At 38.2% G+C, this 114072-nt stretch overlaps 6 protein-coding genes across 6 annotated transcripts; 5 read left to right on the top strand and 1 right to left on the bottom strand.

The window, feature by feature from the left end:
- Positions 1-14173: 14173 nt before the first annotated feature.
- On the top strand, positions 14174-30275 carry drd2l (dopamine receptor D2 like; the record flags this gene model as incomplete). Its single annotated transcript, XM_079240123.1, has 7 exons — positions 14174-14542; positions 16576-16685; positions 21835-21971; positions 25836-26050; positions 27131-27214; positions 27462-27816; positions 30079-30275. The coding sequence occupies 7 exons, from the start codon at positions 14174-14176 to the stop codon at positions 30273-30275; spliced, it is 1467 nt and encodes a 488-aa protein (XP_079096249.1).
- A 15320-nt stretch (positions 30276-45595) lies between these two features.
- Positions 45596-49875, top strand: LOC306755608 (persulfide dioxygenase ETHE1, mitochondrial-like). The gene is made up of 7 exons (XM_079240050.1): positions 45596-46096; positions 46752-46896; positions 47472-47620; positions 47836-47965; positions 48235-48324; positions 48596-48712; positions 48874-49875. Exons 1-7 carry the CDS (start codon positions 45887-45889, stop codon positions 48918-48920), a joined length of 888 nt encoding a protein of 295 aa, XP_079096176.1. The 5' UTR covers positions 45596-45886; the 3' UTR covers positions 48921-49875.
- A 2408-nt stretch (positions 49876-52283) lies between these two features.
- Positions 52284-55434, top strand: ethe1 (ETHE1 persulfide dioxygenase). The gene is made up of 7 exons (XM_079240269.1): positions 52284-52420; positions 53159-53303; positions 53813-53961; positions 54178-54307; positions 54587-54676; positions 54966-55082; positions 55242-55434. Exons 1-7 carry the CDS (start codon positions 52388-52390, stop codon positions 55286-55288), a joined length of 711 nt encoding a protein of 236 aa, XP_079096395.1. The 5' UTR covers positions 52284-52387; the 3' UTR covers positions 55289-55434.
- Positions 55435-60085: 4651 nt separating this feature from the next.
- Positions 60086-89056, top strand: phldb3 (pleckstrin homology-like domain, family B, member 3). Its single transcript, XM_079240812.1, has 15 exons — positions 60086-60338; positions 69745-69900; positions 70083-70193; positions 70572-70709; positions 71712-71840; positions 75912-76085; positions 79024-79134; positions 82617-82718; positions 83308-83395; positions 83937-84102; positions 84975-85056; positions 85343-85516; positions 86117-86327; positions 86627-86712; positions 88345-89056. The coding sequence occupies exons 2-15, from the start codon at positions 69754-69756 to the stop codon at positions 88477-88479; spliced, it is 1854 nt and encodes a 617-aa protein (XP_079096938.1). The 5' UTR covers positions 60086-60338; positions 69745-69753; the 3' UTR covers positions 88480-89056.
- Positions 89057-92374: 3318 nt separating this feature from the next.
- Positions 92375-97920, top strand: LOC306756291 (B-cell receptor CD22-like; the record flags this gene model as incomplete). The annotated part of the gene is made up of 10 exons (XM_079241017.1): positions 92375-92420; positions 92650-93018; positions 93093-93389; positions 93834-94091; positions 94171-94431; positions 95206-95472; positions 95570-95866; positions 95959-96010; positions 97260-97329; positions 97729-97920. The coding sequence occupies 10 exons, from the start codon at positions 92375-92377 to the stop codon at positions 97918-97920; spliced, it is 2109 nt and encodes a 702-aa protein (XP_079097143.1).
- Positions 97921-107156: 9236 nt separating this feature from the next.
- irgq2 (immunity-related GTPase family, q2) lies at positions 107157-108296 on the bottom strand (the record flags this gene model as incomplete). The annotated part of the gene is made up of 1 exon (XM_079240234.1): positions 107157-108296. The coding sequence occupies one exon, from the start codon at positions 108294-108296 to the stop codon at positions 107157-107159; it is 1140 nt and encodes a 379-aa protein (XP_079096360.1).
- Positions 108297-114072: the final 5776 nt, after the last annotated feature.

Here is a 114072-nt window from a genome sequence, read left to right as displayed (position 1 = left end):
ATGTCGGAGCCACTTCAGGGTCGAACCCATTTAAGTCTTGGAAGTAGGACAATTTATTGCAGGGAACGGCATCAACCGCTCTGATGTCATATTTCACTTCAATGCACAACAGCCACGGTGACGGCAGGGAGTGTGCGCTGCTTTCAAATTGTCACATTTGACATGTTGCCTATGTTCAAGCAGCAGTTCCCACCAGATTCTTGTCACCTACATCTCCTCTCAGGAGATTTATTCTTTTCTTGTAGCATTTTTACGTCCTCAGTGAATCTAGGCGATGATTCTTGACGAAAGCCTTGGTGCTCAGAGAGCAACAAATAGTTTGACGGTCGTCTTCAGAACTTTTATCATTGCTTTACAGAATTATTTCCTTGAGCAGACATTTTTATCTACCACTCCCCCCCTCCCCTTTGTTTTTTTCTACAAAGTTGGGAAACTGTCTAAAATGCAGCAAAAGGTTAAATTTGTTAAGACTCTTCAGCTTAACTTGTGGTATTTGAAAACATTCATGTAAGATCAAGAAAATTAAGGCTAAGGCCTTTTTGCTTAATTTTATCAGGAAATCTCAACATATTTCTTGCACGTGGGCTTGGAAAACCATCCAAACCAACCTTAGTACTGCTCCTCCACCACATTAAAGATGTGGCTTACGGTATGAACAAAGCAAGCAGGAAGGATGAGCAAGTTTCACCTTTTTAGGTTAAAGGTTGCTTGAAAACCAACTTCTTATCCTGTTGCAAGTGTGCAGATGATACTGTGTCTAAGTAGTGTTAGAGGAAAAGCACTGTGCTTCTTATTTTACCAACAAAAGCTTCCAAAATACATAATATTTTCTCTGTAATTGCCAAACTTTAGATTTTGTCAGTTAAATGAAATAAAGGTGATCAGAGTCCATGTTCCTGAAGGGTCCAGAGTTCATATATAAACAGTAATGTGTCATATTCCAGAGTATGGAGTCTAAAATAAGCGTGTAAAGAACAGAAAATGTTGCATGCAGAGAAACTATGCAAAGTTTTCGACACAAACGCCATTCACTTCAGGTTCTGAACTCTTTGAAGAGTGAATTTTATGTATCTTTGCACTTCAATTTATATTTGATCAAAACTAAATCAAATAAGTTTTTTTTTCTTGTTTGTTTTTATTATCAGTCCGTTAGCGTTCAGATTCTGTCTGCTGTAAGGAGTTTTCACCGTAGTACCTTATTGACAGCTTGATTATATGAAAACTATCCATATTTACAAGTTTGGACGATCTTTCCTTCTCTTGGAAACTTTTCAGTTTTTTTGTGCTGCAAAGTTCAAATGCTTCTGCGAATTAAAGCAATAGAGTCCTGCTCCATTTCACACAGTAATGTTTGTGATGTGGCGACTGGAGAATGGCGTGATTTTTATGATGGGCTGTTGAAAAAAGGGTACGATAATGTATCTATAGATAGAATATTCTTATTTTGTTGTCAGGCTGTTTTTTTCCTCTCTTTTTAAATTGTTTCTCAGTCACCCAGATGACATTTGCAGGCGATGGATGAATGGATTCTTGGCTCACCTGCTAAGATTTGACATAGAATAAACTATTTAAATGCATCAAGTACAAAAATACAAGACAATATGATTTAAGTTGAAATCAAGAAATCATTTAATTGAATGCAAAATTAGGACACCCCCTCATGCAGCATAAGTTATAAGCATTTTTCTTGGCTTTCAGACAGAACAGGATGCATGATTTACTGATGTTTTGATAAATAAATTCATTGATAAGCACTCCTGCATGCTCCCTGTTTGTTTTCAGCCATGCATTTTCAGACAGCTGCTCTTCTTTCACTGAAAATCATTTATAATTCAGTCAGACTCTTTTCTTTTCCATTCAGGTTTTCTCTTTCTCCCAGCTCTGTTATAAGCTATTCCCATAACTGTAGCATTACCACACTATAAAAATGCATTGAGACGTGAAAAAGAGCTGGACTCAAACTTTAAATAGTTATTTTCATGCAAGCATCTTTCTATTCTATTTAATTTAACCAATGAAGGCCAGACATTGCTTTTCAACCATGCTTCAATAGAATTTTTAAAAATAAACTCATGAAACAGGCCGAGACTTTTAACTGCAAACGCAGTTTAATGCTAATGCAGACTTTTAACTGCTAATTGCAAATACATGAAACTATCCAGTACTTCCTGTTTACTCTTTATGTCCAAATCGACAATGTCAATTGTTGACATTGTCTTGAAGCTACATGATGATGATGATGGACTACATGTTGATGCTGTCACAGCAGACATAATGAAAATGTGGGAATGTTCAACTCATCACATCAGGTAAATGTCCATGCAGGAATAGGTTAATCACTGGAAGTCCCTGTCCATGAACATAATATGTATTCTATCATGTGATCAGATTGAGAAAGAACTGCTACATGGCGTTTGGTAAAATTAGTGCACATTTCATCCTAGACTGCATACAATAGAAATGTTCTAAATCATTTTTAGATTTATTTATACAGATTTTGAATTCCAAAGTTATGTTTCCAAATTAACGAAATATTCCATTTTTAATTATTACAACTTTGCTTGCACTTACCAGTTTAAATGAGGAAAAGGTTTCAACCAATCACCAACCAATCAAGAGCATGTCTATTTTTTTTTTTTTTATTTTTTTTTTATTTAATGATTTTACCAGTGGTACTTAAACATTTGCATTTATTTATTGTCCCAGTCAGTTGCTTTGCTGTAGCAGTCAAACAAAGGCAGCACTGCCAATAAAGAATATGCCTGGGACACAGCTAGACAACACACAACAACAGTGTGATAATTGTGTTTTTATTGCTGCACCTGCCTGCAACAACTTTTTCCAACCATGAAACCATTGCCGCCATGCCAGTGACTAATTTCACTCTGCAGACTGGAAGGATTCAAAGTCCAAAAAAGTTTGCAATTCAGACAATAGTTCAGCTTACATTGTTTGTTTCTTTTTTCTCTTTTTGTTTCGGAGTCTGTGGCCATTTTATGGAAACTATTTAATGATTGAATCGGGACATTAAAGTTAATTTAGCTCATTTTTAATCTTTGTTTCCATGGAAATGCTCTTTTAGTATTCTTGAAAGTTTATTTTTGAGCTCCAATGTGAAAAGGTGAATAACTGAGTTGATATTAAGTCACTAAATGCACTGAAATTAAATAAGACATGGCTCTCCAACATTATCTAATAACATAACTAGATGAGCACTGTTAACTTCAGGTGAATGTTAATGTTGCTGATGGCCTTACATAACATTAGTAGTTCATTAAACCTGGAAATAAAATCCTCAAAAAATTAAACCATGAACCTGAGAATCTGCATCAATCACCACACAGAAGGATCAGGATCATTTATACCTCCATACCAGGCATGCATGGCAGTGAAATTTCTCCCCAGAAGAAATAATGTGTCATGGAAATGGAGGAGTTAAGCAAAGGTCACATGACGTATCATTCAGGTTAAGAGAACTGTGGGACAAAGTTGCATATTTGGATTCAGCCTTCGTATTAAATCATAATTTTCTTTATGCATGGTCTCTCAGAAAGATATTTTTGCAAAGGTGTTTCTAGTATGTGCAGTTTAATAATCCACTCATTTAACCAAACAGCAAACATGATTTCACAAAATGTGAAACCTCTAAAAACAAATAAATAAAAAAGAAAAGAAATGTGTCTAACTCCGCCTCTCCTTCTCTCCTAATCCAACTGTTTGTCTGCAGCGACGAGCATCTTGTTTATTATACTGTACAAACATCAACAGCCGAAACTCCGAGCATCTTCCTCCTCTTCCTTCTCCTCCTTCTCCGTCTCTCCGCCAAGTGTTCCCATCTGTCACACTCTCCCCACCCCACTCCACCCCTCCCACGATGACCCACCAGCAACACTGCCGAGGCTGAGGAGGAGAAAGCATTTTTCATTAAGAGGCGCGCGCGCGACCACAGTTTTTCCTGACCGACGGGGGTCACGGTCTGGAGGTGAACCGCGGATGGGATGCAGCATCCCGGCTGCCACTTTACCGGAGCTCGGTGTTCCTGAGAGGACCAGGACCAGGATCCGGACCCGGACCCGGACCGCAGCTGCAAGTGGCGGTAAGTTGGAGGTTTGGTCTCATATCAGACTTTAATCGTCCATTTCTATTCTTTTTCTTGGTTATATTGTGAAGGAAACATATTGTGCATCCAGTTCTCTGTTTAAGGGAATAAAAGTTTTATTCTCTGACTTGTATTTCTAGACTGAGTTAATTATATGGATTAAAATGAGAATTTAAGTGTTGAGTTCCAGTTCAAGATGTTTTGATGAACAGCATCACTAAATAACATAAAACAAACATTAGATGTAAACACACAAAACACATACAGGAGAAATAATACGAGATACTTTTAACTAATGATTACCTGTCATTTTAATAAATAATGCTAATTACATAACATACTAAGCATTAAGTGTGTTTTTGAAAATGTTAAGGTTATGTAGTTTATGATCATCTGTGTTACATGAGGACTGATTTTGGACATATATCAGTTGTGCTAATCTGTTGTTCTTATAATTAAATGACTTTTAGGCTCAGTACATGGACAGTGTAATATGTCTCTCATATGTATTCTGATGACTGGTCCAGATGTAAACTTAGGAATGTGTTCTGCAGAAGGGCGCTGACATGGATGGTCAGTGGGATTTCCACAGTTAGCAGTCATCACAGATTCCGCAGATCTAGTTTAGATTTTAGTCATAAACCTTTTTATTATTTATCAAGCTGGAGTCTCTTTTTACCCCCAAACCATCTTGCTATTGTTTGCTGTGGTATCCACAGAAGATGCATAAAAACCCTTGAACTCATCATGATGTTGATTTTCAAGTTGTTTAATTTGACATAACTCCCAAAAGGTTCTTAAACTGTTAAATTTACACACTTGGTTTGATTTTGTAGGCAAAAATATTAGGCAAAAATATAAATTCCACATTTCTGTTATGTCATAGTATTTTGTTTTTGCACCATGAAAATAAATTCCTTGCATTTATCATTTCTTTGTGCAGTAATGATAAGAATCTTTCACCATGCCACACTGTAACATTAACTTTAAAAACAACAAACAGCTGACCAAAGGGCTGTACAATGAGCATCTTTTATAGTAACAATAGTGAAATGGTAAAAGCATGCAGTGCTTGGATAATGAATACTTCTGGTATTTCATTCCAAACCAAGTGGAAGAAATGACCCAGACAGGTTTACAAACATATATATTTAGTAAAATAAATTACAGTCACAAGAAAATTTGCTCTATAAAGTGATAGAGCACCCTGCTAAAGGATTAATATTTATACTTTGACAGTGCATACACACAGTGGTCAAGTCAGACCTGGAGGGAATGGTGCCTTAATGAAATGTACTTATTATCATTTTCTCCCTTTATTTGGGAATTTAAATTCACGACGTTCTCATTTAGGAAACCCTCTGGTGGCCTAACTTGCTGCAAAAGGCTGTTTTATTCAGTCTGGTGGTTTTCTTAATAATTAGGTTCAGCTAAAGGACACTGTTTGAATAAAAGTGCAATTCCCTGAGTTAAAATGACAGGTAGGATGCAGGAGGATGGGTATATGGAGACATATGGTTAGGTGTGTAATTGCCAGCTGAGACCGACTGAAATGAAACCCCAAATGTTTATACCATCTGTACCATGTGGCAATGTTTGACTTTTTTTCTCCTAATGGAAATCTCAGGGAGATTTAGTGTTTTCAGAGTTTTATCACACCTGACGCTTAAGCCCTTTTTACCTGCGAGACCCAACTATAAATGTGTGTCCGGTCCACTTTTAAATCTGGGCGCATCAGGCACGCATCACTTGGAAGTGACTTCCAAAAGCTGCAGTGTCTCGTTTTAAATAAAAGATAGAGATGATGCCAAATTGCTTCTTGAATAATACATGTTTAGTGGGGAGCATAGCCTCAGGGTTGCGATCTACTGGTGTGACTTGGTGTTGGAGTGATTCTCTCCTGCTTATTGATCAGCTGAATGGTATTTCTCATCTCAAGTGAGACCGCAGTGATTTCTTCAAACTACAAGAGAAAGCATTTATTACCAGCTGCATTTGCTGATGTCTTCAAGTGGATGATTATAAATATTTGCCAAAGAAATGAGCCCATCGGTTCTTCCTCTCATATGACTGAGTTCTCCAGCCTGTGGTTTCATTTGCTTCCCAAGTGAAGCCAAAGGGGTTCATGTGGCGTCCGAGGTGTGGTTGACAGTCGGAGTAGGATTGGAACATTAAATATTTTCAGCCCTGATCTCAGCGCAGAGCTGATTATACCGCGGCTGTACATCCACATCATTCCCACAGGCTCAGAATCGTTCCTTTGTCTGAGTGAAAGAAATGAAAGATTCATCGCAGGCCAACTCGTTTCTTTAGCTGAGAGAGAGGGGAATATAAAAAATAATCGAGGGCAGTTCTTTAAACTTTTCCCTCGTTTATCTGTTGTTCTTGCTTTTTTGTTTTTCTTGTAGCGCTGAGGACGGACAAGGTTGAAAGTGTAATAGACCTGTCAAGTGTGTCCAGAGAGGAGCAGAGCAACAGAGGGAGAGAAACAGGGATTTCACAGGAGGATAGGGTGATAAGAGAAAAGGCTGGAGGGTGATGCTGAAGGGAGAGATGAGTTGAAAAGGGCAGCAGACAGTGTGGTGACGAAGGAGCAAAGAGTCCATTCATAAAAAAAAAAAAAAGTAATTACTTTGCCCATCAAGAAGATGAACACTTGACTTTTGCGGGTGGAATTAGGTATCATTATTTTATAATATAAAAAAGCATAAAATATGGCAAAAGGATGAAACTCAGTGCTAAGTTTCTGAAGTGAACTAAGGTCTAAACAGCATTTTTAATTTACCGGTTGGTGTATTTCGCCTCAAAGATCATCTTCTGATTAGCAGAGCAACTTCCAGTAACCAGTTTTCCCACAAGCAATATTTTTGTGTAATGAGTGAGAACCTTTACCAATGTTCTTTATCTTAATGAGAGAGTTAAAGCTAGAGTTTGTCAGAGATAACCCTAAGTAAAGTACATATAACACTTCTAAAAATCCAGCATGGTCTCCTCTATTGTCACTGATAAAAGAAGCATGGATGTCTACTCAAAGCAGAAGGCTATAAGAAGGGAAAGTGTTTTCAGATCCATCTCAAAACTGAGTTACTTTTCATATAAGGCTAATAAAAAGATAAAGATTATTGTTTAAAGGAGTTGCTATAGATGTCATTCATTTCTGAAACTTGCATTAGGAAACATGTTTCATTCAGGTTTCATTCCAATTATTATTCAGCTGACAAGAAAATTTTCACAAACCAGAACTTGTTTGATTATTTTAAATGCAAGCAGGACACATTTGACAAGAGAATTATTATAAAAGTATGAAAAAAAAACCTGGTGCATTGCCTTGTTGTCCAGCAATGTCTGCAACAGTCATGCATCAATGTAAGAGATGAAGAAAATTGTGGAGTTACTTCACTGGGAAACTTTTATTTTAGGTATTTGGAAATAAAAGTTTGCAGAATAATTTCCTGGAATTTATATGAACACATTACAGAAGATTTTTTCTTTTGTTCTATTATATGAAATGCATGAAAAGATGAAAGTCAGCAGTATTTTTTATGCCAAAGTTGACGCTGAAATGAGAAATTTTGTGGAGTGAAACTGCTCCCTCAGCTTTCAGTGAAGCACATGAAATGTGATGTTGGAAAATGACATCTCAGAAAAATCAAATGACATTCGTTGCCATGACCTGAGGGAATCCAGCTGCGTTGCTTGTCTGCGGATGTTTAAAGATGTGATGTCACTTTGCACTCCTTTCTGAAAGGAAACCAATAAGTGATGTCGATGTTCGCCTTTCATTTACAATAAAAAAGGCATTAAAGCTATGTCACGGGGCATAAAGAAAGTACTATGAGCCAAACACTATTACAAATTCATAATCCAAACCTCCTCACTGTCTGTTCTGCCTGTGCTTTGCTCTCATTAGCAGTTAGCTGCTCAAATGTGTAGAAATGTAAGCATTTTTTAAGCTCGCCTTTGCTGCCTCTGTTTAAAGGATCCCAACCATCTGAGGGTAAAAACTGGGTTGACCTGCTGGTATTATCAAAGATAGCTCTAAATAATTTAATGAAATATAAATCTAATTCATCTGGTAAGTAGCAAGAGAACTATTTATGCTCAGATCTTTATAAATCTGCTCCATTTAGGAGCGATGCTGTAAAATGTATGAGCATGTCCTCATGCTTCAATGTAAAAATGGATCATTTTAAGTGTTTCTAAAACACTCTGTGTACATTAAGTGGATATAAAGCCCCCCCTTTTACTCACACAGGCTTAATTTTTCATTTATTTGTTTTTTTAAATGGTGTTTATCCTACTCTGTGGTCAGAAAATGAATAAATTAGTAAAAATCAAGGTCTCATAACTGTTCCAAAAGGCCAAAAAAATAATAAACAGTCAAATATCCTCTAAATCTTAATTGTAATCCTTGTGAGTAATGATACAGGAGTCTGCGAAGGATGAAAATTAATCTGATAATGCTTTTTTTTATGCATGTTTGGATTCCCATCTGGGTCATCTCTAAGCAACTCGATGAAGCCCCCTTAAAAACTAGACCAAAGTCCAAATGAATGAATCTGTGTGGACACACACACAAGGCTGAACTGTGCATACTATTTTTGAAAGATTTTTCATTATTTATATGTATGGATTTCTTATATAAATCCCAGGAAACAGTGAGAAAATCTGCACTCATTTTTAACCATGTATGAATCTCATTGCCCTCAGCTGTAACTTTCATTCTTTGCACCACAACTCAGAGTAAAAAAAAAAAAATCCCACCCAAGGAGAAGTATAATTTTTCCAACTGTAAAATTAGAAAGAAATAAGAAAATCTGTTTTTATTTGCTGATTTTAATTCTGGTATCATGAACTAAAACTGCTGACTATAGAGAAAAGCAGCGAAAGAGGGCAACTCTGAGATTAACGGAGCCTGCTGGGATGAAAAAATGTTGGGGTTGAAAGACAGAAACTTTGCATCAGATCACACAAAGGCAGCACAACAGCTAGAGGTGGCTGCTTTTATCTCCAACTGGTGAATGAATAAACTGGGAGATACAGTCTGTAGGAGAGACACGGGACAATGGATCAGGGTATGTTGGCATTTTTCTCAAACAACCCTTAAAGGCTAATCACTTTTAAAGATATAAACCACGCTTGTGACCGAAATACAAAATAATCTCAAAGCACTTGTTCATTTTTTAAAGCGCCGTAAACAAAGTCCTCCTCAGATATTAGTCAACAACCATGTTGTGGATCTGCAGTTATTTGTAACTCTGCGACAAACATAGTGTATATGTTACCTCCTATTTTCCTTACCTCATCTTTTTTTTTTTTTTTTTGGTTGATTTGGTCAGAAAACATGTGCATGTGGTCTGAAAAATGCATAAGGTGTCTCACTTTACATTTATTCTTTCATAAATACCAGTCTGTTTGTGGCAACTTTTCTTTGTGTGTGTGTGTGTGTGTGTGTATGTCTGTGTATGTCTGTGTGTGTATACATCATTTATGTGTCAGGCTCTAGCTTTATATTTTGGAACAAAAGCTGAGCTGCTTGTGAAATCACAAGCATTGTTTTGATCCAGCAGCCATGTTACGGCTCGAATGCAAAGCAGCCGTGTCTGATAAGGTTAGCAAAAGAGGACATTTTTCCTTTTTCCTTCCTCTGTGTTGTTATGTTGTGAACAAAAGTGTAGATATATTCCAACAAAACACCTAGAAGCCACCTTGTATCTTTGTTTTCTGAAGACAGACCCACACAAGACCAGGATTTGGCAACCAGACCTCTCGTTAGCGCGTTTAGGTGGACACGGCTGTACTGCTGTTCAATCATTTACTTTCAAGACTTTTGGTTTGGAATTGTAATTGAAGGTTGATTAAATTTCTTCAGAAAGCTCCTGAAATAATTATATGAAGCAGTGTTCTTTTACAGAAAATCCATTCTTAGACTTTTGATCTTGATCTCTAAAGCCACACATGGACTCATTCATGATTCCACAAAGTGAAGATCAAACATCCAAGTGAATCAAAATTTAACGCAGAACTAAATGCCAAAGTCATGGAAATATCAGACTAATGATTAAAACAGGCTTAAATGATAGAAGAGGAGAAGATGGAGACTGAATGTGTGATCACTTATGGTTGTTTTTTATGGGGTCAGTTTTTGGCAGCGACACGGTCCCGTTTTCCACAGCAATGCAGCTTTTTTACCTTTGATCTTAGTTTTCTGCTGTTATTCTTCGCTGCCGTCCCAATGTGCCACTTCTGATGGTGAAAAACGAAGCTAAACACAGCTGGTGGTCCAGCACTGTTCTACTTCTATGCTCTTTGAACTTCCATGCAACTGTCTTGTGTCTAGTTCCACTTGTAAGCCAAAAAAAAGTACAGCTCTGTTAGTAAACCCAAGATCCGCTGAGAAGTTTAATTTTTTATATTCTGGTTTAGCAAATATGTTTCTGTTGTGATCACATGAGCAGTGGATCGAATATTAGCTCCACATGTGATGTTTCATAGTATTTTAGAAATGAAAATAAACATCCGAGTTTCTAACTGAGCTGCTCTTGGCAACGGAGGAGCCGGTACTGTTTGAAGGCTTCATCTTCTCTGCTTATTACAGACTGCGGCTCTACTGATGCACAGCACTGCAGTCCGGAACCTGCTAATAGCTTCTTTCCTGGTCTGCTAGACTGTCTTCGGGGCATCTCGCTCTTTGATGTCTTTGGATTCATTTATGAAGGAAACTGGAGTGAGATTTGCTGGGTTTAGTTCAAGTCCACAAACCCGTCCGGAGGAAAGATCTGCGAAACAAAGCTTCTATTATGCTACTTTCAATTTTCAGTTATATTTGACATATTTGCTGTTCATCACATTTGTTCAGCAGTAAGTTAGGTTTGACCTAGTTGCAGCTAATTCTTGCATCAGTTAGCATTTAATTCAGCGACTGAAGAACTCTTTAATGGCTTGTTTTCCCAGACCAACAATGCAAAATCCATCTGTGGTCATTATGCATCACCATAGCCTCCCCTTCTTAATCCCCTCACACTCCCCTCCCAATCTTAATCAGGCTGACCTCTAGTGCAGTATTGGAAATGCCTGTACACTGCTCCCACTAGCTCCCCGTCTGAGTCAAGTCACTATCTTACCAGGTGAAATCAATACCTGGTTATAAATTAGAACATCCTCTTCAGGTCCAGTAGCTTCTCGTGCAAGGTCAACAGGAGAAAGAGTTTATTGATTGGTTAAGCTCATATCTTATTGGAGTGTGTTGATTGTTATTGCAGACCTCAGGTCAGTGTCACAGACAGACAGGAAGGGTAAGCTATAGCTATGTGAGCTACCTGACTGTCAGGAACTGAATTTATTAATGACCTTTCGACCAATGGCAGGTTCCATACAGAGATGCTGTAGGTCAGTAGGTTCAGCGAATTCCTGCTGGGGATAAATATTTCATGCTGCTGTTTACAAGGCATCATTACCCTTCTGTGTTTCAGATGAAAAGTTGAGGAATATTTTAAAGTATATTTGCTGCTTTTTTCCTGTTCTCCAATGATCCCAACCTGCGTCAGTGTTGCTGAGATTTAAATTGTACAAACCTGAGCCTATCCTCCATGTTTTCTGTCCTTCCACGGAGACTATTTCTGATGAGGTGAACAGCAGATGGATGCACTGGATGCACAGATGCATCTCTCAGGTCTATTCTCAGATGAAGTGGCTGTAGCTCAGGAGATGAAGTGGCTTTTCCCCATTTGGGTGGTTGCTCAATCTCCAACTTAATCGCCTAATCTCCACAGAAAGTGTTGATGTTATGCAACTGTTTGGATGCCTTATTGCTTTTGCACTTGCTCTCTTTTTTGTGCATGCAAAACCTGCATTTGAACTATACTTTACAAACCCTACACTAAAATTGCTGGATCCACCTCTATAATAAAGTCTGATCCATAGAAGTAAGTTTAAACCATCCCATGTTTAAAGTCCTAATTTAACACGCTAACATATATTTACTATGAATATTACAACTCATAAAATCCCCTTCTGATGACTCCATACAATTAACACACTGCTAAATGTATTCAGAGGTTTTCTAATTAGTTTATTAAATTTTCTATAAAATCGGTAACATATTTTGTAGCTTTTCAATACAAAACCAATTTGTTAACTGGAATATCATTCATTAATTTGTGCAGTTTGATTAGGCCTAGAAAGGTTAATCTCTTTCCTTTCTCCATCTCTTTTCCTCTCCACAGAATGTGACATTTTGTAGACCAAGAAAACAAAAGCTAACCATGCATCTAAGGTTGTAAATAAGGGTCATGGGAGGTCATGCTTTACAAGCTCCAACACTTCAGTGTTCAATGTGTTGAACCTTGAGAGCGGTACCGATCTGCATGTTCTAAATTTCTTTTTCATTTTTTAGTTTTGGACAAAACCGTTTCTGCTAAATGAGTGTGATGTCCTTGCTGGGTTACTTTACAAGAACTAATTTCAGACATGTTCGGCTGCAGCTGCAAGGCTGTATGAGCAGTATCAGACCATCCATCAGGACTTTAGACACCAGTTTGCTCTTTCATTCAGAAGAGAAGTCGTTGCCATCTTCAGTTTGACTGAATTAAATCCTGGAGGAAAGAAAAACTTCTTGTCCAGCATTGTCCAAATTTCCAAGCCTTTTCAGAGTCTGTTTTTCTCCTTGGATGGGGATAATCCACTTCTCAGTTCTCATCCAGGATCCTGTCAAGCCCAAATGCAGGTGTGAGGAACAGTTTGCACACTGGAGCTTATCTGCCTTCTGATTTTCCGTTTGTCAGAAAAACCGTTGTCCTAAGCTCACGTCACAAAGAGGTTCAAATAAACCGTTTGCCAGCAGTGGCCATGGAGCAGCAGATTAAAGTACAGCTGAGTGTTAATCTCTTCGAGGGACAGTTACAGGCTCGCTTACAGACAGCTGTCCATGAATAAAACATCTCTCTCACCCCCAGAAAAATTAGGACGTTGCGCAACATGTAAATAAAACCAGACTATATGTCTGCAGATCATGTGGATTAAATGATTAATACCCTGTTAAGTGTGTCAGATGTTGAATTTTACATTGTAGCTTTATGGTTTGGGGCAGCAGAAACAAAGTCGCATGAAGAAATAACTTTCTAGTTGAGTCTGTCAGACAGTGAGACATAAACACAACACATCATATTATTGAAGCAGAACATGTGCTACCCTTCACCACCCCCCAGCATTTTGGCATCCTTGGGTAAAGTGCAGTGTGAAAGCAAATAAATCCAAAGAAAGGTGTGAAACTCGTTGGAATTCTTTGCCTAAGTGAACAAAGTCCGTCAGACTATGCTGGTGCGAATTCACCCTTTGAGTCTTAGAGATTTAAGTATAAAGCGCTCTTTAAATGTTGTTCATTTGCAGTGATTGTTGCACAGATGAGGTCAGATATTACACAAGACTGAGAAAGCATTTCACTTTCAAAACTACTGCAACTGTTTTCTCAGTCTCCAAAAACAAATTGTTCCCTAAAGAAGAGGTGATGAACAAACTGGTAAATTAATTTCGTAACATTTTACAGTGAAACTGACAGAACTGACTTTTTATTGGCAGCACCAAGGCACAATCCCCAGAGAAGCTGAAATAAACAGGGAAGACACTAATGCGTGTGCAGTTTAAATTATGAAATGTGAGAGCTTTTTTATGAGGACACATAATCATAAATTCTATATTACGTACTCCACTTGTTCCTTTTGTGCATCAGCGGCTGGAATGAACCCGCAGAGATCAATGAAATGTGTTATTCCAGCTCAGGTCTGTTCAGACTAAATGAGTTCATCTTTCCTGATCTGTGTGTGTAAAAGCAGGATGCTGTGGCTTTTATAACCATGTCTAGAGATGGCTTCATGTCAAGTTGCTCTCCAAGACCAGACCACAGAAACTTCTAACTCTGGTGTAACAGCAACCTTTCCTTTTACTGCCACTCTTTATTGGATCTATTGAAAAAGCTGGCTCAAGTGCACTGGGTCAGGAAGACTTTCATGGTAATTAATTTTCTCTTCTCTTTGTGTCGTCCATTTCCAGCCCGACCATGATCACCGGAGTGTGATCATGGCTTTATTGAACGAGTCAGACGAGACCCCGTCTCCCTCCCTCCCTCTCTTCTCCCTTGAGAACAATTTCTCTGCCTTTGTCAGCCATGACCCCTCATATTCCCCAGTATCCTTCCCCACCTCCTCCTCCTTGTTGACTTCCTCCAACTGCACCATCTCTCCGTCAGCCTCCTCTCCTCCGTACAACTTCTACGCAGTGCTGTTAGTCCTCTTGATCTTCTGCGTGGTGTTCGGCAACGTGTTGGTGTGCGTGGCGGTGTCTCGAGAGCGAGCTTTGCAGACTACCACCAACTACCTCATCGTCTCTCTGGCTGTGTCTGATCTGCTGTTGGCAACGCTGGTCATGCCTTGGGGCGTCTACCTGGAGGTGTGCGCGCACACTTTTATCTGTATTTGCATTATTATTCTGTTTTGAAGCAGAAAAGGAAGAAAACACACCCTCAGATGCAAAAGGGAACTAAAAGTGGATGTGTTTGCATAAATGTATGCTAATGATGCATTGCAGAGGCAAAAGAAATGCAAGAACTTTAAAGTAAACTGCAACAACAAAGATTTCCTGGCAATTGAGAGCGTTGAACTCTGAAAACTAAAAAAATAAATAAAAATTAATTTATTTTCTAATGAATTTAAATACTACAGTGTATACCAATTAACAATCAAAAATGCTGTGAATAAACCAGATTTAGCTAAATGATCATTTCCATCCATAACTATCTAGTTAAGTCATTTACATTGGAAAAAAATAAACTACCCTCAAACTCCTCCCTTCAGAAAACAAGTTGAAGACAGTTTACCTGACAGTTATCAGCCAGTGAGAGTTATGTTGTTTGAAAAGTACAAAAAGATATTCACTTTCATTTAAAGCTGGAGAAAGCATCAACTTTCCACTGTGGGAAGGATGGGATAAATGATTTAGCATTAGTTGCTATATTGATTGTTTCTGTGAATAATCCCTTATCCTCATAAAACTTGAGGCTTTTAAGAACAGATTGTGCCAAACATGCCATTTTAGATCCCTTGCCTCGGCTGTCAGGACTAAAATCTCTACTTTTGTTGTACTTCGCAAACAGAATGTTCAGATTTTCTCTTTTTCTCTCCTCTTTAGAAAAGCCAGAAACATTTTTATTCATATTGTGTGCCATCTTCCTTTTTACTTTAGCTGGTAAACATGCTGATATTTGCACAGCTTAAATAAATCTCACAGCTGTTCCCTGTACTTTTATATCAGAATTATTCACCTTGTTTCTGCAGAGATATGCTCAGTTTACTATGGGTACGCATTTTTTTTTTTAGCAGAGGTTTGAAAGGGTAAAGCAAAATCCAAAAGACTTTATGTCTTGTTGAATCATTAGTCCACCTAAAATTGTTCAAATCATATTTTATTTTTAAAGCGCCTTTAAAGCACAGTTAAATGATAAATTTTCAATTTGAACATGTTAAGAATGAAATCCAAAATGTCTTCACACAAGAGCACATGGAACCACACGCCTCATTTTTTTCTGTTTCATGCGCAATCCCACACAAACATGTACACTCCCCTTGCCCACCTCTAACCCATTCTGCACAAACATGGACTCCCCTGGCTTCATGGGGATCCATTCACAGCAGAAGCTATCCACCCATGCCACAGAGGCCGCCACCATCGGAACCATCCAGATCAAGGCAGGAAAGGGTCCACATTACAGCCGCAGGACTGCAGCGCAGTAGCCTCCACAGTTACACAGACAAGGGCAGTCACTGCTGCAATAACCCTGCAGGCAAAGCAGGCAAAGCTTTACTGTAAGAAATAAAGTTAAAAAGTAAAAATGAGATCAGATAAACTTAAAAAAAAAGGACAGATGACAAGAATAAAAATACAGATAAAAGAGTTCATGATAAAATAAAATAAAATCATATAAAAGAGTAAAAACAGTGTACTTGAGCAAAACACAACAGTAATAACAGAAAGCCTCATAAAGAGATGGTATTTAAGATAAACAGAGGAGTATATAATTAAGTAAAAATAAAAAAAAAATCTATAAAACTGATGAGAACATAAATAAGATTTAAACAAAATCAAATAAGAATTATAATGAGCTGACTTTTTTTTTTTTAACTCATGTTAAACAAAAAATATATTCAACATTCACTGGCTGTTATGCACTTTTCTAAGATCTTTTTGGGAAAATTTCAGTTTATTTAAATCAATGTATACATGCTGAACATAGAAAAAACTAATATATTAAAAAAAACAAAAAACCGTGATGGCTCATATTTAACACTGACTAAAGATTATCCTGTGAAGCAGTCTTGTTAATGTTGATGCATCTATACAAGAATTAGGTCACATTATTGGTCAAACTGTACAAAAAAATGTAAGTGTGTGGTCCATTTCTTCAGTTTGTGTCTGTTTCGTTAAAGGTTGTAGGGGAATGGCGCTTCAGTCTGATCCACTGTGACATCCTGCTCACCCTGGACGTAATGATGTGCACCGCCAGCATCCTCAACCTGTGCGCCATCAGCATCGACAGGTGGATTGACTCTGTCCCCTTTTTGTTGTGACTTTTGCAGCTTTATCTCTTTTCTTGGTGTGTCTCTTGTTATTATTTGAACTTGAGCCTCGACCTCTAAGTCTTGTTATTCCTACTCTTGCAGTTTATATGTTTTTGCCCAGAATCAGCTTTCAGTGAAGATTTTTCATAACAACTCTTTGTTCACTGCTTTTAAAGACCAGATAACCAGGATGACACTAAATCAATATGTGACTCTTCTCTCCACCTAGGCTTTGATTGTGATTGGTGTAAGCTGGGCTAGACCAGTGTTTTTCAGTGTGGGAGGTGGGTTTTGCTAAGCAGGGTCCGAATATTTTCCCAAGAGAAGCAATGGAATTTTAGTTGTAACATTAATTCACTCAGAAAGCTGATGAGTTGATGTTTATAAAAGCTTTAATAAAGAATATTGTTGAATTTAAGCAACTAGGCTCCTTTCTCGTTGCTCTTTTTGCATAAATGTTTTACTACAGGTGGATTTCGGGGTGATGAAGAGGCTCAAAAACAAAGCAAGCAGTGTGTGTGTTTCAGGGCAGCAGCAACAGTTGCAGAAAGCATGAGTTACAGAGCAAGACAGGAAACGTGCGTCTTAAATAGACCACCTAGATTGGATGGGACTGTTTGATATGTGACATGTAACGTGTGAGGCGGATCACATGGGAAGCAGCAGAGCAGCTTGAGTTGTCTGCCAGTACGTCGCCTCATTTATCAAAAGCAGATTTTGTAGAATAGCTTACATGTGTGCTATTTTGGCAAGAGATACACAAGATGTTTTTTTATTCTTCTTTTGTTTGAGCCAGCAAGCAAATAACCCGCTGTGTCGCAGTGTAGGTCTGTCGTTCTCATTATAGCTCATGTTTTTTACCACAGAGGTCAACTAAATGTAAAACAATAATACAATAATATTGTAAAACAGACTGAGTACCAGAGTGGTACTGTTTTTCCACTTTCTATTCTATTTCTGTATATTTATTTATTTGGTTTCACAATCAGTGAGCTACAAACCAACCAAAGCACAATTCAACCAAAAAAGGAATAGCCTGTTGCTATTAGTTTATAACACCCATTCTTACCGATGTGCAAATTTGCAGTAACTTTAATTGTAAACTACATTATAGGACATAAACAAGAGTCCTGGTCGCCTACGCTGCAGGGCAGCAGGTGCCCTCAGTGTTCTCTGAGGACCGGTTCCAAGCCCAGATAAATGCAGACGGTTATGTCAAGAATGGCATCTGGCATAAAACATGTGCCAAACTACAGCCGTGCATGTAGGGCTTCTTAGGTTTGGTAATTGAAAGCCTGTGACTCTCTGTGGGAACCCCTTCAGTGGGAAAAGCCAAAAGGAAAACAACAAACAACAACATGCTTTAATCATGTGGATTCTGACAAGCTTTTCCAAAGAAACAAGTGCTTTACAATTTCAACTCAAATTCCAAATTTTTAAATGAGCCCCATTTGTACAAAGTGTCCAATATGTAATGTTACATATTGTTTCATGTTACATTCAACTTTTTTTCACGTTATATGAACAATCTTGGTTTTTAAACATAACTTATGAATAATCATAGGCACAATAGGTGCCAGTGTAGGTGTAGTGTTTTGCAGGATGCATAAATGCATCCTTATAAATATATGTAAGAAATTATGGTCTCTTTTGTCTCTTATCTTCTATTACCGTCCCTGACAGCTCATATAGTCTCATCTCTCTTTCTTTTACTCATCCTTTTATCAACACCCCAAAAACAGAATGTTAAGAAGTACTTCTTCCATCAATTCTTACAATTAACAATATTATTTCTAAGTGTTGGTTAGTTTAGTGAAATCTTTGTGGAATGCACTGCTTTGGATGTGAATTAGCTTTTCTAAGCTCAGGTTTCCGTTTCTATGTTCAGACATTGTTCCTTGTTTTGCTGAAATCAGCAGTGCTCCATCACAAAGCTTATCTGAGCTATTTTACTGGTGTTTAATTCAATCTGGTGATGACAGATGATGCTCAGCTCATCAAGATAGCTAAAATTTCACTTTACTGTCTGTGAAAAGTGACAGCCAATGTGTCGACACACCGGCCTGTTGTATGGACACAGATGTTGTCTGCCAACTCTGTAGCAAGTGTCCATGTGGCACAATTTAAGTAGAACACACACAGCAGCTTAGACCTCCCTCTAGTTTGCATTTTGATGGAAACTGTATTGATCTTGTGGGTTATTAAAGAAATAACTTATTTAAAGTTCTGTGTGACACCTACAGGTAGATATGATGATCAGTTTGGAGCATATGTGTCAGTAAAAAGGGTCTGATGACACCCATCGCTCAGTTTCAGAGGGTGTGATGCCTAAACTGATGAGTCATTTACATATTGATGCAGAACTTGACAAATAGCTGTCAGGAAGACCAGTTCAGTCTGAAACAGGTATGTTGCAGCAAGGGAACTGGACTGAAGTGGTTTCTGGTATCACATCATGATCATGATCCCTGAGGCATTTTAAAATGCAGCAAATTAATTAAGTAATCAAGTAATATAATTGCAAATCATAACTCCTTTTCTCCAAATCTACTGGGCTCCAAATATGAGAATTAATTTAAAAAAAAAGAGCAAAGAGTTTCCATCATCCAGTTGTAGAACAGGGGCCTCGTAAGCCTTGGTAATTAGTTTTATCCCGCAGGGAAGACAGGGTCGTTATGCCCTTGATGTCTGTTGCAGTCATTAGTGTTCATTTCATCATGTTGGGAACAAGGAGACCATGTTTGATCATTTTTGTCTCCACCTTGATGACCTCATCATGGGTCCAGAGGGGGGTGACCAGACACCCAGCGGGCAGGTCGTGTGCAGCTGTGTCCTAAATCCTCTCACAAAGTGACACATTGAGGCTATTCTCATTTAGACTTATTTTATTTTGTGCAGGAACTAAGGCGAGAGCATTACTGATTTGCGGAGGTCATAGATCCAGTCACATTATGAGGGATACAAATCACAGGGGAAGGCAGCGTAAAAAGAAAAACGGCCTGGAAGTTTACAGAGGACAACGTTGCCAGATGATTTTAGGGTTCTTTCAGCTTGTTACTCCCTCGAAGTTTAATCAAGCTCGAAATCGTTCTTGGATTTTCACAGACATTTATTGATGGACAGTGTCTTCAGCTTGCCTTGAAAGATCCTTAATTGTCCCAAATATGCCATCAGAACTAAGAAAAGAAATACCAAACTCAGATGAACTTAAAGCAAAACAGAGGAGTTACATCAATAAAATAGGAATTCACGAGACATAGCAAAAGGTAAACTTTTCAGAAATACATCAAATTAAAAGCTTGATTGGCATTACAGTTAGACTAAATTTACATAATAACCCAATTAACAATAAAAACAAGTAGAAATTGTACCTCATTGGCCGCATCAACTCCAAGGGAATAAAAACATCCACGGCTTCCCATAAGAGCAAAGAACTCTCCATTCTCTTGGCACATACATACAACCTGTCTCTTGCACACACCGCATGCACAGCGCCTCATGTGGCTCCCTGAGTGCATCAATCAACTACATCCCGGAGCAACAATGTGGGCCAGCGGAACAAAAAGAAAATGGTCCCCCTTTTTTCCATACACTTCCATCTAAATAAACAACATGGTTTTACATTAACTTACTGAATGAAAAAATAAATAAATAATTATTGAACATTTTATTAACTACTACTTGGATGTGAATATATATCGAATGTGAAAACTAAATTATGACAGGTGCTTCTGACAGCAGCTACACAGCTATAAAGAAGAATTTTTTAACAACATCCAACCGAGTGAAGGATGGGAAAACAGCTAGTTAATGTCCAAATTTACCAGAAGATTTCACAAGGGTTCATTAAAAGGTGCAAAACCACCTAAAAGCCTCAAGAAAAGAAAGGCCATGCAGGTCAGACAAAAAGTTTTTAAAATGTCTTGAAAACACTGATGATCCAAACCATACAGCTGTAATTTACAGCGGTTTCATTTCTATTCTTAGTTAAACTCTTGCTTTATGTTGTAGAGCCTATAATCTTATGTATTTAGTATATTTTGCACCCCTGTAACACCTGATTTCTGTTGCCTTATTACCACTTGCTCCTCATATGTAATTAACTCCATCGCTTTAAATACTCCTCAGTTCCTTTGGTCCATTTTCAGACTCCCACTTCTCATGTCTCAGCTGTCCCTGTGTGGTTTTTACTGTTTCATTGTTAGTTATTTTATAGTTATACTGAGATTTTAAGGTTTAGTTCTGGTTCTTACTTGACCTGCCTGTTTATCATTCTTACTTTCATCAAATCTTCCTATATCTACTTCATCATGACAGACGTGATGAAAGACTGAATGCTAAATGAATTCTGTCTCCTCAGATTAAGCTGAAGTGACAGCAGCTCCCAGAGTAAAGATGGACGATGACCTCAAATAACCAATGTGTTTAATGAGTGAATGACTCTATCTTATCTTTATCCTACTAATTAGCAAGTGAAAGAATGTAAATATTCTCCAAATGAGTTTAATGGATCTCAAATATGTTCAAAAAGAAAACTGTAAAGCAAAACAAAGTTCTATGTTCATCATCATGCACAGTTCCTGCTTTGGACTCGTTCACAGCTGACCTGCATGGATACTGACATGCTTTAGGCTTAGCGTCCCTTTTATTGTATACTGCATGTTTTGACAACTGTAACAATAAAGATGTCGCGGTTGAATCTATTGAAGGCTGACTCTCTCTCTGCTACTCCTGGGTATTTTTGTCCAGGAGTCTCTGCCTTCTGTCAGGATGTCAGCAGCTCACAGGAGGCTGCTCACACCTGTACAGCAGGCAACTCCAACTGATTTTGACAGTTGTGTGTTTTGTGTCCTTGTGGCTATAACACAACAGCTGACAGCTTTTGTCTGTTTGACGGGGAAATTGGGGGGGGGGGGGGGGGGGGGGGGGGGTGTTTCCAGTTTGCATCAGAATATGTGAGAACTAACTGGAATGAATAACTCTTAAAAAAAAAAAAAAAAAAAAAACAGCACACATTTAAATGTATTTACTCTGTTTTCGTATATGTTCAAATATGTGTCCAAAAAGTAAGAGACATGCTGTTGGGACATCTGTGTTTTATATATCTGTGTACATATATCCTTGCAGATACACAGCAGTAGCCATGCCTTTGCTCTACAACACCAGATACAGCTCCAGGAGGAGGGTGGCGGTGATGATCGCTGTGGTGTGGTTCCTTTCTTTTGCCATCTCCTGCCCTCTGTTGTTTGGACTCAACAATACTGGTAAATAGGATGTTTGATACTTTCTCTTATCATACAGCACACGTGTTGACCAGATATGCAGTAACACACTGACATTTAGTCAGGCATTTGTAGCAAAAGAGTGAAGCTCAAAATTAGAAAGTTGTGATCGATGTTTGAGGGTTGAGCAACATCTGCTTACAAAGCAAAAACACCGCTGTTTTTTTCAAGGGAATGTACTGTATTTGTGTCATGCTCTAATGAGGTATGACCGACTGCAAAGCTTTGTTCAGTTGACCAACCTGCAAAAGAATATGATAAAAATACACCATCAAAATTTAGTGCTCTCAAGACAGACAGTTTATCATAGTTATTTTGTTTCTAAACTGCATCAGCTGCCATTGCAAGCTTTTCAGATGAGTCCATCCATTTTCTTTACCACTTGGTCCAACTATGGTTCACAGGAAGCTGGAGTTTGTACCAGCAATCATTGGGTAAGAGGCAGGGTGCACCATGGACAGGTTGCCAGTCTATCACTGGCAACCTGTCAAATCTCTTTTGAAAACTCATCTCAGAGCTCAACTCAGAGCAGGACAACTAGGTCTTTTCTGTCTTATTTTGTCTTTTTAACTATTATGTTGTCTTTATTTTAGTGCTTTTAATGTTTACTTATTTTATTTTACCTGTACAGCACTTTGGTTAGTTTGAGTTATGTGAAAGTGCTCTACAAATAAAGTTTGATTGATTGATTGATTGATTGATTGATTGATTGATTGATTGATTGATTGATCACATCTGCACATGAGTCCATGTCCCTAAATTATAAAGAAACAATCAAGTGCATGTTTTGCAATAATCATTGCAAAATTCATGGAAATGCACAACTGAGATTGGTGCTTTTTAACTGCCTTAGCATAATTTCCAGCAAAAACACACTCAATAATAATTATAAGCAGTTTTGCTGCCACATGACAGTGAATATGTAGACATCATGTCTAACAAAATCATTTTGCAATTGACAAAAGATGTGACATCAAGCTCCAAAAAATAAGATTTCAAGAAGGAAAAAAAACTTTCAATAGCTTTGAATATTATTGTCATGCATACTGGAAAGCTGAATTTATGCGTTATATGTCTAAAACTGGTTTAGTTAGAAATAGAAGTGTACTGAGAAATTATTCATAAAACCATAGGAGAGAAATATATCTACAAAGCTTGTTTGTGTCATTTATCAAGCTGCAGCAGCAAAACAGATTCTTCAGAGGAGCGCCAGTAGAAATAGTTTACTACTCGTTCTTCCGCCAAGGGCATTCTGCTCTGCTCAAGGCTTCAGCCCACACTCCTCGCATGGACAGTGCATGAATGAAAACAGTTAGAAATACTCTTAACTAAACTCTCCCCTCAGCTGCAGCTAGAGTAAGACTTTTGCCTAAACAAACCTTTACCTGGACTAACGCTGGGTTCTGCAGAGTCCTCATAGAAACACTTTGTATGCACAAGATGACAAATGTATAGAAAAATAATGATCAAAATGTAAATTTACTAAACGGAATTACCTTTCACACTGGGAAATATATTCGTTAGATGGTTGCACTTCTAAGTGACAGTTGATTTTGTGTTCATTTAGCTGCACTTGTATTGAAAACACAAGTCCATTATAACCATGACAGCTGCAGACAACACTGAACAGTACCATTTAGTTAGACCATAATAAAATAAACGTACATCTACTTCTGTCCATTCTAAGCATTTCACTGTCAAATTCATATCCTCAGCCTATAATCCCCATTGTAATCATAATTTATACCCAATTACCCACTAGCTTTGTTTCACCTTCATTAGAGGCTGCAGAACAACAACTACTACAGAAGTTACCATGAGAAAAAGCATCTTAGCTACAACAGGAACAGATTGATCATACATGGAATACACACTCCAAAACATACTGTGGGTTTCTGTTCAGATTGAAAATGAAAGATTAAGACCCTTGAGTTTGTTAAAATTTCAGCTTTATAACCGTTTTTCTAGGAGAGCAGTCGCTCAGCTCCCCTCCCTCTGGAATGCCCTCCCACCAGACATCTCCAACACTGACTGCTCACATCTGTTCAAATCCATCCTAAAAACACACCTGTTCAAGAAAGCATACTCCCTGTAATCACCCTGTCTCACAGTTCTGTCTTGTTTTTATTGTTTCTTATTGTTCTAATGCTGATTTTTATTCTACAATGTCCTTGAGTGACTTGAAAGGTGCTTTCAAATAAAATGCATTATATAAAATATAATAATAATAATAATAATAATAATAATAATAATAATATAAAATATTATTATTATTATTTCTTTTCTTTATTTTTTTAAGTCTAACTTTGAAAATGAAAGATACCTCCCAAAGGTAGAACCTAATACAAACATTCTTATGCACTTTCTTCAGCTCCTTCATGAAACTCATTCAGCTAATTAAAACGACTTCATACTTTAGTATCTATTTTGAAAAACAAAAACATAATTTTATTGGTTTGAAGGAGTAACAGATGATGCACCGTGGAGCAGATTGGACACACTTAATCCTTGATTAGGTTGTTGCCTCACAGAGCAGCTCACCTCGGCTGGAAAGAAGGCAGCTTCGGGGATAGACTTAAGCTCTGAGAGTGCTCATGCTAAACTCAAATAAAACAGCTTGAGAGCAAATGGGAAACAGACAGTAAAGTGTCAACTTGCATCAGGCAGTTGTATGTGTGATGCCAAACACAGCAGGAAACTGAATGATGCAAGTCAGACTGAAAATGATCTCCCCCTCCTCAGTTATTCCCAAACATTATAGCACACACTTCTGAAAGCTTTTGTTTTGTTCTTGCTGCAGTATTTGTGCTCAGATGGCACGTTGCATTGCAGCTGCATTACATTTACTTGTATGTAATGAAGGTCACACAGAAAAATGTTAATCAACTTCAACACAAGGTTAAAGCTGCTTTTTTCTAAATCAAGAATCAATGAATAAATAATGAGAATGAAGGTAACAAAGAATCAAATGCATACTAAGCAAGAATTTCAGTCACTTAAACTTGGTCTGTTTTTGCTGACTCAAGTAATGAAGTGGAACAGGTTGCCATTAGCAGAAAGCACAAGAAAGATGGGAAATGGTCTAAAAACAGTTGTTTTTATAGTCTTCGTATCCATGTGTTCTGTCTTTACCTGATGCCTATGGGGCCTCTGCATGAAAGCTGAGATCCTCAGAGTTCTTTTTTCAGTAGAAATACACCAAAACCTTCTTTTAATGGTGGAATAACAAGTTCTAGGTAGAACTGCATTGTATTATTTTCCACATTCAATTCAATTCAGTCACATTCAGTCAATTTCAAGCTTTATTAACTGAAGTCTGGAAATGCTGCTATTATTATGTATAATGTGTTTTCCATCTGCTTCATAGCCGTATATAATACTTTTATTGTGTGCAGAGTTTTATATCGGTTGACTGCAGTCAGCTGCCTTGTTGGCAGTTTCCTTCAACAAAAGTGTCAGTAGTCAGAAAAGGACTTCCTGGTTAAGTTAAAGTTAAATGAATAAATAAAACAAGGTAAAGAGTGGCTTTTTAAACCTAAGTATTTTATAGTGAGTTTATTCTCTGACAATGAATTAAAAGAAAAATCTGTGTTTTGAGGAGCAAAGATATAATGTAGATGTTATATATGATATAGTTCATAATAATGCTGAATAAAGTCATTATCGCCAATTTCTGACTTTAGAGACAAAAGTCTTCTTTACTCATGCCAGAAGTCAGAATTTATTAGATTAGTCCTTCACTTGTTAAAGTCTGTCTTTAGCATATAAACTGTCTCTTTACAATGCTAATTCTTACAAATGCAAAAATAATTTTTTGTATAATCCTTCTGTTATTCTTTGCATCAGCTAGCCGTGAAGGAACCACCTGCAGCTTCGCAGACCCGGCCTTCGTCGTGTACTCGTCTGTGGCCTCCTTTTACGTTCCATTCATCGTTACGTTGCTGGTGTACGCCCAGATCTGCGTGGTTCTGCGAAAGCGTGGCAGACGAACCGCCCCACCTCGTAAACATGGTTTGTTCACACAAAATGGGACTGAAGCAGGAGAAGGTCGACACCGAAAGGTAAAGTTCTCAGCATGATGAGGCCATTTTCTTATAATAATAATGTGTGAAAGCCATTAAGTTTTTTCAATCTTGCAGCTTTTTTAAAGTTGCATTTAATCTCTTAAAGCATCTCTCTTTGCTTAGTATTTACTGGACTGGGCAGAAATATGTGCTTAATGTGCAAATGTAAAAATAAGAAAAAAAATTTTACAGTTGTGACAAATTATTTTTAAAAAGTGCCAATATTTTGGTCACTGGTTCGAGCCTCGGTTGGGGGGAGATTCGAACGGTGGCCTTTCTGTGTGGAGTTTGCATGTTCTCCCATGTATGCATGGATTCTTTCTGGACACTCCAGCTTCCTCCCACCGTCCAAATACATGCAGATTAGTTTAATTGGCTACTCTAAATTCTCCCTAGAAGTGAGTGTGAGCATGTATAGTTGTTCATCATTCTGTGTTGGCCCTGCGATGGGATGCCAAGGGTGTGCAGTGTGGGAGAGGCTCCAGCTTCCCCATTATTCGTAATTGAACTAAACGGTTAAGAAAATGAACGTAAAGAAAAAATAGAGATATATTCCTGGACCATGTTATTTTTTTAGAATAAAAGTTATTTGAATTACTGTTAATCAGCTTTAAAATGTCTGCTCAAAAATTATGTTTTGGATTTAAAGAAATATTCAACTTCCGTCCTAAAAACTCAATGCAGAAAAAACAGGCAGTTGATTAGTCAAGGTGAAAAAATATTTCTGGTGGTGAATTTCCCAACAAAGAAATATCTTTCTTAGTAGAAATAAAGGCTATTATAAGTATTACTTGCCTTGTGATTATTTTATATTGACAAGGCAAGTATATAATGAAAAGGTTTTTTTTTTTATTAAATAATAATATATATTATATATTATTATATAATAAAAAGAAATTGCAAGTCCACATGGTTAAATTATTAAAATTACAGTTGCTTTCATTAAAAAGTTTCAGTTAATGTGTTCTGACATTTTCACATCAGAAGTTTCATCCCACGGGGGATCATCTGTGTGTTTGACTGTGTCCAAAGGATCCACAGGTCCTTTTCATTGTGAGCTGCTTCCTTCCCTTTCAGAACAAATGCACGCAACCAGAAGATGTAAAGCTGTGCACCCTGATCCTGAGACCTGCCACCGCAGGTCCTCAACGCAAAAAAGTGGTGAGCTGCATGACTGACGAGAGTGTGCATTTTGAATAACCTTCTTCTTCACTGTCACTTCTATTTCTCACCCAGTCTATTGGCTCTGCTGTTTTTCTCTGTTTGCATCTTCTTACCCTCCTTCCCAAATTCATAAACACCCCGCTGCTCCTCTTTCATCTTCGTGTCTTCTCAGCATCCAAACATCACTTCATCCCCCAAAACTTGCCTCTCTCACCATCCTCCTTCCTCCCTTTCTGTGTGTCAGACCCTGGTGAAGGAAGCTGTGGTTCACCCCCTTGAAGTGGAGCCAGGTCAGTTCCTGCCACAGACCGAACAGAGCCTTGCCCCTCCCCCTGCTCCCCAGACCTCGTCCCACTCAGGACGGGCCCGAATCTCCCTGTCCATCTCAGTCAGTCCTGCTCCTGTTCTTCCCTCAACCGTGACGCGATCAGCTCTGACACCCCGTCCTCCCACACTGGAGGATGGCATGAGGGGTCGTGAGGGATGGCGGGAGCGCAGCGGAGGAAGAGAGAAATGGGGCACCACCAAGGAGCGAGTGAGAGGGCGGCTGTCGCAGCAGAAGGAGCGGAAAGCAACGCAGATGCTTGCCATTGTGCTCGGTGAGAGAGAGAGAGAGAGGAAGTGCAGACTAATTGATGAGGTGTTCACATTTGGGCCATGTACACATACACAGCACGCAGGCCGTCTCATTGTTTGTAGGCGTGTGCACAAAACTGCATCTTTGCATGGTACAAATAAGCCAGAATACACAAATACTTCTGCATATTAAAGTAACATCGAAGCAACAGTTGCAACTGGAAGAGATGATTGCCACTGTCATCCTGACTTTGCAACCGATGCAAAGCTCGAGCCACGACATGATTAGCTTAGCAGAGTGTAGAAACCGAGGAAGACTCTCAGCCTGGTTCAACACTACTGAATTATGTAAGAGAAGAGTTCGAAGATTCATGTTCATTTTCTCATCTAAAGTTTCAGTATAAAAGTGCATAAAGATATATGATGTGTATAAGCTGCAAAGTGTCCATATTTATCTAGCTTACGAGAAAAGTCCAATTCTGAAACAGATTGTAGATAAAATAATTTTACTGCTTAAGATTTGGTCCGAAGCGAAGCATCAGTTTGACTTAATAAAAGTAAAAATCTGGGTAAGAATAGGTTTTACATTCTTATCCGTTGTCTGCTTTCAGCTTTAAGGCTTAATCAGGATTCTGAATGCCTGTTTTGTTGCTGCACATTGAACTTATACCATTAAGAGACAGGTTGTTGAATCCTGAAATTAATTTTTGGAGATGTTATGGCCTCCATCATGTTTGATGCCTAACTTGATTGCATTTTGGCTTTCACCAGCCCCAACCTTTTTCTTTCTTTTTTTTTTCTTGTAATTTATGCGACAACTGCATCTCAGAGGGATGAAGTTCTGTCTGATGCTTCAGCAGTTTCATGATGGTGTGCAAATTACAAATGCATAGCTGGCAAGAATATTCATTACTTACATCTTTGCAAGACTTGTAACAAATACACACACACACACACGCACACAAATAAACTCACAGACCAGTTGCATCCTCTTAATAAAGCGCTGAAACCTCCCTTCACATCTTGAGGAAATAAATTTAACAAGGTGTTTGGAACATTCCTCAGATACTGAACACGATACCGTCTCACACACTCACTGCAGATTTAGGAGCATAACTACCATGTGCTGTCACAGTCTGCCAAGGGTACATTATTCATTGAGTCCTGGTTGCTGTGGAGGTTGTGTAAATGCTGTAAACTTACTCCTATCTTACAGAAGCCAGAGTCCATTTAATGTGCTGAAAGTATTTTTTGATGAATAGATAAGCTAATATATCACCAGCATCACTTAGGTTTGCTATGATGTTTTCTCTACATATGTTTGTCATTGCAAACTTTTAAGGACTGAGATCCTCATCAGACAGTTGCTCTCCCAAAAATAAGCTGCTTCTGAACTGCCAGACAGCCACCGAAGGAAGCACTGTAGACAGAAAGCAACAAAAGTTGCAGCAGCAGTGTAAATTCTAAAAGTGCACAAAATCCAGAACTTTTTCATGGGAAGAAATAGCAAGGCTGTGTTAGACTTCGCAGTCAGCATCTCCCTGCATGTGTCATCATCCAAGTCAAAAATACTTTTTTTGTTGTTGTTGTTGCAGCCGATCTGCTCATGCATGTTTGTGCATGAGAGTCCTGCCTTTCAGTTCAGAACAGGAGCACTTCAAGATTTTTCCTCCAGTGAAACCACTAAGCTAAAAAGCTTTCCACAATACAAAGTATAAAACCAGACAACTTTGCTGAAATAGTTGCAAGAAGGGCTCCATGTAGACCCATTCAAGTACATCCCTCAAATGCAATTCTAATTTTGTAATCAAGCACAATATTTTATTTAAATGGATGAGTGCCTCAAAGTGTGCGAAGAAAATGCTCTCCATTTCTTTTACACCTGCAATCACTGAATTTTGGGTACATGACAGAATTTTTAACAATTTCTCACCCATCTGCAAAATGCAGTAAAAGCCTGAACATCAGAGCAGAGAATGTTTATTTCCCACCTGTTCTGCATTGTTGACGCTATGCTAGCAGTCGCCTTACTAATCTTTAGCTTACAGTGGCTGCTTATGGTGCTCTTCAGCCGCTTTCCCTCTTCAAAGCTCCACACGTTCTGCATTCAAAGATAATCTGCTGTGTACCCTCCTCTTGTGAAGTCATTATTCTGGTCGCTGTTAACTTGTTGTTCAAACCAATCTGGTTCACCTCTGAACTCCGTCATCATGAAGACTTTTTCACTCAAAGAACAGCCGCTCACTGGATGTGTGTGTGTGTTTTTTTTCTCTCTTGTTCCAAAGGTGTGTTCATTATCTGTTGGCTACCTTTCTTCCTGACCCATGTGCTGAAGGCGCACTGCAGGAGCTGTTGCATCTCTCCCACCCTCTACAGCGCCGTCACCTGGCTGGGATACCTCAACAGTGCTGTCAACCCTGTCATCTACACCACTTTCAACATCGAATTTCGCAAAGCCTTTATCAAGATCCTGCACTGCTAAAGCCAGAGACACGAAAGGCATCAGCTGTCAAAAGGAATAAATAAATAGAAGCTTGACACTGTGGGAGGTTTGAGTTGAGAAAGTGTATAGAAGAATGTAAAGAACTGTGGCAGTTTGATATACTGGGTAAAGGACTGAGACAGTAATCTGGGAAAGGGATATGTCAAAGCAGTTCTGGCTTTTTGGGACATTTAAGATGAGAGAAATGGAACCAGCAGCTCAAACAAGACGAAACAAAAAACATGGAAGCATGGTATACAGATTGAATGACAGCAGGTACAAAGGATACGAGACGTTGACAAAAAAGAGACTGTGTGACAAGTAGATGGTAGCTACAAGAATCACAAGCAAGCTGGAGATGTTGGAAATATTTATAGAGAAGACACATACAAACCCAAACCGGTATACATATATATATATATATATATATATATATATATATATATATATATATATATATATTTTTATATATATATATATATATATATATATATATATATATATATATATATATATATATATATATATATATATATATATATATGCTGGAAAAGTGTGGCCGAGCACTCAAAGACTCCACATGCAAGATTCACTGAGACGTGACTGTTTTTCCTGTTTTCTGAGTTGCGTGCGCATCAAACTCTTACCTTCCTTGTAATCCTGACAAACCATCTTGTCTGTCATTCTGTCTGTCTGTCTGTCTGTATGACTGCCCATTGTTCTATTGGGACAGGCATAATTCCAGCAAACAAAGAGAAAACCTTGACATGAAGGTGTAGCGCCAAACTTTTTTAGTCTTGGCACCGAAGCTTCTCAGTTCTTTTTCTCATGCTTCATTGCTTCTTAACTGGCTGCTGCTCAGAGGTGGAGCTGGAATTATGGATTTGGTTACTACACATGCACATAATCAGTACACTGTCAAGGGAATTTCATCCAGTGTAATATGTACAATTTTGTTAAAACTGTGCATTGATGTAAAATTAAATGTTGTAAATAATTTGGTTGGAGTGAAACATGTATTGTACGGAGAATTAAAAATAAACTGTTGTAATGCTTATTTTATTTCAGAATCATGAAAAAATCATTTATTTTCATCTAAGATACAGAATATTTATCAGAACAATATATTACAGTGTGAAATGAACACATTCGCAAAGGACATGTAAAGCATTTTCCAAGCATAAGCAAGCTCAGGTGTTTTTATCTATGACAGTAAAACATTGTACACCTTGTTAGAGGTATTAAAAGTAAAAGAGCTACAGCTCACTTTAAACTGCACAGAAGTTAAATATATTTCATAGTCAGACAATTCTAAATGCACAGTAAAGATTGTGGTTAAACCATATTATATATAAAATCTTTTGCCATAGCATATCAGTACAGTAAAAGAAATTCACCATGGTTATCTGAGTATTTCATCATTAAAAATAGTAGAGACCAAGCATTTGTTTTTAACCTTTAAATCATTGAACATTTAGATAAGTCAGATATTTAAAGGATTAAAATATTGCTTGTTTGTTCTTTTTGTACCAATGATTACTTTGAACAACTCACAGAAAACCACACACAACTCATAAACTTTGAGATTTAGACCCACTGAACCTTTCAGCTCCACTCAGCAGCTTTCACAAGGACTTTGTTTGATATTTTAGGAAATCTCCTGTCATAAATATCATTATTAGAGTTTGGTGCCTGTTAGAAAGTCACCCTGATGCTCTTTTTGTTTATTTGGTTTTTCCATAACTCTAATAAATTCCAAAAGAAAGAAATTAGGCAAAGAAACTTGAATTTTTCACAGATTAGTTTAGTTTTTCTTTTCAAAAGCTCATTTTCACATACCCATCCTACGCTCTACTTCTCCAAATCAGAGTCTTCAGAAGTCTTTACAGCCACAAGACAGTCCATTTGCAATATTAACAAACTTACTTTTATTCTTTATGCACTTTTACTAAGTTTTGATGCAATTACTTGTCTAACTGAAATACAAAGTGTAGTTTGAGAATATCCAGATCAGGCTTCCCAGGTTTTAACCCTTTATTGCATATATTATTAAAAGTTAATGCCACAGTTTTTCACATGCAATATTTTTCTTCTACAAACATGCCTTTTTCCGTCTTTAACATTATATGACTTTTTATTTAGTTTATTTATTTCATCTACTCAAAATATTTACAAAACAATACATTGCCATATTTATATAACAGAAATATTCTATTAACATTGATGATATCATTTTCTGGTCCTGTTTATCACTGAAGTAAAGTTGGAAATTACATGTAAGTATGTATGAAATTTTATACTTTATTTGTTTATTCTTCAGTGAGTAGCAGTGTCTTTAGTGAATCTCCTAATGTCCACTAAGGAGACAAAATTGCAAATATTACATCCTCACTTATTAATATACTTGAAAACAGCCTTTAAACAGGCGTCTAATGTAGTGAAATATGATGCATTAAAGGGTTAAAGTAGAGACGAGCAAAGAGTTTCATGTCTGAGATAGTTAAAGGAGACCCTCTTTGTTAGATTATTCATTTTTTACTCCTCCATACGTGTATGTCAGTCATGTAAAATCGCATTGGCTATATATGAACTTATTTATGGAATTATAATTTTTCATTAAATCTTTCTTCAATTAAATTATCTTATTGTCTTTTGTATGTATTCATGTTCTATCAATTTTAGTGCACAAATAAACACATTAAGGGGTTTGTAATGCTTTTGTTGATGCTTTATCTGTCCACCAGCAATGCTGTTGTATCTCTTCCTCCTTGATGTTCTTGCAAGAGTTACCTAGAAGATGCTGATCTGCTGTGCAACCAGTTCATCAGGGAGAGCACCTTACTCTTGTTGACGCAGACACGTGATTGGATGAAAATAATACCCTTGTGAAAACTAAACACAGAAAGACTCACGCACACAGTTACTATATGCCCATTCATACACATAATGGGAGACTGATTATGAAGTACTTATCTCTCGATTAAATGAAACTCAATTCTGTTTACTCGAGTCTGTGCTGCCCCAGTGCTCCTCCTAGCTTGGGAGTGGGAGTGACTCATTGGTGCGGTGTACATTACCCTCTGTTGTTAAACTCTGACCCAGGCACACAATAATCCCTGTGCATATTTCATGAAGTCCAAAGACAACAAGGCCACATATCCGTTACTGACCTGACTGCAGCAGCCTCCACTGTTGTGACCTGAGGAGGAAGATTAGGAGAGGCAGACTGGAAGGAGCAGGAATGAAGGGGACTAAAGGGTGTGATATAATGACAGGATTAAGTGGTAAATGAAGAACTGATGAACAGCTGAAACTTGTGCACTCTGAATATGATGGATTCACAGTAAAGGAATAAATATGGGATTCAAGATGGACCGAAGCAAGTGGGAGCCATCACAGTCTCCCCGCTGACAGGACACCAGTGGGATATTTCTTTTTACAAGTGGATGAATGTTCTCTCATGAAACTGGCATGTGCAATGTTGCATGGCTGATTTAAAGGTGAGATATGTTCATATTGTCTGAAATTAAAGACACATGGATGAGACAGGAACCAGTAATAGGTAGTATGAAAGTGTGATGGTGTTTTCCTGTCCAGTAGCCATGTTATTAATGACAAGCAACTGTTTTGTTTTGTTTTCTAAGCAGTTCTCTCAAAACTAGCTTATGTTTACACATTCTTTTTATCCCACTGTCTTCACTTTTTTTCTTTTTTTTTTTTTTTTGCTTTGCAGGCTTTGAAGAAGTCTCAGCATAGCCATGTGTTAAGCTTATTGAGGTCCACAAACTAAACTACATGGCTAATCCCAGTGAACACACGCTTCCTTCAGTGACTGTTCTTTGTGACTTGACAAGGACGGACTTTCAGTCCCAAACAAACTCCTCTCATGCCTGGCTGCCAGTGGACACCTCAAACGCATCATCCCTTGACCAAAGGTCATCGACACCTTTTCAAAGTGCAAACAAACATCAAATATTGAGCATATCGTCTCTGGTTCCTTCAACGGTCCTCACGCTCATACCCATCTGTAAACCTATAACTACTGGAAACTTATACCCAGAATTACCATCTTCTTCTGATGTAACATCAGAGCCTCAAACTCCTGAAACGTTATCTTCTTGCTCTGCATCCCCAGAGGCTCAAGATCAAAACCCCCTGACTTTGCCGCTTTCTTGTAGTGATAATCCTGCAGAAGTTCAGCAAAGTAAACCATCAGCTGGAAACCCATTGGAGGAGGGATCAGTTGGTCTAATTTTACCAAAGGAGCTTCTCGTTGAAGAGGGAGGTATGGTCATAATTAAAAGGAGGTGCTTTAATGTAGAGTCTTTAGAAATTCCAAAATCCAGGGCCTCACATATAAACCAGTACAAGCCAAGATGTCTGAAAGCATTTAATGAACCCACATCCTCACTCACTAGTGAGAGTAATATGTTCTGAAGATTTGCAGATTTCTACCATTGCAGTCGGCCAATTCAGCAAAAACAGAAGAAACTTTTGTCTTGATCTGTAGCTATAAGAGTTGAAGCACAAATTCATGTCGTCTATGTGTAGACATTAAGGGTGCATTCACATCAGGATAGTCTGCTAGACTCGGTCCGATTGGGGACCGAGTCTAGCAGAGGGTGTAAGGGGGTGTATCCATTTAGACTGAGATCGTGTTCACACTGCACTTTGGTCAAATGCACCAAACCATCAGAATGACATATCCCCATTCCCACCAAACGTGGTGCTGCAGTAGTATTTAGCAAAAGAGAAGACAAGACCGTCATGAAGAAGAAAACTCTGCTGCGAGTTGAACATGTTGCCTGAAACTATTGCTAGTTCTTTTTTATTTTGCCTCATGAAATTACACTGCAGAAATACACTGCAACAATGACCGCAGTATGAACAACAGACGAGGCAGAGGACTCTTAACACAATCACTATGTATTTACCCACAATGCAATGCTATGTCAAATGTAGGAAGTGACTTTTTTTATAGCCCGCTTCCTGTATTTGGTCAGCTTGAAACTGCGTTTGTAGGTGGACCGAGTCCACTTCTTTGATCCGAAATCAGAATTCGTTCAGCGCATTCATAGCTCCCCAAATGAAGCGGACTTTCCGAGCCAACAGACTCAGATTAGAATCAGAAAGGCTGATGTGAATGTGCCCTAAATTTCTCCAAACCTTTCAGGAAATATGTGTTTTCAAATCTTCACCATTACTGGATCATTCACGACATAATGAATGATTCAAGAATTGTGAGCACCACAAACCTTTACAAATATAGTTTGATAGCTAACACCAACGTATCAAAAGCAAATCCAAAGTTTTGTAAGTTTTGGCTCTTTAAGTTTAGCCGTTTCATCATTCTGACATTTCCAACATATCCTGGAGAATCCTGAAGTCAAGTTTGTTTGATGCTCATGCTCTTCAAACCATTTTTTAAAGGCAGAATTAAATTTCTAAAGGTTTTCTAACAGTCATATGACTCCATATCCTGTGTCAAGGTCCAAAAATAAGACCTCTCTTGCTTGCATACTCTACTTTTTAGTGCATGTGAGCTCAAAGTCTGAGAGGGTAAGTCTGAGAGCTTTCACTTGGTGACCTAATTAAGAGAAATAAGCCCTCCCACCGTAATGGATACTGCTATAGACCAGCCATGCAAATGATATGAAAGAAATCATGGCGCCTCAGACCAGACTTCTGTCTTCCATTGCTCTGTGGTTTAGCTTTAAAGTGTCCATTGATGGCTGAAATGAGTTTCCTCCGCAGGGTGGCCGGAGTCACCCTTAGAGATAGGCTGAGAAGCTCTGTCATCCGGGAAGGGCTCAGAGTAGAGCCACTGCTCTTCCACATCGAGAGGAACCAGTTGAGGCGGCTCGGGCATCTGGTCAGGATGCCTCCTGAATGCCTCCCTGGTGAGGTGTTCCGGGCACATCCCTCTAGTAGGAGACCCCGGGGGAGACCCAGGACATGCTGGAGGGATTATATCTCTCGGCAAATGTGGCTAGGGAGAGGAGAGGGAAGTCTGGGCTTCCCTGCTTAGGCTGCTGCCCCCGTGTCCCGACCCTGGATAAGCGGCAGAAGATGGATGGATGGATGGATGGTGTCCACTGTGTGGATTTAGTGCTGGATTTCAGAATGGACACCCTTATTGTTCTGTGGCCGAGTATAGTCTGAACAATAAGACCTGTCAGTTCTTGCTCCTTTATTTCAGAGCCAGCATGAACTAATTCAGCAATTTGAGCTACACTTACTTTTCTATTTGATCAGAAAACGCTGAAAAACCCTACATGAAATTATTATTCATGCACATAAGTATTATTATGTGCATGAAAGGAGGAAGGATAGAAGGCCTTCTTGTGTCCTTAGCCATCCACAATTGTTTTGGTACTCTGACAGCTGATCAAACATCATAATCTTTAATCTGGTTTGTGTACACATTGTTTGTGACTCCGAGTAGACTTCACATCATATCAAATCAGCTCACAGCCCACTTTGCATTCTTGCAGCTCAGTAATGCAGGTCCTGGTCCACCGATCTTTAATTTTGACAACTGTCTATGCTTTATATACAAATAGTGCACAGGTTGGTGCAAGCAAAGTAGCTTGGCAGTCACGATAGCCAGGTGGAGTGGGTTGGGGGTATTTGTGGAAGACAGCTGTAAAATTTTGACACTATTTTTTCCCTAGATGTGTGATTGTAAGTGACATACATGTAAAAAATCATTTCAAACATCTGTTAGCCAAACAGAGTTTAAACCAACAAGTTTTAATTGATCTCTCATGTTCTGCTCAGTGGAATTTAATGTGTTTGCCCAGGTGTGGATGTAAACCAGAATAAAAAAAAAAGGACCTGTCTGAATTCCTGGAGAGATGTAAAGGCTCCAGTGATACAGAAAGGAGTTCAACTTCTATAGTGAATATGATTTCTTTTTAATAATAACAGTGGAGTGCTAGCTAGTGTTTACATAAAGGCAAACACAATTATGATGTTGTTTGCCTGATTGCTTTTTATCACGGTTGAGTTTTATAGGGTTTCAAAGTCAGTTTGTAAACTGTCTCAGTTATGAATTTGTATTTCAGAGAACACACAGATGCATGCTGTCCTGTATTTGCACGTATAGTTAATTTTGGCCTGATGTGTTTTTCTGTTTAGCTAACTGACTGTCAGAAAGACTGAGAGGAGGTGAGGTGACAATGTTTTCAATCCAACACTCCTTCTCTGCTTTACATGAGTCCATTTTGTTGGAAAGGTGCTTACAGAGTTGTTGTTTTTATCTTGGAAATGTAGCTGTAGTAGTTGCAGTAAGAGTGACTTGATGGGAAAGAAGATTCAGCCATAACAAAAAGTCTCTGAAACATGTGACACCAGCATTCGTCAGGAAGATTATGTTCATGAAAAATTCAACAGAGCGTACAAACACAAGAGCTCAAATCAGTCCTCAGCTATCCATGCCAGGCAGTTAATGTTCCCGATGCAAGATGTGTTGTAATCCCGTCTGAAATGATGCAGCATGTGCAAAGACAAGCTGAAAGGAGATCTGAAGAGAAGGTAAAACACATCAAAACTGGTCGGTTTGTTAGTTTTATAGTAGGGGATAGTTTGGTACCACGGTGTTTAATAACAGCAAACATGCAGATATCACACACTAAAACAGAATGCTATATGCAAAAGCATCGATAAGCACTCCCTGATCCAACCAATCACCATGCAAGAAATGACCTGCAACCATCATCATTATGTGTAAAAGAAAAGGACAGTTGCAGTTACATCCATCCCAGCTTCTAACACAGTAACTAAGGCAGCTGCTTCAAATTACGACAATTACATCTTAATGTGGGGTAATGCTGGAACGTCTTGCTTGTTTTTGCTGCTGCTTCTCAGAATAAGCTTTTTCTGTGGGCCACGTTGTATTCTGAAGAGCACGTGCTGTAATGAACAGAATTTCTCTCACCACACCTAACAAACTGAAGGTAACATACAGAAATGAAATATAGCTAAATGTTTAATTATTCTGCAGAGACGTCTCAATTTCATTTTAACAAAGCAACATCTGTGAAGACAATTCAGTCTGTTTAATGGCTAATTATCAGGGAAGTTGAAAGAGTTGTTAGCTTCTAGTTTCATCACATTAGTTATGAGCTTATTCGCTATTTTATTTAAGAAAAATTTTGCAGTGCAGTCAAGAATATACATTACAATATGAAGCATGAAAAGAAAAGATTATTTATAAAAGGAAGCATAATTGCCCTGGGTGGCCGGTGCCCGGCGGGGCCGGTCCTCGCTGGTCCGGGCCTGCTGGGGCCTGTTCCCCCTGACTGCGGGGGACTCTGGCTGGGACCCCCCTCTGCCTCCTCCTGGGTCGGTGCATGGCTGGCTCCGGGGTGGGGCGGTTGGGGTCTGAGCCTGGGGATGGCTGCCGATGGCCCGGGTCTCGGGGGTACTCCTGGCGTGCCTCTTGCCTTTGTGTGGGAAGGGTCACACTGGCATGATCACCTTTTCCGGAACACGTTCCACTCTGCATGTTCTGCATGTGACACAGTCACCGAGTCGTCACGCAGTTTTATTCACTAACAGCAGCTAGTTTTCTCGGTTCTGTTTGTTTCTCATTTATATTTAACTTTTTAGATTCATAGTTTAGTTACTATGATCTAAAGTTGGCTTGTATGTGTATGTATATGTGTTAATACTGGCAAGTGCGTATATGTTTGTACGTATGTATGTGTGTGTATGTGTGTGCATAGAGGTGTGTGTGTATATGTATGTATGTGTATATGTATATGTGTACATATGTATATATATGTGTATATATATATATTATGTGTGTATACGTGTGTGTATATGTATGTGTATGTATGCGTGTGTATGTGTGTGTATATGTATGTGTGTGAATATGTATGTGTGTATGTATACATCTGTAGGTTGTTTTCTTTCTTTTTGTTTTTGGGTTATTTTTTAGTTGTTGTTTTTTTCTCTCCCTTTTCTCTCCCTTTATCTCTTTCCCTTTTCTTATGAGGTGTTTCTTCTCCTTTCTCTTTCTGTCTTTTGTCTGTCCTCTCTGGTCCAGCAGTACAAACTCTACAATTCAAACAACAATACAAAATAAACATAGAAATAAAATAAAAATTCAGAAAGTCAAGGGGATCATTATATCTATAAAGCTTCCCTTGGCAGAGAAAATTTGCTCAGCAGAACACAGCATCCAGACCATCATTCTGCTTGCCTAAATGCTGGACAAGACAAAAAAAAAAAAAAAAAAAAAGGAAGCATAATTTACTTCCTACAGTTTATGACTCGGTCACCTTGACTCAGAACAACAGCCAGTCTCCCTGCTGATAAGCTTTCATCAGAAACCCGAGAGAATCCACAATCCACCATCACTCAGCCGCCTCAGGTAGCTGTCACTCAACCATAAGGTTGTATTAAAGTCTTTTACCTTCACTGTCATATCTGCGGCCCAAGCTTCACCCCCCATTTAGGATATTTCCTGTATTCAGTTCACCCTTGTGTTCGTTCAGCTTTTTGATGAAAGTTTCTTGAAGAGCTGTTAGCCTACACCCCTGTCCTGGACCTAGTCCATCGAGGTTGCTTCATAATGTAAGTCTTTATATACTGTTAAAAGAGCTGTTTGTCTGTTTGTTTGTAGTTACAAATAGTCACGCATGTACAACTCGTGAGCTGCTGGCATTTGTGGGAATCCTGGTCCTTATCAAACTGGTCATCACTTCTGCTCTCTTAGGTAAGTAATATGACTCCACCTATAGTCAAAGTGTCCATATATTTTTACAATTTGCAAAAGTAACTGCATTTTAGTTCAGATTAGGCAACTATATTTATCCTTAAAAAGCCATCCGTTTCAGGCAGTAGCCAATGCACAGCAGACACAAGTATCCTACAACCACCAAAAGTTACAATTGTTTCTCAACATCAGGAACGTGAGGCACATGGAGGCCCAGATGTGCAATCTGTAAAATAGGCACAAAATTCTATGAAAAATGGATAAATATATACATTGTATGTATATTTAAAATTGATGTTAGAATGGCAACAAGTACATAAACAGTAAGTGAATTATCATAAGAGTGGAATAACTATGATTTGGAGGTCATGCCTTACAACAAAACTTCTCTACGTTATCAGCATGAAGTTGAAATGAAAAGAAAATCTAAATTAGATTCGGTACATTCAGTATGTCAATCGCTATGTCCTCCATTGAGCTTTTTCTTCAAATTGATTGAAATTGAATGCCTTTTCTTCAAGGAAAACTCACACAAAAGGCGAAAGAAGCAATCATTTCACGCTCTACTGATTATCTTATATGATCAAACTGATTTGTTGAGCTTCCATCATAAGTGTGCTGATTTTGTACCTAAACTTGACCTACTCAAATATGCTGTCTACTTATGGCAACCCTAAATAGTAATCTTGCTGATTTTCTTGTCTTTTTATGTTAGTCAAGTTCCTGGCATTTTCATCTGAGTTAAGTAAGCCACCTCCTCTCTGTGATGAGAAGGGGAGCTGCAGTGTCCCAAGTCCACAGCCTTTTCTATCTAAGAATCCAGCAAACCAGACAGGAAACATCACTGCAGGTGAAGAGTGTAAAACTCACTCAATGATTAATTGGTGCAAAGAATGTCTGCTTATCTGTCTTGGACAGAACACTATATAATTACATTTCCATCAAGTGTCAGGTATTTATTACACAAAGAGTTGAAGCTTTATTGTGGAAGCTGTTTCACTGGATTATCACCAAAATTATTCAGTTTTAAACTCTTTTATGTACAGTTTCTTATCTATTACACACCACTGGGTTCCACAGTTTTGCAGATAGTTTTTGAATTTGATATCTGTAGTTTCATTCTCATCATCTCATATCCAGAGTGCACCTCTACGGTCAGTGATGGCCGCCGTATTGTCGGAGGGACCCTTGCAGAAGAACACAACTGGGGCTGGCAAGTCAGCATGCACTGGAGGGGAAAGCATGTCTGTGGCGGTGCCATCATCTCCCCACGCTGGGTCATCACTGCAGCCCACTGCTTTGTTGAGTAAGAGGCAGATATATGCAAAGAAAGTCAAGAAGCAGGTTAGCAGGTCAGAGGAAGACATTTAGCTTAGCCAGGGGGTGTCTTCTCATTAAATTCCCATGGTTAAATGGGGTTGTTGGTTCAAATCAAGAACTAAAAAATAAGCAGGAAAGCAGGTTATGTAGTGTAGTTGTACTTTGTACCTCACAGTCTGAACATGGCAGATGGCTTTTTGTCTTCAAGGACTCCCTTCTGCTCCTACTTGAAAGTTTAATTTGGACTCGGAGCACTTAAAGATATTATGAAGTCCACTACATATGTTGACCAGTTTACTAAATTGTTTGTAGAGCTAAAGTGCAAATAAATTCTTGTTAATCAGGAGATACATGAAACTTTTATTTCTTTATACATTTCTGCCCTGTTAAAATCTCACACTCTAAACCTTTAAAGTGCTTTCTGTATGTGCTAACATAGCCTTTAAAAAAGTTTTTTGGGTGCTGAAGATAAAATAAAAATAAGATTGTTCTTCATTTTTGGGCATTGATCACCCTGATATAGGACTTAAGTTTAAGAAACTTTGTTTAAAGGTTGTATGAAAAGAGTTGGTTTTATTCTTTGAGAAGGTTTCTGTCCTGAAATCTCAATTCATCAAGACCAGAAAACAAATCAGAGTAGAAAAAGCTTTAGAACAAAGAAAAGCCACATAAAAACTGCTTGAACCTTTCTTCTGTCACATTCCTGCAGGAACAATATGCTTGAAGTGGGCGACTGGTTTGTTGTGGTGGGCACAGTGAGCATTGCACACAACTCCCCAGGGACACGCTACAGAGCCCTGGAGATCTTCTACCATCCTGGCTTCAATATCCACAACAATGACTATGATGTGGGGCTGCTGCGCACCATCACTGACATAGACATGATGGGTAACAAGACAACGCCATCTATTGACCAAACTGAGAAAACACCCTACGTCCCTCTCTTTACTTTCTGCTTGTTTTTATTGGATAAATAGCTGATATATATTTATAGTAAAAATTTGCCTATATACCTAATTTTTTAACATTTATTCCCAGAAGTCAGTAGTATCTATCTTGCTTTCAAGTAAAATGCATATAAATAGATGGCAAAATGTAGCTTCATAACCTTTACACATACAAGATTATGTTTCCGTGTGATTGTTATCTTTTTATAGGCGGGGTGCGACCAGTATGTTTACCCAGTCCAAGCGAGTACTTTCCTCCTGGAGCGGCCTGTTGGATCACAGGCTGGGGATTCACTAATGAAGGAGGTGTATTGCTGAGATATAAAAATATAATATCGGGATAGCTTTGTGTCCTTAACTTGTATGTGTACGTGCTTCTTCTCTACAAATGAACAATTATTTCCACAACTGCAATTTAAAAAATTGTTGGGACATTCTGTAAAATATATATATAAAAAACAGAATACTATGATTTTTTTGTGAAAATGTTTGCTTTTCTTTTGGTATTTAACAGCAGCAACATGTCAAAAGCAAAGCAAACAGGATGGCGATGTTTACCATTGTGCTACATCGCCTCTTCTTTTAACAGCTGTCTGTAAATGTATAAAAGTCTTTGGCCTTCTGTGCCAGATTTTCTGTTTCATATTAAACCAATATGTCAACTACAGGCAGACCAGTTTAACACCTGGACTCCTCTCCTCTAAAACCATGCTGTTGTGATGCATGCAGTGTGTGGTTCAATATTGTCTTGCTGAAATATCTAAGGTCTTCTGTGCTAGAGATGTTGTCTGGATGGAAGCAGATGTTCCTGCATAATTTCCGGTTTTGCTCATGGCTTCATAAATGTAATCTGCCCATGTTCAAATAAGCTTGGCAAAATGGAGAAATGGTGCCATTTCTGGACTGTGTTAAAACATGGCTTCTTCTTTACACAATAGAGCTTTAACCAGCATGTGAATCGCACAGTAAGCTGTGTTCACAGACAGTAGTTTGTGGAAGGATCATGTGCCTAAGCAATAATTTCCAGTAGAGAACTATGCCTGTTTTTTTAAATGCAGTTCTGTCTGGGGGCTCAAAGATCAAGTGCATCTAGTTTTCACCTTGGGCCTTATCACAGAGATTCCATTGTATATGGTGGGATCATTAAAGTTTTATCAATTTTCCATTAAGGAACATTTTTTCTATAACATTTATACAATTTTTAGATGTTTGTGTCAGATTGGAAAGGTTCTGCCCATCTTTACATCTGACAGGCTCTGCTTCTCTGAAATGATCATTTCATGCCCAGCCACGTTAATGACCTGCTGCTATTAACCTATCTAGTTGACAACATCTGTTGTTTTTGTTCTAGGAATAAAATATAGGTTTGTTGAGATTTACAAGCATTGCATTTTACACATCATCCCAACTTTTTTCGAATCAGGTTTGGAAATACTGACTGCAAGGATACATTATTGAAGATGTGTCCCAGTGGATCCATTGGATGTGTCATCCATTTCAAATATTTACTACAAAAGAAAACACTGTTGAACTTTTTTTTTTTTTTTTTCATTTTAGATGCGCAGCTAATTTAATGCCTAGGAGGCACTCTGGTCAAAACTTTGAACAAGCATATGTTAGAAAAAACAAAAAACAACTTTATGACTGTAATAATTAGTCCTGCTGGGAGCCTCTCAAATCCAGCAGCAGCCACTTATTGGATTTTTTTTCAAAATAACTAAAACCATTTTTATCTTTCTTTTTGCTTATGTAAGAGTTGCCTCTTAATAAATTATTTTATTGATTTTCTTTCTGTTTTGTTGCAGGCTTTGTGTCAGATGATCTAAGGCAGGCTCAGGTACAGGTGATATCTCAATCTATCTGCTCCAGCTTGACTGTTTATGGTGCCTTCATAACTCCTCGGATGATCTGCGCTGGCAGCATGTCAGGGGGAGTGGATTCCTGCCAGGTATACACCGAGTAACATAAATGTCTTCTGTACAGCCCATCAAGGAAGGATCTTTGTTGATACTAACAGTCAGTCATAAGGTCAAGATTGTGCTGGAGTATTTACCACTAAACATTCTTTCATCCAGTTCTCTTAATGTCTGTGTTCAAAGGGAGACAGTGGTGGACCACTGGTGTGTGAAACATCTAAGGGGGAATGGAGGCTGGCGGGGGTGGTGAGTTGGGGACAGGGCTGTGCGCGGCCCAATAAACCAGGTGTCTACAGCAGAGTAACTCATCTACTCCAGTGGGTTGAAGTACATACAGAGGTAAACTTTTACCACTGCACCTCTGGAGATTTTGCTATTACCATTGTGTTGACATGTTAAACTATACTACAAATATATTCAAGTAGCAAATGCCTTAGTAAATATTGGATACAAATCAATATACTACAGTAACTGCATTCATGTTTGAGGAGAGCGTTTAGTGTGTTATGCTGTACCAGACCTTATAACATAAAAGACTTTCCTTGTCAGAAACCTTTAGATATCTGGTCAATTTTATAGAAATGTGTAAAACTGTTTTTTTTTTTTTTTTTTTTTTTTATGTTGGGTTCTGTGTTTGATATGTGTCACAGGGCAAAGCAGAGGAGCTGGAGAAAACGACTACAGATTTGGAAGACACCTCCCCACCACTTGACGCCTTACTGAAATAACTGACAATAAAGATTAATACGTTATTTATCTGCCTGCATGTTGTTGCTTTATCACCAAGTAAAATCATTGCAAGGGTGTTGTACCAGATTAAATAACTTTATTGTGGATTTATCAGTATTTGTAGGAAACAAGAGTGAAAAGTTTTGATGATAATAATAAAAAAAAACTTAGGCTCTGTAACAATGTGACAAGTCGTGTTATGTTTGTTACAAGCATAATTTTCAGAATTTTAATGAAAGTCATTTATAGCTTGAATAAAGGAGGTACATTTATTTTACAGATATACAACTAAACTTACATTAAATGTGAAAATAACATATAATATTAAATATATGGCTTAAATGTATGTTTTATCAACACAAATTACTTATTAGCAAAAAAAACAAGCAAGGTTGTGTCTGAACCGGTCTGAACTGAATGACTGTAGTTTAAACAAAGGTTTAATGGGTTTCCTCTTTCTTTCTTGCTGATATCGTGGGGGCAGGCAGCAAGAAAGAAAGAAAGAAAGAAAGAAAGAAAGAAAGAAAAAGAAAGAAAGAAAGAAAGAAAGAAAGAAAGAAAGAAAGAAAGAAAGAAAGAAAGGTTTTGACAGAGTGAATGATGACAGAGTGAATGATGACGGTCACGTACGCCACTGTTGTTGCGTCTGCTGCTTTCTGAGCACGCGCGGTAGGTGCGCGCCTGCCAACTGACCTGCCTGCCTTAAGGACATAGCTGTGAAGGAAGTTAGCTGAGCAATGTGGACAAATTCAACACTAGCTGCTTAAAACTCAAAAACCTTGGCTACGAATACGGTTACACCCGATGTCGAGAGCGAGTGACACCAATATAATTGACAGAGGGCGACTGCGTCAGAGCGCTGGGTTTATGAGACGTAATTTGGTTGTATCTTAAACAATCCGCAGGTTAGAGCTCTTGCATACCGTTACCATCACAGCTGCTTCCAGGACGCTGTTGTCGATATTCTTTCTCAAAATGTGCTCGGTCATAGGCAGGGCGAAGCTTGTTCAACGCTTTCTAGCTCAGACGCTTCGTTTCCACGCGAGCACAGAGGGCTCGAGTTGCATAGTAACCCAGAGGAGGCGCTTCTGTCCGGGCGTAAGTTCTGTTTTTTTGCCGCTTCCAGTTAACAGAAGGTCGTATTGCTCCAGGATGGCGATGACCCACGGACTTCTCTTCAGACAAGTAGGTCTTCTTTAGTTTTGTTCCTATGCAGTTTATTTAGCTGAGACGTTGAAGCAGGATGTTTAGTTTTTTATTTACAGTAAACTATTTACATCAGGAAGTGACGTAGTTAGCCTTTAGCTTACTGTACAATGTCTTATTGTTAAAGTTGGTTTGTTGCTTTGCTTAAATGGAGTCAAACAAGATAATAAAACTATATTTTAGTTTTTTTTAAATGAATATGACAATTAAATTAATTCCTTTCTGTGATCCATCTGTTTAGCATCAGCAATGCAAGCTTGATGGCTGCACTGTAATGTTTTGACTTCATCATGGTGGCAGTGCAGGAAACGCTTTGGTATTTTGTACAGGGTTAGATGGCTTTACAGCAGCTGACAATACAAAATATATTTGAGGTGGTGCTTTACATGGACAGTTTACAGTTCTATTGCATCATAAAGTCAGCCAAGTCCATGAAACTTGTGGTATGTTTAAGCGATCCACGACAAGGAAGTGAGTAGATCCAGAGTTAAGTTAATTATAAGTTAATTATTTTCTCACAAGATATGTCCTTGTTACATCAGCATAATGTATACGATAATACATGACCCTTTTGATATGTTGATTACCGTTAGTATTTATTGCAAAATCATGCTTGCTTGTATTTCTTGTTTAGCTCTTTGAGGTGGAGAGTTGCACCTACACCTACCTGCTTGCAGACACAGACACCAAGGAGGCTGTCATCATTGATCCTGTGCTGGAGACCCTTGACAGAGACCTGAATCTTGTCAAGGAATTGGGGCTCAACCTGATAGTTGCAGGTATAAATGTCATCATAAAAAGACATCATTTCTGTCAGTGAATTCTGTTAGGAAATCCCACGTCTTCAATTTACATTTACAGAAGCATTTACGGTTTTAACACTGATATCTTGTTTAGTCATCTAGAAACCAACGCGTTTTGCGACAAATGATAATAAGAAAAGTTGTTAGATTCTGGTTTTAGTTCTAAAAGGTTTAAGCAGTTTTGTTCTGGGGCAGTATTATGGTCCTGGAATACAACTTTGTGTATTGCATGTGCTCTGAATTTCTTTTCAGAGACTCATATGAGAGATGATTGTAGTTTTAATTCTTCTTTATATTTCCAAATGAAAAATATACAAGACTAAGTAAAAAATACTCTAAGCAATGGTAAAGAAATTAGTCCTTGTTTCTCTTTTCTCTTCTAGAGCATGAACAACTCCTAATACCACTACAGTAAATAACCTCAGTTAATAAGGAAACGTATAACACAGCACAGCAGTTTACACAATGATTACAATAAAATCTATATGTACAAGATAACAGACCAACTTCATGTTATAAACTGATCAGTATTTCCCCCCTTCTTCTGACAGTAAACACTCATTGCCATGCTGACCACATAACAAGCACTGGACTGATGAAGAAAAGGCTGGTTGGACTGAAGAGTGCCATCTCCAAGTTCAGTGGTGCCTCTGCTGACATCCACTTGTCAGAGGGGGACAAGATCACTTTTGGGAGACATGTAAGCAGAACACACAGCATAAGCTTCTTTCTGTTTGATGGATAGATTGATTTAATGTGTAGTTTTTTTCCAAAGTGGATCTGTGGTTCTGTGTGTGTATAATATATAATAGATGTTGTGGGGATCAATAAATAATCAAAAAGTTTTAGCTGTAAACGTTTAAGTCAAATGGATTTAACATGCATTCAGTTGATAGTTGCTTTTCTCACCTCTAGTCTCTAGTTGTGAGAGAAACACCTGGACACACTGATGGCTGTACAACACTGGTATTAGGAGATCAGATCATGGCTTTCACTGGGGATGCTCTGCTTATTAGAGGTTGTGGGAGGACTGACTTCCAGCAGGGTAGGCAAACATTTTCCCTTTGCGAATGCTTTTCTGGACTTTGATTTCTTGTAAATGAAAGCTTTGATTCTTGTTATAGTATTTGGTGAACACAAGGGGTCGCTGTTGCTTTAAAGACAGGTGTCATTTATGTCCTTTAGTTGGCTGTTGATGACAATTTTCTGAATGTACGCATTTTATTGATGTGATTTTTTTTTTTTATGTATATTTTTTTTCTTTAAGAAACTATTTATTTTTGTATTTAATCTATTTTTTTCTCTCATGTTCAGGTTGTGCTACAAGGCTCTATGAGTCAGTTCATCAGAAGATCTTCACGCTGCCCGATGAGTGTCTCATCTACCCAGCACATGACTATTTAGGTTGGCTGAAAATTCATGCATTTAAATTCTTTTTATTGTATCTTTTCTCATTTTTACTGCCTAGTCAACTTTAAAAAAAAGAAGCTCCAGCTTTTTTTTTTTGTTTGTTTTTTTTTTTTTTATCATCCTATGTGTGTCAGTACCTGGTGCCTTCTATGTCAATATACTTTTCTGTTTTTTAAATATTTCTATTTGTCCGTGAGGTTTTGGTAAAAATCAATTTCACTACAACCAGAGATGTCACATCGGCCTGTGTGTGTGTGTGAATCAGGTCAGATGGTTTCTACAGTCGGTGAGGAGCGCAAGTTTAACCCCCGTTTGACAAAGAGCAAGGAGGAGTTTGTGAAGATCATGAAAAACCTAAATCTACCCAGGCCGCGGAAGATAGGTATCAAAACAGTTAATTTTATAGCCCAACTCTCAACCATCTGTTAGCCAACACAACTATAAATTTTCCATGCCATTAAAATTGTCAAGGCTGTGCCACTTGACTGCACAGATTTACTCACCCTGTCTATTATTAAGTATTCTTTTCTCTTTCTTTTTCAGATATTTCAGTGCCTGCTAATCTGGTTTGTGGAGTACATGAAGTTTGAGTGTCCTGCTAAAGAGAGCATTCTAAAAAGCTATAGAAAAACACTGACATTGAGAGAATGATTCATCTTAATATATCTGTTTTGATTTTAACCAAAACTGCTTACCACTAAGTGCTTTAACTGTGGTTTTGTAAATGTAAAGGTACCCATTTGAATAGCTGTTATCATCTCATCTGCAGCTAACAAGGTTATTATAATTGTTAAAATAAAAAGGAATTATGTCAAAATTAAATGTTCAAAAGCGTAATAACAATAGTATATAAGGAAAAACACTAGATACATTTTCCTCATTGCATTGTGCTTGAGTTAATTGTGAATATTCTTTAGCTTGTTCAGTTGTGTTATTGTAAACTGCAGAATTTAGCAGGAAACTAATGAAGCTCCAATAGAAATTTTCTATTCTACATTTGGTTTAGTATTCATGAATGCTTTACTGGGACAGCTGACTTCTTCCATATGGCCTTTTCATTGATTCTGTCCTCCCCAAGTCAAGGACACCCATACAAGCACACACAATCTCCAGTTTTTGCAGGAAAATACAATTTTCATTCAAAATCAATGAAGATGCAATAGTATCTATTGCAGTATTAGTGACTTAGCACAGAAACCTGCACATGTGATTGTAAGCTGTTTTAGGGGCAATGTGAGAATAAAATAGTCCTTAGGTCAAATTAACCTTATTTGTGGAATGTTTTAAAGTAGCACTTAAGATGAAAACCAGAATATTTATGGCTTATGTTCATGTGGAGAGAGCTTTTTATTACCTGAAAAAAATTACAACTGATTCCTCAACTATCTCTTAGTGGAAGCTGAAGTATTGAAAACGTAAATTTTGGAGTTTTCTTGCCAGAAGGCTTATGTCCCGATGCGTTGTCCGAGTATATTTGACATCTTGAGGCTGTTATTTTTACAGCATGTTTAACTTCTTTTATATTAAAACCTTTTGAGGCTCTGATTCTCTCGCAAATGTGTAATTTATTAAGAAAAAATGCAGGTTAGAGAAGGTTATCTAGGTGTGAGTGTGAAGCTGGCCCTCCACCCCTCGCAAACCACACTGAAAATAGGCTGAATAGTACTGGTTTGTGTCACACAAATGTTTGTTTGTTCTGCTTTGGCTTTGAAAACATTAAAACATATTTTAAAGATCAATCTAAGTTCACGCAGTCCTCCGACATTGCCCAAATTGAGCAAAATTAGTCTTGATTGTTTGTGCTGCTTTGGTTTCTAAAGTCTAATAGAGAACAAGATTACAAACCACGTAGCACTATAACAATTCATCTGATGTGCATCACTTCCTTCTACAGAAAACAACAAAACAGGATCTCTGCAAATGCGCTCTGTACTACAGTAAAATAAATCTGATACAATGTCTGGTCAGCTTTAGGGTTCAGTAGTCCATCCATCCATCCATCCATCCAGCATCTGCCGCTTATCCGGGGTTGGGTGGAGGGGGCAGCAGCCTAAGCAGGGAAGCCCAGACTTTCCTCTCCCCAGCCAAATTTGCCAACTCTGCGGGGGGGGGGGGGGGGGGGGGGATACCCAAGGCGTTCCTAGGCCAGCCTAGAGATATAATCCCTCCAGCGTGTCCTGGGTCTTCCCTGGGGTCTCATCCCAGAGGGACATGCCTGGAACACCTCACCAGGGAGGCATCCAGGAGGCATCCTGACCAGGTGCCCGAGCTACCTCAACTGGTTCCTCTAGATGCAGAGGGTTCAGTAGTCAGACAAAGAATCCAGAAAGTAGTGACACAGAATCATCAGAATGAACATTTTCTCCTGAGCTAAAAGATCAAGAATTAACCTATTTGATTGACCTGCCTCAGGTCAAGCAAATGTGCATCTCAGGGTTGTGCTCTGCATTTAAAAAAAAAAACCCACCTCAGCTCCAGAAAAGTGCTGTGTGCTGGGAAAGTAACCCACAGCTGATGGGGTGGAGAAATTTTGTGGATCAACACGGACATTTGAAGCCATTCAACAGCATATATATAGCAAAGAATATAGGGATTTCCTTTGTGTGAGCCACCCTTCAGTCTGGCATTGCAAGGACAGACATTTACTCTCAGATCAATCATTGCTTACCAGGATGGCTTCGCCCACAATGCACTTGGAAATTATGCGTAATCCTACAAAAGAGCTTCATGTGCCTGGGAAATGTGTGATGACCTGAAAGGTGGCATCATGACAGCATCAGAAAACACCAGGATCTGGACACAAGCTACTTTGTACACCAAAGACTGAGTGTAAGTGGGTGGGGTAGAGATGTCAAGACAGGTGTCATCCATCCATGGACAAATTCCTTTGCAAGTATGTTATATGTATGTTAATACACATATAGAAATATATATGTGCATGTATGTTAAATGTTTTTTGTTGCAACTAAATATGTATTATACCACTTGTGCAATTTTTATTGATCATGTTCCTACATTCTTGTTTTCAATATTCTTACCAGGGTTATTCAATGTTATACATGTTCAGTTTTCTTTATTACATTTCAGTTTTTAGTGTAACCATGATGTTAAGGTGTGCACATAAAGTCGTTTCATTTTCATCTTTTTGAGTTAAAATTCCCGTCTAGTATCTCCTGTCTGACTGAACTTCCTTTACCTCGCATGTTTCAAGCAGTGCAGATTTCTGACACATGCCATTCCCTTATTTTCTAGTTAACAGATTTTGTTTTGTTGGCTGACAGGGGTGTGACGTCATCGCCACATAATAAACTCGTTCTTAAAAACCAAAGCAGTACAAACTTTTTATTTTTTGCAAAACAAAGGATCTAGACTAATTTAGCTCAATTTGGACAGTGTATTTGGACTGAATGATTTTACATTGACCGTGTAAAAATGTTTTAATATTTTCAGAACCACAACAGCTCAAACGATTTTTTATGACACAAAAAGCAACACAAACCATATACCGTACATAAAAACTTATATATGATGTCTACAGCACAAATGATTCAGAGCATTTTCAGGGGTTTCTGCTGCTTTCTGAGCACGCGCGGTAGGTGCGCGCATGCCAACTATGACCTGCTTTAAAGACGTAACTGTGAAGGAAGTTGTCTTATCCGAGATCCGTGGTCAAATTCAACAATAGCTGCTTAATAACCCAAAACCTTGAGTAGGAATATTACAGCTGCTGTAAATAAGTGAGTGACAGTAATATAACTGGCGGGGCGACTACATCAGAGCTGCTTTATGAGACGTATCTTAAACAATCTAAAGATAAGAACCAGAGCAGCTTCAGAGGCGCCGTCTATAAAGCTGCTGGTTGTCGACATGCTTTCTGAGAATGTGCTCGGTCATAGGCAGGGTGAAGCTTGTTCAACGCTTTCTAGCTCAAAAGCTTCATTTCAACGCGAGCACAGAGGGCTCGAGTTGCATAGTAGCCCAGAGGAGGCGCTTCTGTCCGGGCGTAAGTTCTGTTTTTGTGCCGCTTCCAGTTAACAGAAGGTCGTATTGCTCCAGGATGGCGATGACCCAAGGACTTCTCTTCAGACAAGTAGGTCTTCTTTAGTTTTGCTCGTATGCAGTTTATTTACTTCTGACATTGAAGCAGCATGTTTTTAAGAAATGGTTGAGCATTTTATTTACAGTAAACTATTTACATCAGGAAGTGACGGAGTTAGCCTTTAGCTTACTGTACAGTATCTTATTGTTGGTTTGTTGCTTTGCTTAAATGGAGTCAAACAAGATAAAAGGACTATTTTTAGGGTTATTGTTTTATGAGAACTGCAAATAAACCAATCCCTTTCTGTGATCCATCTGTTTAGCATCAGCATCATGGTGGCAGTGCTGGAAACGCTTTGGTGTTTGTTTTGTATAGGGTTAGATGGCTTTACAGCAGCTGACAAAAGCTATTTTTGAGGTGGTGCTTTACATAGATAGTTTACAGTTCTATTGCATTGTAAAGTCAGGCAACTTTGTCTATAAAACTTGCGATATGTTTAAGCGATCCATGACAAGGAAGTGAGTAGATCTAGAGTTGAGATTATTTTCTCAACAAGACGTGTCCTTATAACATCCACATAATGTATACGAAAGGCATTTACTCACTTAAAAGATCCACCATTCAAAATGCTTAACAGCATCATTATGTTTTATTGTTTTCCTTATTCTTTCTGTCTCTTTAATTCACACAAACATGCTCCCTAAGGATGTGGATTACATGATCCTTCTCTCGTGTTGATCACCGTTAGTTTTTATTGCAAAGTCATGCCTGCTTGTATTTCTTGTTTAGCTCTTTGAGAAGGAGAGTTGCACCTACACCTACCTGCTTGCAGACACAGACACCAAGGAGGCTGTCATCATTGATCCTGTGCTGGAGACCCTTGACAGAGACCTGAATCTTGTCAAGGAACTGGGGCTCAACCTGATAGTTGCAGGTATAAATGTATAAATGTTATACATTTACAGAAGCATTTACGGTTTTAACACTGAGATATTGTTTAGTCCTCAGGAAACCAACGCATTCTGCGACAAATGACAATAAGAAAAGTTGTTAGAGTCTGGTTATAGTCGTAAAAAGTTGGAGCAGTTTTGTTCAGGACAACTATTATAGTCCTGGATTACAATAAAGTGCATTACGTGTGCTCTGAATTTTTTTTCAAAGACTCAGATGAGAAGTGATTGTAGTTTCAATTCTTTCTTTTTTTCCCAAAATAGAAATATACAAGACTAAGTAGAAATACAGGAATCAGTCTGTTTCTCTTTTCTCTTCTAAAGCATGAAAAACCCTTTCATACCACTCCAGTAAATAATCTCAGTTAATAAGGAAACATATAATAACACAGCACAGCATTTTACATAATGCTTACAGTAAAATCTATATATACAAGATAACAGGACAATTTCCACTGATAAACTGATGGGTACTTTGCCCTTCTTCTGATAGTAAACACCCATTGCCATGCTGACCACATAACAAGCACTGGACTGATGAAGAAAAGGCTGGTTGGACTGAAGAGTGCCATCTCCAAGTTCAGTGGTGCCTCTGCTGACATCCACTTGTCAGAGGGGTACAAGATCACTTTTGGGAGACATGTAAACAGAACACACAGCATAAGCTTTTCTTCTGTTTGATGGATAAATTGATTTAATGTGATATTTTTGTAAATGTTCAATCTTTGGATCTGCGTGTGTATAATGTGAAATAGATGTTGTGTGGATCAATAAATATTCAAAGCCATTTAGGTGTAACTGTTTAAGTCAAATGGATTTAAAATGCATTCAGTTGATAGTTGCTTTTCTCACCTCTAGTCTCTAGTTGTGAGAGAAACACCTGGACACACTGATGGCTGTACAACACTGGTATTAGGAGATCAGATCATGGCTTTCACTGGGGATGCTCTGCTTATTAGAGGTTGTGGGAGGACTGACTTCCAGCAGGGTAGGCAAACATTTTCCCTTTGTGATTGCTTTTCTGGACTTCTGATTTCTTGTAAATGTTGAAGTAAAAACTTTGATTCTTTTAATAATATGTAGTGAACACAAGGGGTCGCTGTTGCTTTAAAAACAGGTGTCATTTACATCCTACAGTCGACTGTTGGTGACAATTTTCTGAATATACACATTTTATTAATGTGATTTTTTTTTATGTATATATTTTTTTCTTTAAGAAACTATTTATTTTTATATTTAATCAGTGTTTTTTTTCTCTCATATTCAGGTTGTGCTACAAGGCTCTATGAGTCAGTTCATCAAAAGATCTTCACGCTGCCCGATGAGTGCCTCATCTACCCAGCACATGACTATTTAGGTTGGCTGAAAACTCATGCATTTAAATTCCTTTTATTGTATCTTTTCTCATTTTTACTGCCTATTCAACTTTAAAAAAAGAAGCTCCAGGATTTTTCTTTCTTTTTTTTGCTAGTTTTTTTTTTTTAAATCATAATATGTGTGTCAGTACCTGGTGCCTTCTATGTCAATATACTTTTCTTGTGTTCAGATATTTATTTTTTGGTCTGTAAAAGGGTTTTGGTAAAAATTCATATCACAACGACCAGAGATGTCACGTTGGCCTGTGTGATTGTGTGTGCGTGAATCAGGTAGGATGGTTTCCACAGTTGGCGAGGAGCGCAAGTTTAACCCCCGCTTGACAAAGAGCAAGGAGGAGTTTGTGAAGATCATGAAAAACCTAAATCTACCCAGGCCGCGGAAGATAGGTATCAAAACAATTAATTTTATAACCTAACTCTCACCCATCTGTTAGCCAACACAACTATAAATTTCCCATGCCATTAAATTGTCAAGGCTGTGCCACTTGACTGCACAGATTTACTCACCATGTGTTTTGTAAAGTATTCTTCTCTCTTTCTTTGCAGATGTTGCAGTGCCTGCTAATCTGGTTTGTGGAGTACATGAAGTTTGAGTGTCCTGCTAAAGAGAGCATTCTAAAAAACAATAAAAACAAACACTGACATTGAGAGAATAATTAATCTTAATATATCTGTTTTGATATTAACCAAAACTGTTTACCACTAAGTGCTTTAACTGTGGTTTTGTAAATGTAAAGGTACCCATTTGAATAGCTGTTATCATCTTATCTGCAGCTAATGAGGTTATTATGATTGTTAAAATAAAAATGTTCACTTTAAATGTTAAAAAGAGTAATAATAGTAGTACATAAATAAAAACACTAGATACATTTTCCTCATTGCATTGTACTTGAGTTAATTGTGAATATTCTTTAGCTTGTTCAGTTGTGTTATTGTAAACTGCAGAATGTAGCTGGAAACTAATGAAGCTCAAATAGGAATTTTCTATTCAAAGTTTGGTTTAGTATTCGTGAATGCTTTACTGGGACAGCTGACTTCTTCCACATGGCCTTTTCATTGATTCTTGCCTCCCCCAGGCCAAGAATACACACACACTCACACACACACACACACACATTCTGCACTTAGAGTGCTACCAACCAGTGCCTGTTTGCATAGCAGGAAAATAAATCGACACAATTTGCATTCAAACTCAGTGACGGTTCAGTAGTTTCTATTGCAGTATTTGAAAACCTGTCATCCCGCTGCATCATTTCCTTCATGCAATAAGCAAGAAGATCTCATTAAAATATGCATTGTATTCAAAAGGAGGCCCAAAGTAGAAATCTGCTTCCACATTTCAAATTTCCTGAATAAACTGCGCTCATCTTGTTTTTGTCAGCTCATGGGCGAGTAAAACAAGTCTGATTGGGAGTGGAATCTTCTGACTCAGCCACAGAAACCTGCACATGTGATTGTAAGCTGTTTTTAGGGGGAATATCAGTATAAAACTGTCTTTAAGTGAAACAGTCTTTACTTGTGGAGTGTTTTAAAAGAGCACTTAAGGCGAAAACCAGAATATTAATGGCTTCTGTTCATGTGGAGAGAGAGTTTATGCCCTGAAAAAGAGTTGATCATTAGGCCTCATCATCCAAAATAAAAGTTAAAACCTTTTGAGGCCCTGATTCTCTCACAATATGTATAGGTTATGAATAAAAGAAAAAAGTAGGCTAGAAAAAAGGTTATCTATAGGTGGGTGTTTCCTGGTCTGATGCAAGCTGATACCTTTAACCTCCCCACACACAAACCATCTACCAGCTGTCACTGTCAGCCCCTCTGTCTCACCTAGTGTCCTTGCTGACAGATACCAGCATTGTTTTTTTCTTCAAAACAGGGCGTGAAAGGTTGTTTTCACCTCAAGCCGAAGTTATTTGTATGTGTAGTTCTGTGTCAAATAATCCTATTTCTTTATTTTGTTTTGCTGTTGAGATGCGATGTGCCAGCTGTCCTTTCATCCAGTCTGTCTGCCATCTTCCAGCCCCCCCTTTCAGGCTCTCACAGCCCACTTACTCTGTGCCACGGTGAACCTGCAGCGTATTTTCTCCCATGCCAGCCACATGTCACTGGAAAGAATCTATTACACTATCAGCTCATTCAGAAAGAACTGGAAAGAGGCCAGCTGGGGTGATAAAGTCCTGAGTGAGAAGAGTAGATTTTGCCAGAGGGACCTTGGAGACCAGTCATTTTATTGTTTCTGTGGTGCTCATTTAGCATTATTTGTGGGATTTTAAGTTGCAGTATTAACATTACTGTAATTTTTTAAACATATCAAGAAGTCACATTTTAGCACATGCTAGTAAATATTTATTGTATTTTAATCTATTGAGGTCAAGGTATGTGATTTAGGAGTGCTATGTAACTTTATTATATATGTGCACACAACTTACTGCCTTAATGATCATAATCTTAAATGGAAGTCAACACTTGAACATACACTAAGCCGGATTACAAAATGGGCAGAGAGACTGGTTTCCCAGAGGCCTCTCAAGTCCCTGGAACACCACCTGATGCCAATTTACATAACTATTTAAAGGTAACATGACTATTTAAAGGTAATATAATTATTTAAAGTAATATTATTGGTTTTACTCATGTCAGAAGCAGCAATGACAACAATGAGCAAAATTTAGATGGACGAGCTCTTGTTGAAAAGCTATCTCATTACAGGCTCATATCATACACAATGCAGTAAGCAATCAAACGGTTTTTTTTTTTTTTTTATTTGAGATTTTTTATGACTTCTGAATTTTCTAGTGTTTTCTGAAATCCCATTAATTAAGACAAATTATTATTCTGTTACACCCAAGCCAACAATTGTTCCTATCAACATAGAACTGTACCTAGAATTGTTAGACTGCTTTGCAGTTTAGGACTAAATTCCCTTAAATGGTAAATAATCTTTTCTTTACATCATTTTATTTATTTTTGTTCTGATCCAAAGCCAGTTATATAATTGAAACTGCATAAACACACTTTATGCACAAGCTGTTAATTATCTGCACAATTATCTGCTCAGTTCACACACATGGGCTCGCCGGATTACACACAGAAAGCCAAAGGGTAAAGTTAAAATGTTATCGGGTTAGTCTGATTCAGACACTTGCATTTACACGCAGCCCTTCTCTGTGTGAACGTCTGATAAAGGTCCAGAGCTTTGCTGCACGTCTGAAAACATTTCCTAAGAACCTGATTGGGAACAGAAGTGCAATCTAATGAAACAGCCCATTTTTTTTCTTTTGATTTTTTTAAAAAATCACTAAATCGCCAAGTCACCAACACTATCTAGTACAATCACAGTAATAAGAATGCACAGTAGCAGAAGTATTTGACAATGCCAAATGTGAACCATCACTAGCACTTAAACAGAAAAACAAACAGAAACAAAGTAACAGTCGGTTGAAGAGACACAGTCCTGAACTGCGGATGAAAATCCACACCAAGAAAAGGCCAGTGAAATATGTCTCTATGCATTTTTTAAAGAGTAGTAATATAAAACTTAGTTTGGGTTTTACATACCCAAACCGATTGGTAGAGATGGCCCAGGCATCATTGTCACTGCAAATTTACTTCTACTAAACGGTAGACCAGGACCTTAAAGAGTTAAATGAAAGTTATATTTACTGAAGAGTCATGAATCTGCATCGGACAAGGAGACGGTTTCAGAACCTTAGTACAGGTCCAATAAAACAGAAATATGACTACCTGACGAATATAGGCAAAAGTCAACAATCAGTGAACTAAACAGAAAGTTTATTTGGACATAAGACAGAAAACAAACAAAGGACTATTTAAAAAAAAAAAAATCTTTCTCCAAAAAGAGTACATTAGTCAGCGGTTATTCAGTCCTGCCCTTTTACCTTCCACCATTAACTACCTCATATGAATTTTATGTTACACTCATATAATATTAAAAGATCCTTGGATGAATGATAAAAGTAATAATTAGAATAATAATGTCACAATAGGAACAATATTGTCAATAATAATAATACTGTCTGCTATGTGGAAGCACTGGTACACACGTCTCTTTTAAATATTTATGTCTGTATTTTTTGTTTTGTTTTTTAATGGACCTAGAGTCTGAATAAAGAAAGAAAGCGAATAACTAATGGCAGGCCAATGCATGACAATAATAATAATAATAATAATAATAATGTTTTCATATAATTTCCTAAATATTTGGACAGTGCCTTTATTTGTTCCCCAGCCCATGTCAGTTTAACACTACCTTTGGTTCCCACCAAATGCATTTTGAAGTTTGTGTTTCCCTGTAAATTATGATTCACATCTCTCTGGCTGAAATATTAACATGCTGACTGGTAGTAAATGTTTGCTCACTTTACACATAATCTGTTCTGTATGATAATAAACACATGTCTTGAAGATGGCGTTTGATTATAGAGGGTTGATGCAAAGGACCAGGGGACATGGATAGTAGTCATTAAATATACTGTAAATGCACAAATAATATTGGGGACTTTGGACACTTTCCATATTCCATCAGTCAAAAAGAGGTTTGATGATGATGATGTCAGTTTTCAGGGTGACAGTACATGCACGGTGCAAAGAGTGCACAAATTTGTCTTCAAGAAAACATATGAACTCAGTGACATGACTGGTGCAACTTGTTTTTCTAAGTCAACACCTGAAAGAATTCCAACTATCATAGCAGCCAAAGGAAGTACAAAGACTTGCAAAATGTGTGTTTTGGTTCATATGCTCATTTAAATAAATGCATTTATTAATTTTAAAATACAAAAAGGTAAATGAACATCCTTCAACTGTGCTGAGGCAAGATTTTTCATATTTTTAAGGGGTTGTGAATGCACAGGGGTCCATGCTAAAGCGCTTTATGAGTGTGTTAAAGGGCCCAAAATGTTTTTACTCCATGGCCCTTAATATATCCAGCCATGCTGCTCAGAAGATGGCGTTACAACGACTTTACAAGTTCAGTGTTAGATGTCTCACTTTAATAGTATTCCCATGGGAGCGTTCATTGCCTCAACTTCAGAGCTAGTTGGCGGTGAGCCCGGTTGACTCCACAAAGAGAGCCCCGCTCCAGTTCCCAGAATAGAAATCCCGTTTCAGTGCTGGACTTGAACTGTGCAGCCTGCACAGCACACAAAAAAACCCGCGGTGTGAAGTTTATCGGCTGCAAAGCGTCACATGAGTTGTCCGCTTGTCCAAACCAGCCTGCTCTCTCTCTCTCTCTCTCTCTCTCTCTCTCTCTCTCTCTCTCTCTCTCACACACACACACACACACACGCGCGCACGCACTGTGAGTCAGTACCCGCCTCCATCGTCGCGCTCCTCCGCGTGATTTCAGCGCAGTCTCACCTGTTGACGCCGCCGAAAACGCTCGCGCTGATCTGTCTTTTCTCTGGGGAGGGATTCAGTTTAACCAGGAAAGATAAGGAGAGCAGAAAAGAGCAACAAAGCAACTGTCAACCTCACAACAAAACCTCTGAGGTTGAAGCATCTGGTGCGCGTGAAAGTGAAACGACCTTAAAAAGTTCGCTAAGTTGAGGTTCGCCGGCAGGTTTGTTTGGTTATGCCTGTTATGAATACAAGGTCTCACCTTTTACGTTGGAACAAGTCTTCCAGGTAAGATGTTTTTTTTTTTTTTTTTTTTAATTTATTTAGGTCAGCAGACCTCAAACGCAACACCACACTTTAACAGTTACCGTTGAAAGCACGACGTGCTAAACTTCAGATCTGAAACACGAGTGTTGTTGCTGCTTGCATGAGACATTTAAAGCCCATCTGCTGCAGAGAGGGTCCTCTGTTAATCTTTGCTGTCACCATAAAGTAGGGAATTGATGCAACTTTCTGATGTTGGATGCGTTTATTGAACAGGACTTGATAGAGATGGAGCTAATGGTGAAGTAGGCTGATGCTGTCATTTCGTGTTCCATCTCACTTTTGCCCCAATAAGACACCCTCAAAACTAACTAACTCTCTTCTATTTCTCTTTTTAAACTTTGTCCCGTGACAATACCAGAAGTTTAAGGGTTTTTTTTTTTTTTTTTTTTTTTTTTTTTTTTTTTTTTACTTTGTTTATAAAGACCATGGCATATCTGGCCTATTATCCTTCTGTCATCTCACAGTAGGTAAACAGAGTGGGTGGGAGATCGGGAGGATTTGCTGTCTGGGGACTTTTGCCTTTGGCTTTTCCATTCCTCTCAGGCACACACACATACACACACACACACACACACCTCATGTTTGCTGCCATTGGACAAATCTGTGTCTGAGCCCTGTGTCCTAGACTGTCATTAATGGATCACCCTTTTCTTGTTTCACAATTCCTACTGTAATACTCAGTCCAAAGGAATTTCTGTCAGTACAGTTAGTGCATAGCGGCAGGTTAAGAAATGATGAGTACCCCAAGATATTTTCACACATCATCGCTTAAGTCCGCCACTAAAAAAAACAAAACAAAACAATTCCATCAGGGCTTTTATTGTCATGTAGCTTCTGTTTAAGCACACAGGTAGCTGCATTTGTGGCCTTTAGACAGAAAGTTAGCTCCTCTTGCACCTTTCTGTGATATTTAATATATACCTGAAAGGTTACAACTACATGCTTACTGGGAAACATGTGCTGGGTGTTATTTATAACATTAAAATGGTCTAGTTTCAAGCTCTCTCAGTTAATCATGTGACGGTGATCAAGCATGCACAATAGTAGGAATTCAGCAAGAATTAATGTAATTACTCAACCTAAGGTTTTCAGGTTGAAATATTATATCTGGTCATTATAGAATCAGCTTGAGTGTGACCATCATTATTTTCTTAGTACCCACAAACGACAACAAAAACAAACCCAAAACAGTTACTTCGATGACCACAGCCTTCTCCTTTCATGTTCATGCCAGGCCGGGTTAAGTTGCCCTTATCCTGGTCAGGAGGGAAAGGAGGATGGACTTGTTTATTTGGTCTTTCAAATGTTTTCCTCTGAAAAAAAATCACATAGCCCATCCTATGATTAAGAGAGATTTCTTTAAAGACATCTCATTAAGTTTATAGAACTGAATCATGTCCATCAACATAAATATAAATCATAACAGTAACCAGCTAACAACAACAAAACTTGTTTGCAGAGAGTAGTACATACCGGTGACTTGTGCAGCAGCTATTTAAAATGTTTTTCTTACATTACTCTGATATACTTTGGACAAGTGCAAAAAAAAGATTTTCTAAATTCCAAAAAAACCTGAAGGGTAGTTTACAGCGGTGGCTCTCAAACTGGGGGTTGGGACGTCCATTGAGGTTGCAACATAATTTCAGATAATTGTAAAAAAACTACATAGCTTATATTTAACAAATACATTTTGGATTTTTAATAGGACTGTTGAAAGTAAACTATTAATACATAAATAAATCTGTAAAATGAGAACCTTGACTTTTTAACACATTTAAACATAAATAACAAAGTTGTACACAATGTAAAGAAGAATTTGGCTTCATATCCACAAGAAAAGTGGATTTATGTTGTGGATCTTCATTTGTTATGAAGACTTTGACAGTTTTCAAGCCTTACATTTAGAGTATGGTTGCAATATAACCCATTTGATATTTCAGACATGTAATCATTCAGTCACTGCATGGAATAGGGACGGGCTTCTTGAACACCAATGCATGTTATCTTGGGGATCATGGCTCAAAATGTTTGAGAACCACCGTTCTACAGGACAGTCTAATCCTGTCTGACTATGGTGTAGTATTAGTGTTGTTGCTTGGGAGGAAATATAGCCGACGTCAGCGAGTAGATACGGTAATTATAGCATTGAAAGGACTTAATCAGTTTTTGTTTGTGGGTTCAGCTAAATTTAAAAAGCAGTTTGTATCAACTTTATTTGTATAGCGCCACGAGTGCTATTAAAAGCAATGAAAGCAGCACCTGTTGTTTTTTCTTTTGTCAAAAAGGGATTGAAGATAACTGCTAGTGTAACACCTACGCCAAAACTCAACATATCCAAGTGATAGCCGAACTCTTTTCCTGATGTTTTGTCGCTGCATCAGTGCTGCTGTCATACATTACCACTCAGGTGTTGGGCAGGATTTGCCACTTTTTTACAGTCTCGCAGTAGCAGCTGGGTGACAGCCAGGTCTTTATACTGTCATCCGCTCTGCCTGCTCACAAACTTGTACTGCGTTGACAGCTTCCTGGTCCTCTGCACAGAACCAGCAGGAGCCACATGCAGAGGTCGCTTCAGGGTAGTCCACCATATTTAGTCTGTTACAATGATGGTGCACTTTGCCTGAATGCCCATTTACAATTTAATTTCTGCTTGCTTTGAGTTGGCAAAATAAGTGTACTTTCACATTAATTTATGTTCATTGCACAAATATAATTAATATTAAGACTTTATTACCATTGGACACGTCAGCATTTCACCAGTGTGTTGGCTTTCTTTGTTCAGGGGGATAGATAAACAGTCAGATCAAAAACAGTGGTAAGTCAATTGATTTCTGTGTCTGTTTGCAGAGAAGAAAGAGGAAAGGTACATTTACACACCATTATCTATTTATACAATAAAGATATGGTGATTTCAAATCTGTTATTGAGCTAAAAGTATTTAAATGGGAAAGTGTGTCCAAGCTTTTGACAGGTAGTGTGTGTATGTATATATATACATATATATATATATATGTATATATATATATATGTATATATATATATGTATATATATATTACACTCTGACAATATTTATTTGACAAGAACTGATTCCAAATACAGAAGTAATATGCAATTGGAGAAGAACATAACAAACACGCTGGACTAACTATCAAGCACGGTGGTGGAGGAGTGATGATTAGGCTTCACTTGCAAACACAGAATCTGGACACCTTTGTAGTTTTTGAGTCAACCATAACCTCTGCTGTATAAAAACACAGAGTCAAACAGGAGGCTGTCTGTCCAGCACTTAGTTTGCCTAAAAGTGGGTCATGAGCAGGACTATGATCTCAAAACACTGCAGCAAACAAGCTACCTATAAATCTCAATAAAATGAAGCAAAGTTGGAAAGTGGAGTTGACGAGAATCTTCCTACAACCACGAGGTTGAATAATAACATCGTACAGCTCGTGCCGATTCCACTTTGCTATTTCTTTATTTATGCGATGTCATTATTTATGATGTTTAATATCTTCTATTCCTTTCTTTAGTCTTAGTTGTTTAGAAACTCAATCAGTGTTGATCGGAGATTTTAGAGGAACAAACTTTGTTCTCATGTTGTTGGAATTTTATTATTAAGAATGGAAATGTAAAACCTTTTGATCTTTTTATTTGATACAGAAATGATTATTTCAAGTTATTTTCTTTTAAAAATAGTCCCATATCTATATACACAACTTTTCATTTTTACATAGTTTTCATTTTACATAGTTTTAATCACATAATGTCATTTGTTATGTTGATCTGGGGCCTTTTTTATCTAATTTAATACTTGAAAAAGACCAGATAGCTTTAATTTTTTTACCCAATATGTAAAACCTGAGAACTGAAACCGTGTTAGTTTACTTTTTGACACGACTGTTTTATGTCTGCTGCATGAATGTAAAGTTCATGATAACCCAGGGATTAGTTCCCATCAGGCTGAGTCAGCTCACTTTCATTTCCAAAAGTTTGGTTTCTTACTTTCATTGTCACTTATTTAAAAAAGTTTATTCATGTAGACCGTTCTGATGTTGTGTTGCTTTGTTTTCCTGCTATTTTTGAAATATCCAATGCAACCATCAGAACAATTTGTAGTTATTATAAAACTAATTGTATCTGTTGTTTAGCCGAACTACATGACTTGACCTGTAAGCTTGTGTGGATTAATTTGGGATGTACTTTATAATGCCTCTTTACAGGGCAGTTATGCTCACATGTTCCACTTGTGACATGTTTCCCTATAGTTCTCTTTGCTGAATGCTTGGTGACAGGCTGTAATCAGCATTCACACCCACACAGGGCATGCCATCGTTAGAGCTCTTTTGTACTGGACATGGCCAGTGGAATATAGCTGTTGTCAGTGTTGACTTTTTGGTTTTGTGTACATAATACTTTGCTACTCAACAATGAGGGGTCCGGACGAGGGGCAAGGTCATTTCAGAGTTTTACAGTGTGTTTTTGCTGCCATCATTTAGTCAGTCTTGAAATGATTAGCTTCATGTTTAGCAGCAGAAATATTCTGATAACACAATGATACACTGTAAAAACTAGTATAGTTGAAGGATGGGAAAGTACAAAACATGTAAAAGAGGCACTTCAGTGTTTAGTTTATTAAATCGTCATGACATTATCAAGTTTCCTTTGCCTGGGCGTTAGACTTTACAAGATTTTTTTTACAAATTTAGCTCTTCATTACTTTTAACAGTGTGTGATTTGAGTGCAGAAGTATAAACAAGTGAACGCACCAAATTCATGTTGTCTGCTTTTTTATCGCTACATGAGGCTATAAGCTAAAGAACATTAGATGCTGCTCAAAACAAAGCTGAATACCTGTAGTAACTGATGTATGGTGTGTACAGCAGACAATGGTTTTGTATTAGCGATGTGGGTCATTTAATATTGCTTAATCAATCACAGTTATTTTATTAGCATTAAAGTAACACAATTTAACTTTCTGACCTAAAAATATGCTTTTCTGACTTGTTTTGGTGGCACAGTGAGATTTTTATACTCTCCTGGAGCTGCCGTTGCACAGCAGTGTCTTGAGGCTGATAAACTGCACTTTACAACTGTTGCTTTTAGGGCACTGTGTCATTTTACAGCCAAGTTTCATTTTACATACCGCATCACGTGCCAGCAACTGGATACCAACATACTAGCCATTTTAAACACAAGTAGTGGTTGTTTGGGTGTGAATGCTGATGCATCAAAGAAATGCATGCTGACAATGTTAGAGCAAGAAATAAGACGAGTCAACATCTGACTGACTGTATACAGTTCACAGTGCAGGTAGGTTACAAAATGAACACCCCCAATGTTGTAAGACTGAACACCCCTACCATAATATCTTATTACTCCGCCCCCTCACTCACACACCTGGATTAATTGACATGGTGCAGAGGCCAAGAAAAATAAAAGCGTAACCACCAACACTGTGGAGCCATGAGTATGAGGTTAATAAGGTATAATAAGGCTGCATATTTTATGACTAACAAACACAAAGACAAAAGCTTTATTTGTAATTTTTTTCTTTTTTCTTTTCCCTTTTATTTTTTTCTTTTTAAGATATTTTGAATGTAGAAAATGTGTAAAATGAATAAATATGCTGCTCAATTTATATTGTCATGGACTACAAAATGGACTACAATGAGCTGCGAGTTTCCAAGACTTCCACATGAAGTTTAGATACACTAACCAAGCCATTTAGCATGAGAAGAACTGAGTCGTATGTTGGTCTGAAAGTGACCAGAAGGCTCACTGGGGTTTCAGATGTTATTTTTAGCCAAGATGCAGAACATTTAAGTAGTTTTCATGGAGAAATGATATAATTTTCATAATTATTGACCAACAGATCAGCATCTGTACCATCAGAACCAGCTAAGAAAAGCAAAAATGACTCAGAATAAGAGAGCTAATCAGTTATTACTCACAGATGGATGCAGAGTTTGCTGTTCTATCAGCCATTCTGGATTTTTCTAAGCTCTCCCCAACAGTTAAGCCGATGTTTAATATTGTTCTGTTTCTTGCTCAAACACTTTATCTCTTTTTCTCCATTTCCTTTCTCTTTTTGTCACATTTTTAAAAAAAAGAAAAATAAACTTTATTTGTACACTTTATTTTCTGCAATGTTGTAAAACTATAAAGCAAAATGGTGTTACGGGACAAGCTGGAAACACTGGGTACTTCACGGCAGTATTACGCCCAAACGTTTACATGAAAAACGTTGTTGTGCATAAAACTGAGTCAGAAAAATTTCATTTCAAACTGCTCTGGTATTGGTTTTTGATGATTATTTAACAACGTAATGCAACAGAACCTTAGCATTCTGGGTAATCATTGAAAAGAGGCTCATAAAACTCTAAAGAGTTCCCAAAAAGTGGTGACTTGACTAAACGTGACTGAGAGAAACATGTAAACATTGCTGATGCACCAGGATGTTGCAGCTGGTAAAGCATTAAAAAGAAACTCATATGTCTGGTTTCTCATCAAACTCCTCAAAGTGTAAACGTTGACCAAAGGCTCTTTTTTTTTTTTTTTACCTCTAAGTTTGAGCACAACTACTCACAGCAAAGCTTGGAGAGATGCAAGAAAGGAGCTCTGTTGTCAGAAAAAAAGATTCATAAGAGAGAAGCGGATGAGACGGCAGCACAGAATGCAGCACAAACAGAATTTTATCTTGATATGTTTTCATCATTGCTGCAAGCCGAAGTTGTATCTGAAAGTAAAATGTGATTGTTATATATAATGATTTTCCACTTTCCAGGAGTCTTATTCTGTTAGGAAGCAAACAACATGGAGTAGCAGCTAAGAAAATGTTCTTGATAAAATCCAATTTGTTGGACTGAGTCACTCCTCTCATGCAGCAGCAAACACTGAATATTGACTGACTTGTGTATACGGAGAAGCTGAGACTGATCAGTTCATATAAATGGAGATGTTTGAAGCTCCACTGGAGCCTCTCAGTGAAAGAATTAGTGATAAGACTTTGCTGATGTGAGCACATGGTGATAATATGACATGAGAAGCATTCCTCTCGTCTCTGCTTGTTGTGTTGCTCTGTGTGTGTTTCTGTCGCACTTGCTGGTTGTTGTTGATTTTCCTTTAAATTGATCACCGTTACAGTGTGTTTTGCATCTAATATGATCTGTTTTTAGAGCTGATGGTTATGTCTTGTTTGCTTACATAATGTGCAGACATGTGTACTACATGCGGAACGGGATCGGCTCACTTTCTTTCTCCTATCTTATTCTCCAGAGGCCTCCCCTCCCTGCAATCAAGTTTAATTATTTTTGGGCACAAAACTGTGTTTTGTTCTTTGATCTGGCTCGAAGGCTAAACTTTGCCCTATTTTTTTTTCCCTGCATCTGCTTTCTTTCTTTTACCACCAGTGCATCACATCAGTATTTGTTCAGCCTTTTTGTTTGCTGCGTTTGAACAAACCAGTATGTTCACATGGACTTTACTCTTGGATTCCTGTCTTCGGCTCCAGTGTTGATAGGGTATCTGACTGGACTTTAGTTGGAGGTCAAACACTTGCACTGATGTTCAGATAATGATAGAACTTATCGTGAAACTCTTTTACTTTTAATAGAAGTCAATAGCTTCTTTTGTACAGCAGACGATCACAGAGCAAAGCAGAAAATATTGGTGATCAGTGCAGATATGTTGCGATGAGACTGTAGAAAGCGTTTTGGATCATGGACTCTGGTGTAGTTTGTGTTGATCTTTACAGAAATGTGGTTCTGTCGCCCTTAAATACCTTCTGTGATTTTTGAAACCACAGTCATCATACTTTTATATACAGTGAGTGTTTTTAAACCGATTCAAAAGTTGCTTAAATGAGACCTATAACAGAAATAGAAGAAAGTACCTGCTTCATGATCTGCGGGACAAAATGTGCAAGCATGGCTTTTGCCACACTGGGTTTATTCCTTTTTATTTATGGGCCACCTTTTATTTAACTCGATTGACATGCACCTGAAACTGTAAAATGTTGTAAAAGAAATATTTGTAGGAAAATGAGATAAATAACCACTAAGTGCTTTTTTTTTTTTTTTTTAAATTTTTTTCGTATAAAACTGGACATGATTTCCACATGTAGCGACATGAACTCATTTATTTGAATTATATGTCTGCACTGTTACTAAATATTTCATTGGAAAATCTGCATTGTTTTAGTGTATTAGTGTGGAATATTGGGTATTCTAACTGGAAACGGCTTGGAAAGCTGTCATAGTCCATAATGCTCCTTTATAATTGTATATATGTATATATAAAATTACCTAAGCATTATTTGTATAGATTTTCTTTTAATAATGACATGTACTAGTGCGCTGTGAACATCACGGTACAAACTGGTGTGAATAATTGTATTTTACATATTGAGCTCTTTACAAAGAAAAAATACTTCACTTCCCGCTGTTCTCTGCTCTCTCTCTCTCTCTCTCTCTCTCTCTCTCTCTCTCTGTCCATGCCTTCCTGTCTTTTCCCCGTCTCTTTCTCTGAACGCCAGTGTGCCAGTCAATGTTTGGAAGCCTTCGCTCATATCTCAGTTGTATATTTATCTCTGTTCTTCCACTCAACCTTCAGTCCCTGCAGCCCTAATAAGGTATGGATAGAGGGACAGAAGGAGGGTGAGGAAGAATGGTGGGAAAATGGTTGAATGAGAAGAATCAAAAGTATTTTACCACAAAATAGTTTTAGTTTAAGCATATGTGTGTATTTCTGCTGATGTGCACGCTTTTGTGTGCAGAGAAACCACATAAATGAGGGTGAAAGGGCCTGTAGGTGGAGATATTCCTGAATGTTGGGAAGCACTTTGATGTAGAACTTGGTAAACAGTGTAAATAATGACGTTCTTCTTGACAAACCCGCATGAATGTGAGAGACAAAACAATAAGTACAATATAACAGAACTTCAAAGTATCTAGCGTTTGTCATATATTGTCTTCCTGCTGTACACATCAAAGCATCCAAAAGGCTGCGTGTGGACACAGGCGTGACGCGCAGCAGAGACCCCGAGACACAACCACAAACCACCTCCCACATCTTGAATTCGTTTCCCTCTTTTTGCTGTCGTTTTCACTTTATAGTGAGGTGTTTTCTCTGCCACAGCCTGTTTTCTGGAAGCCTGAGGGGATTTCTGTGTTTTAAAGTGCTCATGCTGTATTACTCAACTGTGATATCTACTCACTGAACTGTCACCTGATGCCCCATATGCTTTCAGCCGTGCTGCAGATTAAATTACCACAATTTTCACTACAGTCAGCCAGTCAGCATGACCCCCCCCCCCCCCCCCCCCCCTCTCTCTCTCAACCCCCCTACTATTAACTACCTCCTCTGGTTTAGCCTTTAGAAATGCCCCAGCATAACATGGAAAACTCCAGGAGCCAGTGGCAGCAAGGTCTGCAGCAGCCATGGATCAGCAGAGTGGCTGGAGGTCAGAGTCCCGCCTCTTCAGGGGCAGAGTCAGACACAGAAAGCAGCAGCACAGAGAGCGAGAAGGTAAATGAGTGAGATGAAGCTGCTACAGATGACGATATAGATGTTTTTTTTTTGTTTTGTTTTTTTTTTTCACCAAGAAAAGAAGGGGATTCTTGGACGCAGTTAAAACATTGAATCATCAGCTTGAAACTGAACAATTTGCTTGTGATGACTTTTGCTGCTTTTTCTTCCATTTCTGCCAGTCTTGCATTAAAAAGCTGGAGGTGGGCTCCTTGAAGGTCCTGCCTTCGCCCTCAATGCTCCAACATCGCATCACAGAGATCAACCAGCAGAAGGAAGAACTGAAGATTGAGGTGAGAATGTTAGACGTCATCTAGTTGAGCACATAATCATCAGATTCTCTGATAACATCACATTTTAGAAGTTGAGTTATCCTGGTTTTGCTTAAAACGTGGCCGATAAGAACAATCTGTGAGTGTTTATTTGCAACTAAAAATTCAACTAGTTTCAAGCAGTTCTCCAAGAAGAAAAGGCTGAACATTTTACAGGTTCAACAAACTAAATCTGAGTCAAACTTTTCTAAGGAACATTTAAATTATTTCTGCTGAAGTCTCCAAAACACCATGCAGAGTCCAAGACCAGCGCAGTCATGATGAAAAAAATGCATACTTCTGACTTGTTCAGAGTCTGGTCAGTATGATTCAGTTCAGTCACATCTTCTGTCCTCTCAGTTGCAGCTGGAGATCGCTTTGCTGCAGGGAGAGCTGCAGACAGAGAAGAAGCAGTTACTGAAACACACACAGAAGTTGCAAACGCTGAAACAGGAGGCCACACAAAGAGAGAAGCACAAACGCACAGACAGACTCAAGGTAAGTGATCAACAGCAGCGCTTTTCTTGAAATCTCTTTGTGTTCGCAGTTTCTTATTCTATTCTATTCTATTCTACAGTCATTTAGCAGATGCTTTTATCCAAAGCGACTTACATATGAGTGAGAACAACACAAGCATGAAATCAAACAGTAGAGGACATCGTAGGAAGATGCTAGTGGACTGTCCAGTTGGATGCAGGTCCTTCCATGAAGTGCTACGGGCTGTTATTTTATTTTTTATTTTTTTTGTTTACTCTCTTCCCACCCCTTAATATCACCTATGTTATAATACAAAGAATTAATACCATAAAGTTTGTTGAAAAGAACTGGGCTAAGTTCTCCAACTTTCCAACACATATAGATATACTAAGTGTTGAAGAGCTGAGTCATCAGCTTGCTCTTAAAAGTAGACAGGGACTCTGCAGAGCGGACACGGTTTGGGAGATCATTCCACCATCGTGGCACAATAGAGGAAAAGAGTCTGGCTAGTGTTTTAGTCCCACGTATTGGTGGTAACACGAGGCGTCTTTCACTGGAGGAACGTAGCTGTCGAGAGGGCGTGTAGGTCTGGATTAGGGAGTGAAGGCAGACGGGAGCCGTTTGAGTTATTGTTTTGTAAGCCAGAAGCAAAGCTTTAAATTTGATGGTGTATTCATGAATACATGTGTCAGTTGAAATTATTTGTGTTGACTCAGCCTTGAAATGACAAACCAGAAAAACTTATGGGATTCTGTGGAAACTAGGGCTCGGTAATGGTCCACTAACATCAACACAAGATCATGTCAATGATAAGTCAGCTCCTACGCAGTAGCTGTTGGGTGTTTCACGCACCGTTACGCAGATGTTTAGAACAATTCTGTGGTTGTTGAAGAGATAGACATATTGCACTGTTTTTGATTCTTTGTTAAGATGACTTTTTTTTTTTTTTTTTTTTTTTTTTTTTTATTGATGGACTGAATGCCTGTTTAATTTATTTTTTGTTTGTTTTGTCTGCAATTGCAGGAGCGAGAAAGACTAGAAGAGGAGAGGTGCAGGGTGGAAGGGCTGAAGAAGAGGTGTGAGGAAAAAGAGAAACTGATTCCCAGTCAGCCAGAAAGTCAGAGAGAACAGCTGAAGCTGCAGCTGCAGCAGGTAGGTGATCTATCATGTTAGTACATTCAATTCAATTCAACTTTATTTATACAGCGTCAAATCACGGCAATGCCATCTCAAGATGCTTTACAGACAGGAAAAAAAACATAATGAAAGCCAATTCATAATAGCCTATATAAGGAAACCAACATGTTTCATATACCGTATGGCTATATACTGCATACTTTGATGCTGTTTGGTCTGACATTGCTTGGTGAACATAGTAGGAACACTCAACTGAAGGCCCAAGCAGTGAACTCTGGTCTGCTTGTAAACTCAGGCTCCCGGTTCATTTGCAAGTGAATCCTGAATCCTGGTGTGGTTTGCTTGCAGGATCATCCAGTGAGCCAAAAAGAGGAAGTGTGGTGGAGAGCAGCATAATACAACATGCTCAATGCCTCTCTTACTGCTTATAATGGACTGCTTCTTCTATGAACTCTATTAGGTTGAAACAAGCAAGTAAAAATAGAAACCCCAAGACTGCATGAATGTATTGTTGTTCCAAACTGAATGAGCCAGCTGAAGAGGAAGGATTTCTATTTTCCATCCTGACCAATTGATTTCTTTCTTCTTCTTGCTTTTTTTTTCTTCTTAGTCCCTGAACACTGCCGCTAGCAAGCAGGTGTTGTAACTGTGCAACACTGTTTGGGTGGTTTGGTCCGCGTGAGTGAAGTTCAGTGTGAATCCAAACCAAACTGGTTTGGGATGTTTGACAATCAGATGCCGCCTGAACTATCCTGGTGTGAATGTACCGTTAAAAGTACTCAACTCCTTTTTTTTTTTTTTTTTTTTTTTTTTTTGCTGTTTGCTAGAAAGCAAACTTCGCAGAGGTAAATTTGTAATTACGTCTCCAAAAATATATCACTGAAACAGAAACTTGCATCTAATTTGTACTGCTGCAGATTATTTTCATTTGAAGGTAGGACATTTTGTTAACATGATCTAAAGTGAGAAATAAAAATGTTTGCATTATCCACTCGGGATTTCTTATAAAGATTAATCAGTCCGCTTTCGCTTCAACACAACCGACAGAGACAAGATTAGATTTTACAGAGTTTGTTGGCTCATATCCGCTTCTTTATCTTTACTGCTAACCTTGAGATATGATATTATTAATATTGTGGACAACACCCAACATGCTCTATTAATACAGACGCTAAAGCAGTCATTGTTATGGATAGGTAGGGAGGTCATCCCAGCCCAACCTGCACTCTAATGAGCATCCAATCCAGAGTATTTTTCCTTGAGTGGAGAATGCGTCTTCTGGTGTGAAAAACAGCTTGTTGGAGGCTTAATTCCAGACATTGTCCTAACTGTATCTGTAAAAACGACTATGTAGTCAACATAACCACTTAGTGTGGCTGTCAGTAAAGATTCCTAGATGGGATTCCTATTTCAAATAGTAAGTCAGTAGGCTGATCAGTGATTGGCTGATGCTGGTTAACATAGGTTGAGTCAAGTCTAACGACACCTCAGGCGAGTCACGACTCTCACTGACAGTCATAGACTCTAAAAACATCAGTGGTTTCACGTATTACTTCAGTGAAATCTCCCACTGTCTCCATCAGAGCTGTAGAAGCTCCTCCATCCATCCATCCATCCATCCATCCATCCTTAGAAAGCACTTAATAGAAATGTTGTGCACAATGCTTTACATTAAATCAAAAGAAAGAGAAAAACATTATTACAACTCATGCTAGCACATGGTAACACAGCAAATGCATGCAACATGTCTCAAGAGGCGCCGTCCCAACCCCATTCACTGTATCGGGAAGTGAAGACACTGGGGGGAAAAATGTTAAGATGAAATGAAAATTTTAAAAGCCTTAAACATGAAAATAAAGATAGAGTAAGAAACACTAAAATGAGAATGGTACATTATAAAGTAACTGAACCCAGTCCAGCTGACTTGACTCAGTCGACGTATATGGTGGTAAACATCTGCTCATCAAAGACCTGCGAAGAGGTCAGCATAAAACACAAAATTATCATTTACGTTAGTGTCTTTATCTTGTCTGTGAACATATTGCTATTTTCCATAGCAGTGACGTGTCTTAGTCACTGTAAAAACAAACAAGAAGTTGGTATGAAATTACTTTGATAAGACCAGTTGGACCAGATGTGACACCTTCTGAAGAGCTGTATGAGGAACTCTTCCTCTTGGCTTCTGAGTGTGCATTATTAAAACTGACCACACAATAACCGCAAATGTTTGTGCAGTCATGGTTGGCAGGATTCCCTGAAACAACACCAGTGAGGCCAATGATCTTATCTTGTTACAACTGAACAAATCTGCTCTTAAGTGGATTTAAACCTATAGATGTGTTTTCATGGTCATCAATGCGACAGTCGTTTCAGAGACGTAAAACAATCATGCCGGATTTAAATTAGTTCAAACCTTAATCCCTGTGCTTTCATTCTATGTCTAATCTCAGTTAAATTTATAAGTAAATATGTTACTAAAAATTTACTCAAAATTACACCTCAGTTTTCCAAAAGATGTGTGAAAATGAAACTCATAGAGAGTTTGTTTCCCTTATGAAAGATATCAGCATGTCTCACAACGGGTGTGTCTGACTGGTGATTGTTCACTACCTGCTCAACCTGATGTGTCATTGTTTTATGAGTTTTACGCACACCCACACAGATCACCGGCCTGTGTGTTCATCCGGTGAATGTGACAGAACAAGAAAAGAGACCACTGTTTAACCATATTTTTAGTGGAATTAAGCAGCAGGTTGTTAACTTCTGTTGTAACATGTCAGATTTGTTTGGGAAGAGCATTTTGGAACAGGTTTGGCAGAAGTTGCTTCAAAAGAAAACCGCACACAAGAAAAGGACTTTTGTTCTTGGTGCACAAAAGAAAGGAAGCAAGTTTTACTAATATGAGTGGGTTTGCACTTTTACCTAGATTTGCACTTTAAAATTCTTTTTTTTAAATGTTTTAAAACTTTTCTGTAATTTCATTTAACCAATAGCTTCTGAAATTAGTGTTAGAACCCTAGAAAGGTCACCAATTACCAAATATTGTGTTATAAATGATAATGATATGCCTCAATATCAATGCATTGTGGTTGTGCTGTAGACTAATTGCTTCCTGCCTTTCTTGCTAACTGTCTCCAGCAGTTTGGTTTGGTTTGGATTACTGGTTTGGGGAGCAGTCCAGATCCTACAGACAACTGCTTGGCTGGTTTATAGTCTGCTTCCCTGTTTTGTGTATTTTGGCCGTGGCTCCTTTTTCCTTTGTAACTTTTGGTTATACTAAACTTCTTTTTGGAACATTGCTGCTTTGGTAGTCGTCTTATTTGTTGTGGTCTCCTTTGTGTTGAGCCGTGTTAGAGGCAGTCATAACATTACCCCCCCCCCCCCCTCCCCCCACATCCCTGATACTGACAAATGTTCCTTTTCAATGCCTAATCTTATGAGGCGTCGCGTTGCCCTCGTGGTGTGCTGTGGTATCCAGCACCAAACCATCAGAAGGAGTTCCTTTAAGTCCAGTAAGCTTTGAAGCATGGACTTCTATAGGTCTGATTTGTTTGTCCAGTAGGTCCCACTGATTTGAGTTATTTGTATATACCATGTAATTAATTCTCAGTTAGGGGGATTTAGATAGAATTACAGGTGAAAACAAAGTGCATTAAATCAATCTGCAATAAAGAGAGCAACTCTGAAATCTATGGAAGATATAGAGGGAAAACATTTGCAACCAGGAACACAAGAAACCAAAAACGCAAAGCAAAAGCATAAGAATCAACACCTAAAACTCTGCAAATCAGACATGAAGCCAATGTAAAAGATGAATCTTCAGACAGCTTGCAGATCTGAACCCCAGAGGAAGACTGGTAGCATAGGTCCAAGGTGCCAGGGACACTTTTACTACACAGGGTTGCAAAGTGCATCTCAAATGAGACAATGGGCTTATAAAAGCAGACATACAGGCTTACAAGTGAGCTTATACCGAAAAATAAAAGTACACTTGAAGCAAACATGGGCTTGGTGACTTTTTGTAGAACTGAACCAATAAAGTTTATTTTATTTTTTGGTTAATCAGTTTTGCTGTAATCACTGCAGGAGAAGGAAGCAATGGAGGCTTCTGTTCGGGCTTTCGAGGACTGGGAATTCCGAGTTTTGGAGCAGGAAAGTGGCATCGATGATGATGAGAGCACGTTGGAAAAGTGGAAGGAGGGCGAGGATGAGCTGGAGAAGGAGATCTCATGTCAACTGCATGTGGTGAAAACTGCGCAGGTAAACAAAGTGGCTCAGAGGGAAAATTTCACAGCTGCTCCCTGACACGTTCCAGAGGTTTGCAGCTTCTTAGCATGTTGCGTCCATGTTTACCTTCCCTCTTAGATCAATGTCTTGATGTCAGAAAGAAACAAACCAAAATCATTCATTGTAGTCTTCATACAATAATCTTGGTTAGCTGGATTATTTTATTCTGTTCTACAGTCTCTTTTCTCCAAAGCGACTCACGTCTGAGAGTGAGAACAATGCAAGCAAGAAATCAAACAGCACATCATAATGAATAGGCAGTCAGACTGCTGTGGGTCCAGTTGGACACAGGTGCTGCCATGTAGTACAAGCAGCAGCACAATTGAATAAATCATCAAAGCATAATATCTTTCTCTGTTGGGTTTTTTTTAAGCTGTAGCAAAGTATTTACTTACTGCCCACAACAGTTGAAGCCCTACATTAATGGGTTGTTGGGATGTGAACTCGTGTATTTAACCACTCCATCAAAGTACAGTTGATGGTTGTCATTGCAGGTTAAGACTTGCTCTTCTTTCTTTTCTCCCCCTCATATGTTGACACGAGCATAAACACTTGACCTCAGCCCGTCACCCTGATTCTGTCATGAGTCTATACAAGGAAGCTTCATTATATCAGAGGCCACCATGAGCAAAAATGCAAGAGCAAGATGGGAGGAAAACAAAACGGGATAAAACGCGTGAGGGGATTTGGAAAAGTTTAAATAACTCACAACTGCTAAAAGAAAGTCATGTTAAGTATTGGCATCATGGGAATTTGTTATAACAGTTGGAGGTTATTCTGCGCTTCGGATCTGTCATTTTGAAATAAAATCCCCACAATTTGGAACTTAGATTATCATCAAATGTTACAAAGAAAAATATTTATTTGAATTCTGTAAGTAATTTAAGAAGCCTGGGACATGTTGGTGCTTAATTTATTTAATCCTACGATAATAATATTATAGAGGTTTGTTTTAAATTTCCATTTTCTGAGCTGTCAAACAATAATTTTGAAAGTTATAATGATGTCTTATTAAAGCTGCAATCTTAATTTAGCTAAATAAATATTAACCTATAGTGAATGCATAACTTTTTTTTTTCTCAACTTTGAGGTCTCTATACAGGCATAAACACAGAACCATCAGGTGTGCATTGACTTGCTTATGTGCACAACTAACTTTATTTGTTTCCTGTCATCATTCCTGTTGTCTAAGCTGCAGCAGCTGCAATAGTTGTTATACATCTTTTAATTATTATTTCAAATAATCTGCCTATTTTTTTAACTGAAAAACATCAAGTTATGTGTGTAAAAGAGTCTTTTTTTTTTATGTGACTTTGCTCAGAGCCTGAAGATACAAAGAGAAGTCATTGCTTTCGTCAGACAACCCATTAACACAAAGAAAGCTTGACTGTGCTGAATTTGCACCTGGTCAGGTGCTCTGAATTCTGAGCATGGTGCTCACATCTGCATGGATACCGACACTCGCAATGTCGCGAACTTGGAGGCATCGTGCTAAACTTACACATTGTGCACCATGTCCAAATATTATACTGCAGTATTTACAAGTTATCACAAGTCTTACTTCCACTCATATGTCCTGCTTTACCTCAGAATGCCACACCAACCAGTCCCTCTGCACTGTACAGGAGTTCAACAGTAGTTCAGGTTGTACTTTAACATGTAGGCTGTGTTTGAAAGATAAATGCTGTCATCCAGTGTTGGACTTGAGACCAACAAGGAAGTGTAGTACACCTGATGAGCACTAGAGGCTGACTCCAAAAAGTCAGAAAATATTTTCCCCAAGTCATTTCAAGCATTCATTGCATTTATACTAAGTATACTCATACTTGTTCTGACATAGTTACATAGATGCAACTCTTCAAAGATATTTGTTTTCCTCCAATCAAGTCACTCGTATTGTTCCAGCTTCACTCTCGTCTCCATGTTTGAAAGCAAGTTTTTTTTTTTTTTTTTTTTTTTTTTTTTTTTCATTATAGAAGCATGTGTTAGTAACTACTCAGCCACATGTGAATTAATAAATTAAGTGAATACATTTAGGATTTAAATAATGAAAACATGAGCAGCCGTCTCTGGTTAAAGTTTATAAAGCTTAACAGGTGAAAAATGTGATGGGTGTCTTTTAATGATTCTCAGCAGCACAAATCAATCTGCTGACTTTCTCCAAAAAACTGGAGTTATCTGATTAGATGTGCAGCCGGCAAACCCGCACAATGCACACAAAATCAATCCACAATGTGTTCATTTCAGCAAGTGGTACAAGATTTTTTTTTTTTACATCATTAAAGTCTTTAATATTCATTTGGACTTTGCTTCAGGCACATAATGCACCTGGTGTTGAATCAAGTGCTGAATGCGCCTGTAGATTGGCTCCAAAAAAAAGGAAGAAGCAATTCTTTACCTCCTTTATTTTCCCCCCATGATAAAAATACACTTTTCTGCTGCCATGGAGGATTCCATTCAGTCAGAGACAGCAACAATAATGTTGAATTGTTCCCGAATTAGCTGAAATATGCAGGAGGAGCTGAAGATGGGCATTGTGTGAGAGGGAAGCCAGTTGACTCAGCTGCACTTTGACTTTGCTGCATAATGGTAGCTCATCTCTCTGCCTGTCTCTGTGTCACATTTGAGGTGTTTAGGAATGGATGTATCATTAATTGAGGATTTTTGTTTACTTACACTTTAGGCCTAGCAGTCGTATGCACTGTGTTAGATCCACTTGACTCATAGCTGCATGTTTACTCACACCAACACACGAGCCATCACATCTGGGTTATTTCTACTTCACAGCATAATGAACTGATTAAGAAAAGTGCTGCCAGCCAGATGAATCAGCGACATCCTCTAACATCCACTGAGGGAAGGGAACCATGTGGCGGGGAGCGTTGGCTGAAATCATTCTCTGACTTTTCAGGATCGAGTCCAGCAGTTGGAGAAACAGCTGAGGGAGATAGAGAAGGAGAAGGAGAGGGAGCTAAGTGCCTTGAGGAAAGAGAAGAGGGAGCTCATCCACACATCTCAAACAGTAAGAGATTTATTGTGTTTTTACAAATGTTCTAATCCTAATGAATTTAGTTTTGTGTGGTGGAGGCATTAATGTAGGACTGATTAAACAAAAAAAAACAAACTGTTGAACAGCTCTGCTATGAGTTTGTATTGGACTCTGTGGGGACTGTGGTGACATTGCTGTCATTTGGAGATGTCTAACTGGAAAAAAAGAGTAGATCTGTTTGACTGGAGAGTTGCATTATGTGATAAAAGAAACTGTTTTCCTCTTTTGGTGAGAAAATTGTTCCATTTGACATTGTTGCAGGTTAAACTGCATATTTTTGGTTTCTTCCCACAGTTCATTGCTACTTACAGTATGCTTCTGAACATTTTGTAAACTTCTTTTCAGGCCTGTCTTGTTTTCATGTTTTACAGTCTTACGTACATCAGAAAGGATCATGAATAATTTTTATGCCAAGCCAGACTTTTTGGTATTTAAGTCTTTTTTTTCTGTGTCAGACAACATGCTAATTGTATTTTTATTATCTTTTGTTTTCCATTTACATGGAAATGAAAGAGGGTTCTGTGCACTTCACAGGAATCCCACTAACTTTTGCTACTGCTGCTGTTATTCAGCAATGCTCAGTTATTCTAGTGATCTGTTCATTAGTTCATATTCCGAAAGTGAACATTTTTTTACGACTAAAAACCAGTTTCTTTCTCTAAGTGGTTGTCTCTTTGTATTGAACATGTGATGGGATGGCAACCTGCCCAGTGTGCACCCTGTTCTGCCTGATAATGTCTACGATAGGGTCCTTGGCTGGTGCAGCCAAAGGATGGATGTTTAGATTGAACCAGCGTGGACAAAAAATGTCCCATTAATAACCCAAAATCATTTTCCAAGTATTTTAACAGTTCAGAAATTAGATGTGTAATTTCAGAGCTGTAACTTTATTTACTTTTCTAGCATACAGCTTTAGTCTGTGATGTTCCAGATTTTTAGTTTAACTTTAACATTTAAGTTCAGTTTTGTAGTTTTAATAAGATTAGATTTATTTATAAGATATTTATAAGATTTTATTTATAAGAATTTGATTTCAGGCTCAGCTAAAAATCAGCGCAGAATGCACTTCAAAACACCTGATAAAAGGTTGCCTCTTTAAAAGAAAGGTTTACAAGCTTCCAAACATCACTGATAATAAAAATGAATACATGAGAATTGTTGCATATCATTTATGTTTTGGACATTTTGGTGTAGATATATAAGCATCTTAGCAAATGGCACAATCTAAACCACCATTATAGCTGCTGTATGTTTTGGGGTTTGGACAGAAAAATCCCATGACTCTTTAAGTCCCATCAGCTCTTAACAGCAATTATAACTCTAAGTGTTTAGTTTTACAACCCGTGACTTTTCCTGCATATCCACATGATCTCTAACCTTTGAGTGTGCATTCTGGATTTAGTCTCCTCCACTGTAATGGACTGGTTATAGTGGTTTAAGTATCTTACTAGCATTTCAGCTTATAGACCCACGTTACACTGACGTGATGTTCCCATGTTCTGGGAAAGGCAGGAGGAGCTAAGCAAGCTTAAGTACGGTGGCTGGGAAGTGCAAAACAACAATGCATCCAGTGATACAATTTTTCAGTACACATTTACATCTTGAAACATGAAGCTGTGGGGCTTGATGGTGGTAAAACCACGTAGTACTGGAATCGATCCAGCAAGCAGCTTAACCAGCAGAGATGTTTTGCCCATTTTGTGGAGTTTAATTCCAAGTTTTGGGGTCATTGTGTGGTGATTGTGGGTTCAGCTTGGACTAATGTTGAAGGAGAAGGGTTTGGTCTTATGGACTGTGGAAGTATTTGAATGAAGATCACACAAACAGTGTTCATATGATGGAAAACCTACATAATGTCTGCTCGTCTTTGCTGGTTAAGCTGCTTGCTTCATCGATCATCTGCGTAGTTTACTGTTTGAGCCATCTTGTCCCCACCATATACATAATAAAGATGGTGCTCACCACCAAGCCCATGGTATCACTTCAGGGTCTTGTCTTCATAAATGTGTTTCCAAAACTTGTAAAACTGTTTTGGTAAATTTGTAAACATATATATTTTTAAGTGATTCTTTAGATGTAAATGTATTTCCTATAATTGTAAAAATGTTTGACTGGATGGTAAATTGTTTTGCACTTCCCAGCCACCGTACTTAAGACCGATTCCTGGATGATGCTATTCTGAATCAGCAGTGGGAGATAATGAGATATCATTAAGTATTTTTTTTTCAATTATTGGGAAATGTGTAACATTGACAACATAACTTTACATGAAGTTATTTTCATGTTTTTATCTTCAGTTCAGCTTTCTAAAACCTCCAGTAAATACTAATAGTTACATATTCTCTGTACTGCTGTGTCTTTGTTGTAAACTGTTGCCAGTGTATGTGACAAACTCCGTCTCTAATTAAACTGCGCTGTGACTTTATCTCATTGTCAGTGGTTTGCTTTTTATCAGTTATGACAGCACTGGTTAAAATAAGCAGGAGACAAGAACTGGAAGAGGAAAAAACAAATCAGACATGGAGAGGGACGGAGTGAGAGGGAGTCGGAGCGCAATCCAAGCTGGAGGAAAGGGCAGAGGGAGGGAGAGAAGGGATAGAGGGAGGAGTAAATGATTTGAGGGAGGGTGCTGCGGTTGTGAATGTGTGTCTAGAGGGGAGTGTGTGTGGATACATGAGAGGGAGAGAAGGCAATCTGGAAGAGGAGTCACATCCCTGCAGCAAGCGGTAAGCAAAGAGATCTACCTGACTGGAAGGCATTTAAATGTGATGTTTAGATCATCGGCTCGATAATGAGAAAAGAGACAGGAGGAGGGATGACAGAAAGGAGATAAAGTGGTAGATAGAGGAGGAGAGAAAGAAAAGATACTGTCAGAGTATGACTAAATGTGAATGACCACAGTGTCGGCACGCAGGACGTCCTTCTGACAGGTTTGTTGTAAACTTCTGTTTATCTTTAGAGGCTACATACAGCTGTTTAGTAACTGTTGTTGGAAAAATCATATGGGAAACGATTTAAATGACTTTCTCTTTAGAGACCTACCAAGTTTTGGAGAAAATAATATCAGAAAGCCAGTAACTGCGAGTTAAAAGCATTGAAAACCTCAGTTTCCACACATTCCCGGACAGCATGTGCTTGTTGGGAGTGTATGAGACCGACAAGGGTTAACTAGTGGACTGCATGTGGTGACTGAACTGCTCATGTGTTTGTGAGTCAAGCTGGGAGGGAGGGTTCTAGCGAAAGATAGTGTGGTTGCGATAATTTTTTAACTCATTCCGATCCATCTTGGAGGAGCAGATGAGTTTTAATTCTCAGTCAGATGTGGTATGTCGACCACGGCAGATCCCCACGAGGCTCTGTCGCCTTCTCTCCTGCTACAGTTGGTTAAAATCTTTTTAAGCCAGTCTTCATGACATGTCTTCTTCTGAATTTTAAGACAGAATCTGGTCTTACAGGTTCTTAAAGAGAAGAAGCCGCTCTCTGATTGGTTAAACATCACCGGTTCAGCTCCTTGCATGATGTCACTCTCTCCTTTGGCAGTCCATAAGTCTCCACAGGTATGCCGCTGGTCACTATGGAAACAGTCTGTGTTTACAATTAGTCTGTAACTCATTTTTTATTTATTGTTGATTTATTTGCTTATTATCTGCTTACAAAACGATGTTCTGCTGCAAACTCTGGGTACTGGAATCATGTGGAAGTGCTGTGTTGATGGCTGTGGTGCCTGAACAGAACACTACACACACACCAGACAGAAAACGCTGCTCTGGGATGGGAAGCACAATGAAATCCAAGGCTTTGGTGTGTCTTCCAAACTGCCCAGATCCTAATCTGATCATGTCTTAGCTGATGTAAACAAACCCGGACAGAGCTTACAGGAAACCTCTAGAGGTTCTGAGTTCATGTCCAAACGGGTTAGATTGCCTTCAGCGGCACAATTAGCACTTTGGAGGATGCTTTTAATGCTGTAACTGTGTGATGGGATATTTCTTCAACTGCTTTACAAATATATTATTATTTAATAGAAAATAAATCAAAAGAGGTGAAGAAGTTTTACATTTTTTTTTCCTACTAAAGAAAAATGCAGGGATTCTGTGTAAATATTCATAACACACATTTGATGTACACCGTCGTTTCATTCCTCAGGAAACATGCAAAGAAGCCACCAGTTTGCCCCGAAGACGGAGCTCTCATCGTAACAACAGACTCAGCGACCGGCCGGTTTCGGTGCAGGGTGAGTTATTACCAGTCTTTATTTTTCCATATTCCATTGTGCTCCTGTTGCTCAAGCTGCTACTTTTTCGACGTGGGACAGTAAACATGCTTATTGTGCTCGCATATCCTCATTTTGTCTGTTTGTTTTGTGTTCCCTCCCTTTTAGTCAAATCAAAGGTGTGTCAGTAGAGTTGACCTAATGTGCTGGTAGAGAGCAGGATTTGCCTGTACGGAGGGAATAAGTAAAAAAAAAAAAAAAAAGCACCTGTATAGTTAAGCCTAAAATCTCCTCTGTAATGTTTTTATACACACACACCCCTAACTCTTTCCAGATTTCCAAGTAGCTTGATCTACAAGGTCATGTCAATTCTTGCCAGGTTGTAATCCTTTCCCTCCCTTTCACCTGGTCTCCTGAATGCTTAAACTATGAGGAAACGTGGAATAACTTCTCGATACTCAACCAAGACTTGAAGGACTTCTCTCCTTCCACATCTTATATAAAACTATTAGCACTGACTTGCTGTCCTCACCTGTCGTCTTCTGTGTCTTTCCACCCTCAGGCTTGGTGAGGATGCTTCCCGACAGCCAGACCACCGAGGCTTACACCTCCCCCCTCACCCCCCACAGACTCAGTAACGGGCACACTGGTGGGCACAGACCTGGGACCAGCAACGGCGGCGGGCTGCTCACTCCGTGCAACAGTACGACAAGCTCGCGTGCTGCCAGGTCAGTTCCCTCTCTTGTTTGATGAAAACTTTCTTTAGAGTGAAATGAAAAGTTGCTCATCTAAAGTGCAACTGTTGAAGATTATCCTCTTCATGCAAGATGCATTTGCCATTAAAGGAGAGAACAAGGAATTGTAATGTTATCACAGTATTTCATGTTAATTTGTGTTTTAGTAAAGTTTTGTCTTTGTGATTGTCATTACTCTGCTAAGAGCCAACAAATCCAATCTTTTGGCTTTCCCATGGTATCATTTCTTTTGCCTCATGTCTGTTTTTAAGACACAGACAATACACAACAGTCACATCACCTAAATCTGATGGAACAGGAAACATTTTATTTGATTATAGAGAATCTCTGTAAGTGGGTGTTTACAGAACTAAAATCCAAATCTGGACATGTGCACGCAAAACAATTTCTGGTTTACATTTTTACTCCATTTGTAGTCTGCAAATACTCAGACCAGTTGTGTTTGTGTGTGCCTTGCTTGCATGCAAGTAAAAAGCAATGTGGAGAGCACATGTTTCAGTTGATTTATTTATTTCCAGCTGCATTTATTTATTGATGCCATTTTTTAGCATATCCTCTTGAAAGCCAGAAGGTGAAAAATTAAATCTAGAACCATTTTAGTTTGTTTTTTATTTATATCTTTAGTTAAATGGACAAATAAAGACCTCATATTTAAAAAAAAAAACTATTCTACAATCAATTTTTTATGGGTTCTGTATTTAAGGGTTCTTAATGAGTTTAAATAAAAAAAAAGGCATCTAACAATAAATACAGGTAGTAACACATTTCTCTGCAAATTATCAGTGGCATCTATTTTTCTGTGAAAAGTTTCTGATGTTTACTGATCCTCCTCCTCTTCCTCACAGCCCGTGCCTCTTGGATCTTGCAGAGATTGAAAAGAAACTGAGGGAAGCCAAAGCAGAAAGAGAAAGGCTACTCAGAGAAAGGGTGAGTCACCTGCTGTGGGAAACACTCGCCAACATGTCTAATCACCAGCGACACACCACATTAGGCATGGCTGTCTGCTCGCTGACGCCCACTCAGCTCACACATGACTGTCCAAGAAAACACCCAGCAGATGTGCAGCTTTATCTGATGGCTTTCTGCAGCATTGACCATCGGCTGTGTTGGAGCGTCATTGTCGTTATCTTTTCGTGTTTCCTTGAAAACGGTGACGACGTGCATTGATGTCATCTGTTGATACCAGTTCATGTCAATACGTTTGTGTACCCAGGAAGAGCGGCGGCGGTTGTTGTTGTTGGAGGAGAGAAACCAAAGAGAGCTTCTCTCCCCCAGAGAAGAACCACCAGAACCAGAACCAGAACCAGAACCGGAACCAGAGAGCCCACAAAGGCCAGAGATGGAATCAAATGAGTTACAAAAGATTATTTCCTCACCGAACCCCGAGGTAGGAAATGCAACTTCAAAAGCTTTCAGAGTATTTTTTAACCTTAGATTTGGACTATCACAAAAAAAAGAATAAATCTAAAAATGCTGCAACTCAATCAGAAATTATGTATGATGTTTCATATCCAGGTTCTTACTTGACCCATAATGCAACATGCTGCTGTTCCCATCCAAGTCCTGTCAGCGAAAATACTCCATGTTCATTCAAGCTATTTTAGAAAAATGTTGCTGTTGCACCATTTTATTACCAATATACAGAAGAGAACTTTCTAATTGTGTTGCAGTAGCTGCAGAAGCAGGTGAAAAAACATGCAACTGAAACCTAGTCTGAATAAAATAATACAAAAAGATGCCTTAATGTCACTCTAACAAGTTTAGACTTTTCTTATCTTGTTTACTCCACAACATTCCAGCTTGAGTTGAACTTTTTCTAGTTTGCTTATCTTGTCTGATTTAGTTTTTGCCATCTGATCACAGAGAGCTCCCTTTCAGCCTTAAATAGACAAGTGCATTTTTTATAAAAAGCCACAGAAAGCTAACAGTGTTTTCCATGGAAAATTGACTCTTCTGAGGCACATTTAAACTCCAGTTGTCCCTCCAGCCACGCAGTTTGCCCCTCTTCCTCTCTCCAAACTTTGACCTGCGGGCCCACGTGGAGTCTTTGGGTCACGGGGTCGCTGGTTGCATGGACCTGCGGCTCACACCTCGACGCTGTGCGGGCTTCCTAACCAAGCGAGGGGGGAGAGTGAAGACATGGAAGAAGAGATGGTTCTTGTTTGACACGGATCACAGACGACTGGCCTACTATACAGGTTAGACTGGCTGGAGGAGCTGCACGTGTGTGTGCGTGTGTGTGTGTGTGCCCACTGACTTTGCATGTTTGTCTGTGTGTTTGCATGGACAAAAGGCTTTAGTACTTTACACTATTCATGGAAGGGAAGTCATTGTTATAAAATAATACAAAGATTAAATCTCAGCATCCTTTACTGTTTATTGGAGCTTATGGAGACTTTGAAGTGTTTTCATTAAAATACCTTAAAGTCTAAATTCATTTACCTTATTTAAGTCTAAATGAATTTGCTTTTCCTTTTGTTTTTGTCTCTTGCTTCAGACTGTGATGAGAGGAAGCTAAAAGGAGTCATCTACTTCCAGGCAATAGAAGAAGTTTACTACGATCATCTAAGAACAGCCACCTCTGTGAGTTTTTGTACTTCACACAAACCTACAAAGCAGGTTTGAGTCTGAGGCTGTCTTAAATCTATGGAGCTTTACTACACAGTGCAACCATATAGAAATGCTGTTTCCAAATGTGAAATTAAATAGAATTTAGTTGTTTGTAAATATAATAGAAAGTAGCAGAAGAAACTGCATCAAATGTTGAAATTGAGACATTTTAATATGACATTAAAAATATTTACCGATTTCACATTTAATGACACCAACGTGTCTTAGAGATGAGATGTGTGTGAAAAAAGACTGGAAAAGTGAGTTGTACTATAAACAGTGAGGGGAGCATGTTACCTACCTTAACAGACAGTTGTTTAGGTAACTTGGTAACAGTTAAGTGACATGATTAACAATAAAGAGCATGTCAGAGAAGTTGAATCTCTCTGATGTAAAAAATGTACAGAGGTTTAATCATCTGCCAGAAATTGAGTAGTTGAATGTTCTCTTCAAATAATTAAGATGGTTAATAAGATATAACAATAAAAAAAGAGAAATGAACAGAAGTGGACAAATAAAAGCAATCCACATGTCTGAAATGGAATAAAAAATATTTCTAATTTTCTAAGGGTTGTTATTATTATTATTATTTAAAATAAATGATATAATATGAATATTAACTATACATTGTTATGCATATATATATATATATATATATATATATATATATATATATATATATATAAAAATTGCAATATAAAACATACAAAGAACAAAAGTAACAAAACCAGACATGCTTGAAAAGATTGGACAAAAGCAAAAAAAAATTATTAAACCCCACCTCTTTGCCATCAGTAATTACTGCGTATTCATGTACACATACATACAAGTGTTAAGTAATATTTCCAAATTTTTAACTGTTTTAATTTTATGTCCATATAAATAAATTTAAAATGTGAAAATAAATATTACAAATACATATTTTACCATCAATATACTTAGAACTGTAAAATGTATTGACTGAAATATTAACCGGATCTACAAATTGTGGAGAAATTTCCTTGCAACTTGCACACATATACAGGTATCTGAAAAACATGCTGCTATCTATAAATGCATATTTTGGCAGAAGACTTGGCATAATTCTGCAAGACAATGCTAAACTACACACAACACCTATTGCAAAAACTTGACTTTCTAGTAGAAGGTGTACACATATATGGTGTATCAAAAATGTGACTGTGAAGTAGCTAGCTATATTCTCCTAATGATCCAACAGCGGGTTCTCCTCGGTTCCTAGATGTGTTGACTGTTATTAAAGTAAAAGATGCTCCAGTGATCAACATGGCCAAAACTCTGCATTTTTTTAGAAGAGTTGCTGACATCAAATCCAACAAGGGGCAAAAAAATAACCCTGAAAGGATTCTTTCATACACTTCTGAGAAGCAGAACACGCATTTCTTGCTTCGTTTTGAGAGGACAAATGTGTGAGAGCTTTCTTTATTAAACTTTCAGATCAGCAGATTTGTTTCATTGGTGCAGTTTGTTTTTAAAAAAAAAAATCCATGTTCAGCTGAAATAAGTCCTGTAACAATAAACTAGATGTCAAAACGCTGCTTCTTTCTCATGCCTCACCACATTGTCACTGTACTGCTCTTCCTTCAGTCTCCACGCCCCAGTCTGACGTTCTGCGTGAAGACATATGACCGTCTCTTCTTTCTGGTGGCTTCCAATGCAGTGTCCATGCGGATCTGGATGGATGTTATTGTCACGGCAACAGATGAACACAGCCGTTATTGACCCTTCCATATGTGAAGCTGCTGAGCAGAGTGCAGCGAGTCATTTTCCCCTTTCTGCTGTTTTGAGGGGCTGGTTTGACTTGAACTCTGCTTCTGAGGCACATTTTATACCTGGACTAATGAACCTGTGAATGATGATGCAGAAGTACAACCAAACTGGTCCTGAGCATGGAGGAAGAGGCTGTTACTGACAGTGATGGTATCAGCGGCCCATCAGCTGCAGAACAGAAGAGGAAGAGGAAGAACCTTCACTCAGTCTGCACATTGAGCGTCTGTTACAGGGAGGTTTTAATCTGGACTGGATCTCCCCCTGCTGACTGCAGCTCAGAATTACAGAACTGATGTACACTATGTACACTTTCCAGCAATACACTACAGGAGAGGTGGGCATGAAAGTGCAGACATCTGCAGAGTATGATCCAATGCAGGGATATTTTTCACTGAATTTCATTATATTCTCAGGTGTTCCCATTAAAATGCCCACGTCTTAGCTCGGTTTTACACAGAATGTTTATTTATTATTTGTAATTTCTATTGGGGTTAATTTGCAATTAATTGAAAAATGCATTTTGTTATAAATGTACTATTAAATGTTCATTCATTTAAACTTTGATCTATGTTTCATTTTGTTAATTAACTTATTGGCACATTGATCACTCTGGCATCAAAATGAAAGTCTTTTTAAAAAATTATTTAGTAAACTTTTTAGACTTTCACGTGATTAGCAGCCATTAACGAGGCATTTTATTGCATTGCCATTAAAATGTGTCAGGTTTTCCTTTTGAAGTGTCCTCAGAAACATCCTTTTATGCTCCTCCTTATATCTGACATTTAGAAGCAGAAATGGAGGGAAGTGGTCTCCTCGGTAACAACGATACAACCCTGTCACACCTTTCCTTTCAGAAATGTTTCATCATGATCAGGTGGAGTCAGATAACAGCTGTTACTATGTCTGTCCAGATGTTTACTGGTTTCAGGTCCAGACTTCAGCTGTTACAGGACATATAGAACGTTACAGAAACCTCTGTGTTTAGTTATTTGTTTCATACTCTTGAAATGAAGAGCAATCTGAAGATCCTCAGCCTTCTGTGAAAAGGTTTCTATACTCTACAAGTTTCTCCTCTTCATCCAAACCAGTCCTGGTCATAGTTGTGCTTGACAGTAGTATTGACTGTGCAATTTCTCATTGTGGCCAAATAACTTAGTCTTTCATCAGAGTTCATAAGTTTCATCAGACTGGATGATTTGCCTTTGTAGAGTAATATTTTCTGCCACAGCCGGTATTACTGGTAAACTTTTGAAGCGGAAGTCATTCTGTATGAAGTCTGGATCTTGAGGTGATAACAGGTTTACCAACTACCTGCCCAAGCAACGCTCTGCATTCCCATGATGCCATTCGACTGAGAAGTCGTACTGGAAGAATGCCAGTAGTTCCAGCTTTAAATGGAATTTGTGATGCAACATCGTTTCACAGGTTTACACAAAATGTTTTCCACCTCATGCCTTTATTTTCAGTCTGATGATGAACATCACAGCTACGTAGAACTTTTATTGACGTGTGGATGTATTTCAGTCAAGTTATACAAATGTAGCATTAAGTTAAAGTAAGAAAAAACAAACTAATGTTTAAGTCTGCATCGTACACATATTTGCTCTAATAACAGAGCATTTTGGCTAATTTCTTGGTGTTTTGTAGTTCTTGCTCAGCGCAAATATTACAGCCAGACCATCATTCTGCTGTCAGGATGCTGGACAGGATAGGTAAAAAAAAAAAAAAAAAGCTCTTGATGAAATTGAGTAAAAACCGGTTTAAAGCTCAGAGTTTCAGTGTTTGAAACTTTCTTTAAGGTTCTCCTAAATTAGCTGTTAACCTTTAAAGCTTTTCATTCACTGTACAACATGAGTGAGTTTGACAGCCTCTGCTTTCAGTAACAGGTGTAACATCATCATTTGTTTTCATCATTCTATTTAAAAAGTAGTTTTTCAGTATCAGTATCATATTATGCATGCCCCATTACAGTGTGTTATCTTTCTTTGTCACTAAACTGTTTTGTCTTCTTCCTCTTTAATGATTTGACTCACTTTGGTGTAAGTATGAAGCCAGGTGGGACAGGGTCTTTGCAGCCACCAGTAACCTCAGCCAGCACTGTTGCTGCTGAAGCTTCTGTTTGTAGTTGCTTATTAGCTCAGCTTGAAGTCGGTGTTAGTCCTAGTTTTGGTTCTGGTTCTTCTTAGATTTTAGGGCAACAGTCCACATCCTACAGACCGCTGCATGCCTGGTTTACAGTCTGCTTCCATCCTTTGTTTCTTCAAGCCAGATCTTCCTTTTGGTTTGGTTTATTCAGTATTTGTAGTTAAGTTACCTTGAAAAGTTGCAGGTTGGGAGTGGTCTCGTATATGATTCTTCATTTAATTTGTTGAAGCGCAGGAACAACAATGCATGATAAACTCCCATTTCTGTGCAGATCTGATCATTTATTTTCATCTCTTCAAACTCCAACATGCAATTTAAACATTTTTTATATTTAAAATCAGTTTTTATAAAGTTTAGTTTTATCTTAATATTGCTTTAAAAAAATCTGTAATGTAGTCAGTTGTTTTTTAAATTGTCTTAATATGTTGGTAGGTGTGTATACTACACCCTCAGTTAGATGTTTTATCATAAAAGGGCAACATTTGGCATTTTTGTCCACATTTGTCACAAAATATTCATTCATGTTTTGTTATGAGATGCTGCTTTGGGCTGAATATGGTGTGATCTCCCTGAAAAGAGGTTGAGTCAAAGAGAGCATCAAAACCCTGTTGTTTTGCTGATCGCCACTCCCCAGACACACATCTTCAAGTAGCTGTGGGTGCCATTCAGATGCACTAGCAGTCTGACATGACTTACTTGTAGGATTATAAACACTGACCCTTCAGTGCTGGTAAAACTTTGATTTTTTTTTTTTTGTACTTTTTTATTCAGTCATTTTTATAAACTTTGCTTTTAAACTGTTTAAATATCAGATATCTGTATTCTTTTAATGCATTTTTAGAAAAGAAAGACACTGTATGCTGAACACCACTGTTGATTTTAAGGTAAGACTTAACAAAAGAAAGATACTTTTTTTTTTTTTTTTACATTTTATGAGACAAACTTAGAAGATAAGCATAATTTTAAAGTTCTTGACGCCAGTGAAACATTTGCAATGTTCGAGACTTCAGTCTGTTAAATTTCAGTTTTAGTATTAACTCATGCTTTTTTGATACTTTCTTGCTAAATATTGCTTTTTATTAACGGTCAGTTTGTTTAAAACTCAGTTAAGAGAAAGAGGACATGTAGCATTTTTTTTTATTACATATATGCATGTACTCTACTGCTTTTTGAGTTATATTATATTTTTTACCTTGATTCATTACTGATTAAAGGGCTGTCTTATAAATATTCATTCATTCATTCATTCATTTTCTGAACCGCTTAATCCAATTCAGGGTTGCGGGGAAGCTGGAGCCTATCCCAGCTGGCTTTGGGCGACAGGCAGGGTACACCCTGGACAGCTCGCCAGTCCATCGCAGGGGTCTTATAAATATGCAAACAACTAAACATTTGATAGTCTAGTTAAACACATTTTTGCATGGATCAAAATGCTATGACTTTATTTTCCTTTTAATAGTAGCACCATTAATATATATTTTCAGACTTGTAAGCATCAGACAGTCCTTGGGAATCTTGAGAACTACTTTTTAACAACTGCATGTGCCAGGTTGACTTTTAGATATCTTACAAAATATTTTTTAAAAACACAAACAATAATATATGGTTAATTAACTTTATTATACAATTATCTGTTCTAGATTATTGCTGTTGTCTTAGAGTCCAGTACCTCCATCTAGAATCAATAAGTTGACAGGAAAGCATGACGGCTGCTGTAAAGATTTTCCTCATATGCTGCTTGCTTAAAGGTAGGTCTCTTCACATTTTAACTTATTTCTGAAGATTTATCTCATCCTAAAATTTCACGTATTGCATGATTTTCCACAGTTTTTCTTGTCTGAATATTTCATTTTAAGTAGAATGTTAGCCTTGCAGAAATATATTTTCGCCACTAATTTTTATTGTCAGTTGTTTGTGACATCATAAGTTTTTGAACTGTTGTGTTTAATATTTGTTTTTACCATTATTCCCCCCAAGGAAGCTTGTGTCAACAGTGGGGTGTCATCATGCCACAGACAGTAGAGGGGCTGAGTGGGACCTGTGTGGTCATCCCGTGCAGTTTCAGCCTGCCCTCTGAATGGGAACAACATCTGGATGATTCATGTAAAGCTATTTGGAAGCGAGGCAGCTGGAGCCGGACGCAGGTGTTCGATTCCAGCCTCACCGGAGCGAGCATGAGCTTGAATGTCATGCAGGGGAACCTGACCGGGGTCCTGCGTGATAAAGACTGCACCACCATCTTCAACAACCTGCCATCGAATCACTATGACAACTATTACTTCAGACTACAGTGTGAAAACTCACTGAAGTTTAATTTTCAAACAAGTGTCCGCATCACCAGTCACGGTCTGTTTATAACACGTTACTCTCATCTGACAGCATCTTTTGTTTACTCACTTCCTGATTGTTTTACTTTGCAGATTCACTTCCCAATCCTACAGTTACTTCATCCAGACTGGAGGTAGAGGAAGGAACTCCAGTGACACTGAGCTGCTCGGCTGTTGCTCCTTGTCCTATTCTTCTCCCAGTTTTCACATGGACACCAATCATAGGTGACATTGAGGAGAATGTGGAAGCAAAACTTGCGACTTCTGTCATGAACTTCAATGCGTCATACCTCCACAATGGGCAGAAATTCTCCTGCACCGTTCTCTACAACCGACAAGCCGGAAACAGCGACCTCCTATATGAAAAAAGTTTGACTCTGCGTGTTTTTTGTGAGTATGTCTCTGGTATTTTCACATCACGTATGTTAAATGTAGGACTACATATTGTGTGTTTTTATCTGAATCAATTGTCTTTCTCTTTTTTTTTTTTTTTTATCAGCAGGTAATAGTCTGCAAATATATCTGTAATATGTTGCTTTATAGCGGGTGAATGCTATATTGCTGTCAACTTGGCCACTAGATGTAAGAAATAGTCTCACATTGTTCAGTCTGGTCTGAGTTGCCACAAAAAAGCTGAAAATGTTTATTTAAAAAAAAAAATCTAATGCCCCATTTATTTTACAAACATGTGGGCCAAAACAGAAAGGAGACTAAACACTTACAAAAAATGTAAGCAGTTAAAAGGGATGTATAATGGTGAATGTTCCCAGAGATTTGTTTGAGTTTCTAAATATCCTGGTCACAGATCACTTCCTTTCCCATTCTCTCTTTCAGATCCTCCAAATAATACTTCAGTTACTTATAATGGTCCTGTAAAGGAAGGCAGCATGGTGACTCTGACCTGCAACACTAACGCAAATCCCACTGTGGACAGCTACACCTGGTATAAAATCGATGGAGACCGAGTGACAGCCGTCGGATCTAAGGAGACGCTTTCTACTACTGTCACAGAAATTGACAGTCAGTTCATCTGCGAAGTCAGCAACAAATATGGAAATCAGAGCTCTGCCGTTACTCCGATAGATGTACAGTGTATGTCAGGCAGAAATATAAACATATGGTATCGACACAGCTCACGACTTGAACTCAAATAATTATGTTTCATTTTCAGTTTCTCCAAAGGAAACAACAGTAATTGTTGATCCAGATGGTCTAGTCCTGGAAGGCAGCTCGGTTTCTCTGCTTTGTAGAAGTCGATCCAACCCACCAGTAACAAACTACACCTGGTACAAAGGCGATGAAGCGGATCAAGAGACTGGACAAGTCTTAAGCATTGATGGCGTCGACCCCAGTCATAGTGGTGACTATCACTGTGCAGCCAGAAACGACCTGGGAGAAGAAACTTCTGCAAAGATCCAGCTAGATGTACAATGTGAGTTCACAACAGAGCAGTAGATTATGCTCAGCATGACTGTATATCCAGCTGTGCTAACCCAAACATGATCTGGAGCCAAGATTTGTTTACAGTGCCATGCGTCTGGACCAAGGACAGTAACACATTGTCATGTTGCGTGACAACCTCTAAATCCTCTCTGTGTTTGAGTTCCATCATGTCTGAACTCTGCTGTGCTCATGTGTGTGCCAGTGTATTAAGCCATGTGTAGATGTTTTGTTTTGTGTGTTTGCTCAGTAAGATGTTCAGAGCACAGCAAATGAAACTTTTTTTTTTTTTTAACTTTAATGAAAGTTAGCTCTAAATTCTGAATCAAATCCTCATTACAATTAAAGCTGTGCAGCTGTCTTCCTCAGGTTTTTGTTTTTGTGATTAAAATGTACTCAAGCCACCAGCAGTAGCCTTTAATTGGTCAAGTTATTGAAACATGGAGAATATTTATAAATTATATGATAAATATTTTGAAGTTTAGTGTTTTGCAACTTTTGCAACACAAAGCGAGAAAAATGTAACGTTTCAGTGTTGCAGATGCTGCAAAATATCCAAGCAATGTATCTCCATATCTGGCTGGTTTGGTTAAAGTGTAAACCTGTTTTTGAGATTTTGAGACCCAATTTAATACGTAAATAAGTATTAAGGTAAGTATTAAGGTGTTATGCTCATTGTTTTAGCTATTTAATTGTGTAACTGAAACAACAACAACAGAGAAATAGGCATTTTTGTTGTTTGTAGTAACATAAGGATTTCTTCCAGATCCCCCAAAGAACACATCCGTGTCAAATGACCCTTCTGGTCCAATACCAGATGGTGGTTCTGTGACTCTAACCTGCACAAGCATCGCCAATCCAGCGGCTGTTAACTTCACCTGGTTTCGAGCTTCTGGGAGGGAAAACGAGGTGGTCGGCTCTGATCAGAACTACACCTTGAATGTGACCAAACTCTCAGAAGATCAGTATTATTGTGAAGCTCTGAACGTCCACGGAGCTGAATACTCCCATCCGGCTGTTATTGACGTCACATGTAAGACTTATTGTTTTCTGCTAGACCTAAAAATGATTGTTCTAATCAATATTGTGGCATAAAGTGTAAAAATAACCAATGATCTTCTGTTACTCAGTTGCTGCAGAGATCCTGCCGTCTTCTCGCTGCGTTAGGATTTTATCCCAGTTTCGATGTTTCTGCAACAGCCAGGGGAACCCGCTTCCCTCCCTTCTTTGGGAATTTGCTGGAGAACTTGTCAACCACTCTGCTGACAGCTCCATCCGAGAGGTAGCCCTGGGACGGGAGCTCATTAGGAGTGTCATCACCTTTTACCACCGAGACGAAGACGTCCCCTCCCTCGCATGTCTCAGCAGCAACTCTCTGGGCTCTGATAGCATCACTTTCAATGTGTCGGCCAGTGAAACTCAGCTAGGTAGATAACATTGCAGAAGGATGCATTTATATTTGTCTTTCGTATTATTTGTCTCTTTTACTGACTTAAAATGGTTTGTGTGGACTTTTCAGCCCTCCATTGTTTGTCTCTGATCATCGGCTCGACAGTGGGAGCTTTGGGGATGTTGGTTATGTGTGTCCCACTGCTGATATTCTTTTGTAGGTAAGGAACACAGAAACCCAGTGCAGTGGGCTGTTAAACCCACGGCAAACAAACACTGGTGACAATTCATCAGTTAAAAAAATGTGGAATATACATATTGCCAGAGCTTTGTCAAGCTATTTTGCTGGGTAATTCCTGTTGTATATCACATAGCCCCTTGAATGAGAAAATAGACTAAATTAACAAAGAAATTAAATAAGTGAATTACAATTAAATTAAATGAAATTTGAAAAGTTAAGTTATCAAGTTACTTTTGTGTTACTTTAAAAAGTTACACAGAAAATATAATTAAGTAATAAATGCAGCCACAAAATCTAACCTTTTTCCTCTTTAACACATTTACATGTTCTTTGTGCAAATCAACACATTTTGCGTATTCAGGATTGACAGTAAACCAGATTAAGTCATGCTTACGACCAGTGCTTCCAGCCTTCAGGTTTTCTCTCCGCTGCTATTGGTTGCAAACAGAGGTGGAAATTCCTGGTCCAGAAAGTAAAAGTCCTTTAGGCAGCTGTTCTGACCCGTCGCCAAATAAGCTGAATTTAATGAGCAGAGTTTATTTGTCAGGCAGGACTTTTACTTTCTGGACCAGGAATTGCCGCCTCTGATTGCAAACAGAAATATGGCTTTGAATGATAAGGAGAAAGAATTTCCAGAAGTTCATTCATTCATTCATTTTCCAAACCGCTTATTCCAATTCAGGGTCGTGGGGAAGCTGGAGCCTATCCCAGCTGGCTTTGGGTGACAGGCAGAGTACACCCTGGACAGCTCGCCAGTCCATCGCAGGGCCACACACAGAGAGACGAACAACCACACTCACTCCTAGGGGCAATTTAGAGTGACCAATTAACCTATCATGCATGTCTTTGGACGGTGGGAAGAAGCCGGAGTACCCAGACCCATGCATACACGGGGAGAACATGCAAACTCCACACAGAAAGGCCACTGACCAAACCAGCCAAGGATCGAACCAGTGACCTTCTTGCTGTGAGGCCACAGTGCTAACCACTGCGCCACCGTGCAGCCCAATTTCCAGAAGTTAAATTACAAAATCATAATGTAATCTAATAAATCATGCGTTCAATCACATATCTTCAAAAGTAATCTGGTTCATTGTGTAAATATTGTAATCTTTTTGTTTTAGTAGCCTAATTTCAATCACAAGTTTTCTTGGACACCCAGTAAATTACCAGGACTGTGTTGGTTTTAGGAGAAGAAAAGGCAGCCTTTCGTTTGACAAGGAACTGGCAGAGACGTCCCAGTCTCTTGTCACCAAAGAGGTGAGTTTTTACCTTCTTTTTTTTGGACATTTTGCTGTGTTTATGTGTGCTGTAGCTTATAGATGTAAAAGTCTGGAGGTACTTTCCTCTGTTGGTGTGAGTGTGTCCTTGTGGTGAGCAGATTGATGCAGCTAAACCACATGAGAGTAATCATGAATAGCAACAGCGTACTGAAACTGTGACACCTTACAGTGAATTTTGTAATATTTGGGTGAGTTATTTTTCAGCTGAAATTGCTATTTTGCTAATCATACTGAGGACGATCAGACTGGTGTCATCGTAGATTAAGCCCGCACCAGTGGATGTGGTTCAGACCAGTAATGCCGTTATGGAGGAGGAGGGAGGAAGGAAAGTAATATCCTCTCAACTGTGTCAATGTGGGCTTTGATAAAACTCCAGGAGAAATCAGAAGTTGGGCCAAAGGAAAATGGGAACAAAGAGCTCACCTCCATGTCTGCTGAGTATGCTGAGATCCATCGGGGGCCCGCCAAGGACACAACGGGCGAAGAAAAACTGGAAGGCACTCACATGGAGCAGGGAAAAGATTTTGATGTGCTTACAGGGCAGGTCAGTGAGAAGCTGATTGCTTAACTTTTGGTAAATTAATTAAAGAATTACAAGATTCTGGACTTCAGCTGCGTTGAGGTTAAATCTTTCCTGGAGAAGATGTCTCACTTCAAGGCAAAGCGACACCTTGGTGGCTTTGGATCTGCCTCCTGATGTTTGCCTCAGATCTTTTTAATATCAACATGTTTCTTAAACCATATCAGGTTTAATATAACAGATAAATACTGTCATGTTTGTCATGCTGTTAATAGTTTAACACTAATATGTGTCTGACATTTGTCTGGCTTTAATAAATTCCTTTCTGTTGACTGAAAGAAGCTGAATGAAAAAGTAAAATTTGATAAAAACTTTTTATTCATAATTTTGTTTGAGTTTTTTGTTGAAACTAGTCCTGTGGCTAAGATGTGAAAGAGTAAAGTTTAAATGCTTTCTTATATGTGCAGTATGTACAAGTCAAACACAGCCTCACCTTACATAGCTTTAAAACATTAACAGCAATCACAGCTTATTATATGAAGTTTTCACTCTTTCCTTTTATTTTACTTGTTCATGCATATAAATTAAAACAGTTTGATCTAAAAGATGTCTTGTAAGTAAATAAAAAAAATAAAAAATAAAATACTAATTAAAAAATAAAACTATATTGGAAGATTTAAACCCATATTTACAATAAAAAGTCTGCTGAGAAAGACCCACTCTGGACAAGAACACCTTGCGGTCAGGTTTTGACTTGAGAGTACTCAGTCGTGTCCTCGGAGCTGCTGGAGTTTGTCTTGGCTCTCTGCTGTCTGATGTTCACCTTCGTATAATTGACCTCCTCCTCATCTTCGCTGGTGTCTGTGTCTGACTCATAAAGATCAAAAGGGTATACTGAGTGAGCAGGTGAGATGTTCTCATAGTCGGTCATCACTCCTTTGTCATTCTGACGGAAAATAGAAACAAAAAACAAAATTAATGACAGCAGCTGGATGTTTTTTCATTGCAAGTTTCACCTCGATTATTTCTTTAAAGGTGTATTAAATGTACTTGGTTTCCCAAAGTACACGCTACAACTGAGTATAAAGGATGATAGAAATGTAATTTAGAGGTTTCTGACCTCTTCAGATGGCTTCAACTTCAGCTTGGACACTTTGGAGTAAATGGCTACCTCCTCCAATTTACTACTACAATAAAAAAAAAAAAAACATCATTAAACATGCCACGGGCAGTAAAACATAATTTCTTCCTTTCCTAAAACACAAATTCTCACTTCTGTTTCTTTGGAAAGTGCAGAGACGCATAGTTGAGAGAATCGTCTTCTGTGTGTCCGCCCTGCTGTCTGGCTGGCTGTTGTGCAGACGTAGCCTGAACAGATGCAGACGGAAACACGTCGGTGAATGGAGCAGAAACTGAATCAGTTCATTCATGCTTTAAACTGAAAGCTACAAGCTGTCCATTGACTGACTGATCTGCAAAAACTGAGTGATTACAGTAATTACAGAGACATTCAATGACAGGAAAATCCGTGAAGACACAGCTAAAGCAGACGGATGGAAAGCAACAGCTCAAGCAGGCAAACACTCATCCGCTGGTCTGCAGTGTGATTCTACAAATGAAGGTTGCAGGAGGCAGATGCCAGCACAATGTAGCTGTTATATCTATGTATTTATTGAATTGTAAGTGTATTAAGCTGGTGAAAGAGATAAATTGGGTTTGAATCTGACATGAAGGCTTTTGTTTTTTTTTTTTCCCCAGTCCTTTTACCCACCGGCCTGTTCATGCTCAGGAACTGAATAGAAGATTTGATGCAGTCTGCTGGCTTCCATAGCAAAGCATTTATTTTTCATGAATAAAGTCAAATGAAGACAGTTATTACAAACTGGATGAATGTAGATCATATAAGGATTTTATTTTAATTGGATTATAATTGGACTGTATCTTGAAGCGTACCTTCAGATGACCTTGTTGTGAATAGGTGCTATAAAAAAAAATGCTGAACTTGCTACAGAAGACAGCTTTCACATTAAGAGTACTTTTGTTTCAGAGATACATTTAATATTGTGAGAAATATTTTTATATTCATTTGGTTTAATGTGCTTCTTTTCTCAGCTTGACAGACCTGATTTAGATGAGTTGGATTTGGATTCACAGTGCAGTAAATTGTGTTGATGTTGGACGCAGACCTGTAGAAGAGAAAGAAAAGAAAAAAATAGAAAAAAACATGGTGGTTCAAATAAGAACCGGGCAGACTCTTATTGTTTCATTCATATCTCAATGATTTGAAAATGGTTTCTTTGTTTGACAAATGAGCAGCAGCATCCGGCTCCTAGTCCAACAGAGTGTTGCTTGTCCTGGGTGGTGACAGTGTTTATGTTTGCCGTCTTACGTGACGTCTGAACCGCGTTGGTGTCGTTGGGCATTTAGACGGCAAGGCTGGTCTGTCAAGAGGTCATCTCTGCTCCTGAAAGGCTCCACCAAACCCATCTCATTCCTGGTATTCCTCTCTCTGGCTATAGTCCACCGTGCCTGAATTAGTGTCCACACAAACACTTGTTTATCTACATTTGTTCAATGCGGATATAAAAAGGTTTTCATGTATGAACCATTACCAGAAAACTACTACATGGCCATGTGTTCACAGTTCCTTGTTGAGTATATCTTTTCCTTGTACATCTGCAAACAAAATGGTATTAACAATTTAATCTGTTCTGTTATACATGAATAATAATGTGTAATCATGCTTCTTTTTTCCACCAAAAAAAAAGCTTCTTATTCACTTTACCTGTATGACATGAATAACAGTAAGGGAATGAAAACGAGCAAGAAAAGCACAAGGAACACAATCATCTTGGTGTCTGTGGTGAAAAGAAAGAGAAAATTACCATGGTGACAGATCTGCGTTGGTATTGTGTTCCCAATTGCTTCCCTGAGTAAAAACATTAATATTCACTCACTGGGAAAAGGTTTGAACAGGTCAGAGAATTTTTCACCCATCTCATTTTTTGCAACACAGTAGTACTCTCCTCCTTTTTCCGAGTTCACCTTGAAGGTCTTTCCTGTGGACAATGGACCCTTTGTTTTACTGTACCAGGAATATGTAGCATCAGGATAAGAGTCACTCTTGCAAATCATCTCCACAACACGTGTCCCATCATTCAGCTGGCGATCCGTCCCTTTTATGATGATTGCTTGTTTTGGTGCATCTAAACAGTATGAAATAATAATGGAATATGTTTAGATTTATCAATGTGGGAAAGGAAATATAGACATGATCAAATCAATGAGCTTCTGTTTACCAAGTGTGGTATTTTAACATAGCTTATGTACCATAAAAAAAAACATTGTTATACTCACACTTTACTTTAACATCAATTTTCCGTGAGTTTCCAGCTCCAATCTTATTTTCTGCTCTGCAGCTGTACTGTCCACTGTCGGCAGGACTGGCAGAATGTATAAAGTATTTCTGCTTTTTGTTGTTGAATGCCATTTCGTCCTTAAACCAGGTGAAAACTTCGGCTGGTGGATCAGAGGTGGCTTTGCACTCCAATGAGATTGAATCATTTTCTTTCACAACAAACCCAGGTGAAGGTAACACCGTCACATCTTTTGGAACATCTGAGTTTCCACAAATAAAACACAAAGGAAAGAGATTTTATCCCATATTTATGTTCACTTTTCACATATTTCAGACTCAATAAAACCGAACAATTTTTACTCTTGCATGACTGTTTAACTGTATGGAAAAGTATGATTCTAAAGACACAACACCACAGGTTTATTTCAGTATGTGTAGCATTAATTATTCTATTTAAACAGAAATTAAACTGTAGTAGCTTATCCACACTATGAAAATTTAAATCTATTTAGGAGGCAGAGACTGGACTGGGCTGCTTTCATAGATCAATCATTTAAAGTTAGAAGTAACAAAAACTTCTAAAAAGTCATTTTAAAGGTCCACTGTGAAGGCTGTGGTGCCACCTAATGGCTCAAACTGCATATTGCAACTTAATAATTCCTGTGTATTAACAACTATCATCCCACTTCACACTTCCAGACCACACTTAACACAAAATTAGGATATACAATCCTTTAGAAACATGCTTTAGAACCAGAATTAGTTTTTTTCCTGGTTAAAGAGAACAATCAGGAACGGCCTCTCATGGGATTATAGTTCTTACAGGACTCTACAGAAAACACAGCTATGCACATGTGGCCTTTACACTCCTAACATATATAACAAATCTATAATATGCTATATAATATAACAATACAGGACATTTCTGTCAGTGTTGTAATGTACACACAATTTAAAATTTTGACTGGCTAAATTTTACAAAGTATGACAAAATCTAAAAGATTCACTTCTGAGGGAATATTTTGTTTTGTTACATTGAGGTGAATGAAAACTGATGTGATGACATTAGATTAACAAAAACAAATGCGCCACATGATCACTCACATTCAACGACCAGTATCCTCTCCTGGCTTTGTGTTGTGTTTTCGCTGTTTGAGGCGATGCAGATGTAACGCCCCGCGTCAGCTGGAGATGCTGTAAAACTGTGGCGTATTGTGTTGTGGTTGTTAGATGTTTGAGAGTTCCAAATGTCGTGCCATTCTTGAGACTGAAAATGTTTTAGTATAAAGGCTGATGATGGAAAACTTTCAGCAGAGCAGCTGATAGTGACGGATTGGCCTTCTCTGACTTTATCGTCCATATTCAGCATGAGATTGGTGGGAGGAACTGTGGAGAGATGAGGTTTTCATTCACTGTGTGTGGTAGCACCAAACAAACCAGGGAATGTTCATTTTGTTTCTCCGTTTGCTGTCTGTGGTTTTTACAAAGCGTTAACAGGCACTTTAACCCATTTTCAGTTTTACAAGTTAATCATGCAGCTCGATCAAACTGTTGCCCTGAATGGAAACAAGCTTGTAACCTACACAAGACTGTAATTAGCCTACATAAACACACACACACACACACACACACACACACACACACACACACACACACACACACACACACACGCACACACACATAAAGAAATAGTTACTTACAGCGTACTCGTATGCACATCGGTTCACTAGTTTCCCCTGCACCAATACTGTTGCTTGCGTTGCATGTGTAACAGGCTTCATCTGCTCTTTGGACTGAAGCTAAAGTAAAACTCTGGTCATAGCCGATGTGTGTCTTGTATGTGGGATTAGACTGTTTGTAACTGAACCAGGAGTAATGTGGTTCTGGATTAGCTTCTGTGTTACAGGTAAATATGATTCTGCTGTTAACCCTCACTTCATTATTAATATAACTACCAGAAATGGCAACATTGCTCCTTGGCTTGTCTGGGAAAAAAAGAAAAACAAAGAAATAGTTGTTTAAGTTTCACAGAACACCACAGCAACCGTGCAGATTTCTTTTGCTTTTTTTTTTTTGTCATCATTAATTTATGCGGCACAGGAGTGTGTAAAACTTACACTGAACGTTCAGATGAAAGGATCGTGATGTTCCAGAACCCACTGTATTAGTAGCTTTACACGTGTATGTTCCGCTGTCTTTTCGCTGAACGCTGAGAAAAATATTCTGCTTAGCTGTTTTCAATATAGCCCCATTTTTATACCAAACAAATAAATGTGGTGATGGTTGGCTTCTCTTCACATGACACGTAAGAGAAATTCTCTCTCCTTCTTTTACGGTTGAGGGCGATCCTGTTACATAAACTTCAGGGGCATCTACAACAAAAATACATTACTTTATGGTGACTTTGAATACTGATGACATCTGAGCAGAAAATTTACACATTGTTGCAAACTGTAACATAAATAAATTAATTTAGGTTCAACTGGAAATACTTACATGAAACTGTAATATTTAATGTGTTAGATTCTTTGCTTCCATGTGTGTTGTTAGCTTTACAGTGGTATGAGCCAGTGTCTGAATCCTTAGCTGACGTGATCTTCATCTCAGTTCCTGACAATTTGAACATGTTATTTTCAAACCAGTTAAAGGTGACATTGGGTTGGGCTTTGGCAGAGCAGGTTAGAGTCACAGAATCTCCTTCCTTCACACTTTCAGGGCTTGACACGGCACGTACATCTTGAGGAGCATCTGTGTCAATAAAATCAGAGAGCGTTATGACAAATTAACATGCAGCACTTGCTGTTCAGACAAATTAATGCAGAAGCACAGACATTTTAGTCCTTGCAAATAGGTAATGAACATGTAGCAAGAACAATAGATAAATAGTTTTGGACAAATTATTTCCATACAGTCACACTGAATCCTCCTCAGTGGTAGATTCACAAGAAGCTGCTCAGATTAACTGCGTGATTTAAACTGAGATGAGATTGTGACCCTTGAACTACAGTTGGATCATTATTAAACATGATTCATGTCTAATGATGATCAGTCGACAACAGAAAGAAACAGTTTCAGTGACTTACATTCTACGGTTAAAGTGACGTTTTTGATCAGATACTTGTCCTCATTGTCTGATGTTTGGCATGAAAACTCGGCCCCGTTAACCATCCAGTTGGTCTTAAAGCTGTATCTGATTGTTTTTGATGCCACATTTTCACTGGTTTTGTCCCCGATTTGGACTTTTGACAGTGACTGCATTTGGTCTATTTTTAGTTCTGATGGACATGACTTCAATGTAGAACATGTGAGGGTTACTTCATTATTCTCCACAACAACAGGAGGCGTCTCAAACGTGATCAGGCATGGATTGTCTAGAAAACATAAAACAAAATCAAGCAAAATCAGTTGAAAAATAATCATGAACATAAAAAAAGTGTCATTTTAGATATCAAATGGTATCATAGTGATGTTTTAAAGAGTGACCATCTATATGTAGCTGCAGTGTGGAGTTTTGGTCATACTTGTATGTTGTTGATGCTATTTATTGAGTTAAAATTCTTAACTTCAGAAGAATTAGATGAAGGTTTAGACACCATAAGTGTCTCTGAAAGTGTGACAAAAGTGTGTATATCCCAACACATCATCCTAAACCCTGTTAACAGGTTTCCCTAGTCAACAAGCCTGTCTTGTAAATGACATGTTGGGTCTCAATGTGATCCCCACTATGAATAAAGGTTAAATACAAAAGTAAAACATTTACTTTCAGTACATTTTCTTAACCTGTTAAAATCAAATAAATGATTAAAAAATGGAGTCATCCCTCACTTTTTTAACTAGCTATAAATCTGTGAATACCCATTCAGCTCATTTTTATTTTCTTCTTTAAATGGTTTTCCCTTAAAGTTTCTGTATCTGTTGTATTATTATTGTTGTTAATAATGAAAGTGATGCTTTTTTTCCCCCCACAATTGTGTTTGAAACGTGTACCTGCTGTATACATTTTATTTGCCTTTTTTCTGCCTATTTAAACTTTTTTTTTTTGTTCCTGTTTAATTTTCTATTTAAAAAAACTAGTTTTAATTTTCATTTTTAATGCTTCTTCTGCTGCTTGCTGTAAAGCTTTTGATGTTTATGTAAAGGACTTGAGTTGTTTTCTACATGAAATGGGCTATGTACAAGCAACCTGTTACTAAACAGCTTATTTTCCACCTGTTCTCCATTTATTGTTTTTATTTTTATTTTTTTTAATTTCAAATATTTACTTTAATCAGGGACCAAGTTGTGCTTAGAAAACTCTAAATGGAAATTTTTATTCATAATATACTATGATATAAAAAAGGAAAATGTAACTTTATCCCAAACATTTACTTGATTATTTATTTAATTATTTATTGTTGACAACTTATTTATCTCACCTATTCATTTTTCTTCCAAGTTAAATAAACATTTATATCAAATTCTAATAAAGTAGATCTGTTTGAGAAAACTGTTGTTCAGGAAAAGTTCAGACAAATTTAGGAGGATTATCAGTATTTATCCATGTTTTCTGCACTTTGTACTTACCCAGAACTGTTAGCGCTGCCACTGGATTTGTTACCCATTTTACTTTTTCCTCTACATATCTGAATGAATAGTTTCCACTGTCAGATTTATTCAGGTTACAGATCAAAATATGACACACTGATTCTGGTCCCAATTTAGATGAATCAACATTATAGGACACTCTGTTTTTAAAGAGTGAACTGACATTGTGATTCTCATGTTTGCTGTAAACAATAGTGCCATTAAACTCCTTTAACGTGTCATCCCAAACAGGGTTTTTCATCCAAAACCAGCTGCCGTCGTAACTGTTAGGTTGTCCAGCTTCTTTTTCACATTTAATTTCAATGCAGGATCCCTCTTTTGCTGTCAACTCAACATTCTCTAACACAAAGGGGTTGTTTTGGTTACAAGAAAAATCTGTTGGCGAGAAAACAAATAGGAATGTCAGATAACAACAAACTGTAACTTATATGTCAAATATAAAAATATCAAGAATAGAAAAGTAAAAAAACAACCTTTTATGAAAAGGAATGTCAACCACCAGAGTGTGTGTATATTCATTTTCAAGCAGGACTAAAGTCTTAAATGGTAGCTTTCATTTCCAGTAAACTGCTGGTGACATTCTTCCTTTTTGACTTTTCTCGCATATACCAGAGCACTCTTAGTTTCCTTTCTCACCACCAGTCCGTTGTGATCCTGCAGTAAGAATAAGTTGAAGCACAACAAACAAAATATCTTGTTTTATCCCTCATCTGCACCAGTAAAGCTGCCCAGTTTACCACAGGAAATGTATTTTTGAGATTTGTTCACTGTTGCCCTTGAATGTTTGAGATCAACATTTATAGACCAAAATGACATTTTCAATTAAATTAGGCAGACTAACAGGAATGCTTTTCAATAAAAAGTGTAAAAAAAAAAAAAAAAAAAAAAGCTTGTTCTTACCTCAGTAGACTTACTAACAGCAGTATGGACCACACAGTTTCTCTAAAAATAAGTTTTTAAAAAAGGAAGTTCTCACAGTCGACTTAAACGCTCCAAACATTTGCATGCGCAGTCAAGCAGCCCGTAGAACACCAGGCTTTTATAGCTGCATTCGCAAAGAGAAGTTTCTTTTTCTTTTTTTTTTTTTTTAGCTTCATCCTGTATGCATCTAAGCTTTCTCCTGTGTCTTCTATTTAAAGATTTCTTCATAGTGAAAGTTGCAATATGAGTGGCTCCTGTACAGGCACAGACAAGCTTATAACATGTTTTAATCTCAGCTCAGCTCAGATGTCCTGCGCTGAAACAGACAGGATAGAAAAAACAAGATAAAACATAAAATATATCAAGTTTATTGAGCAGAAACATAAACAAGAAACATTGCACACAGAGGTAAAGCTTTGACTCATTTCTTCTCTCCAAGAGCAGCAGCTACGATGTTCTCACCATCAGCAGCCATTTCATCAACAGCACCGTTTAAGGCTTGCAGCATAGCAGTAAAGGAGCGGCTAGCTGAACGCGCATGTCTAGGCATCGCCATTTGTAGCAGCTTTGATGAAACTGTGGCCAAATCCTTCTCTGCCATCGACAGGCGTTTTTTAACTTCTCCTTTAGTGACCTCTACCGACAGCACGCACGTCCGTAGCTCTTTAAGTTTTGAGGGGTCCATGCCTCGCTGGCGGGCCAGTCGCTCGATCGATTTGTCATCCAGACACAGAGACAGCTGTGCTTTCAGAAGAATCCGTACTGCTATACTTGAGTCCACCATGGATGCAACAAGGGGAACAGGAATAGTTGACATCCCGCCAGACAGTGAGGCAGCAGCCCATATAATTGCTTTGAATGAATCCTTTTTCTGTGTGACCAGTGTTGAAGTGATTGTTGGTAAAGCCAAGAGAAGGGCGTGAGCCCGGACCTCTGGAAGGTCTCTAACCATGTCATCCAACAGGCCAGGGAAGTCGAACTTCTCCAGCATGGAGGGTCTGATGAGGTAGATCTTGGGCTGTTTCACACCCTGTGATTTCAGCTCTTCCAAACTGGCTTTCTTCTTCTCCTCAAGGGTCTTATCCGTGTCTTTTACAGAAGCCAGAAGCAGAAAGTACACCGTTTGTCGCTGAAGTGAAAGAGCCTCCAAGAAAACCTGCACGCTGTTGGGTTGGAGTGTCTGTGTGAATGTCATGAAGACTGCATTGTAGCGGAGGAACTTAAATTTAGTCATGTATTCCTCTGGTTCAAATGAAGACATTGTTGGGACAGGTGGTAGATCCCAGAGGCGGAAGTCAGGGTATTTAGGGTTGGGGTAGCCGGCCACTTCTTCCGCTGCAGCAGGGGATGGAGAAGGAGCTGCGCCCTCGTCATCAGGCCCGAGGCCACGTAGGGAGTTCATAAATGAGGCTTTTTCATCTCCACGGTCGCCCACCACCGCTAGGTTGATCCTGCTGATGAGGAGATCTTCCACAGCATCCCTGACATCTGATAACTTATTGGTCTCTATGGATTCTTTGAGGGTCTCAAGGAGGTTTAGACTTTTCAAGACATCAGCCATTACTGTGGAAAGATAAGGAAACCCTTTGATAGGCCAGGATGGTTGTATTAACACTTCAAGACATTTCAAAGAATACACCTAGATTAGAAAGAGGTAGAAGTAATGGTTTTGCTCAAAAATGACACTATAGTAAATTAATGGACCTTATTTTGACCCTCTTGAACAATTAATGCCCAGCTGCTGATTTAGAACATTTTTAAAATCTACTTATATTTAATAATTTGGGACATTTTAAGGGTAAAATAATATATGATCTTTCATGACTTGTGTACAGTTGCTGACAATGTGTGGTTTTACTTAAATGCTACTTTGAATGCAGTAGGCTACTTATAATGGGGTACTTTTACGTTGTTGCGTGACCAACTCTGCTCTTCGAGAGCCGCAGTATTACAAGTGTTGGGAGTTTTCCTGCTGCAACGCACCGGACTCAAATGAATAGGTAATCAGCAGACATGTTTTAGACATGAAGCTCTATACAAGTCTGCTAATTAAGTCTAATGTGTGTCACATGTGTTGTAGCAGGGAAATTCTGACTGCATGAAGGAATGCAGCTCTCGAGGACTGAAGTTGCCCACCTGTAAGTTGGGCAACTTGTAAGTTGAGTTTTCTCATGTTAACTCATGCATGAATATCAGATTGAGGAAAAAAGGATCAACACTTCTATTAAGTTCAAAAAGACATTGTAAAATTATTTAAAAATGTATCTGTAAATATTTAAAAATGTCTAACATTTCTGGAAATAGTGTTTTTATCTATTGTGTGAATTTTAAGATTTTTAAAAAAATAGTAATTGGGGAATTTTATTGATGAAACAAATTAAGTAAAAGCTGTACAGATTTAATAATCCTAAAGGTTTTTTTTTTTTTTTTTTTTGGCAGATCAGAACAAATTAAACTTCATCCAATGAGAAATAATTCTTAGAAAAAAATACTTGGAAAGGAGAGAAAAATCCTCAATTCCAAAATGAAATATTTAAAGTGCATCTTTAGGACTTTGCAATGTTCCTTGAACTGACTGGATGGATGCTGGTGTAACTAATTCTCACATCTGAACTTACAGCGTCTCTGTGGTCAAAACAACCTGAAGCCTGGAACAGTCCCATTATCTCAATATAAACAAAAAGTATTCATTTAGTGTCCATTCAGAAAAAGAGAACACACTCACCTGTGTTTTTGGAGAAACAACCCTCTGGTTAAAATATTTTGCTGAGAAAGCTTTGGTAGCGCTGAAGTGTCTGGTTGATCTATTTAAAGTGATTGTCCAGCTAGTGGAACATTCTAATCCTTATTAAGCTCAACCTTAATCCTATTTCACTTTAACAGTTTGCATGCCTACTGTGTGTATGTGAAGCTGCTGCCGTCCACGTGTGTGCAGATTCATTTGTAAAACAATACACTAACAATTATACAACTTGATTTTTGAAAATTATTATGCCACAACAGACATTTCTGTTACATGGGACATTATTTAGATTCACATAACAGGTGTAAAAACTGAAAAGATGTCCATCAGTGATTAGCTTTCATTGAATAAATATAGAAACTGTTGTTTCGGCCCTTCAGTCTGTTTCTCTGTTAGGCTGACACAAAACCACAATAAGCCATCAATCAACTTTGTTTTTTTTTTTTTTTTTTTTATGACAGCTCTCATATACATGTCTTGCTCTCACAAACAAAGGGGAACAAAGTTACAGAGATATGCTCTGCTGCATGTAAAAACCCTTTGAATCCACACTGCAGAGTTTCGCTTTCCTCTGTTAAGAGGAACTTAATATGCAAAACACTTGACACCTGCCTGCGGTTCCAGAAGATGAGTTTACTTTGCATTCTTTCACACGCTGATTATTTATTAGTTCATCAGCAAATAAAAACACCTGTACATAAGTGCAGTTATATTCAAATACTATCTAATAGAAGACAAGAATAGATACAAAAAAAGTTTGAGCTGTTGTCATAATTTAGTAACTAACTCAATGGCCAAAACTGAGAGAAATTAGTCCTAAGAACATTTCAATGTTTCTCTAAAAATGCAACAAGCCAGAAGTCAAGTAAGCTTAAAAAATATAGATTTAGTTGCCTCTGCGCTTCTAAACTGCATTATATATTTAAAATGACAGAAATAAATTCTGTTTGCGGTTTTTTTTAGGCTGTTCCTTCCTGTCAAAGTTTGCAACTACTTGGAAATGCATAATTAGACCGGTGATATGAAAAATAAATAAAATGCATTTCCACTCCACTTGTATGAATAATACAGTGCAGTTTGAAGTTTCTGGCAACTATAAATACAATGTTTACATTCTGCATGTTAGTATATGATTAAACAACCTTCACAACCACATGAAGAGTCAGGAACTGGGCTGGACTGACTGATAGAGTGAAGACTACCAAACTGGCAATGAAGAAAAGAAACAAAGAGATAAATATACACTGATAAGAACAAACAAATTAGCAAATAAAACAGGTATGTAGAGAACAGGAAGTAAATGAAACAGAAGAACATGAACCTGCAGTTCCTGATAGTTGATGGCTTCGTCCTCCCGCAGAGGGAACATGACTCCAGTGTGTATAGGTGTATGGATGTGTGTGTATATATAAGTGTATGGCGCAGTGAGTGTGTATGTGTGCTTATATACACGCAATGTTTGTAGGTTGTTCTCTTTTTCAATCTTTTCTTTTGTTTTTCTTTCTCTCTCTCTTTTCTCTCTACAAGTTGTTTTCTGTTTTCTCTTCTTTTTGATTCTCTTTCTGTCCCTCTTCTGTCCTCTCCGGTCCGGCCCAGCAGTACAAACTTTGTAATACAAACAATTATGCAAAATAAATAGAAAAATAAAATTAAAATCCAGAATATCAAGGGGAGCATTATATCTATGATGTGTCCCTTGGCAAAGTAAATTTGCCCAGCAGAATACAGCATCCAGAAAATCCATTTTGCCTGCTTAAATGCTGGACAAGACAAAAAAAAAAAAAAAAAGATCTTTGGACTTCTGGCACTGATGAGCATTTTTTTTTTTTTTTTTTTTTTTACAAATGTGAAAGAGTATAACTTTATGCAGGAATATTATAGGTTATGAAGTTAATACTTCAGCTTTACTGGCAGGAATAATTTTATCATCTAGCTGATGAATTAAAGGTCTATTAAACCTGATCCATTGGGTCCATCACAGTAGAATATACTGCTCCATCATCGCTTCCCCTCTCCTCTTCATCGTGTTTTAGCTCCTCTTTCTCTTTGCCTTCTCCAATTTCTCTAGTCTTTTTCCTGTTTTTCTTTTGTTTGTTAATTTCAGCATACTCCGTGGCTGCGTTGCCGTGTTTCTGCTCAGCTTTACCTAGAATCCGTCTTTCCAATACCAACAAGTTAATATCAGAGTACTCTACATCTGTTCTTCCAACAGCTGCGTCTTCTTCGGCCATCTCTTGGTTTTGAACTTGGCCATATTCCACTGTCTCACCATTAGTAATCTGTTGGATGTAACATAGACATTATATAAGTTAAAGGAGAGTTGCAGCATGAAATTATACTTACTGTACGTGTACCACTCTATTTTCACTACATGCCACTAAAGCCACAATCAAGCCTGATTCTTCAGCTGGCAGGTACTTCTGATAAGTTGGTATATATACCTGTGACTCATTTTGACTTGTAACCATCTCCATAGTCTCCACCAGATTTCCATAAATCTTCTGTTTTTTCCTGAAACATGTAAGTTGGCTGTAAATGTTGGAATAAAAAAACAAACAATAAAACAAAACATGTAACCATATTTTCTAACTTGACATAAAAGTACCCTTTTGTGTTATTTTTTAATTTATTTATGTATTTGTTTACTTTGTCCATATAATTTTACTTACTAAACATTACTATTTTGCTGGATTATCACCTGAAAGTTTTATTTAGATATTAAAATGCAACAGATTAATGTTATGCAACAGTAAAATCTGACATTTCTGTATAAAAAGGGCCCCAGTTCTAAATTTGACAGTGTACCTGCAGCATAGCTTCACCAAACCAAAAACCAGTGTCGAAAGCAGCATGCCGATGAAAAATGAAATGATGATTCCTGGTTGTGCAACGCTACTTAAAGATATGAAGGTCTCTCCTAAAATTAAGAACAGAAAAATATTTCTGTTGATCTCACACCTTTTTTTGTTTTGATTATCAAAATGATCAAATGAGTATTAAAATGCTGTTACCTTCTTTCACAACTTTGTTTTTTATATTGAGTTCCTTTCTCTTCTCTCCATTTCCATTTCTGCTGATGCACACAGCTGAAGATCTGCTGTGGTTGTTCAGCGTTAGGGTGATGGTGCTTGTGACTTTGTGTTGTGACACGGTGATGTTAAAAGAGTACTCAGTGTGGTTTTCCAAAAACGGCCATGTAATCATGGGTAAGGGAATCCCCTGACTAATACACACACACGTCAGGACATTTGACTCAGCATCACATCTGGAGTTACTTAGGATCTGAGGCAGTACTGCAAGAACACACAATCATAAAGACAACATGTAGTACATTACGTTATAAAATAAAACACTAAATACATATTCAGAGCATCACTTATTAATCGAACTGTTGCTTGGTTAAATAGAAACAATTTTCTCTTTCTTTTTCTTCACACTATGAAGGAATGAATGAAATAATAAATTTGCTGTTTTAAAACTTTTGTGATCAATATAACAAATTTTTTTTAAATTTGCTTGTTTCCTTTTTTAAAAAAAAAAACTTAAATAAGATATCATGTGCTTTAATTTAATCTAACTCCATGTTGTCTAAATATTTCATCATGCTGTTTAGAAAATATGGTTTCAGACCAAATTAAAATGACCACTCAAATAATACAATGAAATATTCCTGTAATGCTGGTTTAGAGTAGGACCTCTTTTTGACCTGTGGTTAATGTTTGTTGGTCTGAGTTGACAAAGTAATAAGGAAAATACCATGTTGTTCACGTTTTCTTATTCTAGCACACCTGATTCAGATTGATGAACATCATAATGAAGTTCTTTGCAAGCCTTTTGATGAGCCATTCATTGCAACTAGGTGTGTTCGGAACATCTAAAACATGCAGGCCAGTGGTATTTTATTTGATGACTGGAACTGAGAAACACTGGTCTAGATCCATTTCAAAGTTTCTTACTGGGCCGGACCCTTCTATACTCCATAATTATGAACCCATCTCCAAGTTCCCATTTAAAAAGTTTGAACAAAAGTGTTTGGATGCAATTGCTTTTGAGAAGTTTCTGTCTGCTTTTTATAAACATCACAGTACTAAATCTACCCTCGTCATGGCAACTATTTACCTTTAATGACAGCTGCTGGTGGTCTAGATCAGGCTATTTAATTCTGTCCCACAGTGTCACAGATGTGTTGGAGCAGAGAAACATTGGAAACGTGCAGAATTGTGGTCCTCTTGAGACCAAATTAAATAACACTGGTCTATTCTGTGTCCTGTTTATTATTTATTTCAACATAATGCTGCCTTTCACACAGCTGGTCAGATGTCCTCCTGCACAGACTGACACATTGCTTTGGAATATCTGCTATAGCATTAATATGATTCTCATCTTATTTATCTAATATAAAATGCTGCTTTACAGTGAGTGGCAGCAGGTCTATTTGCTTTTTGGGAAAGTATGGTGTCTCACAGGGGTCAGTTTTATTACCTCTTTTATCCTGTTTTAATATAATTTTCCTTGACAGCATTATCTAGAGGTAGCTTTTCTTTTTACTTGTATACTAAAGACATGTAATAGTATGAACCCATTAGAGTCTCTG

Source organism: Telmatherina bonti (genome assembly GCF_933228915.1).
Source record: "Telmatherina bonti genome assembly, chromosome: 5".
NCBI lineage: Eukaryota > Metazoa > Chordata > Actinopteri > Atheriniformes > Telmatherinidae > Telmatherina > Telmatherina bonti.
Note: the sequence above shows the minus strand (reverse complement) of the source record. Positions and strands in the feature narration are given on the sequence as shown.

Bases quoted from the DNA above. Each gene is read 5' to 3' on its own strand.
- LOC306755608 (XM_079240050.1), top strand. From the start codon at position 45,887: ATGTGCTCGGTCATAGGCAGGGCGAAGCTTGTTCAACGCTTTCTAGCT. The intron at 46,097-46,751 runs GTAGGTCTTCTT...TTTCTTGTTTAG, and splicing joins ACGGACTTCTCTTCAGACAA to CTCTTTGAGGTGGAGAGTTG. The intron at 47,966-48,234 runs GTAGGCAAACAT...TCTCATGTTCAG, and splicing joins GAGGACTGACTTCCAGCAGG to GTTGTGCTACAAGGCTCTAT.
- ethe1 (XM_079240269.1), top strand. From the start codon at position 52,388: ATGGCGATGACCCAAGGACTTCTCTTCAGACAA. The intron at 52,421-53,158 runs GTAGGTCTTCTT...TTTCTTGTTTAG, and splicing joins AAGGACTTCTCTTCAGACAA to CTCTTTGAGAAGGAGAGTTG. The intron at 54,308-54,586 runs GTAGGCAAACAT...TCTCATATTCAG, and splicing joins GAGGACTGACTTCCAGCAGG to GTTGTGCTACAAGGCTCTAT.
- phldb3 (XM_079240812.1), top strand. From the start codon at position 69,754: ATGCCCCAGCATAACATGGAAAACTCCAGGAGCCAGTGGCAGCAAGGT. The intron at 70,194-70,571 runs GTGAGAATGTTA...CTGTCCTCTCAG, and splicing joins AGGAAGAACTGAAGATTGAG to TTGCAGCTGGAGATCGCTTT. The intron at 85,517-86,116 runs GTAGGAAATGCA...TTGTCCCTCCAG, and splicing joins TTTCCTCACCGAACCCCGAG to CCACGCAGTTTGCCCCTCTT.